The sequence below is a fragment of the Channa argus genome, chromosome 24 (assembly GCF_033026475.1).
Source record: "Channa argus isolate prfri chromosome 24, Channa argus male v1.0, whole genome shotgun sequence".
NCBI classification, from domain to species: domain Eukaryota; kingdom Metazoa; phylum Chordata; class Actinopteri; order Anabantiformes; family Channidae; genus Channa; species Channa argus.
Genome location: NC_090220.1, coordinates 6,969,117 through 7,101,047, shown reverse-complemented (window position 1 = coordinate 7,101,047; position 131,931 = coordinate 6,969,117). Strand labels below are relative to the sequence as shown.

At 39.9% G+C, this 131,931-nt stretch overlaps 5 protein-coding genes across 14 annotated transcripts in view; 4 read left to right on the top strand and 1 right to left on the bottom strand.

Moving 5' to 3' along the window:
* The first annotated feature begins 2,407 nt into the window (after positions 1 to 2,407).
* mmp30 (matrix metallopeptidase 30) lies at positions 2,408 to 6,362 on the top strand. Its single transcript, XM_067494842.1, has 10 exons — positions 2,408 to 2,645; positions 3,652 to 3,899; positions 3,990 to 4,138; positions 4,215 to 4,340; positions 4,432 to 4,593; positions 4,705 to 4,891; positions 5,057 to 5,187; positions 5,317 to 5,476; positions 5,558 to 5,661; positions 5,757 to 6,362. The coding sequence occupies exons 1-10, from the start codon at positions 2,535 to 2,537 to the stop codon at positions 5,858 to 5,860; spliced, it is 1,482 nt and encodes a 493-aa protein (XP_067350943.1). The 5' UTR covers positions 2,408 to 2,534; the 3' UTR covers positions 5,861 to 6,362.
* Positions 6,363 to 6,525: 163 nt separating this feature from the next.
* acat1 (acetyl-CoA acetyltransferase 1) lies at positions 6,526 to 12,708 on the top strand. 2 transcript variants are annotated; one of them, XM_067494848.1, is made up of 12 exons: positions 6,526 to 6,678; positions 7,295 to 7,342; positions 7,431 to 7,548; positions 7,813 to 7,908; positions 8,364 to 8,464; positions 8,781 to 8,924; positions 9,643 to 9,793; positions 9,887 to 9,982; positions 10,777 to 10,890; positions 11,186 to 11,250; positions 11,375 to 11,532; positions 12,325 to 12,708. In XM_067494848.1, the coding sequence occupies exons 1-12, from the start codon at positions 6,628 to 6,630 to the stop codon at positions 12,443 to 12,445; spliced, it is 1,263 nt and encodes a 420-aa protein (XP_067350949.1). In that variant the 5' UTR covers positions 6,526 to 6,627; the 3' UTR covers positions 12,446 to 12,708. The 2 variants fall into 2 exon arrangements, with proteins under 2 accessions (XP_067350949.1, XP_067350950.1); XM_067494849.1 differs by lacking the exon at positions 7,431 to 7,548 and having other exon boundaries at positions 6,660 to 6,678.
* A 1,696-nt stretch (positions 12,709 to 14,404) lies between these two features.
* On the top strand, positions 14,405 to 24,340 carry tmprss2 (transmembrane serine protease 2). Of its 3 annotated transcripts, XM_067494843.1 has the most exons (15): positions 14,408 to 14,611; positions 15,020 to 15,166; positions 15,496 to 15,552; positions 15,649 to 15,838; positions 17,863 to 17,955; positions 18,067 to 18,183; positions 18,265 to 18,394; positions 18,602 to 18,718; positions 18,850 to 18,890; positions 19,201 to 19,369; positions 19,583 to 19,755; positions 19,870 to 19,965; positions 21,031 to 21,173; positions 21,270 to 21,422; positions 22,636 to 24,340. In XM_067494843.1, exons 3-15 carry the CDS (start codon positions 15,538 to 15,540, stop codon positions 22,642 to 22,644), a joined length of 1,446 nt encoding a protein of 481 aa, XP_067350944.1. In that variant the 5' UTR covers positions 14,408 to 14,611; positions 15,020 to 15,166; positions 15,496 to 15,537; the 3' UTR covers positions 22,645 to 24,340. The 3 variants fall into 3 exon arrangements, with proteins under 3 accessions (XP_067350945.1, XP_067350946.1, XP_067350944.1); XM_067494844.1 differs by having other exon boundaries at positions 14,405 to 15,166; positions 19,583 to 19,759; positions 19,874 to 19,965; XM_067494845.1 differs by lacking the exon at positions 17,863 to 17,955 and having other exon boundaries at positions 14,406 to 15,166.
* Positions 24,341 to 43,217: 18,877 nt separating this feature from the next.
* dscama (Down syndrome cell adhesion molecule a) lies at positions 43,218 to 122,113 on the top strand. Of its 6 annotated transcripts, none has more exons than XM_067494575.1 (33): positions 43,223 to 44,341; positions 62,181 to 62,498; positions 62,601 to 62,750; positions 93,385 to 93,531; positions 94,202 to 94,480; positions 94,692 to 94,967; positions 95,468 to 95,764; positions 97,101 to 97,376; positions 98,581 to 98,859; positions 99,130 to 99,249; positions 99,902 to 100,081; positions 108,080 to 108,276; positions 108,716 to 108,812; positions 108,942 to 109,070; positions 109,270 to 109,437; positions 110,862 to 110,932; positions 111,897 to 112,140; positions 112,372 to 112,518; positions 114,056 to 114,211; positions 114,552 to 114,685; positions 114,856 to 115,009; positions 115,507 to 115,624; positions 115,808 to 115,971; positions 116,140 to 116,238; positions 116,344 to 116,532; positions 116,890 to 117,180; positions 117,992 to 118,168; positions 118,260 to 118,290; positions 118,378 to 118,493; positions 118,611 to 118,769; positions 119,235 to 119,432; positions 119,591 to 119,893; positions 120,408 to 122,113. In XM_067494575.1, the coding sequence occupies exons 1-33, from the start codon at positions 44,299 to 44,301 to the stop codon at positions 120,785 to 120,787; spliced, it is 6,087 nt and encodes a 2,028-aa protein (XP_067350676.1). In that variant the 5' UTR covers positions 43,223 to 44,298; the 3' UTR covers positions 120,788 to 122,113. The 6 variants fall into 6 exon arrangements, with proteins under 6 accessions (XP_067350681.1, XP_067350676.1, XP_067350679.1 ...); XM_067494576.1 differs by having other exon boundaries at positions 43,224 to 44,341; positions 118,611 to 118,760; XM_067494578.1 differs by lacking the exon at positions 99,902 to 100,081.
* Positions 122,114 to 127,642: 5,529 nt separating this feature from the next.
* The window catches only part of pcp4a (Purkinje cell protein 4a), a 21,922-nt gene continuing 17,633 nt past the window's right edge, over positions 127,643 to 131,931 (bottom strand). The window contains exons 3-4 of one of the 2 annotated variants that reach the window (XM_067494780.1): positions 131,072 to 131,104; positions 127,643 to 129,117 (exon numbers count right to left, since the gene is read on the bottom strand). In XM_067494780.1, the coding sequence (XP_067350881.1) occupies positions 128,987 to 129,117; positions 131,072 to 131,104 (164 nt within the window). In that variant the 3' untranslated portion in view covers positions 127,643 to 128,986. The remainder of the gene's footprint in view (positions 129,118 to 131,071; positions 131,105 to 131,931) is intronic. The other variant, XM_067494781.1, reaches the window with a different exon arrangement.

The window sequence follows — 131,931 nt, the reverse complement described above, 5'->3', positions numbered from 1 at the left end:
CACAAAGTGTGGCAAAAAGTGTGTTTATCTCCAGCTACTTGAAATGAATCAGTTTGATCTTTTTTTAGTTGTCTATACTTAATTGATCCCTGTGGGAATTGTTGGAGCTGCACATACATGATGGCACTATAACAGGGTTTCAGCATCTTCAACATATGGTCAGGAGGACCTGAGAATTAAACCACAAGCTCTTGGCGTCATTGACTACAGTACAACCCACTACGTCACAGCTACCCATGAGAAATTCTTTTGAATTTGGTATTAGCTAGTTGGTTTGAATAAAGTATAGGCACAATTATCAAAGGTAGTTGAGAGATAGCTTTGTAGTGGGTCTGTTATTGCCACTGATGCAGGTGTACCTGCCTTAAACAATCTGATGAGGACACATTCAACAACAAATTCCTTGTTGTGCAGCAATACAGTATATGTCTGCTCTGTGATGAATAAGACTTGTAGTTATGGTAAATGGTCTCCAATTATATAGCGCTTTTCTACCGATTGGCCCTCAAAGTGCTTTACACTGCTTCTTATCACCCATTCACACTAACAATCACAATCACACACACTCATACACTGATGGGGGAGCTGATATGCAGCTGGCCAACACTCACCAGAGCAACTAAGTTTGGGTTCAGTGTCTTGCTCAAGAACACTTTGACATGTGACTGGAGGAGCCGGGGATTGAACCAACAAATCTGAGATTGGACAACCGCTCCACCTTCCTGCGCCACAGTTGCCCCTGTATTTGAGGGAGCATATCTCATACAAGTTCTATCCTGCATTATTATATAATGATTTACGATGGTTTATTTGGACATCAAAAAGCAAAACTTACAGCCACTGCATTGCTGAAGTTATTGCTGAGAAGAGCTATTGAGCTCCAAAGGTTTTGTAATACTTGTGCCAAGCAACTTTAAATCATTTACAGTAAGAAAAGTGAGATGTGTTCCGAAAATGTTCAACCTGAGAGGCTTGTGGTTACATGTTGACGTGTCCTTGGGCAAAACACAGAACCAACAAAGTTGTTCTTGGAGCATCAGGCAAGTACCTCTCATGCCAGCTGCCATTATTGGTGTTTGAGTAAGTGTGTGAATGGGTAAATGTGAAGCAACATTGTAATGTGTATTAGATAATTGAAAGACTATTTACCAAGTCCCTGACCGTGAATGTCTGACAAGTCATGAAGATGATGCATCAACATTATCACTTATTTTCAAGCTATTAGTACAAGTCCTGTATTGTCGTTTCTGTTTACTTTCCTAGTTGGTTCCAATTTAACAAATTTCAATTTGCATTTGCTCACAAATGGTCTTAAGATGTTTCACGCTTTCTAGGTCCTCTATAATCGCTATAATTGATTATGTCAATGTATGCATGCATGTGAAAACCTGTGGCATAGGTAACCAGCTTTAAGTACTGTAACATAAATCAGGGATGTTGTACTATGCATTTATATATCACATTATACTAATACTGTATATTAGTAACGTAAAAATGTTGCAGTAATAACAGATGCCAATGTGATTAAAGCCAATGGGTCATTTTCATGAAATTGATCTAATAACATATGGGATCACCCTGTAATATCTGTTGTCTCCAGGCCACTGAGAATTTTTTTTTCTGTCTTAACAGCTACATATATTAATCCATGGTCAGATCTGTTAATCCAAAGGCTTCTGAGCTAACCATGTTTTTTTGCTCAAAGAGCTCCCTCTCTTGTCTTCTTTTCTTACTGCACCCTCGCTGGACATATTCATGAACAGGCCCATCTGTGTATGACATACCAATTTACAAAAAGTTTGTTTTATTGTGGGAAATGGAGGAGCAAAATAACATCAAAAATGCCAATGCAAACCCTGTTTGCAAACAATCGAAATGTATTAAGTTCTAATGCACTAATGCACGCAAAAGTATCTATTAACAAAGCTGCAGAAATGCAGACAGTTTTTAATAGGCCAGCTCTGTCAAAGCAAAATCTTTGAACAGTGCATGAATAGAAGGCCTTCAGTCACTCAGTGTTCAACCAGGATCATTCCCAATGTTACTCTAAGTGCTTTCTGTATAATTCTACTACATGTGTGTAAGAAGTCATAAACAGAGAGCCAGGCCAGAACACTTGGGTTTGGTCTCCAAATCTTTATGAAGTATCAATTGAGAAGCCAATAAAATCAATAAACGTACCCAACCGATGTTGAAACAGTACCCAGTGTTTTCTTATTGCAATATTTCTAATTACCATCGTGTTCATACAGGCTCAAGCTACTCCAGCTGTTACATTACCTCTTCTACCCTCGACTCCTTGTCTTATCACTACAGTTCCGATCTTTCTCCTGTTGTTCTCCTGAGCCTGTTCAGACACTTGCAGGAATGTCTTGTTTGCCCTATCATGCATCTTCCTCTGTTCTTCCTCACATCCAAAACACATGAACTGACTGTTTCAGGAACTAGCCATCTAGAGCATTTTAATCCTCTATCTGAGCAGGGCCACACGGGAAGAACAGATACTTGGGAGTCTTTTATTCTCTGAAGTAGGAATGATGGAAGGCGCACTGGCTGTAAAAACTGTGATTATAGTGGTGATCGGAGCACTGTGTGGAGCTGTGCCCACCATATCACCCAGCCAAGAAGAACTTTCCAAAGCCCAGGTAAACATGAGGTGTTTTAAACGTTAAAATCTTGCACTGGTTTTATTATATTATTTAAGATGATGACTGTAATTAAGACTGTTTAGTTTCTTCTTTGTGATTGGTGAGATCCGTTTCTTTCATCCTTGTCAAAAGGGTAAAGTTTCGCCCTTTCAAGTCTTTTGCAACCTTCTCTGTGAAAGAAGACAGCTGGTTGATGCTGACAGTCTACTGACTTCTTCTATACATATGAAACTATGTCTGAAGATGCTTGTGATGTACATTGCACCAAAAACCTCAGCTGATGCAGAGAATTTGTAAAGGATTATTGTGGATTTGTCACAATTTGGTCATTCAAACTGCAGTTCCCAGAATTCTGTGGGCAGAGTCCTTGAGCAGCTTAGTACGTAATAGCTTCAACACGGCAGGCGTTGTTTTATTCGTTCACTTTATAGTCAAAAAATTGTCGGAGTAAAGAAATTAGTCAATATGTTACGTTTTCAGATGAGATCATGTTGCGCATCACATTTGTTTTCCATCCAGCAGCAGGAAACAGTAAACAGAGTTGATGAGCTTGTTGAGGGGTTCAATGAATGCAACCTGTCTGTTTCAGCTCTGTGACAACTCACTGTCTGCTCCACCCTATATTGATTAATTAACAGGCTGCAGCTCTGATACAGCTGTTGGAGAAGAAAACAGGAAACAATAGAGTTGATATCAACAAGATGAGACACATGATGTGTTTCGATCTCCAGCACAGGAATGACTCCTGCATTAAGTGTGAAAAGAAATGTGTAGAAGGGAAATTACTGAAAGTAAATACGCTAAATTGCTATTAGTTGGGAAAAGAATTATAAAACCAATCAAAAACTACTACCCCGATAGGGTGAACAATTATACACCATATTAAATTATCATTTTATATTATTTGCCACTTACTATCTTTTTTCAAAATTGTTCATCTGAATGGATAAATTACTAGTAAGATGTTTCAGTGTTCTCTGTAATAATTGTTTTTTTTTTTCAGGAGTATCTGTCTCAGTTTTTCTCTGATGTGGGGGTCAGTGCCCCGAATAGTGTTTGGCGCAGCTCACTTGATTCCTTCGAAGACACTCTCAGAAAAATGCAGCAGTTTTTTGGCCTAACGGTGACAGGCCAACTGGACTCCAACACCCTGGAAGTGATGGCTCGTCCTCGCTGTGGTTTCACAGACGTGAGCAGATACGGCCACTTTGACGGTCGACCTAAGTGGGACAAGCCTTTAGTCACATACAGGTACAAACACAGGGTCAGAACATGAACGGGCCTCTGGTTCCTCCAAACATAAAGCAAAATAACATTCCTATGTCACACTGCCTGTCACAGGATCGTTGACTACACACCAGACCTAAGTCAAAGTGATGTGGATGCCACGATATCCAAGGCCCTGAAAGTCTACAGTGATGTTGTTCCTCTGACTTTCAAGCAGATTGACAGTGGCACTGCTGATATTATGATCACATTCAAGTCCCAAGGTAATGCAGAACTTTCAATGCATTACAGAAAATGTTTGACATGATCTTAACTTTACTCGTCTCCTTTTAAAACCAGACCACGGAGATTTCTCTCCATTCGATGGGCAGGGTGGTGTCTTGGCCCATGCGTTCTCCCCTGGAGAAGGCATTGGAGGTGACACCCACTTTGATGAAGATGAAACCTGGACTCTAACCTCAGCAGGTGGTAACACTAAGAAAACATTGTTATTGAGATGATATGATTCTACAAGTGATTACAAACCCACACCAACCTTATCAGTGTGTATGTGCAGGTACCAACCTGTTCTTGGTGGCAGCCCATGAGTTAGGACATGCACTTGGACTAGCTCACTCCCAGGTCCAGACAGCACTGATGTATCCCACCTACCATTATGTGAACACAGAGGGATACAAACTGCCAGATGATGACACACAGGGAGTACAAGCAATCTATGGTGAGAACACATTACATTAGTGACTGAGTTTTGCAACTTTTGGGTTTGTGTTATACAGACAATAATTATTTAATTAAAAGACTGACAGTTTGAATTTTTTAAACCTCAAAGGACATAGAGTCAACCCAACAACTGAACCTGACCCAAATCCTACTGAAAAGCCTGTGCCAAAACCACAGCCAAGGCCTGAACCAAATCCTCAACCTACACCTCAACCACCTCCAGACAGGTGTAACAGCAACCTGATTTTTGATGCAGCAACCCCCATTCAGAGACATCTTTACTTTTTCAAAGACGGGTAAGATGTAGATATATTTTTACATTTTTAAAAGAACATTCTACTCCAACACGCAGGATTTTTATTCTTCTAAAGTTTAATGCAAATAGAAAGTTTCATTCTGCATGTGTGATCACTGTCAGATTATTTTGGGGTTTTGTGTTTTTGTTTTTTGTTTTTTGACAGACATTTCTGGAAGAGACGGAGCTCCTGGCATGGCATCACCATAAGAACAATCCAATCTGTCTGGCCTGGAATCAGAAAGGTTGACGCTGCTTATGAGTATAAAAAAAGCAATACAGTCATTTTCTTTGAAGGTACAAAATTAGCTCACTTAATAATGTATTCAAAGCAATTTCGGCTCATTTAATAATTAAAAATGAAAAAACGAAAAGCATTAAATGACTACTTGGAACATTCACTATATCTCCTTTTAAATATCACAGGGGCTAATTACTGGGGAATCAGAGAAAACACCATCCTGCCTGGTTATCCAAAACCTCTCAGAGACTTTGGCTTCCCTCCATCTGTCACTAAGGTAGATGCTGCTGTTCACGTGTCATTTACAGGAAAAACCCTCCTCTTTGTGAATGACAAATACTGGAGGTGAGTGAGCTATCTCCACTGTATATTGAATCCTTATGTAGTCAGGAATCATATGTTGATGGACACTCATATCGCTCACAGCTACAATGACAGGACAGGCAGAATGGATGCTGGGTACCCCAAATTTATTCACACAGAGCTCCCTGGCATTGGCAACAAAGTGGATGCTGCATTTGAGAACAAAGGTGTGTACGTACTGAAACAGTGAGGGGAAAATTCTTCTTTGAAAATTCATAATTTTCCTGTTTGATGTGATACTAATAATACACCTTCTTTTCAGGTTACCTATACTTTTCACATGGAACCACACAGACAGAGTACAAGTACCAACTGAGAAGAGCTGTTCGCACTCTGCTAAACACTGGATGGATGGATTGCAACTAACAAAACCCCTGAAACCGACACATGCCAACAAATAGACTCACACATATAGCTATAAGCACGGCAATTGTGTTTTTCTCTTACTCCTCCTGCATAGATGTTTATAGTTTTTTTTTTACTAGAAATCAGCAAGAAAATACTATATATGCTAAATACTAAACATAATATCGTATATTAATCCTACATGTAAGAATGGCTTGTTAAGAAACTTGTTTCTCTTGGATGTGCATCAGTTAAACATGTTTTAATGAAATTGTTATTCAAAAATTACCTTAAAAAAACAAAAGTAAATGGTAAATGTTCTGCACTTATATAGCGCTTTTCTACCTATTGGCACTCAGAGCGTAAAGTAAAAGACATGCTTTTTCTCACCGTGTCTGATGACCCTTCTGGAAGAAAGGGTTAATAAATATGGAATGAGAATGCTTTTTTTTTTTTATACATTTCAATTTAAAAATACATTATCAGTGACGCAAAACCACATACATTACAAATTATCTACTCGAACACGCAGTCACAGCAGTTTCAGACCTACCGCTTTTGTCTCATAAGCTCTATGTATTTATACTCTATTGTCAGTTTGTAGAGTTATTTATAGATATATGTTGCATGTAGTACAAACTTCAACAACCGTGATGCCCCACTAACGATGACGTCGGGGAACACGCTTCTCACTGATTGGGTGATGTGTTTATCCCTCCGCTGCGTGGCTGAAGGTGAAGCGGCTTCAAGTACTTTTGTGTTACAGTCCTCCTGTCGCTCAGTCTGAAATGTCATCCAGTAGACTCCTAAACATGCACTCTCAGATTTGTAAACATCTGGTAAGAAAATATTTGCTGAATTATTTTTCGGTTTGTTTTTTTATAATGCATAGAAGTGGAAGCTTTAGAATGGGGTTGACTGTTTAAACACAGGGCCCTAGTTAGGTTAAAACAGCTTTGCTAAGTTAGCCTGTGTTTGTGTGTGTGGAGCGTCCTTGACTGAAGCGATTTTAACACGCTGCGAACCCCCGACTGCTAAATTAACGCCAACTTTACTTCACAGCAGGTTATGTAGCTCGGAGTGCTTTAGTGGAGCTGTTGCATGTATCTGGCTCCGTGTAGCGTGAATTTAAAGGTCAGCTTTAAACCATAATTTAAAATAAGCTAACACCAACAGCAGCACAAACAACAACAACAACAACAACAACAACAACAACAGTTAGTTAGCTAACTGAACAAATGTTTAAAACGGCACGTGGTTAGCTAAAATGACGAAATTGCAATCGTTAAGTTATCTGGCTGCGTAAAGGTAATACACAGTATTTGTCGTGCTAACAGCTGGGTCAAAAATGTGATTATTTTTTGATTGATTATAAATCAGTCTTGATTGGAAGAATCACAGAAGAAATGGGGACTGCAGGTCTATTTTATGGGTGCCATTTTCCTGTCATTGTAGGCTCACAAGTACCTCTCACGAACCTACACATCTCGCCCCTCTCTCAATGTAAGTACCTCAGCTTGAATTCCACTTCCCATAACAACTACATGTTGTACTGCACCATGTAATGCAGACTCTAAATGCACTGGTTTAGGAAGTTGTTATTGTCAGTGCAGTCCGCACGCCACTGGGCTCATTCAAAGGCAGCCTTGCATCAGTCCCAGCAACTAAATTGGGTTCAGTCGCCATCAAGGGAGCTGTAGACAAAGCAGGTATGTTCAGGTGGTTCATTGTAAAAAGGGAGATTTGTTCTTCATGGATTCACTATGGATTTTAGACATTTTAACCACACTTCCATGTTTACTGTAATCCTGCTGACATTGTGTATGGGGATTATTATAAAAATGTGCTGAATGCAGCATCAGCTGATCATCTTCACCAAACATGTTAAAATATATATTTTTTTCATTTTTACATACATCAGTACCACAGATTACAATGTGGTGTGAGCGTTGACTTGAGTTTCTTGTGTTTAGGAATTGCTCCAGAAGATGTGAAGGAGGTCTATATGGGCAATGTACTTCAAGCAGGTGAAGGACAAGCCCCCACAAGACAAGCTTTGCTTGGAGCAGGTATGGCTATACGGTTAAACCACATTTAAATTACTGGCATTGCACTAAAATACTGAACGTCAGACACGTGTGCTATGTTCATGAAGATGAACATGGCACCAGAATTGTCATCTCTCCACTGTATATCAGCTTGTACTCTACTTACCTCACCAAGGCTACAAAATGTAAAAACTAGCAACTTTCCTTCAGGTTGACATGAGCAAGGTTTATTTCCAGAAGAATGCTCTTTTGATATCAACATTAATATTAAAAGTCAGTTTGGAGCCTAATCTGAAAATGTTAGCTATGATTAGAGTGATTGACAGTTCTGTTTTTAATACCTCTTCAGAGATCACTTTAAAATAGTGCATCAGTGTCTAGCACACTCATGTGCTAGACTTCTACAATGTATTTGTAATATATGTTTCTATTACATTCATGTAAGTTAATAAATATGCCCCTGTCTGTATCCCCAGGCTTGACTCTCGGCACTCCAGCAACAACCATCAACAAAGTCTGTGCTTCTGGAATGAAGTCAATCATGATGGCAGCCCAGAGTCTAATGTGTGGACACCAGGTTAAATTGACATGAACTACTCTGTACCTCTAAAGCTTGGTAGATGCTTCTTGCTGTGCATGCATAGTGAGGTTAGGGGTTAAGTTTACATCCCCTTACAATGGAATACAAACCCTTACAAACTTAACCCTATACCTGACAAAATAACAGCCTTTCTTTTTTTACTATTTTAAAATAAGGCGAAACATACTTTTGCACCCAACTGTATGATAGATCTCTATAGGCAGCAAAGATGTTGGGGTGACACTTTAAGACAAACATGAGACTGTAGCTTTCACCATAGCTTCTCATGTATCTGTATGTGTGTTATTTCTAGGATGTGATGGTGGCAGGAGGCATGGAGAGCATGTCCAATGTACCTTATGTGATGGCCAGAGAGACCCCAACCTATGGTGGAGTGAGGATGGAAGATCTCATTGTCAAGGATGGACTCACTGATGTCTACAACAAATTCCACATGGTAACAATCAACATTAGATTAAATCTTACCTTACTGCAATATTATCTGGGCATTCACAATACAAATATAAAGTATTTATCTGTAGCTGGGCTCTGGTGAGCCTGTAGTTGTGGGGGGTGTTGTGCTGAGCACCTTATTTGCAACCTCTGCTTCGACCAGGCAGTTGTTTTCTGACCATCTGCCACAACTGAACACCAGAATGGTGGTGAATTGTTCTTGGTCTCAGCTGAACAGCCTCAGGGCATATTTCCGTAAGCCTTATTTAACTTTCCCCTGTGGTGCAGCTGGACTCCTTGCATCTGAAGTGCACAGCAGGTGGTACTCAGCATCACAGCTGACTTTCCATTGACAGTGAGTGGATCGCTTTAGCTTGCTGAAACTTTTGTAGCTGTATGTTTAATGCCCGGTTAGAGCTTAGATAGTTTTCCAGCATCATAAGAATTTTTAGATGGCAATAAGAAAATGCATGTCTCTGTTGGAAATTCAGACATAATATTCAATCTTATGTCAATAGTCATGGTACAGTCTCTCTGGTGCTGAGGTGGGAACCAAAGCATGGCAGACAGCTGTAAATTATGCAGTCTTAATTTTGAATATTATGGCACTAAAATGTCCCTGTGTCCCATCATATTTCATGATATGACAGGTATGTTTTGTAAATTAATTTCATTCGTAGTTGACATGTTTGCCATTGCTTCTGCCTTAATATCTTTAACAGGGAAACTGTGCCGAGAACACAGCCAAGAACTACAACATCACCAGAGAGGAACAAGACACCTATGCTATCAGCTCATACAGCCGCAGTAAAGTGGCGTTTGAGTCCGGTGTGCTAGCCAAGGAGATTATACCAGTTAGCATTCCTCAGAAAGGTACAGTTCAGCTGTTAGGGTTCATACTTTAACATTTGTCATTTAAACAGCAAAACAGATCTGATGATTTTTTTTTTCTTTCTTTTTTCATAGGCAAACCTGATGTGGTTGTATCTGAAGATGAGGAATGGAGGAGAGTCGATTTTAGCAAAGTCCCCAAACTGAAGGCAGTGTTCCAGAAAGAAAATGGTAAATATGCATTTGTCATTAGGCTATGGTCTGCTTTAGGTGTACCTTAATATGGAGAGGCACAGTAGCCAGGTTACAGTTTGTTGTCCTGAGAAAGTGTCATGTCTTGATTTGGCTTCTTTTTGTTTTTGTTTTGTTTGTTCTTTTACCCACAAGTCCAAAGTTCCAAGTTGCTGCCACATTGAAATTTGTGCTCTCTGAGTATTTGGGGTTGTGTTAATCTCCAGGACTTCCAGTGATTAGGTGTGCCGTCCACAGATTACTCGAGCTATAAATCTGTCGTACTTGGTGGAAACATTCTTTATGTGTGAACTGTCAAGTCGTTGACAGTCTTTGCTACTCTTCAGGTGTGTCCTCAGCTTTAGGCTCCAGAGAGGGAGATATCATAGCACAGAGCCATGTTTCCTCAATTTTAAATTGTGTCCACTAAACCTGAAACCAACACAGGATGGGTCATAGACTTATTAAAACAAAACAAACAGACAAGTATGACAAGAATGTAGGTGTAAGAGGAGGAGAAGGTAAATCTGTAGTAAAAGTTATTTCCTTCAAACTTGCATATTATAGCTTTAACCTTTCATTCAGTGATGAAGCCGTTTGTGTATCATCAGTATACATGCATGCATAGATACAGAGTACCTTTCCATTATGTACTCCGCTAGTTTAGACCCTAACAGTGCATTTGCACAATAATGCACAATTTCCAGAAAGCGTTTGTGGTAGGGTTTTATAGCACGTGTCTCCTGTGCACATTTAACCCCAATGTATTTATTATTTCTTCCTCTTCCTTGTAGGCACAGTTACAGCAGCCAATGCCAGCACACTAAATGATGGAGCCGCTGCTCTTGTTTTAATGACGGCAGATGCTGCAAAGAGACTCAACGTAACCCCACTGGCAAGAATTATCTGTAAGTTGCACACCCACTAAGCCACGCTTGCAGAGCTCAACTCGAGGCATTAATAAGTCGGCTTTATTAATTATTGGTTTAGACAGATAAAAGCATGCTTCTGCACTCTTGCACACATTTTTGGGAAGATTCAAATGTGGAGAAATGTATTGTATTTGTCAGGTCAAAATCCAACTGGTACTTTGTTTACGTCTTCGCTCTTAACGTGTCATTACAAAGTACACGTTTAAGTTTGTCTATGACTTGTTGTCAGGCTATTGATCAGTCAATGCATTGATCTGTTTTGTTCTTTTAGCTTTTGCTGATGCAGCAGTTGCACCAATTGATTTCCCAATTGCTCCTGCATATGCTGTTCCAAAGGTAAGAATGAAAATGGTCTTATTTGGTGTGTGAATGTGCTGAGAGCTATCCAGACACCCTCAGCTCTATTCATGGATGCAGTTCTATTTGAACATACTAAGACTTTGCTCTCTCTGTGTGTCAGGTGCTGGATGCAGCAGGGTTGAAGAAGGAAGACATCACCATGTGGGAGATCAATGAGGCCTTCAGTGTAGTCGTCCTGGCCAACATCAAAATGTTGGACATTGACCCAGCTAAAGTCAACGTCAACGGTGGTGCTGTGTCACTGGGTCATCCAATTGGGTAAGACGCTGATAGTGACTGATTGACAGGTCTGTTATTTGATTACAAACTGTATTTGCATAATTGCCTCCTTTCAGAATTTACTATAAAGGGAGATTTTTCAAGTTGTAATACTCATATCAATAGAGGAGTGATGCATGTTACTGATGATATTGACTTAAGGAAGCTAATAACTGATGAATAGACAACTGTGTGAAAATTAATTAATTTCTACAACAGCAAAGTCACAGATTCAAATCTCCCCTTTTTTTTTAATCTCCCTTATCTTTTTATCTACATAACATAAAAATAAGTGTATTTTTGTTAGGAGTATTTTAATAAAATCTACTTTTTGTGTGTGTGTGTATACACTGTCCAAGAGGTCATCCTAACCACATCTATGTTCACCGTCAAAACAAGCAATGCCTTCAGAAGTATATTGCATTATCATGATAAGGTTGAAAGTCCTAATTATGCATAGAACAAAACAAAATGTTTCACAGGAAAAGTTAAGATTGTTATTTGGCATTTTTTTTATCTGATCTGATCCAGTACCAGATGAAAGAATCCAGCTCAGACAAATTCATTCATTTGTATATTATTGTTTTGTTTTTTTACCCGAAGCATACATCAGTCTTGTTCTTCACAATGTGCAAAGACAGAACTTTGTGAAGTATTTGTTAATTTTAAAAGCACTGAAGGGACTTTTTCCTTTTTATTTTGTAAAACCTCCTGGCTCATTGCCTATAGCAAAAAGAAAAAGATAGAAAATTGTGTTTTAGATTATTACTTAATTTGTCCTTCATTTGTCAGGATGTCTGGTGCGAGAATTGTGGGTCACATGGTGCACAACCTGAAGTCAGGTCAGTACGGACTGGCAGGCATCTGCAATGGAGGTGGAGGAGCTTCATCTATTCTGATCCAAAAGTTGTAGGAGTATTGGTAGGAGAACTGTTTCTGAAGTATGTTGGTTCCAAACGTTAAGACATGTATAAACTCCATTTGACTGTGAAGTATGAATGTCACACACCTTTAGTGTCTCTGTCCTTTATCGCAGTAACAGCACAGTAGTACTTGATTCATGACATCATGACTCCGCTGTAAAACACTCCTATTGATCCCTTTGTCTTGGGCAAAAAAATGATTAATATTTAACTCTGAATTGAAGTAATTGAATAAATAGTTTTTATGAAACCACATTTGTGTTATTGAGCTTTATTGACGGCCAGTGAGGTTGATGGCTTCAGAAGATTTTGAACACATTCAGAATTGACCCTGTATGTGTCAAGTAAGCCACTAGATGGAGACATCACCTAATGATAGATGCATTAGTTCATGTTGCATTCGATATCGTAGCATGTCACTGTTGAATATCTTTTGGACTTGTATTTTTAACATTTTGCTGCACTGATCAGGGTTTGCTTTTCATTTCAGGGTTTCTAGAGATTAAACATTTCTGGTTTTAAACTTATACAAAGAAGATGAATGGAATTTTGTTGGCACAGTACACCTGGCTAATATGAATGCACTCTAATCAATTCTGAAATACAGTTAGGCTGTCTGGGTTTATAAGGAGTGATTTCAGTCACTACTCCCTTTTACTGGGTTTATAAGGAGTGATTTCAGTCACTACTCCCTTTTACTGGGTTTATAAGGAGTGATTTCAGTCACTACTCCCTTTTACGATTAATGTACACAATTATTTATGGTAATGATTGTAGACAGGTAAAATGGCAACTGTATACATTTATGTGTGTAAACATGTAAATGTGCAATAAATTTGTACAGTATGTAACTCAATGGCTACTTCATTAGATTCATCTGTAGAATTTAATGCAATGTTATACAGAAGCTCTGCCAAGAATTCTACATTTTTGAAAGCGTCACAAAGGTGATTATTCTACTATGTGTTTATTATTGAGGTCATAGTGGGTGGTGGTTATACTGGAGAGCATTATAAGAAGAGACGGTTCTAATGTTTTGGTCTCCTTAGAACCACCTCTTAATACAACTCCACCACCCACTGTGACCTTGGTTCATAGACACATAGTAGAATTATCGCCTTTTTTTTTTTTGAGAGTCTCAGCTTTAAAAACGGAGAATTTATAACCTTGTAAAAATAGAACTCCACATTACTGTAATGGATTGCAATAGATTATACAGGTGCAGTGTATGATTGTATGTCTGAATACTAAAGAATCCCTCGTTCGTGAAGGTGATAATGTTCCGTGTTTGGGCCTGTTTTAGAGAAGTTTTAATTAATCTCACTAGCAATTTGTGGGATGCAGTTTGCTGAATTGTATCACATTATTAAAAAGGCAGTCGTCCATGGACCACAGGGTCAGTGGTTCGTTCCCCGTTTCCGGCTACATTTGGAAGTGTCTCTAGGCAAGACACTGAACCCCTAACAGCCCATTCCCATCCCCAGCTGTGCATTGCCGGTAGAAATTGGGGGGGGGCGTTGCATCAGGAAGGGCATCTGCCGTCAAAACTGCCAAATCAACATGCGGACAATAATCCGCCGTGGCGACCCAGAACTCACGGGATAAGCCAAAAGGACAAAAAATAAAAAATACCAAAGAGCGTTTCCATTGAGTCCATCACATGTAATCAAAGAGAGCCGGTTAAACTACCTACTTACTACAACAAAGCTTACTTAGCTTATTCCCTGTCAGGGCATGCTGTTTGGGTTTCTAGTAATCATATTGGATAAATTTAGTGCAGCAAACTCTATTAGGAATATTCTACATAGGTAGGGCTCACGCTGACATCAGCGCATTCTGTCCCAGTGGACTCTTGCCCTTCCTCCCAGTTAACCTTCATTTTCTAGTTAAATATTGACAGAGTCTGAAAGTCACTTGGGGATTAGGATTTGTAAGTCAACTTGGGCCTTTGTTTGGACACCGAACATTAAACACAGCTAGTCACACTTCTCTTTCAGTGGACGGACTGTAGCTTTCCACATCTCTTCTGCCTTTTCACTTGCGTATTCTTTTTTACACTCCGTGTCTCTTTGAAGGACAGCATTTGGTGAGATAAACAATGACCACTAGCAACACTTCTTGCTCCTCCTCCCCCGAGTCAAGCTGTGATCTTAAAGGTGTGGTAGCTTGGCTTATTGGACGTTTCCCATTTTGACATTAGTTTGTTAGAATTTTTTTTTATATCTGCATCTTCATTGTATATGTTTTAGGTAGGAAGAGCAGATTTAGTTAGAGGAACTAGAAGCTAATCTGAGAGATTTCAGTTGAACTAGACTGTCACAGGCCTTCATAGTTTGACTTCCTAATTCCTCATTTGAATTTCTGAGCTAACTTCCTAATCAGATCAAAGGACTAATAAATAAACAGTCACTGCTGAATAAGCACAGTCCCTTGCACTTTATTCACTGTTTATTCTAAAACTTGCCCATGATAAGAAGATCTTTGAGTATCATTGTTTCCTCAATACCCACTGTTTGCTCAAGTCATTTTTCCAAGTGCTCTATAAATCATATGGTCCACAACAGGCTGGCTTGTGGACACAGAGGGGAAAAAGGTGTGGTCCTAACTATAATTACATGGAGGAATTGAGTAAACCTGAGACAGAGCGAAACAGGGAGTGGAGGTGACAGACAGGATCAGAGAGCTCTGAGGACATTTGTGACATTTTCAAGGTAGGTGGAAATGTAGCTAAAATGTGGCGTGAAGGTTTAACTCTGAGTCAATCTACTCAGGGATCACGGGAGCATTTTCACTGCAGTTGTTTAACTGGTTTGTAGCTTGTGTGTTATAAACTAAATATTGGTAAAAACTGGTACTGGAAAAGTATGAGAATTTCTTTGGTGTAATAAAGAATTAGTCTTAAGGATACAGCTTAGAAAAATGCTCTAATGTATTGTTTTATTGCTTTGATTATTGGTTAAACGAGTGCTACAGATACATGGTACTGTACATTGGTACTCGTGAGCAGTATTTCAGTCCTTTTCTGTACACCTTTGTCCAGATTTCACAGTCTCCCTCCTGAAGTAGTTTGACCCGTTTCAGTATGGATAATCCACAGGTAAACTCAATTCCTAAATGTTTTGACACCCTGCTCACTGTCCTGCCCAAGTCTCTGTCAGTGTAACCTACATGTTTTTAAATGCTTTCCCTGCAGGAAAATCATGCCATCTATGACAACAGTCGGTTCCAGCATGATGAAGCCAGGCCTCCTCCATACAGCCCATCACAGGGGATATACCCTTCTCTCCCAGAACAGACCCCCAGCTATGTTGCTGTGAATCCCCAGATAATCAACACCCATCACACTGTAACAGCTGGAACACCACATATAATGCCAAAGACAGGTACAGTAATATATTTTTTCTCATCAGCACGTGTGATCCCATGTAAACTTAAACCGTGGGTAAACAGTGGCTTCCAAATAACATTGGATAACATTGGAGTAACAAGGAAGTAACACACTTTATTCTTACGTGGGAAAAGCTGACTTCATATGCACCAAACAGGTCAATATCACTTTATTGTCCCTTTTGATGTCCTGAACATAAATAACTCATTTGCCATAATAACTTAACATACAAATGACTATGAAAGGGTGTGTTGTAGTAGGGTAAGTTTTTTTTATTCATAACAGAAGCATTACTTGGCTCTTTAGATACATTTTCAAGATATTTTTTTGTTTTGTATAAGAGGATGTATGTTATTTTGCTATGTCCCACGCACTGCTCATTAAATTTGAATGAGAATAAAATAGTGAAATCATAAGAATAAAAAAATCCTATTAATATTTTGTTAAATAAGATATCACTCAAATTGAGTGTATTGATCATTTTGTAATAAAAACAATATTTTTATTTAATAAAAAAGAAGACTCTGTCCATGTCCCTTGAAGGGTTGTCCACCCTGTCGTATTGTGGAATCTGCCCCTTCCATCTCCATTAGTGACATCAGAACAACAGATTTTTTATCTCTTCAGTGGCGGGAATTTCAACTGCTGAGGTGAATAAGCTCCTGACTTTCCAACTGACAAATTTTATTCATATGAGTTTGCTTACTTGTTTTGCCAAAGCTTAACATGTCCACCCTGTCGGCATAAAATATATTAGAAGTGAGTAAAATACAATATTTTCAAAATATGTAAATTTAAATATACTAAATTCTCTTCAACAACCAGACTAACTATTTAAATAATCCCAGTTTGTTGTAAGATAATATGCTAATTGAAGCTCAAAATGTCCACCCTGTCATTGTTCCAAAATGTCCACCCTGCCGGCCCCTAAGGCTCCATAAGGTGCACATACATATGACAGGGTGGACATAGCATTCATTTATAGTTAATATTGTAATTTATAGAAATGTTATATTACACTTTATAGAAAACATCTACTGTAGATAATATTTTGTAATTTAAAAGGCACCAGAGGATGAAGAGACAAGAACCATCAGTGTCTCCTCACTCAAAAGTCAGGGAATTGGTAAGAGGCCAAAAAGTTAGGTCACCCATTACGAGAGCCCTGCTATTTCACACCACCCTGGTTGAGAACATCAGGCAAAAATACAGAACCCTGTCATCTTGGTATTTTAAAATAATATTTAAAATAATAATTCAATCATACCTATATAATCCAGTGTGTTCAAAAGATAGGTGTGGGGGCAATAACATGCAAACAAAAAACTGCGTCCAAATATAATTTTTAAAGTTTCTTTAAAAGCACGTTTTACGTAAAATCTTTTTATGTATTCATAATTTAAAAGCAAACAAATAACCCTGTTTAGGAAAGCCACATCATACCTTTCAGAAAGTATCATTTGCATCTTAATATTGCAATGAAAATGTATTTAACAAAATTATCTAAACAATATTTGAATATTGTGAGGGTTGAAAAGCACTCTCTGGTGATATTGACCCAAACACATTCTGGCTCAATGTAACAGCCTTTATATCGTTTTACTCCTTAGACTAGAAAAATATGGATAAAAGAACATTAGAAAACACTGACTTGAAAATTTCTGCTTATTATCTGTATTACGCTTCAAATGCTTTATCATTGCATTGGAGAGAGATGTATGAGAATGACTGTGTTTCTGTCCTTAAACACACATCCACTGTGTCACAGCTTCTATACTTCATTATATTGAAATATGTTCAAACGCACATGTTGTAGCTGTGACTTAGTTTGTGTTGCAGTACCTTTGTATTGTTGTTTAGATCTTTGGTTTAGTTTTCTGTCAGGTCTGCAGTGTGTCTGCTATACCAACCGTAGTTTTGCATGTGTATAGGTGAGCGCACAATTTGCATTTGCATTTGCATTTACATTTACACAAATATTTATATCAGCATTTACATTTCTTCCTCATTATCTTTTAGGAAGTAATAAATGTCACTGGAAACATATCCTGTGTATAGTACTGTGTGTGCTTTGTGCCCTGGCTGTGGTCGGCGTCCTGCTCTGGTACTTCTGTAGGTTCAGTATATTTAAAGTTATTGTCTTTGATTAAATGATTTCTGTCATTGCAGCAACTCAGCAGATTGTGTGTTCTTGTACTCTTTACTGTATGTATGCGTTCTCAGTGTACTACCAGTGTTTAGTGGGAAAGCCATGTAGAAGTGGTGGAAAGTGTCTGAGCTCCTCCCAGTGGTGTGATGGTGTCCGGGACTGTCCACATGGAGAAGATGAAGCTTACTGCTGTAAGCCATTAAAACCCAACACATTCCTTTGGATATGGCGTCGCTGTACAATACTGCAGTATTGTTTGTTCTGCTTTACAGTTCGCCTTTACGGGACCAACTTTATACTGCAGATGTACTCATCGAGCGACGAGACATGGAGGCCCGTGTGTGCCGAGAGCTGGAACATTAACTACGGGAAAGCTGTGTGTGAGCAGATAGGCTATAAAAGGTGCCGTGTGTTTTTTTTTTTTTTTTTAACACTGTCCATCCTCCAATCTTATCTACTCACTGTCTAAACATCAACATGTACTACAGGACCTTTATTATTCGCTTACCTGAATTAGTTAGAGATTCATCAGTAGATCAGTAGGTGAAATTCCACCTCCACCTGAGGATGTTTCTCTCACTGATCATTGTCCTTGTGTGTGTCCCACAGGCAGGATTATGTGTCCTACAGCCAAATCAGTGCAGGTTCTTTGGCCTCCAAAGGATACATGAAGCTAAAGCCTGGAAGTAATTATGGTTCAAGTTTACAGAAGCAATTCACTTACAGGTATGTATACCAAGCCATCAATCACCAAATAATGACTTCATACACTGTACAGCAGGGATGAAATACAGTTCCTCTGAACCCTCAGTTAATCTATCTATATTAATTGTTGTCCTCCTTTGTTTTCTGTGTAGCAACACTTGCTCAGCCAGAGCTGTCAAGCTTCAGTGTATTGGTAAGCTTCCGCCACTTTATGTGCAGAGCTGTTCTGACAGTTACATCTAACCATGGCATCAAACATTTGTTAAACCATTGTAATCAAAACTGCAATCTTTAACCGAGAGGAAAGTGATCTCCTGGGGTTTTAAGTTTTTACAATAGTTCATCCTCTGAGGAAAATGATTTTCTGTAAATTCCACTTAATGGAGTCCAGTAGCTGTATTGCTCACATAGTGTCTTATTCTTTTGATTTTGTCCTATTGTTCTCACTGTTCTACTTCTTACCTCGGGGATCAAAACAGACTTATCTTTTCCTTCACCCTCAGCCTGTGGACAGAGTTCTGCGGCCCCAACTACTCGTATTGTGGGTGGTACAGAGGCAGTAAATGGAGCCTGGCCATGGCAGGTCAGTCTCCAGGTTATGGGTAATCACATTTGTGGAGGCTCCATTATCAGCCCTTATTGGATCCTATCTGCTGCCCACTGCTTTGAAACGTGAGTTACCTTTTTTACCTAAGTGCTTCACGTTTACAGCTTGATGACAGGCTCAGCTTTACAGACAGCTATCAGTCCTTTGACACTGTACTCACCAGTATATTGTACTTCATAATATTCAATAGGTAGGTTACTGTGTCCCTGACAGTAAAGTCTGTACAGTGTCCACAAACAGTGTGTAATTCGATTCCCATGTTCTGTTTCCTGTGACAGGTACAGCTCTCCTTCTCTGTGGTTGGTGTACTCTGGAGATGTCAGCTTGTTTCAAATGAGATTTAACGCTGGCAGAAAAGTTGACAAAATCATCAGTCATGAAGAATTTAGCACAACTTCTAATGACAATGACATTGCTCTCCTAAAGCTCCAAACACCTCTGAGTTTTACAAGTAAGTGCTTCAATGTTCCAAATTCAAATTTCATTAGCTGAATGATGACGTGCTTCAGTCTATACCTAGATTAATTACGAAATCCCTCTAAGCCCACATATGTCTATTCATCAGGTAGAGTGAGGCCAGTGTGTCTCCCCAACATTGGTGTAAATGTCTTTCCTGAACGCCGAGCCTGGATCACAGGGTGGGGGACTTTGCGCTCATCTGGTGAGCCAAACACTGAGGGTGCTGTGTAGGGCATATAGAGTTGTGGTCAGAAGTTTACATACACCTATTATGGACATGGATATCATGGCAATATTGAACTTGATTTAATTAATTATTACAACAGTTCTTTTTCTAGGGCAGAATAATTGTACATTATACATCTTTGGGGCAAAAGTTTAATTCAATTTGAGTTTTCTGAAATCAACACAGGGTTAAAAAAGATACACCCCTACTTAGATTATTAACTCATTGGAGTCCCAAAATGTCTTTTAATTTACCAAGCCCTCAACCCTGAGTATCACAATAATACTCGAGTTTCTAGCTGACCACATGGACGAAGGTAGTCACCTATGGATAGAGGAATAAAGGTGAGGCATCCAATCCCAACAACACTCTACCTATAGTTAAAGAAAAATTACTTTCATCCTTTCTGTTTTACAGTTCATCCATCTCTTAAGCATGACCATGATCTAAAGCATATAGCCAGGGCAATAATGGAGTGACATCAGGGCGAGTCTCTGAATATTCCTGAGTGGCCCAACCATAGTCCAGACTTAACCCACATAAAATACAATATCTGTGGAGAAACCTGAAGATGACAGTTCACAGACACTTGCCATTCAATCTGATAGAGTTTGAGAAGATCTGTCAGGCAAAATGCAATAACGTGCCTTAACTCAGGTATGAGGAGCTTGGAGACCCTTACCCAAACAAATCTAGTACTGTAATTAGTGCCAAAGGGACTTCTACAAAGTAGTGAATGAGAGATTTCAGTTTTTGAACTGCAACTAATTAGCAATTTCAGTGTATAGAATAATGGGAAATACTGCATTTTTCTCCAATTGAAAATAAATTTACTGACTCGTGAAATTTGCAAATAGTGAAAAGGTCTAAATAGTTTTATTCATGACTGCATGTAAGCTTCTGACTTCTCAAAGCTGTTTGTTCTGTCGATTGTTTCATGGGTTGCCTGCTTTTAAAGGCTTAGAGTACGAGTCGGGAATCTGTGCTTCTTTAATGCGTGACTGACCTAAATGATGTTGTACAATCAATAATTCTTCTCAGGATCATCCCCTGACATACTAAATCAGGCCCAGGTGACAATCTACAGCAGACAGACTTGTAACAGTCCTTGGGTGTTAGATGGAGAAGTCACGCAGACCATGATCTGTGCTGGAGAACTCCGAGGAGGAGTCGACTCATGTCAGGTTAGTCTGAGTTAGCTTGTCTATATCTCTCTCACACACACACACACACACACATTTCCACTAACCTGAAACATTCTTCTTTTTTGTATGCTGCAGGGTGACAGTGGAGGTCCCCTGGTGGTCAAGGATGGAGAATTATGGTGGCTGGCGGGGGACACTAGCTGGGGGTTTGGATGTGCTTTGAGGAATAAACCTGGAGTCTACGGCAACGTAACCTACTTTATTAACTGGGTCTATGAACAAATGCAGGTAAAGTATGTTAATGCTGTGAGGATATATTCCTTTGCTGAACTGAGCTGTATGACTGAGCTTTACTGAGCTATTTAGAATTGTATACATACTATACATTGTTTGTTCTCCTGCGAGAGGAATAGTATAACTGGATTTTAGTGAGCAGCAAGGAGTTTTGTCAGTCTGAACTCAAACTCAAAGCAGGGTTTCATTTGATCTGTTTGACCTGGAAGTGAAGGGCAACTCTGTCAGACACTGTTTTCTGAAACAGAGTTAAGGTTCTTGTTCTTTTTTGTTCTTCTACCCTCTTGTCTTTAGGTTGTCCTGTATGTTATATCTTATCTACATTATAACATAGATATAAAATGCAGTTGTCTATGTAACTAAAGACTGATCTTATGTAGCAGGAGACTTTTACCATCTTCAGCTGCCAAAACACCAAGAAACTGAGACATTGGACAGTCAGACCAAAGTCTGCTTGATATAATTTAGTTGGGCGTCCAAAACCAGATGAGGACATATAAAGCCATATAAAAGGTTTTAAGATAGAAATAACAGCAAATAAGATGAAGCAACACCTATCAGGGATTTTACAATGTAATGTAGATTGTTAAAATCTGTGTACTGGATGATAAGATGTGGCTCTTTAAGGTCCTTTTTGTGTTTTTCACTGCATCTGGAAATCAGATTTAGGAATTGTTCTCCAAAACTAAAAACTTGTGTAAGAATCAGCAATAGACTTTCGTGTAAACATTGCGTTGTTGGTGAAATACACTAAGACATCCCAGAATTCTGAGAAGGCCTGATGGTTGATCCAGGATGAGAGTATTAGTGGTAAAAGTAAAGGTGGTTCTCTTAGCCTAAAGACTGTAATGGGAGGGACTCGGCCAGCCTGTCCACATGTAACCCGATCGACCAGCACCTGTTAATCATCTGAAACCACACAGAAACTAAGAATTGTGTTGTCCTGGCATCGTGCCATCAAAACAAACTGACATTGCCTGACAACTGACACAGTGTCAGTATGTAGGCAAATAAGCACATTTCACAACATGTAACTGATGCCTAAAATATGATAACAACTAATAAATGAGCGTCATTGTAAAGGAGAAAGCAAGTCACAGCATTTGACGTAGTAACAAGGAACATATTTTGCCTTTCCAGATGATACTGACAAATGATGTCCTCACAGCAGAGACCTAATTGTAATTTTGTTTTCTTGTCTTAACAGAACAATTGACGGACATGTGATCAAACATGTCATTAATCTGTGGTCTCCATGAATAACATAGCACTTTGAAACCTGAACTCCAGGGGAACTAATTGGTCAGGAAGATTTTATTAGACGCAAGATCATCTGAACATATCTGATGCACCATTTTTTATTATTTGTGAATGGTAAAAATTGAATGTTTGTTTTTAAATCAAATTATTTAAATGTTGTATTAAACCAAACTGTGCACAAAGAGCCGAGTTGCAGTTTGACGATATATGATCATAACAAAAACCAATGCAATGGGCACATGAATGGCTTAAATTGATGCTGAGATATTTAAGTCTTGACCAAAGTGCATTGTTGCCATCAATGAAGCTACTCTGCTAATGTGGCTAAAAATGAAGAGGGTTTTATTAAAATTAGTTTCCAAGTTCAAGAATCAATTCGTAGCCCAGTTATGTTGCCTGGGTACTTCTGGCTGTCATAGTGACACCGCTGTCCACTCGAAATCATGCCCGTATATCAAAGCAATTCTGAAATTGTACTTGACCACAGTATTTGTGTGTCAGTGGGTCACTGACAGTCAATCATGCATGAATGTGCACTATTATTGGCTGCATGTGTTGTGTAATTTAAAATGTTGTTGCAGGCCTTATCTGTTGACACACACCCACAACACTGATAAAGGTGTTTCTTTACTTACATGACTGTTATCTCGTGGTCTGTGAGACGAACAATTCCTGAAAATGTGTAATAAAAGTTTGATATGGGTGTATATTTATGATATGCACTAGCTTCCGTCTAAGTCTAACAACAACTGCGGTCATGTCCCATCGTATCCATCTGTTTGTCCCCAGTGAAATCACATCAGAGCTTTTAGGTTGCAAAATTATACACATTTTTGATACAGACAGTAACAGATTATAAATTTCAAACCTATTTTCAGAGATGTTCTCAACATATTACTGAGGCTTTTAAATGATGAAAACAGAGACTCTAGCTTTGTCATTCACCAACGAGTGGCGATAGTATATAAAGTTTTCACATACGCCAAACTGGATAGCAGTTTGAGCAGACGTTGGAGTGATGCCATGTTGTTGATTCTGATGATATTCTCCCCCATTAATAGATCACCAGGCATCTTTAGTGTTTTGGGTGTAAACATAATGCATGAAGCTCTTTGTCATCATCAGCTTGAAACCCACAGGATTAAAAAAAGCTAAACATGTTCCGAACATGTCTGGTTAAAAACACCCCTAATAGTCCTCAGATGAACTTTAAAAAGACCCTGACTTTTGGCTGATGGTTTAGGACAAAGTGAAACAACACAGAATTGTGCAGAAAATGTCCTTTATAAATAACTCGTCTATTATTGTTGCCAAACTAATATTTCAGGTAGAGAGTTTAATATAAACTTCTAATTACTCCTTTTTTATTTAATAATAAGAATTATGTAACATTGTCTAGTTTGTGTGTGACAGCAGACTGTCCTCTCTCCTGCACTGTGTCACAGTGCCACCTTCTGGCCAACATCACCACCTCAAACACATTCCAACATTGGTGCTTTGACATTTTAACATTTTGATTTTAAAATGTCTGTAAAAGGTTTGTGGATTTTTATACATCACCATCTTTCCACTGTGATCTTTATAACCTTTATTTATTTATTGTTCACTGTGTCATTGATTGCTTATGAAATAAACTCTTGTGATTTCTAAAACCCTCTTTGCTGGTTTGTGAGTATTGGGGCAGTTCGGAAAACTGCCATTATTAGATGCCACACTTTTGATACAGCCACTTATCCCAGAACAAGAGAAAGTATGTTTTTAAAAGCAAACTTCAATGTAAAAAATGTTTGCTAATCATTTATTGCATGTATTACTGTACGCATCGTTTATTTTATCTTTTACTTTCTGTTATGCTTTTCGTCGTGTAAGTGAAACTGAAACCTGCAGAAGATATGATAATGATGAATGTTGTCATGGCCCAAAACAAAAAGTATCATATAGAAGAGTTGATATTTACATTTTTATTAAATTTAGGTGCTTCACACCTGAGTTATGAGCACAGTAATGAAAGGATTCTGGGATTTTAGGAACTTTCATTTGAAGAAAAAAAACAAATTATGTAGTCAGACTGCTTCCGGTCTCACCTGAGTATTGGAAAATGTAATAAGCCTGAATCCACAGTAACTCCAACTAAACTAAAACTAAACTATGCTCGGCAGTACCAGTACATCTCCAGCAGGTGTCAGTGTCGCTATGAGAGACAGAAACAGAGACAGAGAGACGGCTGCAGGTGAGTGCAGGTGAGGAAATGCCCAAAATGCCTTTTGTCAGGCTACAACACGATTTTCACCGTTATCCGATTAAATAATATCTGGTGTGTTCTGTTAGAAAAAAGTTAGCTGCTTTAACTAACTTTAGCTGCACAACGGTGATGCACTCAATGTGTCTAAGCCTTAAATAAAATAAATGTTTTACAGGTAAAGCAGCTAATACGGTCTTAGTCTCAGAACCACATTACTTTCTGGTCACTTAGTTGATTATGTAATTTTATCAACGAAGGAACCTAAGTTGTACTTTACAATATCAATACTCTGTATTTCCAATCTGTAGCAGAACACTGCTCTGCTGACCACTCCCTCCTCCTGACTCCCCCAGTCCTGTCTGCGCACCACAGGCTGCTGCTGTCCACCTTCATCAATTTAGTGTCATCATACAGGTAAATTCAGCAGGTTGTGCCATAACTCATATGCAAAGCAATGTAATGAGATAAAAGTCATTGTACTGAAATAGTTTTTAGTAAAAATATACATTCTGGCAGCTCCGACCACGCCAATCTGACCTCTAGTGCCAACCTTAGTGCAGGTAAAGCTTTTTTTGTCACACAGCTTCTTCATTTAACAAGTTGGTTGGGTTGCAAAAAACGACCTCACGGATGTTTGAAGAAACTTACAAGCCCCCCCCCCAGGCTTGTCCAGGTGGGTGTAGATGTAGTGTAGCAGGTGGATGAGAGCGTCCTCCACCCCCAGCTGAGGCTGATAAGCAAACGGGAGAGAATTAAGAGATGGTTTCAGCAGGGGCCGGAGGAAGTACAGGACCAGTCTCTCCAATACTTTAATGATGTGTGAGATCAGAGCCACAGGTCTGTAGTCACCGGGGACACTGGGACGGGTCACTTTTGGTACTGGTGCCAGGCATGATGTTTTCCATCCCACAGGCAGCCTCTCCAGCTGCAGGCTCAAGTTGAAGATGTGCTGAAGGATGCCACATCATTCAGTACCAACATAACCTTTGCTTGTGTTGGAAATATGCAAAAGTCAGGGTGTATGTGTTTAGTTTCTTTGTGTGATGTTATTTTAATGAAGAAATGCTTGGTTAAAGGTCGACATTATCTCTCTTTTCCTTTCTGTTCTTTTCCTCTCCTCTTCTTTGATCTATATCCATCAGCTTGGCTGTCTAATCACTGCTCGTGTAGGTTGGCTCACTAATTGGCAGATGCTCAGTCCCAGATCCTGCATCTGCTACCTGTTTGCACCAATTAACAGACCCATGATACTATACTGCTACCTCTTCAATGGGTTAACAGATGCCACAATTAGCCACTCATTTGAAAAGCTGCCTGCTTAGCGTGAGGACCCTTGTTGCACCATCTCCAACTGTGGGGACAGCCTTTCATCTATTTGCCTTTTTTCTTGTTGCATCTCAAATGAAGCGTGGGAAGACCGGGGGAACCCCAGTGTGTTGAGCAAACAGTCTTTTCACAAGATCCCTAAATTAGCACTCCAGACTGACTGAGAACAAGCTGCCGCACAGAAAATGCAATGCACAAATGTTAGATGAAGGTAATCTCGTGAATGTGCTCAGAACATGGACATTTTTCTGTGCTTTATACTGGACCTAAATATAGATTTTAGGCTGGCTTAGGACCTCATCTGAACTCCAGGAGCCTTCAGAGAGAGCTAGCAATAGTTTTGATTACAAGCAATCAAATGAACATGTCTTTCCATCTCTAACATTGATTGTTGATTGTTTCTATAAAAGTTTTTACTATTGATACAAATGATAATGTGGCACCAGAACACAGTGAAATGTGCCAAAATTGAGAGGTATAAACAACTGTAATACACTGTATGTATGATCTACTTTTCCTAAATGTTATGTTATATTTCTACATTAGCCTGGACATGGTTTTATCATTTATAATTCTATTTTGCTGGATCTGTCCAATAGTTTTAGTAATGTCAACCCTAGTCAGCTGAGACTGAGGCTGCTTTTGCCCTGTTTCTGGTTCTGGCAACACTGACACTGCTTGTGGTCCCAGCTTTGACAGGGTTTAGCATAGATCAATTTAACAAAGTTGATAGATTTTACATTTTTAATCTTGGTACATTATCACCAACAGGCTAAAACAGGATGAGGGCATTAGTTTAATGAAATCAACGTATCTAAGGAAAATCTTAGTTCCGGGTTATGGCTTTAGTTAAAGGCATAAACTAAAAGCTGTTGTGAAAAGCAGCCACTTTTGAAACAGAGGATAGGAAACAGTGTAGTCATAAAGTTAGGACCATGGTGAAGGATGTTCAACAACAACATGACGTCACTATTACTAGGGGCTAATAAGGGTTTAGAGAAAGTGAATTCTCAGAGGCGTTTTAAGTAAAAAAAGAGGCTTAATGGAGTGTTTCTGCCCTAGTTCTCATAAACACCTTGTCAAAGTGTGGATGTGGGATGGTTGTGTGTCTGAGGGGTTTCAGAAGCTGCTGCATGTGGGGATGTTACTGTAATCCCGCCTGTGTGACACTTAGCACAAAGAGTATGATCCATGCAAGATTCTTTAGCAGCCAATGAGAAGAGAGCCCTTGTTACTAGGCAGTTATGTGTTTATTCCCCCCTGTTCTTTTGTGAGGTCATGCGTCAGCCCTCATAGACTCTCAGATCAGCATGAGTCTTTACGACACACCAAGGTCCTGCGGTCCTCTCACTGGTTTTGTAGGTCAACCAGTATTAAGCTATGGGTGCAGGCCATATTACAACACATGTACTCGTGTTCAGTTCTTTTAGTCACAGAGCAAAGGTCATAGAGAATTTGATTTTTTCTGAAATCCAGATTACTGGCTGAGTTGGTGCAGGAATTTTTGTGAAAAATAATCTGTCTATTTTCTCTAATTTGGTTGTAAACTGACAAAATCAGCACTTTGTAAGCTACAGGTCATAATAGTATATTGTAATTAAACAAGTCTTATTCGTATTGGCAGATCTTTACAAACACATCAGTTTATCCACACTTATCATATTTTCATTTAATGCTCACTGTAACTGTAATGATAATGTTACATGCATATAAACAATTTTGAAAGTCTAGGTAAATCTTTAGCTGTTCAGTAACTTTCCAGAAAAACTCAGAATTAACTGAAATAATGTGCACCTATGATTTATTTTTGTATCAAAAATGATTAAATAAAAAAATTAATGAACCAAATCTTATTGAACTAGAGCGCCTTTAGTGCTGGGTAGTGTAATCCCTTATAATTTATCATATTTTATATGGTAACATATAAAACCCCAATTGCAAAAAAGTTGGGAAGATGTGTAAAACATAAATAAAATCAAAATGCAATGATTTGCAAATCTCATCAACACATATTTAATTCACAATAAAACATAAACAACACATCAGATGTTGAAACTGAGAAATTTGCAGTCCAGGTACGCCAGTTACTACTTGGACTGCCTCAGTTGCCAGATGTTAACAGACAGTTGTTAAAAGAAGAGGGGATGCTACACAATGGTAAACATCACCCTCTTCCAACTTTTTTGAGATGTGTTCGAATTCAAAATGATATATAAAATATACTAATATTTTCCATAAAACTGTAACGTTTCTAAGTTTCAAAATCTGACATGTTGTTTGTGTTCCACTGTGAATAAAATATGGGTTGATGAGATTTGCAAATCATTGCATTCTGTTTTAATTTATCTTTTATACATCTTCCCAACTCTTTTGGACTCGGGGTTTTATACGGTTTGTGAAGCACAAACAAAATAGCTGAAAGATAAAGTACTGCCAACTATTTGGGATCATTAAATGTATTCATTCTCAAATTTAGTGTTGCCTACTTATCTTTGCAGTATGAACTTTTGGTCAGGTAGAAAGTATAACTGTGATGATGCTAGAGCTCTGGCAGGGCATTAACCAACATTTTAGAAATAATGAAATACTAAAGAAATAAAAGTAACATGAGAGTCAGCCATCATGTGCCATGATGGCTTTTAAAGCCATGTGAACTGGACGAGCTAAGGATTGATCCATCAACTTCTATAAATTCTATAAATTGGTTAAAAACTACATATTTCTTCCTACATACATCAAACATTTCGTTTAGTTAGTAAGTGCCTTTCATAGGAAACACAACAATGAATCAAGTGCCAGCAGTTTTGTAGATGTGATTCTTTCAATCAAAAAATTAAAAAGCCTGGTACATTTTCAAGGAGGCCTTTCTTGAATTTTATTCATTCCTGTGCAGAAAACTACCATGGGAATAATAGTTCCATGGGCCAATGTCCCCTCTCTTTGATTCTAATTATAGTACCTATCTAATAAGGTGCGTAAACACAGTAAATATCCACATTTAAGAATTTAACACGCATTTAATTTTTAAAAAATCAGTTCACTTACAACCTATAATGCACAATCTAACAGCATCAAAAGAAATTATAGAAGTTTTGTTTTTTAGAGTAAACCCTCTGGAGATAAATCATTGTAAGAAACAAACAAAAAAATAAAAATAAAAAATAGAACCACAAACAAGCTCAATTTTCAAAATCTTGCCACTGCAGAATGTACTTTGAACTCCACCAGCGATGCTGCCTCTTACCACATGGTGGCAGCAGTCCTCACTGACTAAGCTGAACGTAACGAAATCCTCTTTGAAGGAAGGATTCAACATTAATCCTAACAACCTCTTTACACCCTTCATGTAAAAACAATGCACCAAACCGTCTGTATCAACCCCTGGACAGGAGGAATAACAAAGAGATTTACAAATGAGCAAGTGCTTAGTTATGACCCAATCTGACAGTACATTAACAACATGTGTATCTCATTTACTGATGATGAACAATATATACGACAATATGTAATAATAGAAATGTTCAACCCTATTTTTAGTACTACTGTTTTTCATGATCAGACTGAGGCATTTTTCTGGTGGAATATTAAAACAATCTTTGAGGACATGGTTGTTTTTTTGTTTTTGTTTTTAAACTACGGCTTTGCAGAGTTAAAAGTAGGGTTCTCTAGTGTTCCATTTTGGTTGGTCAGTGTAGGTTTTCTGTTGACAATTTTTTATTTAGGTCAGTGTGGTCCCCTCAGGGTCTGACAAACCACTTTCTCCCCGAGTCCCCATGATTGACATATTTCCTTATAGCAGATGAAGTCATGCTCCTCCGGTTTTAAATTCTTGATGAGTAACATGTTATAAAATATAACACTAAATGCTCCTGTTGGTGAACTCTCATTGAGATATTCCCAAATACCATTTACTTATCCCCTGGATACGGCTGATTAAATTACTAATAACAGTAACAATATATTTATATAACAATCTGTCTATCTTTGTATTATTTATTCTGTGAATGTGAATCCCATCACTTTGTCGTACTACAAACACACATATTTCCCCTCTGGGTCTCGAAGATTTTGTTTTTCATAGACTGCAGAACCACGTGACCCATCCAGCAGATATGGGTACCTGTTGTCCTCTGCACTGCCGTTCATCCTCACTATTTCTAACAGAGTGGCAATAATCAGTGGCCTGGCAAAACCACAATTACCAGGACCTCCTCTAAGAACATAATGCCTGTCTTAGACACTCGGCATCTGTTGGCATTTACTAACGATGCGTTGGATGGAGGAGCGGAGTGAGGTGAAGAGGAGGAGGAAAGGAAGGAAGAGGGAAGGGAGGAAGGGAGCTTCAGGCTGGGATTAAGGGGGAACTGTGAAGGAGGGGAAGAGAGGAGAGATGACCTGACCACATGCTACTTTCGTAAAGCGCTTTTCTTCAATGCTGGCCTTCTGCCCTGGACAGCCAGTCCAGGTCATATTCACAGCCCACATTGGGTGATTTCCCATGCTGCTGTCAGCAGCCATTGTCTCCTAAGCCAAAGGCGGCAGTTTGATTTTGGCAAAGGGCTTTGAAGGTCTGTGGCTAAAACATTGCCTTACAGTTTAAGAGGGCAGAAGATTAACCCAAATTTATGCTCTTCCTTAAACATTTCGGATCTCATTCAAAGTTATTCTTCAAAAGTACTTTGAATAAGATCAGAAATTTAGGAGTGTTTCTAAAGTCTTGTTCCGAACTCTTCATATATTTAAAAGCTACTTTCAGTGACTAAATGTAATTGTATCTGTTGCTTGAATCTTAGCAACATCAGTTAACAATGACATAACATATTATTCAGTGTCTGCATGAGTGTTTAACAAAATGCAACTATTTAGATGAAAGCCTCGTGACTTATGTGAGAGTGCAACATCTGACCCGACCAGAATTAAGCTTAAAAGTTTAACAGGCTGTTGGGATTAATACAGCAAGTTCCCATTCTTTTTCTTCCGCTGGTAAAATTAGCGCAGCGTGCTGCATTTGATTTTCCCCCACCCAACCTTTCCACCCTTGTCAACTGCAGTGAAACGACTCTGAGAGTACAACATTTTGCATAAGGTGACTTCTAACTCACGACAAGCTTTCTGTCGAGTAAATGCTGAAGATGCCCCAGGGCACAGTGCCAGCACAGGGGCCAGATGGGAGCCCCGGTCCCTACCTGCCACCCCCCTCCACCCTGTGCTACTCAACTGACACCCCCTCCGTGCCTTCTGTGCCGACCTGCCCCCAACAATCTTCAGTGCAAAAGAGTGGCATTTCTGCCTGTGTGTGGCAGCCGACAGCACAGCTGTGCAGATGTTGGCAGTGTGAAAAGATGGCGACAGCAAGACTAACATCTGTGTTCCCTGTGGGAACAACAGAGCAGCACTTTGCTAGAAAGTCAGTCCCTTTGATATCGTGTCAAAGAGCCGACACACGTTGTGCTTAATGTGGGATCATCAGCGATGCTCCTGCATTGTAAAGGTATTCAACAACCCCACACTGAGTGCCCCAACTGCAAATACTTTATCAGTTCTACAAATATACCGTTTTTTTCTAGGGATTAGAGATCCACAAAGTTTATCATGGTTACAGAAAATATAATCAAAATATTATTTTCAATCTGCAGTGACATATTAAGAGATATAATAGAAATATAACAGTTAAAGTGAACCTCTTCCTACACTGCATCCTTTGCAATTTTCCAGTGTGGATTGTGACTGGAGATTTTCTTGCCAGTAGATGTTCTGTCCCTCTTCATTTTATGCTGCTTAATGCAGTCTGTGGCATGTGTCAGGTATAGCCCTTCATTACCACCCTGCTGCTCCCTCTCTCTCTCACACACACACACACAATCACTCACAAGAACCTCGAATTTTAGGATGTGTTCAGCTGAACTGTTTGTGTGTGTGTGGGTGGGGGTGAGTGTGTGTGGGGGGGGGGGGGGGGGGGGACCAGAGCAAAGAAGGGAAAATGAATAAAAGGACTTCATACATTTTTATGACCGCACCGATAAGGTCAGTCATGTGCTTTGGTTACTAAGCAACGCTGCCACCCCATGTTGGACAGTTACGGGCCAGAAGAGTCAAACTCAAAGATGTTTATTATTGCTTTGTGGATGACAGTCGACCAGCATCTGTGGTCAGTATAACAGCATAAACAAATGAACTGCACTGTACCAAATTATATAAATATTTTGTAGCTTTTGTGAAAAATCAGGTTTGATGATGTGTCAATGTGTTAAGTTAGAGGTCAGTTTTTTTTTCTGAGGCTTAGAGAAGTGAGCTTGGGAAAGATTACTGGTTTAGTCCTCTGGACCAGCAGAAGTGAAACGCAGTGCTTGCTCCTCCCTGATCAACACCAATGTGGTGCCCTTGGGCAAAGCCCTTAACCCTAACTGCTCCAGGTGTGAATGTGTGTGAACCACTATGAATGTGTGTAACTGTTTGGATGTGATCAGGTGGTTCATACATCTTGGTCATCATTGAATAATTTTTAACAGTTTTCTGTTATGTTATGTTTTCTGTTATGTTTAAATGCTTCACTGTGGGCAAAACCACTTTGTGCAACTCAAAAAAGTTATACATTCTAAAAGCATTTTATGTCACAATGTATTAATGCATTTTAAAACATTATGGTAAGAAGAATGCTATTCATTGTCCTCTCTGAACACATACAATTCAGTCTTTGCATCAAAGATCCATTTAGTTTTAAATTTGTCTATATAGTTCCTAAAGCTGTAGACTTACCTCTGGATGACCCTGCTGTCTACTCAGTCAGGACTGGACAGGAGTGCATTGAGCTGAAAGATGCAAAGTAGTTAATGAGTGGAACTAATGCATAGAACTGCTAATGTGGGCTATTAAGGAGCTTAGCCCTCCACTCAGCGTCTTATACCTTACAAGGCAAGGTGACTATAGAAACCAATAAGGGAAAATTCTGCCAGACAATATGGCCGTATCTGGTTCCCAAAAGGTGTTATCATGCTTCCCAACGTGCCTCCTACAGCAATGTGTTGTCATTTGTGAATACCAATATTGAGTCAATTGGCATCGCAATAATAAATCATGATTCAGCATTAAAAAAAGTAAATTTGGTAGTTTATAGCTTTACAACCTTTCTAGAAACTAGTTGAAGATTTTTAGGGAGAATGAAGAAGAACTAGGTAACTTAATATTAATAACAGCACAGAAAGGGAAAGGAAAGCCTGCATGGACAGTCAGTGGGGTCTCAGGTATACACTAGGACATGTTGATGGACAGTTTCATCAAAAGGTTGAAACATAATGTATTTGGCCAGTTCTCACAATCTCTTCCTGGCTTCCTATTTTAAAAATACATTCGGTTCCATAATGTCTGATTGTACACTTGGTCAGTCCATTCATTAACTCTAAATCCATCTCTTCATTAGGGATGTGTAACCATCCACCCATAGTATATTCTTAACAAAACCTACTCGTTCCATTTGAATGAGGAAGACTCCAAGAAGCTATAAAATTTAGTTTAAAATGGAGACACAACTCCAAAATAGAAATCAAACAACAAAAATAATGATAAATAAAAAGACTGTGTTTTTAGATTTTACAATCTGATGGAGATTGTGAACAACATTCTGTCTTCTTAACATAATTATGTTAGCATTACTGTGTTAGCATTTAGCTTAAAGGCCCGGCGTGCCCACTAAGTCCCTAGTTTTGCTGTAGACTCTTGTTGTGTTTCAGATTAGAGCTTATAGTATAAGCTATGCCACAGTCTTTCTGGAATACAAGTGGGAAATGCTTAAGAATGAAAATAAGTAATCATATCAGCGTCGTAAAAGTCTAAAAAAGCTATTTTCCTCATGGATTTTTTAAAATTCTGACGGTTCCCATTGTGAATCAGCCACATGTGTCTCGCCTTTTTTCCCTTTCTCTCCCCCTGCACTGTCACTCTGCTGTGACATAAACACACATGCATAAAAAGAAATATTAAAAAAAAGGAACATTTTTTGTCACCCTACAGTTAAAAGCTGTGCACCAGGCTTCCAAAATAAGTCTGAGGTGAAGGAGAACTCCTCTACTGCATGTATACGCAGATTTCCAGTAACCAGGTTTGTTAAGTGCATGTAAATGGCATTTCCTGATTAGCAGAGAAAGCTGATTTCTCCAAGTACCCTGGTTACTTAAGTGCATATAAATGTAGTCAGCTCTACATTTTTTCTTTGACCTATAATCCGGCATCACGGGATCCTAGAAAGTTTTTTCTTCTTGTCCTCCATAGACATATATTTACTGCAGGTAAACTCTAAAGCTGATAGCCGCCACTACAAACCCGCTAGGTCAATTATCAATGTTATTATAAATAGTATAAATTACAGTTTATAAATTGGACACTCCGACAACATGTGAAATCCCTCAGTACCTTGCGAAGAACTTTGCTCGTGTCCAATAGAAAATGAATGGTGTCAAACTTTGCATCTTGTTGCTCTTCACTGTCACACAATCACGTGACATTTAGGCTACAGATGTGACTTTTGCTTGACCAACAACAGAAAATTATTATTATTGTGCATTTGATGAACAGTTTCCAAAATTCCAAAATAGTCCAAATAGTCCAAAATTCTTTGTTGCTCTTGAGTGGAGAGCAGAGTACTATTTCTTGTATTACCTGCAATAGAAACATTATGGCACATATATTATTTTTGAAGGAGACACAGCACTTTCCACCCTTAATGACAAGAAATTACCCTCAGTGGAACCACAATATCACCAGGTCTTTATATTGCAGACATGTCGACTCATTAAAATTAAATTGTGACTTTGTCTCACAATGCGTTCAGAATTTATGGTGTGCCAAGGATTCAAAGATGATCTAATAAAATGAGGGTCTCAGGATGTATGTTAGACTACAGCTCCCCCATTTGTACCTCATAACGTGATTTGAATTATTCAGCGGTCTGACCCAGGCAGCAAAGCCTGCTTATTCCTTCTGATTCAGGCTGAGATGTACCTGTCATTATTGGTCATCGTTAAGATATTATTAGATACATATTTTATTGTTCTGTGTAAATATAAATTCAAAGTTCTTGAAATCATTTTGTTAATAGGAATCGTAAAAGCTTCCCTTGGGAAAGCTAGCTCTTTGTAGTTAAGATTAATGGATATTATAATTCCCCATAGCATAATTGAACATTATTTTTGAAAAATAAGACTATAAAGCTTTATGTAAAGAATATAAATTTGCTTCCCAGCTTTTGTACAAATGGAATGGGGAATAAGCAGCTAGTGTAAACCTGAATATTCATTGCCTGACAATGGTTTGGCGCAATTTGTGCTTTGGGATATTTACAATATAGACCCTTTTCTGGTTTGTCTGTAATAACGAACACAGGCATGTTCTCATTACTGTAAGATGCTTCTCTGTGGATATTTCCCTGCCTTTGAACAAACATCATTTAATCTCTATATGACAAAGCTAATAAAATTAATTCTCTGGCACAGATCTGGGATTAGATGGTTGTTTATTATGTATTTCTAACAGAAGTGTCAGAGTTGGGCCAAAACATGTTAAGGTGAATAAAAAAGATATTATTAATCATATTGATGAAACAGCTTCAACATCAAGAAACAACTAGGAAATCAGTGGATTTAGAAATGATTTGTAAAGAAGACAATAACTAGCTTTTAGTTAACACTAATTGTAAGCAAGCCCCAAGTTAAGTCTCTAATCTTTTACTCTACATTTGAGCAACAGAACTAGAACTTGGCAGACTCTGTAAAGATTGGCTTAAACTTAGCCCGGATTGAGACGCGCCTGACTAAATATAGAATCGGGCGGGATTTCTACCTGACCATTGTCACTGACATGCAGTGCGAGCAGGGTCCTATCACCCGAATGAATAGTAATCTTTTTCCCAATTGAAAAATTGGAAATTGGCATATCATAAATTTTGGTTGGCTGTAGTGCAAACAGTTTTACATTGGGATTTCCTATATAATTACTATCTATTATATATTAATTATATAGTAATATATTCTAATATATTCTGTATAGCCAGTGAGCTAATTTTAACAATACTGCAGTAGTATTTTATGACTTAAGGATAAAACAATTGATGGCTAGCTTGTTGTTTCATTTTAGAAAAGCCTAAAAAGCTAAAGTAAACCCATATTTATCTGTTTTTATTGCAACCACAAGAGGGCACAAGCCAGTGTCTTCTTGTGCCAGTCCCAAGTCTGGATAAATGCTGAAGGTTGTGTCAGGAAGGGCATCCGACGTAAAAAACACGTGCAAAATTAAACATGCAAATCATGACTTCCAAATCACATATGACTTCCATACCGGAAGGCAGATTCAAATACCAGGCCCATGTTAACAACGGCCGCCTCCGGTGCTGTTGACCTACAGGGTGCCGGTGGAAATTGGGCTACTGTTGGTCGAAGAAGCAGAAAAGAAAGGCGTGTTCATAGGCAGAGACGGAAGAAGAAACCCAAAACTGTAGCACTGACAGTAGGGACTTTGAATGTTCAGACTATGAGAGGGAAGGACAGAGAGTTGGTAAACTGTGTGTCCAGGAGACCAGGTGGAAATGTAGCAAGGCTAGAAGCTTAGGAGCAGGGTTCAAGTTGTTCTACCATGGGTCAGATAGTAAGAGAAATGGAGTAGGAGTTATCCTGAAAGCGGAGTTTGTGAGGAATGTTCTAGAGGTGAAAAGAGTATCAGACAGGTTGATGAGTCTGAAGCTGGAAATTGAAGGCGTGATGTTCAATGTTGTGAGTGGTTATGCTCCACAGCTAGGATGTGAGTTAGAAGAGAAGGAGAAATTCTCGAGTGAGTTAGATGAAATGATTCAGAGCATCCCCAGAGATGAGAGAGTGGTGATTGGTGCAGATTTCAATGGACATGTAGGTGAAGGGAACAGAGGTGATGAGAATGTGTTGGGCAGGTTTGGTCTTCAGGACAGGAATGCAGAAGGACAGATGGTGGTGGACTTTGCAAAGATGATGGAAATGGCTGTAGTCACTTTCTTCCAGAAGAGGCAGGAACATAGGGTGACATATAAGAGCAGAGGTAGAAGCACTCAGGTGGACGACATCTTGTGTAGTAATCTGAAAGAGCTCAGTGACTGTAAAGTATTGGTAGGGGAGAGTGTGGAGCAGGAAGTAGCAAAGATTAGTAAGAGTGAAGTGAGGAAGACATTGAAGAGTTGGTCCTGACAACATACCTGTGGAGGTATGGAAGTGTCAGTAGAGTAAAGGTGTCAGTAGTGACTAGTTTGTTTAACAAGATCTTGGAGAGTGAGAGGATGCCCGAGGACTGGAGGAGAAGTGTACTGGTGCCAATTTTTAGGAACAAGAGAGATGTGCAGAGCTGTGGCAACTACAGAGGAATAAAGCTGATGAGCCACACAATGAAGTTGTGGGAGAGAGTAGTGGAAGCTTGGCTAAGGGCAGAGGTGAACATTTGTGAGCAGCAATATGGTTTCATGACTAGAAAGAGTCCAAAAGATGCAGTATTTGCTTTGAGGATGATGATGGAGAAGTACAGAGAAGGTCAGAGGGAGCTGCATTGTGTCTTTGTACATTTAGAGAAAGCGTATGACAGGGTGCAGAGAGAGGAACTGTGGTATTGTATGAGGACGTCTGGAGTGGAGGAGAAGTATGTGAGAGTGGTGCAGGACATGTATGAGAGCTGTAGAGAGCTTCTTTTTTCCGTCTATACTACATCCCTGGATTACATCATTCACTCACATTGTCTTTTCTATCACTGCTATGCTGATGACACACAGCTCTTCCTGTCCTTTCCACCGGACGACTCCACTGTTTCATCACGCATTTCTGCCTGTCTCTCAGACATCTCAGCCTGGATGAGAGAGAGACATTATCAACTCAACCTCTCCAAGACCGAAGTCCTTGTCTTCCCAGCCAGACCTTCAACACAACACAACATCAGCATCAACATTGGATCTACAGTGATTGTCCTCACTAAATCGGCGAAAAATCTGGGGGTCATCATCGACGACCAACTGAGCTTTAAGGACCACATCTCCACAGTCTGTAGAGCATGCAGATTTGCTCACCAAATCAGGAAGATCAGACCCTACATCACGGAATATACAACCCAACTCATTGTACAGGCGCTGGTCATATCTCGTCTCGATTACTGCAACGCTTTGTTGATGGGGTTACCGATATCCACCATCAAACCCTTGCAGATGATCCAAGCAGCAGCAGCACGCCTCATTTTTAATCAGCCAAAAAGGACCAATGTCACACCACTCTTTAGATCTCTGCACTGGCTTCCTGTAGCTGCTCGCATTAGGTACAAAGCTATGTCTCTTGCTTACAGGGTGGTTAACTCAACAGCTCTTGCTTATCTCAACTCCCTCATTCAAGTCTACAACTTCCTTTCTGCTCTTTCTCGCACTTGCATCTCATGAAATGTGAACACATTTCTGATAGGACTTTGCTTTGATGTTCTCTCCTTGACTTAGATTTTTGCTGCCTTGTACCTCACTTGTAAGTCGCTTTGGATAAAAGCATCTGCTAAATGACTACATTTAAATGTAAATGTAACTGTAAGACCATAGTGAGGTGTGCTGTAGGTGCATATGTGCAGATGAGGTTACACAGGAATCTTTGTGGACTATGATGTTTGCAGATGACAGTGTGATTTGTAGTGAGAGCAGGGAACAGGTGGAGGAAAATCTAGAGAGGTGGAGGTCTGCTCTGGAATTCAGAGGAATGAAGCCGCAGTAAGATACATGTGTGTGAATGAGAGGGACCCAGGTGAAATAGGGAGGTTACAGGGAGCAGAGGTGAAGAAGGTGCAGGACTTTAAGTACTTAGGGTCAACGGTTCAGAGCAACGGAGAGTGTGGAAAAGAGGTGATGAGGCGAGTGCAGGCAGGTTGGAACGGGTGGAGAAAAGTGTCAGGTGTGTTGTGTGATAAAAGAGTATCAGCCAGAATGAAAGGAAAGGTGTTCAAGACGGTGGTGAGACCAGAGATGTTGTCCGGCTTACAGACAGTGGCACTGAAGAAAAGACAAGAGGCAGAGCTGGAGGTAGCAGAGCTTAAGATGTTGAGGTTCTCTTTGGGAGTGACGAGGATGGACAGGATCAGGAATGAGGACATCAGAGGGACAGCTCATATCAGAGTCAAAGTCAGAGGCCAGATTGAAGTGGTTTGGACATGTTCAGAGGAGAAATTGTGAATATATCGGTAGAAGGATGCTGAGGTTGGAGCTGCCAGACAGAAGGTCTAGAGGAAGACGAAAGAGGAGATTTATGGAGGTAGTGAGGGAGGACTTGAAGTTAGTTGGTGTGAGAGAAGAGGATGCAGAGGACAGGGTTAGATGGAGGCACATGATTCGCTGTGGCGACTCCTGAAAGGGAGCAGCCCAAAGGCAAGAAGAAGAAGCGCATTTTTATCTGTTTCTGTCAAAAAAAAAACAACTACACATTGAGTTTTCCAAAACCCTGAAGGTTGTTTGACACTCGTTGTATTCTACAATTATTTCCAGAATTATCCAGATTATTGTGTTTTTGAATTTGGTCCAATTTAATCTGGTTTTCATAAAGGACTATTTATGATGTCTTAAAAACATTTGAGGGCAATACCACCACTGGTCACTGTTGGAATCACTTGGGAGAAATGAAAAGTGCTTTAGGATCCTTTTGAGGTTCATTAAAAAAGTCTCGGCTACATCACTATCCACCCCCTTTCTTTCATTCATCAAGATGTACACTTTTTTAATAATATTTTAATAAATTTCATAGCCAACTGAAGGTAACCTCAATTTTTGCACAAAACAAGCAAGATAACGTCAAACCTTAGTTGGCTATTTAATTGGATTGATGTGAGGTTTTGTGCAAACATTGTTGGTTCCCAGAAAATTAAAACCTAATGACTTTGGTGATGCTGTAGTTTTAGGGTATGTTGGAATGAGTCCTAAAATCCAGAAAACAGTTAGTATTTTTCCAGTTATTGTTCCCTCATCTCAAAGTCAATGTTTTTTTTTAATGGGTTTCATATTAAATGTCTGAATTAAGGTATGATAAGGCACAGGCAAGATATTTTCATGTGTTATTCTATGACATAAAATTCCTCACTTAAGCCTGTTTGACATGTGAATTCTGGACAGTGTGAACTCAACTTTGAACGTTGTCCAGAGCTGCTTTTCACACATGTAACATATAGCGGGAGATTTTGAGAAGTGTCCTCAGAGGAGAAATTCCGCTTGATAGCAATGCACAGTCAGCGCTCAGAGGAGGCACAACATTATGGGAAACCTTTAGTTGTGTTTACAGTCCATCAGAGCCATGCATCCTATAAAAAAGGTTCTATCACAGCAGCAGTTGAGTAATGGATGTCATCAACATGCCTATTCGTTTATATGCTCCCAACAGTTTGGAACATAGCAATGTGCTGCACAGACAAGCTCATGGGCAGACATCTGTTCAAACAGCAGCCAAAAAAATGGAGGCTATCATTGTTTGCAATGTAGTCAAAATTGCAGCATTAACACTTAAAAATTGGTGAGTATTAGTCCCTAAAACTTCACGTTTAGGTTAGTGTTAGAAACTAAATAAAGATGTTTGAGTTAGTAAAAAAAAGTAGCAGTTTGCCTTTAAACTCAGTACTTCCTTAATTATACCTCACATGTCAAATAAACTCAACAAAGTCATTAAAGGTTTATTAGTGAATCACGTGCATCATATGACTGATTTCACACTGGACTCACATGGAAAGTTTTGTGTTTTGTGAACTATTCCAAAGTCCATCTGTCAAACATTTGTGTGGTGATCATTTAAGAAGATTATTTTGCTGTACAAAATGGGCAATGAGAGCAGTATTGTGCTTTATGTTGAAATATGTTTTTTATCAAGAGAAAAAGTCAGACGCTAACTGCAAAAATACATAATATTGTCATATCAAAAGTATCAGCAAACATATCCAGTATTGAACTTCGGTTTGTGCCCAAATTATCTTCAAACTAAAAACATTCCCATCTCACTCTCATCTTCATCATTTGCTAATCTGAAAATGTTAACATGCTAAAATATTATGGTGAAATGATGGGGGTATATCATTTAGATTGTGTTATTCTTGTCCTACATTTACATGAAGGGAAGCAGAAACAAAACAAGGCAGATTTTTTTAAGCTCAGACTTGAGTAATTATTGACCCAACAGAAGCTTGTATATACGCATAGTTTCAATAAACTGGTTCATTTCAGAGTCTTATGCTGTATAATGTAGCACATTGCTCTGTGGAAACAGTTTATGTTTTATACAGTTTAAGAAAACTTGTCACTTTTCTGCAGCATATAGTATTACATCTCTTTATCAGTGATGAGGTCCCAGCACTATCTGCAAAGGTTTAACATTTAAATAACAAAACGGTTTTAAAGGATAATACTTTTCCTGATGACATAATCTCACAACATATCATAGACTTAAAGTACGGATTTGAGGAATAGGAATTGAGCTCTTATGACCATACAGTGATTTAATCCAATTGCTGTATCCAAGCAGTCCACTGGGATGATGACATATGCCTGAAGATTTTAAAATCATAACAATTGAAAAGCAATGAATCAACGTGATTAGTGAGACAACTAATTTTTGCCAAGTTAATTGGTACTTTTGAGTTTGAAAGTGTATATTGTGATCGACATAATCCACTAATACAGGTTACATTAAGTTTTATGACTGGATTATCATGAGTAGCTAGTAATTTTTAATCAAATCTAGATGAATACAATATAACAATCCCAGTGTGTGGCATAAACAAACTCATATAAATATCAGCAGTTTTATGTATAAGTGTGAGTAAGTAATTTGTTACCTCTAATTTGCAGTAACATTACGTTACAGTGAACACAGCACAATGGATGAACAACAGCCCCCACACAGATCCCAACCCCCCCTCACTGGAAGCCCAGGAGACTGACAGGAAGTGGGATTAGGCAAAATCAACACAAACAAAGACATACTTTGTATACAATGTGTGAGGAATCGCATGTTTCCCTCCCTGCCGGCTTGTTCGGGTGGCTGGAGTCGGTGATAATGATCTGTTTTATTTTGGGGATGCCTGACTGAAAGCGCATGCAGGGGCCAGACAGGCAATGACAGGTCCTGTATTCCTGGTAGAGCATGTTCATGCGTAGGTCTGATGTGGATGCTAAGTCTAAGAGACAGACAGTGTGTCTGGGAGGAGGGCTAAAGCCCGGCTCGGCCGCTTTTTGAACATAAATGGGCCAAGCTAAATTCAAACAGTCACATGGCAGCGGATGTCACTGCAGTTACTATTGTGTCAGTGCCTGCGGAATCATTTCAGATTCACTGTACAGTGCAAACATGACTTTCTTATCATAGCAATGTGCCTGAAAAACATAACACGATTGGGTTGTTGAAGTTCCAAAAGGAAACCGTCTGCGTGTTTTCTGCACGTCATTTGAAAAGTTGACATTTTCAGGTATCATCCTTTTTTTCTGACTGTCGGATGCCTATAGTTAACGTCAATTTTTAATATGCAGGCCATGCTTAATAATTTCAGATTACACTACCAAGTCCTATTCTTCCCGTAGCAGTGAGTTTTAGATTAACCTCCTATGTGTTTGGATGGAACCGAACTCGTGCAGGGGGCTGTCTGACATGGCTGCTGCTTGATGCCCCCTGGTGCATTGTGGGGGGGGGAGGTGATGAGGGGGGTGTCGCTGCTTATATTTGTCAAGGTTAGTTAATGAATACAGGGATGAGGCTGGCAGGATCCCCAAAATGACCCCAGGGTTCATAAATTATCCAGTAAACATATTAACAGACAGGATTTGAGCTCCTTCAATTAAGATAATTTAGATTTTTCCCCACAAATGCCTACATAGTAGCCAGTCAGGTGTTGCCTACACTCCCTCTCCCTGACTCCCTCCCTCCCTCAGCAGCATCCTCCAGCTTGCTACAACACAGTACTGCCAGCAAACCATAGAAGGATGTCCTGTGGGTTAATTCTCTCTTCCTTATGTTAATTCCTGGTCGGAGTGAGACAACTAAATCTAGTATCCTCTCTGCAATAAAACCAAAGAAAGAGTTTTTATTTGTTTGTTTGCTTGTGCGTTAATTTTGCACAGAGGCTCAGCTGTGTGCCACGATCTCTCCATTCCTGCACCTTTAAGGCAATGGAGAGGGAGAAAAGAGGCTGCGGAGAACGAGACGAGGGTTTATTCCACAGTGCTCTGAGGCAGGGCAGGTTATAAGCGCAGGGACCGGTGTGCGCAGTTTGTGTGTGCGGCTGCGGGGGGAAGATGCGTGTGCTTGTTGCTCGTCGGACGGAGAGAGGCGGCGAAGAAAGAATGAGTTTTCAGCGCAGCTAACAGTCAACTCCATGCGCCTTTTAATTCTCGAAAAATCCAACTTTTACGCATTTTTCCTTATACCTGAGGTGGCATGTTTGTCTCTTTTTCGCGCACAGGCTAATTTATTTATTTATTTATTATTTATTGATGCTTTTTTTATTACGATTTTGGAACCTTTTTGTTTTGGTATAGTTTCGTTTAAATTGTTTATCCGTGGAGTTGGGTGTGCGCATAGACAGTTTGTCCTGTGCGTCTTCAGCCTCTGACTCAGCAGCAGCAGCAGCAGCAGCGGCGCAGCTCACCTGGACCGGAGCGCACCGAGCCGAGCTCCCTCATGTTTCACGTAGAGCAGGTCTCCGATACGGCGGGACGGCTGCACTGAGGCCTGGCCCGGCGCAGTGCAGTGCGGTCAGTCCAAGACAGGGGAGACGCACGGTTGTGGATCGTACACTATCCCCCGCTGTACCAGGAGACAATCAGCAGCAGGAAGAAGCTCAAACCTCCTCCTCGTCATCTTCCTCCCAACGTGAAGGATTGAGAGAGAGAGGGAGAGAGCGAGAGACGGAGTGTGAGAGAGATTTGCAAGCTCCATTTTCTTTCATTGCAATTGACTTGTTGAACAAATAAAAGGAAGGAATTACAAGAAGAACGAGTGCGGAGAGAAGAAGAAAAAGCATAAGCTTGGATATTGAACGGAGCGGGGCATGTGGATATTGGCTCTTATCTTTTTCCAGTGCATCTTGAATGGTAAGTGATGCATTTGTGCACGTTAAAATATAAATTTATCTTAAATATTCCTCAGCACTGAGTGAACAAAAATTATTCTAAATAGTCTGCGAGCATTTTCACATTGAAAATACTGATTCCATTTTTTTGTCCTGCAAAATTGAACAGAAGAACAGGCTGTTGCTACGTCCTGAAACAGGCGGTGCATGGGCTTTGGGAGGTGGGGGGGTGGGGGGTGATACATCTACATTAACCATTATAGAGGTATAGATGCATGAAAGTTTAGCTAATCATGCATTTACAAAATTTAACCCTTTTCTTAAATATATGTAATAATACACAAACTCACACAGAGGTTGAGGGAGCAGATATGTAGGTTGAGTGATAGGTGCAGCCTCTACTGCACTAACAAGCAATTTATATTTATCTTTTAGTTAAGTTTTTGTGCAATTAATCTTAATGGAATTTTAGGCCTGCAAAAGAATCTCAGTGATTTGTCTTTTACCATCACATGATGCCATAAATAATTATTTGTTATCAAACTGCACTGGGCCTCAGCCTGGGTGCATTTTACTACATCGTTTTATTTGCTTGATATGCATATTAACCATCCTCAATCAGATTTTCTTTCATATGGTTCATGAAAAAATATGTTTTAGCAAATAATTTAGTTTTAACACATTTGCATGTTTACTCTTTCATTATTCACCATGTGTTTATTTAAACCTCAAATCAGTATATGAATGACAAACAGAACAGTTATTCTTGTGACACTGTAAAACCAGTGAAATAATTTATTTAGAAACATTAAACAGATTTTTATTCAGAAATCCTCTCAAAAACCAGGTTATATGTTAAAGAAAAATGTAGCACATTTTACTTACATGCAGCAAAATAATAAATATTGTTTTTTGTTTTATTTGAAGAATACATAACTTAAACATGTGATTGTATGCTCATATGTTGTTGGTTCCATTGAGTAGCCTCTAGAAAAAGGATTAAATATGTTAGCTGTGCTTTTTCTGGCATTGCACCCGCCATATTAGAAGCACAGACATGGAGTCATTTTGGACTGGGGAAAAAAAAGAGACAAGCCCTATCACCCTTGCCCAAGTGCACATGTCACAAAATGCATCCAGATCCTATTTTGTGCACAGTGGATTCCTGAAAAGATAGATTTGTTACGTGGCAATTGTCTCTTTTTTTATTTCAGGACTGAGGTTGACTGATTTGTACAGCGAATACAAGAAGGGTGTGTGAGGAAGGGGGGTATGAGGAGGACAAGGGGCTATGGGGTTGGGGGTGGGATGTGCGCATGTTGGGGGGCAGAAATCAGCTCGGAAGAAAATTGGGGGTATTTAGAAGATCTTTTTGAAAGGTAAACGGAGGGAAAGGGGTTCAAAAATCAAAAGTGGACACTGGGAACAGAGAGTAGAGGGTGATGCGTCAAGCTAAGATGACAGGAAAACCATTTTGTGGGCATGCTAAAGGGTTCAATGTAGGCAGTGGTTATTTATAGGAGAGAATGGAGTAAAAACAGTGATGGCGCTCTAGCAAACACTGCTTGGCGACACTGTATCAGTACACACAGAGGACACTGATGTCCATTTCAAATCTCCCTCAGTCCTGTGTCGAAATATCTGTTTGCTGAGCATAATCCATTGCTTTGCTTGTGAATAGCTTTTTCTGTCTCTTTGGTCCAGGCAACAGCGTTTCAAAATGGCTGCTGCTAGACACATCTACATGGAAACTTTGAATGGCAGCAACAGCACTTGTAATTGTGATGAATGCTACATTTGTGCTTACTGCAGATGCAGTGCCATTCATATCGACAGACTCGGTGCATTTGACACTGACCCATTCTATTGATTCAAAGATTTAAATGGTGGTTTTGTGGACGGAAATCTAAATTATCCAGAGTGCATTCTAATAGTTCTTTCTTTGTATTTTGCTTATATATACCAATATAAATTGAGTGGGAGTAGAATAAAATTGCCATGACTGTTGATTTTTAAACCGCATTCTTCCTTCTGCAAATTTGTTTTTCCCTGAACAGACCTGCAAAGATTAGCCTTAATGAGCAGCTTCCATCAGAATTGTACATTTTGCACCTCTTCTGGAAAGAGAGATGTAGCTTCCTGAAATAAAGGCTTTTAGGGCTCTGGTCCAGTACAGGCTGCTGAGGTTGTCTCTATGGAGACCTGGATAATGAGTGTTGCTGCAGTGTGGGCTTGAGCAACACTGCACTTTGTTCAGATGACCCTGGCAGTGCTTCCTGTTACCAGTCTGTCACCTTTATCCTGATGATATTTATCTAAGGAGCATTTTTTAAATTTTAACTGATTTTAATATTTGATGTTCGGTATGTAAATATTGATAAATGCTTGCCTGTTAGTGGAAAATGTATATTTGAAGAACACACCTTCAGTGTGTTTGCACTGCATCTGTAGTTTGCAGTGGTCAGCTAGGAATAGTACAGTACCTACTGTACAACCTCCATTTTACTCTGAATTGCCGTATTCCCAATTGTGGACACATGTGCAAGCTCATCTACAGTAGATATAAACAATTACTGCTGTAGAGAGTAAAATCTGCTGTGGAGTTCACTTCAGTGGTGCTTGAGCTTTTAAAGTGCTCTTGCAAAAGTGTCTATTAAATCCTAAATGGAATAGGGACAACATATTTCAGCTATGAAGAGATAGAATTGGGGAAATGGCATAATGTTGTTTTTGCTCAACTATACCCCAAGGTGGGGGGAGGGGGGTCCAATACATGCTCAATTGGACACTAATAAGCTGTGTAAATATACAGCAAAGCTCCTCAATTGGCTCTTAGTATCACTTTGAGTGTGTGCATTTTTATCTCTCAGCTTAGGATGGTGAGGGGCTGCTAGGAAAATGGTACCTCCGCTGATTAGAACATAGAAATTTTGAGCAAGACTTCATCTAGACATCAAACGTGATTAATGTAGAAGCAGAATTTAGTTTACCTCTACATTTTTCTTTCAGTTCAGATCATCAGAGCCACAGAGTAAAAACAAGAAGCTGTCTCCGTAGCTCATTTGATGCTGAGCAACACTTTTGCAGAATTAAAGATAGCAAACATCTGAGCATCAGCACTTACTCACTACCACTAACCGGAACAAGAGACTAAGAGTGTATTTTCAAAGAGGAATCCTGGTGATGAAGGTATCCAATATACGCAAAAAGTTCAAAACCTTCACTGTTAGGTATTTAATATGTTTTCCTTTATATTAACTCTTTCAATATACAGTAGTATCTTCTTGAATTATATTACAGTGAAGTAAAAGTTTAAAACATTCAACCAAAACCACAATCTTTCCCAAACTTTTAACCAAAATGCTTGCACAGTTCACCATGAGGTCCTTGGTGTCCAATGTCTTACGTCCACTTTGTTTGGTGTCCACCATAAAACAGCCTATGGTTGTTACAAAACTGAAGCACAATCCAAGTAGCAATTAGGATTCTCTCAAAGTGTTGTTGGCATAACAAATTAGTAGCATGATCATTTCTAGGACGTTATTTTGTCTCATGCCTTCATAGACATTAACATTGTGCTAATAACCACAGACCACTAGTAAGTTTGGTGCCACAACATCGTTTTGTCCAATAATCACCAGAGGTCATATTAAGGCCAGTGGGAAACTAGGCCTTTGCAGACTAGTGTCTTTTGGTTTACATCTGTCACTTCACATAGAGCCAGGATGGGTTCATAGAGTCAACACACATCAGCAAACAACAACTGTGTTCAGCTCCGCAGTTACACACTAATATCGGCGCACCAGTCAGTGCAATGTAGGCCAGTGATTGTTTGCTGATTATTCTTTGGATGTGTTATTTTAGCCTCAGTGTTGTTTAATGGTAAAAAGAGCTGCTATTTACACTGATACAGTATATTCATCACATTATGATTTTGGACAAGAGTAGAACATTCATGCATTTATTTAACCCACATTTCTAATATAATGTGTACCGATATTCATGTCTTCACCTAAGTGTAATACACTGTGGAATAAAGATAAAAACAATGTCTGTTTCCTTACAAATAGAGCTAGAGATATGTAAAGCTTTTTATTTGTTTATTTTTAATTGTATATAATGCCTGTTATCAGAAGGTTTTAGTGACACGCTGTTCTGTTGGACTTACTGCACTCCAGTATTTGGCAGTGCTATTGGGTCAGAATTTTTTTGTGTTGCCGTGCTTTGTTTGCTTGCCGTGCAACTCGGCTTGGCTGTTCAGACAAGAGTAGACTCAAGCATATGTTAATGGATGCACATTGAACTGTTAAAGGTTTCATTTAACCCAGACCAGAATGCTTAAGGAGATGATGGTGTGTAGTGAGGCAGAAAAAGAGGAGGAAGAGAGGGAGGAAGAGACTCACGCAGAGTCAGCTTGTGTCATGTGTTGTCTAAAGCTCAAAAAAATCATATCAAATCAGCCTAGTTTTCCATGCAGAAACAAGGCTGTATAGGCGCCTTCCAATACATCTGACTATCATATTATTAAACAGTGACAAAGACTGGTGATAAAGAATATATCCAATAGGAAATAGGCAAAGATTTAATTTTATCTTTGTTACCACTTTTACTTTTAAACATATCAAGCACTACACTCCAGTTTTATTTGAATTGAAGAAGTTCAAGTTGAACTTAAATAAGTTGTTTTAGCCTTTATGCTTGTACATTATGTTTAAGAATTGTTACAACAATGAATTAAATGGTTTTACTGATGATCTACAATATTACAAAATTTGATTTTGTGTTTGACAAGATCAATGCAAAGAACTAGAACATTCTTCCATCATTGGAAAACCAGGAACTTCAGCAGCTATTACGTGATCCCCAAGTTAAACGTTTCGAGTAAATGAACATTGCTATAGATGCACTGCAAAGCCTGCCATTCATATACATCTGCAATATCAGATCAATGTGCTTAACATCAGCTGTTACAGAAACCCCTCAAACATTTAGGTTCTTTCTGTTCTGGATTAAAATGAGCTTTACCAAAAGTACAGTAAGACAGTGAAACAGTACATCTGTTAACAAGATGACAATCAGTTGTGTTGTTTGTGTCTGTAGCGTTTCATTATAAAATAGGGCAGTAGCTTAATGCTGTGACTATGCAGATACAGCAAAATGTCACCCAGGGTGAGCTAAGGTTTATATTTAAGTCAAGGGTTCTACCAATGATCTCCACTTTATGTCTTTTCCAACATTAATTTGAAGGATTTGGTTGATATCTTCAGTAGATATCACTTAATTACTGACATGACAGATGATTATGTCAAGCAGACTAATTTGGACAAAAAAAATAAAATAATAAATGATCAGTTGGCACCATCCATTCAGACCCACACAACAACAGTGTAGCTCAGGTGACCCACAACATTTGCTCAGTGGTAATTTAGATCGATCTAAGCTCAGTGTCTGTACAGTACTGCACAGTAATGTGTGATCCATAGGGTTTATTAGAGAACCTTTTACATGTTTTCCTGTTGTGGTTATGGCTCCTACTGGGCCCCAACAACCTCCATATAAAGTCTGCCATTAGGTGGTACTTTATACTGTATGTCCTTGTTGGATATAGACACCTGTCTCCAAACAGAGAGATTGGCTTAATTTATGTCTATCTTATTGCTGCTTATATACAATATATTGGAAGAGAGTAAATAAAGTATGCTAATGGAGAGACATCCTCCTTTTTCTTTATGCATGTATTCAAGTTTATTAAAATCAGCTGCAGGCTGTATGGTGCTGGAGAAATATATATGTGAGCATCTTTTAATCATTATATAGAACCAAAACCACAATACTAGCTCGTAATATACAATAAGGACCATTTGAAGTGCAGTAAAATGTCAGATTGCATTTTCTCTCTTTTATATACTGTATACTATCTTCTCTGCCTTTGTGAAACGTTTGTTAGTGAGTTTGATCTGGATTCTTACTTAAGCTTAATTATTATTATGTCCCAGAGAGTGTCCATAAAATTATTAAGAGCATATCTTCCATTTGTATTTAATTCTGACAGCCCTGATATCTTCCAAGTAAAAGGATGTCTTGCGCAAAAATAATTTTTTGTAAATAATTCTTATAAAGAAATCAAGTTTACTCTCAATTGCATTGCTATTTCACATTGTAATTGATGATTGTATCAGCCTGTGTATTTCTGTTCTCTATTGCCAATTCATACATCAGCATTGCTAGATTATAAACTTTGTTAGATGCAACATATGAATAACAGAATGCAATTCGCTTAAAGATAGGATGCTACAGCTATGTGTATTTTCTGTATAAGGTACCAACAGAGCTGGATACTAGTAACTTGGGTTGTTTAGAAAATTATTGTGTCAGCAGAAAACTTGAATTCTACTTCTCAAAAAAATGGATAGTAAACAAAAGGCTTCAATTAAGGTACTTAGAATGCAATTAACAAAAACAAAGTGTGCTCTGAACCTGGTAGTGATCATATCTCTGTGTTACAATCTTTGTAATGAAATAGAAAGAGATTAGCTGATATAGCCACAGTAAGGCTGGTTGAAATTTTGGTAATTTAGTGGATCCATCAATTTGAATACAGTGTGTGGAATTGTAACCAAAAATAGTAATATTATATAATAAAAACCTAATATTAAACTTCATTATTGTTTTAGAAACAAAATTATAAAAAAATAAATATTAAATAATTAAAGACAAAAAATAATCAAATCAGGACCTCACAGGCAATTTCTTTGCCTGTGGCTAACTACTGGACGTATTCATTAAGCAAAACCAAACCAAAATGCTGATTAGTATTCAAACTCCAGCTTCTTTCCTTTACCCCGAAATGTGTAGCATTTTTAAACATTCTGGCAAATGTTTCATTAAAGTGTTTGTAGCCCCCAGCTCCATTCTGCTCCAGTCTCCACTCTATCAGGCCTTCCCCAGAAGTGATTATGCTAATTGCTGTTTGATCAGATGATTAAATTATAATTTGATTAATCCTGGGCACTAAATGCTCTGAATACATTGATGTGTATTTTGCAGCCTGGCAGTGTTTGCAGAACCTCCCAGCTCCTCCCCCCCTCCCCCCCAAATCATCAAGCAGCCAGGGTGAGACTCACAATCCAGGTGTAGGACAGGGAGCGATGATAGGAGGAGTTGAACATGAGTATAATGCTGCTTTTGCTGCACGGTGGTCTAGCAATCCCAAAACATAATGGTTAATAAAGGATGACTCTCATCTGTGTGCAGATTGAGTGCAGCTCTAATGCAGATAGCTGCCATTTTCTTCAGTCATTGCCTGTCTGCGTTACACTCAATTGACTGCGTATCCATCAGGGTGATTGATAACAGTGCCTTATGAGAAGGCTGCAGGACTAAATGAGTAGTTCCTGCATTGCATACCCACTGAAGGATTCAGTGCACCTCTGGCATCATGAAGTGTATTTATGTAGAGAATATTTTCTCGATCACAATGATGATTGCGATATCAGTCCCATGCTTCTTGATTAAAGCTAAAAGTGCTGAAGTAATGTTGGGTAGATAAAAACGTACAAATAATAACTGTGCAAAAAAGACACGGATCTACATAAGGCTTAAAAAGTGGTTTGCATTATGATTACATAGCAGCAATAAGCGCTGTCTCTCTCTGCAGTTGGTTTACTGAGGGTAAATTGCTCCTGCCTTTGAGGCAAATAGGGGGCTGTTGAGGGGAGGAGAAGCTGGGGTTTGGGTGGGTGTTGGTGCATTTTAAGGGTTGACATTTTTCTGAGGCTAAGCATGGCCATCAGCGTAGAGGATACATCATCTACTCGTCTGACCCACAATCCCATTTAACCCCAGGACTCTGATATGCCCTCCACTGTCAACTGTCATCCTATTTTACCTATTTGTTTGTTGCTCCTGCAAATGGCCTTCATTCCATCCCCAGAAATGCAAAACAACACCGCAATGACACAAAATTCCTTCCTGTTACAGCTTTGTTTCGAGACAGAAAAGCATTAAAAAGATCTCTTGAATCGTATATTTTAGTAAATGATCCAGGCAATATTATATTCTGTTTATTTGCTTTAACACAATTAAACTAAAACATTAATATTACACACCAGGCTGAAAACTCATGTATGTAGTTCATAAGAACTTTAAATTTCTCTTTTTGCAGTGGATAAGAGTGTATTCTACAAGAGCCCATTTACATCCAAATGGGTCAGTTATACACCAATGCTACAATCTGACTGTTTTATCAAATGTCACATGACCTGTGTTTTAGATGCACACTTATCGTTAAAAATATCAGCCAAACCAGACAACAACAGAAAGGCCGAACACTTTGCCATTCCCAGAAGTTGAGTATACATTTCCCAGTTGGTTATTTCAGGCCATGGTCATTCAAATCAGCACTTTGAGTCACCACTATCCCTCAGTCACATGTGTAATCAAATCTTATAATTTTATGAATAACAACTTAAGGAAAAACAGGTTAGTCATAAAGCGCATTAGATGTCTCTCACTTTCTTCTCTTTCTCACATTGTAATTTGAGACGATGTCAAGTGTAGAGTCTTCAGTTGGATACAGTATGTAAATGTTGGCTATAGGCTCCTGTGCTGTGCAATAGTATAATACTGTATGAAGATAATATTCAAGCTGTCGGCCTTCCTCTTTCAGCTAATCTCTTCTTTCATCCCTCCCTGCTGGGCTTAATGTCCTCCCCCTCAGCTCACCTGAGACCCCCCTTTCTCTCTATAATAGCTCCGTCAGAGTTGCACTTGACAGTGGTGGGAGAAATTTCACTAAAATAGAAATAATGCCACTTCCCCCCTCTCTAAGAGCATGCATATATTGTGCCGCAATATATGACACACAAATTTGAGTCAAGTGCTGTGGAAGTGTTCAGACAGGAGGATTAGTAACTAAATATTTTCTCACTAAAAATTTACTCCAGCAGTTTGCTGAATGCAGACAAGTACTTACATGTTACATCACCAAATTTCAACATTACCTGGAAAGGCTATAGGTTGGTCATGTTCGCACACAGTCAGGGAAGCTGTTTCCCTCTGTTTAGTCTTTGTGTTAAACCCTGTTGTCTGCCTGCTTAAACAGTTACTGTACATGTTGGAGTTATATCAATTTTCTCCTCTTACTTACCTACTTATTTCCCACGATGATAAAAATGTTCCTTTAAGATGTTCTCAAAGCCACTACTATATTTTGTGCCAATTTATCAAACAGATTTTGAGAATTTTAGATCTGAAAACCTTGAAGTAGTGATGGTGATACATAAATGTCTAGAAGATTAACAGAGCCAGTGGGATTCGTCCTCTAGGGACCAGGAATTTATGTACAAAATACCAGGGCAATCCTTTCTGTTGTTTAGATATTTCAATATGGACTGTGCTGGACTAACGCCAAAAACATGCTGAAGGAAAGCACATTGACTACTTAGGCGGTTACTTCCAGAATATTCTGAGAATACTTGGATGTGTAATGAATGCTGTATATTATGGGTTTCAATTTGGCTTTGTAATGCAGTATTTGAGCTAACGTCTGTGGCTCCAGAACTCTGGTATATGTAAGTTACCAGCATCAAACTCTGATTCACACTTTGATATTCATATAGAATAATATTAGAATCTGTTACATGAGGCACATGCTGTCATTTTAATGCTGTGTCACTTTGAAAGGGTAATGGAGCATTATTAATGTGTTATATGGTTGTTTTTATCTCTTTCTCTTCTTTTCTTGATGCATCTTGGCATGTTAGGTTCTGTGACAGCAGCCGGAGCTTGTTTACTCACTCACTGCAGTTTTCTCTTAGCCATCTCTCTTTATTTCTCTCTCTCCCTCTGTCTCAGTTGGTTTGCAGCAGTTGTCCAGTTCCACCTCAGTGATGTAACTGATTAAGGTCTTCAGAGTACCCAGTACATGGGAACTCCCTCCTCTCCTGTTAGCGCTTATGTAAATGAGCATTCATATGCATCCACTAACCCTCTTCAATGTGACTCTCATCTCGCCCTCTAGAGAGTTGACATCAGAGGAGGGTATCATTGGTTTTACATAGTGGCTGCATGGCACTGAGTGCACTGCTCGACATTATTCATGAGGACAAATTGGGAGCGGGAGATTTGGTGAGGGGAGTGAGGGGACCCTGCCCTTCAATCTGAGCATCTCAGCTCAGAGCTGCACTTATTTGTCTCTGCAGGAATTTGCAATGTTGCAATCGCAAAATATAATTTCAACCCAATCCCCCAGAATTTTTGCACAACTTGTAATTTATAGCATCATAAAATATGACGGCATGCATCACATTTATTTTTTATTTTTTTATTTTTAGAAAAGCTGACATGAAATCTGGCATTTTAAGCCACAACAATCGCAAAAACCTCAGCAAAATCCTGGAGAGGCTTTTTATTGTGTAAGGCCCTGGGGTAGCAGATGAGAGGGTGTTGTATGGGTGGGGTTGTGGGGTTGGGGTGATGCTTACTCATTGTCGTTATGGGGCCATCCTCTCCTCCACCCTGTCTACCCCATCAATCCATTCCACCCTTTCCAGTACCCCAGCCCCCCCCTCTCTCCTCCCTAGGCAGTCTCTGCAGAGCTCTGGCTTAATTACCTGCATTGCCTGCCATGAGCTGTGAATGTGGTTTAGTGCTTGTTTGCCCCAGTGGACCTGCCTTAGTGTCTTGATGCCCTTTTGCCCAATGTAGGACTACAGAGTTCTCCTATCTGGTGAGGGCCACACTGTGGATGAGAGCCAACTGGACTCTGATGTTTACATACATTAGTGGCATTGAGCAGGGCAGTCTTGTTGGTGCCAATTGCAAATTTAGTGTGATAAAATCATAGGAAAAGAGTGAATATTAGGCTGCTTCTGCTGAAATTAAATCAATTAATCAGGATGTTATAAAACAATATAAAGCATTAATGTGTTTTTTGCCATTTCAAAATAAAAGGCTCCAAGCACATTAATCTATGGCCAATTAATGGTTTAAGGTTGAGGTAAACACTGCAAGCAAAATGCCCCTGATGCATCAGTGGACTAATGCACAGGCTAAGGCATAGACCTATTTATGTTGTGTGTTAGTGGGACCTGTATTGATCAGACATTTACTTAAATAAATTGCCTGGGCGATTTGGAAGCAACCACTGATGACATTGTCAGAGTGGGGGTCATGGCTCTTACTCACGCACATTACATAGAAAAAAAAGGCTTGTTTGTTTGCTCTTTTGGGAGAGAAATGTTGGTGGTGATACTTTTCTTCTAAACAATTCCTTGGTGTTTAGTGTAAACATACTTGACATCGACATATAAAACATATTGTAACCAGCAACATTAGTAGCTGCATTGACTTATCACTGTCTCATCTGTCAACTAAAGTCATATCTATCTCTACGTTCATGGGCTTTCAGACTTTTAATGTTTACCACCCCCACATCTCTGTGACACGCCTGCATCAGCTGTCCTTGACCAAAGTGTGTCTGGTGCCCTTGAGCTCCTAACACAGTAGCATAGGCTCCATAATCTAAGGGGGTCTCAGGGTTTAGCAGGGCCTGCCACCAATAGGTGCTGACATCTGTGACTGTTCCACACATTATTTCACACAGCACAATGAAGGGGCGCACCTACAACCCCTCCTCTAAGCTGTGCTAAGATACTGCCGGAGAAAAAAAGACAGAGGCCATCTATTATACATGTGTGACATTCATAATTGAACAATATCACTTTTACCTCTTTGTGGTTTTGGGTCATGGAAAACCGATGGCGATTAAGACAGGCTTTCAGCACAGGCTGGCATATGGTGATTGTTAGTGAGAGGGCTTGTGTGTGTGGGCATAATAGGCAGGGAAGTGAGTTGGTGTTCCTTCAGCATAATATTGAATTGCTACATGTGCAATGCCAAAATCATAGCAGGGAAAGTGGGATACAAAGATTGGAGGGATTTGTACAGTTTGTACATTTGAGAAATTCTTTATAAAATTAAACTGCTACAGCCTGAATTATGTTCTGAATTATGCGATCTTTTCCCGGCCGAGTTTGCAGGATACAAGAACTAACTTTAAATAGCAGGGAGGAAAGAAACAACTCCATTGTGGTGTTGGGGTCTTTTTAGTAAGCAGTTGCACAAATTGAGGAAGAATATTAATTTTAATGTAAGATTCAGAGAAGAAGCACTATCACCAGTTAGATGCCGACCAAAGTGCTTCAGCCTGCAGCCTTTATCAGCAATCCAGGCTGACGGCTGACCAGCTATCGATACAGTTGACATAAATCTTTCATCTCACGTTTCAAGATTCAGTTTTTTCTTTTTTTGATCTCACTTCTGTGTTCCCAGTATTATCAATAGAGCCTCAATAGTGTGTCTCATCCCTTTGCAAAAACCAAGCATTACATATCTGAGAGATGTGCATTTGTATGTGTTACATCTTACTATTTTGTGACAACCATTAATGAGATTATTATTTAATGGTGATCTACACAAACACACTTAATGAAAGCCAACAACCACCCACATACTGTCTCCCTTGCTTGCAGTGATACATTGGAATGTTTTTTTTTTTTTTTTTTTTTTGGGGGGGCTATTAAATTTCAACTGAATATTTTAATAAAATCCCCCCCCAAAATACAAATTATGGTTATGTAATCTCTGTTTTATTAGATAACTGTCAGCAAACAGTCATTGAGAACAAACATTAAGAATTATCCAATACGTGACTCAGATTATGAGTAGTTTGTGACCAGTAACTTGTGATAAAAGACTATTTATGATCATACACTGAGCAATAAATCCCTGTACACAGTACAACCCCAAATCAAAAGGAGACCAGTTGCTGAAGTTTTGGGAAAGGAATCTTCTCCCCTTCTTGTCTGATGCAGGATTCTTGCTGCTCAACAGTCCTGGGCCTTTGTTGAATTTTTAATTTCATGATGTGCCAAATATTTTCTATTAGTGAAAGGTCTGGACTGCAGGCAGGCCAGTTCAGCACCTGGACTCTTCCCCTGCGAAGCCATGCTGTTGTCATGGGTGCAGTATGTGGTTTAGTATTGTTTTACTGAAATATGCAAGGCCTTCCCTGAAAGAGATGTTGTCTAGATGGGAGTAAACCGTATGCTCTTAAAACTCTATGTACTACAGCATTGATGGTGCAGCAGATGTGTAAGCTGTCTACACCATAGACACTAATGCAGCCCCTTACTATCAGAGATGCAGGCTTTGGAACCGTGTGCTGATAACAAGCTGGATGGTCCCTCTCCTCTGTAGTTGGCAGGACATGATGTCCATGGTTTCCAAAAACAATTTAAAATTATGATTCATCTGACCATAGAACAGTTTTCCATTTTGCCTCAGACCATTTTAAATTAGCTATGGCCCAGAGAACATGGCGGTGTTTCTGCATCATGTTCACATATAGGTTCTTCTTTGCATGATACAGCTTTAACTTAGGTTTGCGAATTGCACGGTGAACTGTTTTCACAGACAGTGATTTCTGGAAGTGTTCCTGAGCCCATGCGGTGATGTCCAGTACAGAGTCATGCTTGTTTCTAATGCAGTGCAGCTTGAGGGCCCAAAGATTACGCACATCTAGTTTTGACCTTTGGTCTTTTCCCTCGCGCACAGAGATTCCTCCTGATTCTCTAAACCTTTTGATGATATTATATACTGTTGATGGTGGGATCTTAAAAGTCTTCGCAATTTTACATTGAGGAACATTATTCTGAAATTGTTACACAATGTTTAGACAGTTTGTCACAGATTGGCGAACCTCTGCCCATCTTTACATTGCAGAGGCTCTGCCTCTCTGAAATGATCCTTTTATACCCAGTCACGTTACTGACCTGTTAACAATCAACATATTTAAATATCAAATGCTCCTCTCTTCATTTTTTTATGTGCAGCAATTACTTTTCCAGCCTTTTGTTTCCCCTCTTCCAACTTTTTAGAGATGCGTTGCTGCCATCACAATTTGTTTCAACATTTAATATGTTGTTTATGTTCTATTGTGAATAAAATATGGGTTTTATTTAGGTTTTAGACATCGTCTCTATACTTTTGACAGCACCCTAGTTTTAATTTGAAGGGCCAGTGGTTGATAAAACACAGATCTGTACAGTCGTTAATACACAGACCTCCCCCCCTCCACATTTCCTTTTTTTTGCCCCTGTATCTTAATCTAAAGGTGGAGCAAATCTGAATGTGAGAGACAGGGTTAGAGAAGCATGAAGGAGAGATGAAGGTTAGAAAGGAATACGAGCCCAGAGCAGAGCAGGAAAATGAGGTAAGAAAAATAAAAGTAAAATAGAAATAACAGTACATAAATCTGAAGAAGGTGATGGGATCCAGCAAGAATGGAGCACACTTTTGACACTGCTCCTATTCTTCTCTTTCTTTATCTTCTGTCCCTGTATGTCTCTTAATACTGGACTACGTGCCACTATCTGACTGCTTTCCAGCTTTCCTGCCTCCCTTTCTCTTTTTTCTTAGCACCGCACTGAAAAATAAATGCACTCCCACTGTATCTATATGAACCACTGGGACCTAGCAGGGGTGTGGGTCCATCAGGCTTTCTCAGTAACCCAGAAATGAGCGATGGTCTTCATTTTTTATGAGTTGGTGCAAAGCAGTTTGAGACAAAAGCAGTTATGAGTTCAGACACACTTAGAACACTGCCACACATTTCACTAATATATTGTTTTCACCCTATCAATACAACAACACACATCATACACAACTTGACTATTATTGGAACAACTCTTTACAATGACGACAGGATCTCTGCAGTAAATGAAAATAAAGATCCAGGCAATCTGTCTTTATAACTTAATATCCTGGCTTATTGCTGTCAGATTCAGGAGCTCTTAGCAACAAAAGCAGTTTGACTTTTTTCATGATGCAGAAGTGCTAGAATGTTAAAGGCCACAGAAGTAGAGATAGTTCAACAGATTTTTTTCATTGCAGAATAATTATATTTGCAGTTATTAAAGCCTAGGAAATCACAGACCAATTAAAAGTGCAGGCAAAATGTCCTAAACAGTTTTTTAAATATTTTGCTTAGCTCTAATTTGTAGGAATATGTGTTATTAATATTGCTGTGCAACATGTGCACCCACAATATAGCCACTCATGTAATGTAATGACCTGTGTTTCAAATCCAAATCATATGATTGAATTAAGCAAAGACAGTATTTTATATATTACTGTATTTTCACGTCGGTATAATATGATAACTTACAAAATAAGATTAATGTTAAAAAAACCTGAAAACTAAGAGGTGAAATGTACTGTATATGTGCATTATATTAGCATGAATTTAGAGTATAATTTTTAACAGTGCTCTATTGTCCCTATTTCTCTATTTTTTGTTCACAGACTCTGTATGGATAATACATAGTAAATTTCTTGAATCAACAGAGAAACTAACAGTAACAACATTTGTCTCTGTGTGTGTGTGTGTGTGTGTGTGTGTATTTAATCTGGTATTTAAGAAATTCATTCAGAAGATCTGAGTCAATATTTCTGTTTTCGAACCAAATTACCTAAATTGTGGGGGACTATTCGCTCCACTCATCAGTGACACATGCAGCCTCAGCAGCTCGCTGATATTCAACAGATGCTGAGATTTTATGATCATCTTGATGACAGATTTTCCTACTTGAGAAAACTACTGACAAGCTGTTACTCTGTGTGATTACAAGGCTGTAAATTAATCCCTGAGAAGTTTTCAATTTATCAATGTTATAGAGAGCAATGAAGATATTTTTCCACGCCAAAATGTCAGTACAAAACAAGACACCCTCCTAGTTATATGAAATCTTATACACACTATAGGGAAATCAATATATATATTTATCTGCAGACTTGTTTTTGAGGTCTTTACTGTTACTCCTACATTGGTAACGTGATGCCTCATTGTTTGACACCAAACTTCCAAACAATCAGTGTGTTAAAGGAAATACATTTTTGTAGTTTCAATTAATCAATAAAATCCCCCCCCCACCAGCCTTGTGTTTTGGCTTCTCTGCCTTTTCCCGCCACCTTGTAGATTTAAAAAAAAAAATAAAAAAAATACCTTCTTGTAGCTGTCGACAGCTACAACAGTTGGCTTTTTAACACCTGAAGGCCCTCTGAGTACTGCAACTGTGAAGTGAGTATGGCTGCAAATGTGCAAAAACATGTGTACGCTACAATGTTTGTTTGTCAGGCTGAACGACCAGTGGGTGGAAGTGGCCGGTGATTTGAGCGCGCTCATTAGGAATTTATGAAGCGCTAAAATGTTTGGACTCCAGGGAGAGGGGATTGGCAGCTGTCGCACAGGCAGGCAGGCTGGCCACAGATGGGGAGAGCACAGACTGTGGAGATACAGTAGAGATGCTCAAAATGCATTTACAGTAGGTGTCAGTGGCTTAACTTTTACGGATCAGGTTTTAAGATTTTTAATGTTTTGCATATTCTGCGCCGGTTTTTCACTGGTGGCCGCATTATCTTTGTCGCATGATTTGCTTTATAATTGTAACTGATTTTAATGAAACAGTTGCTTAAGTCTCTACTTTATTTATCTAGTACTTTGGCTTACTGTTGTATGCTCAATTAAAAACTTCTTATCAGACATATCCTCTCAATTAAAGTAGTTGTGGTGTCTGAGCGAAGTGAAAATGGAGTTAGTGATGCTTTGTTTCCAGTTTAGGTCTTTTGTTTTCTCTTCTTCTTAGGTGTAGCTAATAAACTTGTAACTAAGCATATGGGCAACGTCGTTTCTATAAGGTGGCATCTATCCCACAGCCTCTTTTTAATCAGTTTTTTAGATCCACAGCTCTGATGTGCAGTAAACAACATCATGTTGTGCCTCGTGTACGTGCTGACCCCTCACTGAAAGTTTTCCTCTGACTCGGAAAATATCCCACTGCGTGTTGTAGAAAACAGCTCAGACCATGTAGGGAGCTCATATGTGAAAGAGGCTTATGACAACTTGGTGTTCAGATTTGTTCTGTGTAACATTTATGCATTTGCTTTTGTTTGTTTGTTTGTTTTTGATGTGGAAACATCAAAATCATTACTGTGACTGTATTACAGAATGTACATTTTTGTAGTCTATATCATATAGTTTAGTCGTGATTTAGACGGGAAATTTGATTATAGTTTGTGTTCACCCAGCTGGCAGTAGACAAATACCACAGGTAAAACAAAGTATGTAGACAAAATGTATGAGACAAAATGAGACAAAAACAAGCATGTTTTTTTTTTAAATTAATAAACAATAAATATATGAAATAGACACTGTATGTGTTGAAGCCCTTCAGTCTGGCAGTAACTGAAGGACAGTGTTGGTTTTCTATTACAGCAAGAAGATCAGTTCATCTCAGTAACTTACCATAGTGGAAGTGTATCACATTACATTGACCCGCTTCATTAATTATGATGATTTAGAAACATCCTCCCCCTGTAGAATTACATGACAAACTGTGTAGCAGTTTTTAGAGTTGTTTTTTTTAAACTGTTTATTAATTTTATTTGTTGGTATGTGTATCTATGCCATACAGTAACTACACACGTACATGCTATAGTGGAACAGTGTGGCTACTGACTTGCCTGTTCTGTGATGGTTGCATTATTCCTGTTGCTGTCCAAGAGCTTTGCTGCAATGACTTTACAGGCAACACTTTCACTCTCCAGCAAGCTTTGTGCACCAGGGAAAAACACACTTCCTAACCCTAAAAAAATAAAATAAAATCGAATACATTTAGAATTAGAATACAATAACAATAGAAAGGAAAGTTCAATTATATTATTTCTGTAATGCAACATTTAAGGTGCAACAATCCCATTTGTCTAAAATTTGTGTTTGAAATCTCCTTTTCTCCCTGCAGTTTTCTGTGAAGATCTACGTTCCAGCTTATATTTTGTCAATGCATCTGTGCAAGAGGTAGTGTTTGCCAGCACCACAGGGACATCGGTGCCCTGTCCCGCCACAGGCGTGCCCCCTGTCTCACTGCGCTGGTACCTGGCCACCGGCGAGGAGATCTATGATGTGCCAGGGATCCGCCATGTGCACCCCAATGGCACCCTTCAGATCTTCCACATCCCCCCTTCCAGCTTCAGCAAACTCATCCACGACAACACCTACTATTGCACAGCGGAGAACCCCTCAGGGAGAATCAGGAGCCAAGATGTTCACATTAAGGCTGGTCAGTTTCTCTGCTCATGAATGTCTACACTTCCATTATGACAACTAGCATGTGTTAGCTCAGTATCATTAGCTTTCCATCCTCTCTTTCCTCTCCTCCTAGTCCTACGAGAGCCCTACACTGTTCGGGTAGAGGACCAGAAAGCCATGAGAGGCAATGTGGCGGTCTTCAAGTGCATTATTCCTGCCTCAGTGGAGGCCTACATCACTGTTGTGTCCTGGGAGAAAGACACAATGTCAATCAACGCTGAAAGTAAGTCAAGGCATCTTAATTTCTGTTGTTTAGCGTCAGTGATCTATGACTAAAGAGGTTCTTAACGAAATGTTCTTTTAAGATTCTCATTGAGGTCAGAATTAGCATATGACAGATTATTTACACGTGCTACATGTGCTGTATGCTTTCTTTAGACATGTCCTGTTGTATCGGGTATGGGGTCCGAAACTCTCTTTGTACTCGTAGCACATTACTGCATTACCTCAGCAAGTATAAAACGTCTGTGGTTTTGAGTTGTTTCAGGATAAATGACAGAAACAAAACTAAAGCTGAGTCAAAAAGTCAAAAGGCCAAGGGTAGAATCCAGTTACTGTCACACTCACGTTTGTTTGCGTTTGATATAGGTGACAACAGTGGGAGATCTACAGTAACTACAGATTTACCAGACGTTCACTTGGTTTTTAAAAAGGTTTCTTACCCCTATATTCCTCTGTAGACACTATCTATGTTGTCCCCACCTCTCCATCCATGCTCTCACCTCACCTTTTAACCGAGGGTTGGTCAGTTAATAAAAACCCAGTTGCCGCCATATTTGTTTTGGCAGAAGAAGACCGGAGAATTTCTGTTCTCCCAGGATTTGTGGGTTTGTTTACCATAGAATACCCAGTTGTCAGGTGTGTGTTTCTTCCACAATGTCTAGACTGTCTGTCGAGACTAGAAATCTGGGAAAGTTGATGAAAACAGTGTTTAAACGTGAACTGTCCAGTCTTTTAAAGCCTTTGAGTGTGTTCCCATTACTAGTTGAATCAGCAGTGTTTGTCAATGTCTCTCATCAGCTTAACTGTGCAGTGGATATATGAGGAATTTACCGTCTGGCAAGTGACACTAGAAGCAAAATAGTTTGGTGCTAGTATCGTTACTTGGCATCGGCAAGTACTCAAGTACAAAAAGTGGTATTGGGCTTTCTGTTAGCTTTCTTGCTATGATTGCATTGGAATAAGTGACAAGTTGGTGTACACAAAGAAAAAAATACATTAAGCAGAGAAAAGAGACACAACTAAATCTTCTTTATTTAATAAAAATGTTCTACAACTTTAGGAAGATTGCTATTGATTATAATTATAGTGTAATACACAGTTGATGTGTTCCTAACAAATGCTATTAGACACCTCAACTTAAGTTTATCCTATCTAAGTAAAAAGCTAAGAAAGAGGTGTTTTATTTTATTTTTTTATGTTTTTGGCTTTTAGCTATTTGAGTTATCTGTAGGAGATGACAGGAAGCTACACAAGCTTGTGCTGAGCAGAGCTTCTATGAGGTGGCTCATAGAAGTGTATCCACGTCTGTCTGACCCAATGACAGGAGCGAGGTCCCACTCCTTTTCTTCTGCCCACCATTCCACGAGAGCCCAGGCTGCCAGCCGTGTCACTTAGTCTCAGTGTATTGACCCATTTCTCTGTCTGATAGGGAGCACTGCAGCACTCCGATCATTCAAATCACTTAAATAGAACGCTCGCCTGTGTGATTGTTTCCCAGCCTTGGGGGCAAATTCACTTTATGTGGGGCATTTAGCAAACTCAATAGACAAGTGCTAATGTCATTTTGCTCTTGGATGGAGGGCAAATGCTTGCTAGGGATTTTTCTTTTTTAATGTTTCACATTTATCCATTAAGGTGAAATCAGCCATGTTGGAATCTATAGTAATCTCTTAATTGTCCAGACATTGGATTCTTCCAGAGTATGTTTTTTTTTATATACAGTGTTTATTGTAGGCATGTTTGGAGTTTTTGAACACCACATATTTAATTTTCAATTTCAATATTTAAAATTCAATTTCAATTTAGCTTTGAAGCTTTGTTAAAGCTTCAGAAAGCTGCGTCTTCTTTACTTGTTATCTCGATGGGAAACATTTCTCCACCGTTAAGGCAAAGCCGTAAAAATCATCCCATCTTTTGCCATCAGCCATGTAAACACTGTCAGAAAAATCATCCAGCCACCAATCCACTGCTCGTCTCCTTGCTAAATAATTGATGATGGAAGCCCATGAATTCACAAGCAAATGGTCTTTATTCACGTCTCAGTGAATGCATCCTACTGACGCACTGTCCATTCCCCTCATCCTCTATTACACACTTTTTAAGTGCACTTTGTGTGTGTATCTACAGTATTCACATCAACAGACAGTTTCATACAACAGAGCTCAACCCCTCATCAACGTTTCAATTTTTAATGAATCAAAATAATATCAACACTTGGACTTCAAACAAAAAACTTAGCTTTTCTGTCTCTTACATGAATAATTGAATTGGCTTTTGACTTTGGAAGGTGCAGTATGATGTGCAGCAACCATCAGACAGACCTTCTGTGAGTCTCACTGGATGCAGACCTTTTTGGGTTGCAGCAGGGTCGACAAATGAAGCACCAATTACTGAATCCTAGTATCCATTAGAATAGAATGAAACATAACGATAAAAATGCATTCAGGCAGGACATCCACTCAAAGTCCCAGTGCAGCATAGATGTCTGTTACAATGTTTACAGTGGCCTGTTAAACTGTTTAGTGTTTTAATACCATTGCTCTTAGGAACCTTTTGGACCAGTTGATTTGCTTTGCAAACAAGTTCTGAGACACACATTTTTTTATTATCACCTAGTTTAAAACAGTACTGAACTAAACGACTTAAAGAAGATGGATATTGTATAGTAATCTCTTGTCCTCACAAGGATTTTGTTATCCATGGGAGCACAGAAAAACCTTGAATCAATTTTTCTTATTAAATTGCTTTCAATTATTTACCTGTGATTGAAAGACATGTGCGTGTCATTTTCCAATTGCAGGTTTATTGATCATTACATTAGATTAGAAACACATATTTATGTATGTGTGTATCAAACTATGTTGGAGAATGCATCAACTCAAAGGCTGCGATCATGTCTCAACTAAGAGGATTGTTGTCTGTTGTCTTAATTATTGTCTAGAAGAGGGAGCCAATCAGGAGTCAGTCTGACTGGGCTGGGTTCAGTGGTTTACTATGAGTTCTGGACACTGTTATTGTATAATAAGCTTCTTAAAGAAGCTCATTTGTCAGGAACGATGAAGATGGCAGAGTTGACACAGAGCTTTTTCATGGCCTAAGTGGTCAAAAGTCAGTACCATCTGTTCATATAATATCGGTATTTGTATAATTAATCCTTGTCAATAGGCAAACGGTAAGTCAGTTTGGGTCAGGACTCAATAGACTGTAAAAGTCAACTTGATAAAGACACAAAAAGATCCAGAGATGGGGGGGTTCTTTTACTTCTACACATCTTGTTATATGTATTTATTTCACTGACATCAGTGAATGGGCAAGAACTAATTTGAGATGAGGGTTTGGGATGAGGTGTCATCTTGATCATTTAGAACAAAAGATGTATAGGGCAGCTATAGATTAGTGAGAATAGCAGTCATTTACAAACCACAGGATCAGTGGACTCCTGGTTCCCTCTGGCTACATGTCAAATTGTCCTGTAATTATTCTGCCCAATTCATCTTAGTAGCAGTCCTACTAAAAAAATGTTTGTATTAAGATTAATATCTATGAAGTATTTTTTTAAACTCTGAATTACCAGCATTTAATAGTTCTATTTTAAATACAGCAGCAACGATTGTTGCACTATCTGCTATCAAAAGAAATAAGGCATCCTCTGTTATTAGATTTGGATGAATGAGCATTGAAGAAATGTTGAAAAATCATGCTAAGAATCACTTTGTGCTGAAGTTTCAGACTGCACCTGGTGGACATGTATGCAACTCCTGCATTTTGGGATGTGTCATGATGGAGTGTGTTTCTGGCTGCGGCTGTGTTGCTGTGCAGGGCCATTCCCCCAGGTGCAGCCTGTGCTGCAGTCACTGAGGAGGCCTTGTAGTTATTTGCCTCGGCCTGATGCTGCCTGCTCTGCATTCAGCACCAGTAGGGCCGAGAGGGAGCCGACCCCCCAGCAGTACTGCAGAGATTCACACACACACACACGCAAACACACACACAGACACACACACGCAAATACACACAGACACACACACGCAAATACACACAGAAACACACACGCGCACATTGGCTTCTTTTCATTCTGCGCACAAGCTAAGCACAGGAGCCGTCGGCCATCACAGCACAAATTCTCTTTGCTCTGCTCAGTGCTTTCTCATCTCTCCTCTGTTTCAATCCCTTCTTCTTTCATTTATTTTCCTGTCACTACAGTGTATTTCATCACCATTCACACATGTGACCATAGCGTTACCATGCGCTTATTTCTGCTACAACAACACTGAATGGACATTGTAATGATTATAGGTAATTGCAGGTAATATCTCATACTAACCATCAGTCATTGTTGCTGAGTTTGCTAGCATGTACAGACAGTTGTTTATGGATATTGCTTTTTGCAAATTGCTCTGACACTTTCAGTCTGGCCATTCGCAGAGCTGTTGTGTGTCTTTCACAGTTTCTTTCATGTTTGTTGACATTTGGGATGTGTGTTGGACTTATTTCTGCAGCCAGTTTCAATCCCCGCAGCCGTTGCCGAAAGGAAGGCGAGCCAGCCACACGTCAGTTTAATTGGCTGTGTATAATGGGCCTTTGAAGTAAATATCAAGAGCTACTATCAAAAGGCGGCTGGACGTTATCATGTGTTTCCACAGTGCCCACTGTTTCTCCTTCAATCGTCCTGCTCTTCCATTTCAAGGCAGCTACAAAGCCAGGCTGGTAACGAGGCATGCAAATGTCTGCGAGTTTAGGGTTGTGCAGTTGATGTAAGCTAAACTAAGATGACCTGATCTTATCACTGCTGATACACTCACACAACCCTGAAACATCCTTCAAGGCAGCTGTGTTTGGCCACACAGTATTAACAGTTAAATGATTGCCAGGTTACGTTAAGGTTTCATTAATATACAGTATAAAAACGAGATCAATGAAAATCAAAACAAGGTAAATTAAAAGCTTCATTTTTAGAGGGAGTTCCTCTATTATTGTTGTGCTTCTATCAACATTTGTCCTGAGATTAGAATGAGTTAGAATTGACATATAGTGTCTGGTGTAGCCTACAGGTAGCGAAGAATAATTAATGCCTTTTGTTTCGTCCTTTTCCTTTTTATTTTCTTCTTTTTGCCGCCTTGCAGTTTGCTCACTGTCAGTTTTACCCTTTTCTTAGAATACTGCTTAGGAAGTACAGCCACTGGCGCAGCACAACCTTGAGTGGGGGGTTGGGGTGGGTGGATAATGGTTTTACTGGTCCCTGTGTGGTGGAGATGTAGAAGAAGGGGAGAAGATAAAGGAGGTGGAGAGAGGAAAGACGATAGCTAAGTCTCTCTCAGTCTCAGTCTTTCGACAGGCAGGGTTGGGACTCTGATGTGTGACAGGCTGGATGTAGAGTCTTTTTCTAGTATTCGTCATTCTGTCTGCCCATGATTGGCTGGAGTATTCTTATTCACACAGAAAAATGGGTCAGGTGGCCTGTGGAGAATGGGGTGTTTGTATGGATGGATGGATGGTCAACACACACACACACACACACACACATATATGCATACCTACACATTGCATCTCGCACAAAGTAGGATTACACCCTGTAGAAGGACTGTGCTGGCAGATAAATAACAGATAAAGTAAAAGAAAATCCAGGGTATGTGGTAAGCATCTCTCGTGTTGAATTCACCGTGTCCTCTCACTAGCTGTGAGCTGTTTCTCTACTCACACCCTGTGGCAGAGGCTTAGTGAGATAAATAAAGGGTTGCGTTGTAGAAAAAAAAATGGGGAGAAAATCAATACCTGTGTGCATGAATCTGGCTGCAGCTGCCACAAAGAATTATGGGAACATGACGCATAGATATACTTGGGCTGGGCAGCGTGCAGACAGCATGATCAGCTATACGGGTGGAAGAAATTTAAACATATGACGCTCCATGATAACAAGACATAAATTATGATGGTTACAGTGAGATAGATAGATTTGTAATCATATGTGCTATCACAAAAATTAACATGCATCCATAAATTTGAGTAGGTAATTATCTAATAACTGGGCAGTCGGCTGGAAAAAATTACCATGATAAATGCTTATATTGCTTCAGCTCCCCGCATTGCGATCCAAACAACTATAACCAGTTCAAAGATTTCTAGCAAGTCATGTTTGGTTTAGTTACCGTGAAATGATGTAATCTTATAAATGCTTGATTACAACATTGTTTCGTTAAAATAGAGGCTGATTCAAAGTGTTACAAATGCGTCACAAGTGTCCAGTAGCACTGTAAAACATGACCAGTAAATGATGCTCTGTGTGCTGTTCTAGCCTGTGTCTCAGACTGACAGAGATATTAATTAAATTGGCTGATGCCCTTTCTGTCTGCAATGATCACACTCCCACCTCCATACTGCGCTGTTTGCTCACCAATAGCTGCAATTTGTTCTTTATTAAACTCTTGGGGCTGGGAACAATTAGGGTGTGAGCTTGAGATGGTGGCTTGTGTGTGTGTGTGTGTGTGTGTGTGTGTGTGTGTGTGTGTGTGTGTGTGTGTGTGTGTGTGTGTGTGTCACACATACGCACGTACAACATTCGAGTGCAGGCAGGAGGAGGAGAGGGAGGAGGGTCGAGGAAGAGATACTAAACACTGCTTAATCTTTGATAAACAGTGAGGTCTCCTTTGTGCCGCTGCAGTTTGGCACTTCTTCTTCAGGCTGCTCAGCGCTGTGCTGGGCTAGCTCATGGCTGCTGCCTCCGCGGCTCCCTGGACCTGGACAGAAGCCAGGTCATGCGTGGCTCCCTGCCAAGATACAGATTAGATATAAGCGCAACATGAGCTAATCGTGGAAGGAGCCACAGATTAATTGGCACTTAGACATTCTGTGGACTGTATAGATCTGTGGCTGGACAATATCAGTGGATCACAGTGATTGGCATGGATATCACTGGAGTTTAGATATTTTCACTACACATGTTAGATGAAAAGGTTTGTAGGTGCATATATGTTAAAAGCATCTTTCTTATGATGCCATACTGAATGTGCAGCTGTATGTAAATCATACAATCGTATAAAGCTGTAAATCAGCCATTGGCTGGGCAGGATGAGGGTGTGTGTATTTGAGATAGTGTGTGTTTGTTTGGAGGGATACTTGTCCACATAGATCACTTCCTGTCTGGATGGAAAATCATGACATGAATGATACATTCAGACGTAAACGAAAGAATGAATGTGAGATGGATGTAGATGGATGACATTACCTTATATACAGCAAAGAGATCCTTTATTAGGGGACTGTGATTTTTAAGCATTTAATCAACCCTCGATTGTAAATAAGAACATCGGAGGAAAGCTGATTAAAAAATAAACGGCGAATGTGGACAGCTAGTTACAGTGTTGTTGAAATGCCTGCTGAGCGCTACATGATTACTCTCTGTCAGTGATAGAAAAAAGAAAGGTGATCCCCCAACTCTCCATCTCATCCATGTTTAACCCTGCTGTACTTCGAGGTCAGAGATCCTAAAAAAAAAAAAGAATTATAGGGATGGTATTTGAATTGTGATGAAGACTCCTTAAAATGCATGTAAACATCTGTAAGTGTGTGTGGTAAGGAGACAGAGGAAGAGGAGAAAAGTGTATTAGCATGTGTGCTGGTGTGTAGGAGGAGGGAGAGGGGGAGCTGGCTGTGAATGGTTGTTCTTATCGCACACATGCAGCTGCTGCAGTGTCTTTGAGAGACAGAGGGGCTGGCCATGCATGCCACTCACAGCCTCCCTGCCTTTCTCTCTCTCTCTCTCTCTCTCTCTCTCTCTCTCTCTCTCACCCTCTCTTTCCATCCATGTCGGTTCTCCATTTTACAGCAAGGAAGTAAACAAAAAAAAAAAAAAAAAAAATCATGACTTGAGCTTTGATAAAGACTCATGACATGCAGGCCCTCAGTTTTATGTTCTCATCATAATTTCTCTAACATGCGACAGGCAAGAAATGAAATGTCATTGGACATCACATCACTACACAAGCTCCTTTGTTTACACGGACATTTAAATATTTAAGGAAATCACGGATATTTACATTTATAAGAACAGCAGGCCTAAGCATGGTTGTTATGCTTTTATCCTCTGATTTAGATAAAATGTAAAAGAATGTAAAGAAGGAAATATTCAGTTCACTCACTTTACAGTAGTAGAAAGGTTAAACACAACAACCCAGTTAAACATAACACTAATAGAAAGTCCTCATTCTCCTTCTTGTTATGCTAATCAAAACCTTGAATAATGAAATGAATTAATTCATTTAGGAGCTGGTGCCAGTGTAAAGGTAACCTGTAGTAGGGCTTTTCCAAGACGAGCCGCCATGGGAAACCACCTTGGTAGATGGATGTCTCAGACAGCAAGGAAGCGATATACCAAAGTAACGCATGTTGCATGAAGAGTGCACCTACACCATCAACATCACCTTCACCTCTTGTCTCAGCCATCTTTCTCCAGGTTCCCTGTCATGTATCGCTGCGTCCTGCTGCTGTCTGTTTCAGGCTGTGATATGTAACCTTGACCATGACAGAAGATTGAGGGAGCAAATGGTAATAAACAATAAATAACCACGAGTTTGGGAATTAAATGTATTTATTTAAGGTTAATTCAAAAAATATTACGTTATATTAATTATAACGTATTATTATGTTACTTTTATTGTTATAATAATAATTTAACTGCAATGCTGATTGAGCTAAAAGACATTTTATATGCACTAAAATAATTCTGTTACGCTGAATCCAACCATAATTACTCTGACCATAAAGATGTTTAAATAAAATAAATTAAGAATAGATTAACATTCTCTACAATTGCATATAAAATAATCATAAATAAATGAAATATGAAAATCAAATTTGTTGTACAAACAAATAACAGCTGCATTTTGTTTTAGTTTTGCTTAAGCACAGGATGAATTTGTTGATTTCCATGCTGACAGTGTTTGAGGAATGTATATGTAATGTATATTTTTTAGAATAAAATGAAATAAATTATATTATAATTAATCATATTTATATTAATTGTAAGACTAATTATTTTTATATTATCAAGACATTTGTGGTATTTAAATGCACGGTTTGAAATAATTATACAGTATTATATGTATGTTTTTACATTTTAAAAACAAATTCTTTAAAGAATCTAAGTCTGTGTGCTCCCGGTCGTGCAATCATTAAAAGAGAACTGAGCAACGCTTTACATTATTTTGTCTAAGGTGAGGAAACCTAATTTTTTAGAAGTGCTTGCATAATCCTTTAGTTCCACTTGGCGACTATAGAGATAGATACAATACTGTGAGAGTCTGTAAAAATAATTCAGAGGACAAAGAAATTAAACTGATAAGTGAACGCATGCAGGGTCCTTTGCATAATCCATAAAGCACAGTACAGAGTACAGAATGAAGTGTCTAAAAATATTTGACTCCCTTTAGAATGCAAAGGAAACATCTTATTATGTTAAGTGCTGCTCCTTCTGCAGCCACATATTCATATTACTGTTACAGGTTTTGTTTTTGCATTTCATTCTCCCAAAGTCAAAACAAAATCTGAAGACAGAATATTAAACTAGAATTAACTAAAATATGTATTTATACATAAAGACAGTTTAGTATGATGTTTCTGTCTGTGGTTTGTTGGAAAAGCAGTGATGAACCTCAAATAGATTCATACAGTAAATAGTCATGTTGTTGCTGAGGGCCTGAGTTGACGCTTTCAGCTCCTCCTGATTGGCTGGAGCTTGCTATGACTCGTCACACGTTTGGCCAATACGGCTTACTCAGGCTCTGTCCCCCCCTTTTTTTTCCCCCACCCTAAATAAACTGCCTGGAGAAATTGAACAACAAATTAGAGAAAGAGGGAGAGCCTTTCATCTAATTGAGAAGCTCATATTAGCTGTGGTGGGAAGATAAGCTTCTCTCTCTCTGCAGCTATTAGGCTCTTTGTATGTTAGCCAGTTTCTTCTTCTTTTCACTTTAGCTTGATTATTTTTTTTCCCAGCTGTCACCTCTGTGCACTTGGTCTTGGTGCAGTGCAGGTTTAAAGTTGCATGTGTAGTGTGCTTAGTATCGTTGTGTGTCCCAGGTATGTCTGACAAGCTGCTGAACCTGTATATGTGCACACCACACCAAAATGGACACCATATCATGTGACCTTGTGCAGCCATTTAGTCATAGGAAAAGACACATACTGCAGAGACTCTCTCTCTCTCACACACACACACACACACATAATTTCCTAAGCTCATCAGCTTTGTTGATTTTAGTATCCTCCTACACTTGTGAAAACATATTTAGTGTACACACACACACACTGTGTATCAGTCTTGAATAGGTAATGAGCAAAACTGACATTCAAGCTTTCATGCAACCACGATATGTAAAAAACAATTTCATATTCATTGAATGGGAAGGTTAAACAATGTGACTATAAGATTCAGTAAATGCAAAAGTACAACATAGGTGAGTAGCTATTATTCGTTAGGTGTGCCATGCGTCGGTTAATGGGACCACACGTGTTGTAATTGACATTGTGAATAAATCTCTATGAATTTATCCTGTGGTCAGATTCTTGGGGTATAGACATTCCTCCTGATTATATTGTGTCTTCTAGTGCCTTGATCCCTTTAGCCCCCCAAACCAGGATTACATTTACACAATGTAATCCTGCTTTTGGTGGCCAAGGGAGGAGGGGGAGGTCACACATCAACCCCCAAATGTCTTGGTGGGATGTTGATATTGTGGAAGTCTTAGAGGTAAAAAAGCAATCAACTTGTAGTTTGCTAGTGATTTGTTAATCTTCTCTCAATAAGAGTGAGGAAGAGAGGGATGGTAAAAGGTTCGCTCTGTCTAGGCTGCTGCTGCTGCTGCTGCGGCTGTTGTTGCTGCTGCTCCAGCTTACTGCCTCTTTTCAGTCCAAAGCAGCCATTTTGTGTCAGCCAGTCTTGTGTCAGCCACTGCTCAAACAGTGGAAGTTCTCAGTTCATACTGAAAAGCTGAGCTGATCTGAAAAAGCCAGCACAGTACATTGATTCCTAACTATTCTTTGCATTTTTCAGCTTGAGGAGCATTTAGTGAATGGATGCATTATTAATATGGTAAAGGGTCTTTATGTATACTTTGTGGAAAAGGACAAAGCTGGTGCTTGGGTGTACCAGTCCAGTTTCAATAGGAAAATGTGTTTAAACAAGATGGGACCCAATGTACTGTGCAGAAACTGCATAAAACAAGCAAATAATAAGAATAATAAAGTAGATTTTTTTTTTTTTTTTTTGCTGTCCTTTTGAAATTCATGCTGTAGTGAATTAAATGTTACAGTGTCAGGTTTGTATTTTTATGTGGACATGGGCTGTAAGTAAGCCGTACACCTGTCCTTTCCAGGCAGGTGCACTGCAGGTGCCACAGTCATTCTGGAGCTCATATAGTTTATTATTTATGTGAAAATAGCAGGGCTTGAGCAAACACACTGCTATGTAAGTGATCAGTCGCTTGTTTGCTCTGTGTTTTGTGGCTTTGGTTTCTGGCAGATGGGCCATTGGGGATTATACCTGCTAATTGAAAAGGTGGGGAGGGGGGCCGGGGGGGCCTGTAACACCGACAATGGCAAGAGTCCTGCATTGAACTTATTGTAGGCCTGGATGTGCTTTTATTTTAACAGTTGGGACGGTTTCAAAATTTGTTTTACTGAGTTTATCTTACTTTATTCGATGTATTCACATTTCCAACAATAACAAAATTTAAAAAAAACTTTTCCAAATTTCCACAAGCACATTATGGTGCAGATGGTATACAGATGTTGTAGCACACAAACATAATTCTGTCTTATTCAATGACAGAGTTTAAAAGATTGTCTAATTCATGATATTTCTCTTTACTGTTTCACTTTGTAATGGTCTTGTTTGTATTGTGATCTACTTAGGGTTTGTTATACACCTTGTTAAACTGGTTTAGATTTGTTTGGTGGTCACTGAGGTTATTAAGTCATTCAGTGGTCCAGATCCATACTGGAAAGAGATGCACAATGATTACACCAGGCATATGTCCAGACAGGGTGGCCTAATCCTAAACCCCCCCATCCACTGACCCACCACGACCCTGTCCCATATGCAGACTTGCACGCATGAACTGTGCCCCTCCCTCTGCAGCCCTTAACATATGGAGATGGGAGGAATTAGCACAGTGGAAGAAAATAAATGAGTTAAACCAGCCAACAGCTTAGATATTTGTTCTTGGATGACCCATCTGTGAGTTTCCTAGAAGTGAAGCTATCATCGAGAAAAGCTTTGCCTACTTATTTTTATTCTTTCCATTCAAAACATGAAAAGCAAAAAAAGTGCCATTATACATGTTAAAGCTCAGTTTAGTGTGCTGGACTGCTCAGAGTCACTTTAGGTACATTTCTTTGTACGCAGACAGAGAAGTATGGAGAAGTGTGTTGTGTATTGTTTTTAAGATCCACAGTGTTTCAGACTAAAGCCCCCACAAAGCCCAATCCTTACACCAATGGGCTCCTCTTGTGACCCCACTAACACGCCCCACCACAGATTCAGCTCGGATCTTGTTAAAGAGGATTATGCTGGCTACCTGCCATTCAGTGGCTTGGACACAATCTCTTATCTCCTGTCTTCAGATGGTTGCCAAGAACAACATAATGCACAATGACCTACATTAAACAATGCCACCAGGTTTTGTACTGGGCTTGTATCTAAAGGCCAGTGTAGGTATTGTTGTCCTTATTTCTCTGTGTAGATTTTTAGAACAATATTATGCCTAATTGGCATCTAATGTCGTGCCTCATGTTAAAAGGCTCAAGGATAGAATGTGTTGATGCTGAGCATAGTCAGTCATATGTGTACATTGGCTTTCTTGTAAAATGTCTACACTCATATAGCAGCAGGAAGTGACTTGAGATTCAGATGGCGATCGAGCCATGACCCCAGAGTTGGTGGTCTATCTCTCTACCTGCTGAGTCAGCCGCCCTTGTCTATGCATAGAGCTGCATGCTTTGTGAAATACATCTTAATTCCCTAACTTTGCACTCCACCTAGTTCTCCGACAGTATCTGTTTAGCAGGATGTGTCCCTGAGCTAGTCTAGAGAGACCAGTGGAGTTACTATCCTCCAAAGCACATTTGACATGTCTCAAGCACCCTCCCGTACTCTCTCTCGAAGCAGGGACACCAATTCAGTGGCGTAAGAGGCTTTGTGGTTAAATCCCCTGTTGATCTTCATAATGTTTGTGTCTTACAATTAAGTACAGATGGTTTGCAGCTGGTTGTAAGGCTAGTAAATAACTTGGGTCTCTATTTTTGCCAGGGATTTGGTGGGGTAATCCCTCTCTTTGACAGTTTTCCTAGATTCAAATCAGTCCATGCTTTGCTTTCTGGCCTCCACTACTTCACTATTTTTCTTTCTTTCCTCTTACTCCTTTCTTCATACATTTGAATATGTGATCATGTACAGTAGTTGGAGCACACACTTGATTTTACTTTATCTACGCACAAAGATGTGGGTGTTGCAAGGATCTGGCTCAGTTACCTTTTAGATCCCCAGTGTTTGTTGGAATTATTGTTTGTGAGACTATGGACAAGCTCAGAAATATTCAAAGGACTTTGCAAGCTGACATGTAAATGTCAGCTTGCAAACTAAACTAGAGCTAGGTTTCATCTAGCTTTAGTAAACTGGTAATGGGCATCAAAATCTCTTCATTCCCAAGCAGCTTGGTGCTCAGAATAGGAAATGTAAATTGTTCCATTACTGGCTGCAGTTTTATATACTGTATATTAACAACTTGTAAAGTGCCTGCCTGGATCATATCCAAATATTTCAAACAACAAAACAACAAAAACAACAGTTCACAATGACATTTGTTGCTGTAAAACCTATATGTACTTTACAGCATTGATGGTGCCTTTCCAGATGTGTAAGCAGCCCACGCCATACACACTAATGCCCTCCCATATAATCACAGACGCGGGCTTTTGAACTGTCCGCTTATAACAAGCTGGATGGCCCCTCTTTAGTCAACAGGACAGGGATTCCATGGTTTCCAAAAAGAATTAAAATTTTTGATTCATCTGACCTCAGAACAGTTTTCCATTTTGCCTCAGACCATTTTAAATGAGCTCTGGCCCAGAGAACACGGCAGAGTTTCTCGATCGTGTTCACATATGGCTTCTTCTTTGCATGATACAGCTTTAACTTACAGTTGTGGATTGAACAGCGAACTGTTTTCACAGACAGTGATTTCTAGACATGTTACTGAGCCCATACAGTGATGTCCGGTTCAGAATCATGCCTGTTTTTAATGCAGTGCCTCCTGAGGGCCCTAAGTCTATCTAGTTCTATCACATCTAGTTTTGACCTTCGGCCTTGTCCCTCGCGCACAGAGATTCCTCCTGATTCTCTGAATCTTTTGATGATATTATGTAGATGGTGGGATCTGCAAAGTCATTGCAATTTTATCTTGAGGAAAATTTTGTCATAGATGTGTTGCTGCTATCAAATTCAAAATGATTTAATATTTTATAATATTTTCCATGAAATGGTAAAATATCTCTTTCTTTATCTCATCTGATATGTTTTTTTGTGTTCTATTGTGAATATAATATGGGTTGATGAGATTTGCAAATCATTGCATTCTGGTTTTATTTACGTCTTCACATCTTCCAAACCTTTTAGGAATGGTATAGTTGTATAGCTCATATAATGCATGTTAGTGTGCAGGGAGGACACCTGTTAAGCACATCTCTCTCCTGGGACGAAGCCGTGGCCCAGAGAAAGGCAAACCCTAATGAGCACATAGTTGCAGCAGTCACGCATCCTGGAAGAGCTGTGATCATCGCATGGTAAAAAGCAAACACTCCCTAGGAAACAGCTTGACCCTGCTGCTTCTTGTTTCACTATCCTGCAATTCCTATTATTCAGATGTATTTATATATTTATATCATTATTTATCCGCTGTAAGTGGAAGGAGCCGGCACAGCAGCAGCTCATCTGCATAAGACTGCAGCTAACTGCGCTGGTAGAGCCTCGGGATACGAACAGATGGGAGTGTTTAGCAACCTTACCCTCCTACCCCTCTCACCCAAAGCACACACACATACCTAAACCCACACACAACTCCTCTACCTCGCCTTGCCCACTTTCTCCTCTCCCCTTTTCTCCCCGTGCACCACTATCACTTGCCAACCCCCCTTCCACCAAATGTTCAGTTAACCTGTCAGTTCTCATTGCCCAAAATTCAAAATGCCATATGTCTCTCTCTGACTCCTAACCCTCTGCCTCTCTTCCTCGTCTCCTTCATGGTGACATGAAAGTCCCCCTTGAAACACGACGATGTCGGTCCTCTGCTGTTTGATTCCAACTGCCTGGCTGAGATCACAGCGATTGCAGGCGTAGCTTGTCTTGTATAATAAAAGCAGTCAGTTACCATTACGCCACACAGTTGGAGGGCTTTTACCACAGCAGCTTCAATGACTTTTGATGATCTGCCTGGTTAAATACAACAAATAACTTATGAAGAAAATAAATGCCCATGTGGTCTTAGCAAGTTAATGGATAACTTGAAACGTGTCGTTCCCCCCTCAGACTGACTTAAAATGAGAGTTCAGTAAAGCTCAACCTGTGGTATGACATCTAATAACAGTCTCCTCTGCGAGCTTTGGCAGTCCTGTCCAGTGAATTCCAGGCCATTTGCCCTTGCATAGAGGGCAGCTCCCAGCAGGCTTGGCCAAAGTGACAGTTTGTTGTTGTTTATAAGGTCATCCCCACAATAGGGGGCACCATATTCATTACACCCACCCCATGGCTCTGTTTGTCTCTGCCAGTCTGTTTCTCTGTGGGCTCCTGTCATAAGGTCAGAGGGTACATACTATCACCCTCCTCTCGTCTTCACAACAGGCCAGAAAAGTCATAACGCCGCTGGCGAGAGTTAACAGCTTAATTGGTCTTATCCAAACATACATGCAACGTTTAGAATGAAAAACATCTGTATTAATCAATGTGTCTGGCAAGTTTAGAGCTGCAACAAGTAGTCATAAAGTCAACTATTTTAATTATCAAATTATCTTTCACTGACACTAAATCACATTTAAAAGAAGGACTAAACAACTAATGTTTGAGTTTGGGTAGATATTTTTGTGATTTCATGACAGTGCTACTGTTGAAATGTACTGTTGCCCTTCCATTACCACAACTTACTAGTCATACTAAACTGAAAAACCTGAAAACCTGACTAATTATGTATAGCTCTCAAGCAGAAATGATTGCAAAAAGGTTCCAGGCTCTCAGATTTGAGAATTTTAACAAGGCAAAATAGTAAACAAACCTTTCATATTAATTTATCACTTAATCTAAAATGAAGTGTATTTTATTAACTTTAATGCTCAGATGAAGTAGTTTAAACCTCAACAGTTACCATCGGCAGTAAAATTCAATCTGAGATCACCTTTAGACTCAAGCATGTAGTGTTCTAAAAGAGAAAGAGGGAGACAGAGAAGCACAGTGTAAGGAAGTGTCTGGGAGTGGGAGCAGCAAGCTAAGTGAGGTTGTTAGGAGGAAGCGCTGACAGTCCAATCCAGCACAGCGACCATTCAAAAGACAGCTCCTTTTGTTTCTGCCTCCCTTTCTTCTGCCAGGGTAGAAAAGAGCGTGAATCTCTCTGTGCGCAGTAACCCACTGACACCTCCCTCTGATCTTCCTCCTGCACTCTCCCTCCTGTATCCCCCCACTCCCCATCACCACTACCCTCACTTCTCTCCACTACATCCTTTTACCTTCTTTCCTCTCTCCCTCTCTCTCTCTTTCTCTCTCTCTCTTTCTCTCTCTCTCTCTCTCTTTATGCATATGCCATTGCCTAAGAGTCACTCTCCTGGTTGCCACAGTAACCAGCTTACCTCTCTCTCTGTCTTCCTCACTCTCACAATGCACTTAAACAGGAGAATTGGTCTCAGTCTGGGAGAGACAGAGAGAAGGGGAGTTTGGGGGGGGGGGGCATATTTCGGAAAGATTGCTGTTGCACTATTGTCTTCCCTTCTGCAGCTCTTATCTACGCACGCACCACAGAGCAGACAAGGCAAGAGAAAAGGAAAAAGGGGATAAACAAACAGGAGCGAATAAAAGAGAACTGTGAATACTGTAGACCATGTGTTCAATGGAAGCAGACCTAGACTGACAAGGATTCTTTTTTTTTTTTTTTGCAGCACCCCTGCTAACATGCATTCCCCACCTGCTCCGGCCATATTTCCCCACACCCCTCCTCCATATCAGCCCTCTATTCTCCTCTTCTCTGCCTCCTCCTGTGGTGGTGTTGGACGGTCTGCCCATAGCATCGTCCCTTAGACAAGTCATTTGCAGCCTAAACACTCTCCCTGCATGTCTATCTGTTATTTCTCCACTGTATGTCTCATAATGTGCCCACAGCCCAATAACACTTCCGTTACCTCTTAATTACTGTACACTGGAAACAACAGCAACTGGTAGAGCAGCTACATAGCGAGCACAATGTAAACCAGTAACATTGCTTCTGACATTATTTGTGGGACTGTTTTTTTCCACTGGGTGGTGGCATGTTAACTGCTCCCCTGGTGATTGTGGTAATTTAGAGCAATATGGTAATAGGATGGTGCTGATGGCTACGTCTACCCTCACCAGCCGCTGTTTTTGTCCTTTCATGAGATGATGTCGGCTAAATTACATTGAAGGTTTAATTGGGTATGTTAGATCACTGGCATCACAGTTGATGGATCATATAAATCAGCTCAGTAATAATTGATTATTATTACTGTTTAGAATATGCACCATAAATTAGACAATCACTGACACTGGCTAATGCGTGTATTTTCATATACTCTAAGCTAAATAAGAAGAGCAGGCCTTGCACTCAAAGACATCATCTGTGAACTGAATCCTTTATGGTCTGTTTACATGTGTAATTGGGATGAAGCAGGCCTACAATCTTTGTTTAATTCTTATAAAGAAATACCGTTTGTAATTCAGACATGTTCAACTCCTAATAATGTTTGGGCCTTTATTGTTATGTTATTATATAATGAATGAATAATTTTAGTCCTAAATAAGATGTATTAACAGCAAAGCAATGAGAAATTGAATGGTAATAATAAACAGAATAGCCACGCGTAGCCTCCAGTAGATCACTGTTCATAAAAGCCATATAGTATAACTAGTGGTAGGTGTAGTCTTTTACCGAATTTGAGGATGAATGCCACACATCCCTTTTTCACTAGAATTACATAAAGTTAGTCATAATAAGCACTTTAAACTGTACAAATATATATTATCAGAATTGGTGTCGTACCATCTTTTCCTTGACTGCGTCAGAGCATCTTCCTGTTGTCTCAGAAGACCGTCCTGATCTATTCATGTTTCTTCTTCAAGTTTCTTCTTTTATCAGCCTAACTGTGTAAATGTTAGCAATTCCATTTGTCATTATGAGTATTTAAGCTATTGGTCATGTGATTTGTTTTCAAAACGCTGGTGCAAGAAACATACTGATTCTGAACAAATGATCCATGCCTGGAGTGTCAATCCATCCTTCTATCTATCCATTTGTCCCTTCCTTCCTCAACCCATGCAGGCTCTTATCTTGTGTTTATGGGCTTCCTCGGCAGCAGAGTTGTTTAACGAGGGCAGGGGGAGAGCGTGGCACTAATTGCTGTGTGTGATTTATACCAGGCTGGGACCAGGCAGGAACACAGGCAGATGATGGTACTCTGAGAGCAGCTGCTTTGCCCAATATTTACTTAACCCTCCGCTGGCGGGCCTGGCACCGGTGCCGCTGATGATGTATCTGTGGGGAGCCATTTCACTGCTTAGCATTATGTATAGCAGTAGTGTTGGGGCCATATTTGGGGACTGGTTCAAAGTGTAAGTTGTATGAAAAGGTAGATTGGAGCAATTAGAGGGAAGAATGTGATTGGTCTCTTGATAATTTGGCTGTCCAGAGGGAATTGTTGCTATAGATGACATAATAACATAACATAATCTGTTCTCAAAAAAATAGGTTTAAATTTTTGAAAAAGATATTACAGCCTCTTGCCTTAAAAAGAAAAACCTTTAATAATTGTTTGACGTTTCTTTTTAATAACTGGCTTCCTTAAAGTAACTAAATACTGACTAGATGATAAATATTAAAGAAGTAACAGAGTTTTCCACTGAGTTTCTTCTTGCACAGATGAGTTCCTAATAGTGATTAGTGTTAATCTGATTGTGGTCATATTTGAGTGTTTACACTTTTGTCATGTGTTAGCACTGATAGACACTTTCATCCCATGCCTGTCTGCCCGGCTCATTTGGAGTGATAGTCTGAGAGATCTTGGGGCTTGCATTAGCAGCTCAATTAGTCACACCTCAAGCAAATTAGAAGCCAATGGTGCCAAAGTATGCTCCTGTAATAGATGAGTTCAAGAAGTTAAATATCACATTATTCACACGTTGTAATAATCATTCACACCCTAGGAAAACAAACAAACTGTGGATTGTATTCAGCTTTAAAACAGCCACATGCAAGACTACGACAATGGAGGGAAAGGAGGGTTGGAAAATAAAGGAGGGGTCCTGGTTCTGTCTCCACAGCAACATTGATTGATATTCTTCAGGTGGAGCAGCTGTCAAGCGGCCTGACCACAGCAAGCTAATGCTCTGCAGGGATTGGGAGAAGGGATGAGGAAGAGGGGGAGGAAAGAGAAGGGAACCACCAAGGAAAAGGCATGAGATGAAAAGCAAGGAGACAGAGGGGACAGCAGCAAAGACAGAGAAGGGGAGGGGAAAGAGATTAAATTGAATAGCAATGATTTAAAGGGAACCGTAGCTTTGTTTGATTTTTGAGGCGCTGTAGGAAAGGTGGAGGCTGCTGTGAGAATTTGATTACATAGTAGGCCAGTCATCCTTTAGGCAAGGGGCGTGTCTCCTTTCTAGGGAAAACTGAAAGGAGAGGGTAAAAACTTCTCACATGACTGATGTAAATGACTTCAGTGTTGCTTATTATTTAATTACATGTGTTTTATGCCCTTGTGTTAAAGTACATTCTTTTAGTTCCATGAAGCCTTTGTCCTGTCTTTAAAAGGGATGCACCAATTGAGAAAATGTGGGCCGATGCAGAAACTGATGTTTTAAATAATATTTTGGCCGATGCCGAAGCTGATGCCTATTGACAGGAAAACTGTAAAAAAAAAATATTTTTAATAAATTTTTTATATTTAATTTTTAAAACATAACTGGACAGTTAAAACGTCTTTGAACACTTTGTCACACTATCTACAGATTGTTTTTATGTGAAAAATATTAACGTAAGGGCACAAAAAAGTAGCAGCCACTGGCATTGTCAATAGGACAATCAGTCAACAAGGCATCAGGCAAGTTTGTATTTTGGTGCACGGATAAATATTTAAATTTTTATTTGCACACAGTGGTACATTTGTCATTTTGCCGACATAATAACTGCTCTTACTTTTAAAATTGAACATACATTTTGCTAAAAATAATAATGCATCAATATAAGGATTTGTGTGCCTTCTGCAAAATCATTACTTTCACTCAGGATATGAATACTTTTTTTTACATTTTGGTAATCACATAAAAGTGAAGGACTTGTTCAAACATTGCAGATAACTAGTAGGATCTACAATAATCTTTACAAGGGACTGAGCTTGTTTGTTATGTAATTATAATGGTACAGGTTTATTTTTCCTGAATGTTTTCCATATTTCAAATATTTGAAATAATGTAAAATAAGGCACTGCCTTAGCCAATCAATTTAACAATATTTGATTAAAAAACATAAAATAATATTTCCCTTCACAATGAGTAAAATGTTGTGCTATTAACAGATAAGGACAATTTTTAAATAAGCAGAGTGAATCATTGGAGAATAGCTCTGTCTCTGTCTTTCTGCAATTTTAATCTGGGCTGCAGTCTTTTTTATTTGCAGATTTTTCATACTCACAGCATGTCAAAGTGGTTTTAACCTGTCAGGATTTTGTTTGTGAATTTTTGGTCCATTAGTAAAAAAAAAAAAAAGCGCAGTTTGAGCCTTTAATAGATCAGTACTGTCAATCTAAGACAAACCAGAGAAAGGTTTTTTTTTTTCCTCATTTTGTGAATGAAATTCTCTTTAAGCCACTTATGGTGTTCAATGTTTCCTGTCTATAGTTTTATACTTATGTCACAAGTGCATAAATAGTCCTTATTGCTATGGCTTTGTTTTAAGGTGGAACACTATCAAACCAGTAGAGCAGCAATGTAGTTCAGCACCATGGAGAGCTCCATTCAACATTTAAATCAGAGCACCCAGTACAATCTGCTGCCTCGTTTAGCTGCAGATTACAAAATAGATACTTTGTCAATGAACCAGTATCTATTTTATTTCTGTATGTAAATTTTACTACATTCACTACCAAATGTACATACAAAAGTTTTCCCCGTTCACTTTTTGTTCAATTTTGTTATGTTGCGGCCTGACACTACAGTTGTTTAAATTGTTTTTTTTTCTCGTTAATCAGCTCTCAGTACCCTATAATGACAGAGTATAAAAGAATTTTAGAAATGTCTCTAAATTTTGCTGAAGCACCTTCCACAGCAGTCACAGCCTCAAGTCTTTTTTATTTATGACGCGACAAGCTTTGCACACCTGGATTGATCCGGTTGAATGTGGACAGTCCGTGGACAGCCATTTCCAGGTCTCCCCAGAGATGTTTAATAAGGTTCAAGATAGGGCTCTGGCTGGGCCACACTGGGACATTCATAGAGTTGTCCCTAAGCTGCTCATGTGTTTTCTTGTTGGTAGGTGAACCTTCGGCCTATTCTGAGGTCTTAAACACTGTGGAACAGGTTTTCATTGAGGATATCTCTGTACTTTACTTCATTCAGTGATCCCTCAACCCTGAGCAGTCTCCCAATCCCTGCTCCTGAAAAACACCCCCTCAGCATGATGCTACCACCACCATGCTTCACTGTTAAAATAGCACTGGGCAGATGATCGGTGGTGCCTGGTTTCTTCCAGGCATAAAGTTTAGAATTGAGGCCAAACGATTCAGTCATGGTTTCAATAGACCAGAGGATCTTGTTCCTCACAGTCTGAAACCTTCACGTGTGTTTTTGCAAACTTTAAGCAGGCTTTTTATGTGCTTGGACATAGGAGAGGCTTCAGTGTAGCCATTATGCCATCAAGCGCAGATCGTTGGAGGGATGCAGTGACGGTTGTCTTTCTAGAACATTGTCGAGTAACCAATGGGTTCTTGGTTACCTCCCTTACTAAGGTCCTTCCCCTACGATTGTTCACTTGGGGTGGGCAACCCACTCTTGGAAAAGTCCTGCTTGTGCCAAACTTCTTCCATCTGAGAATTGTGAAGGCGGCTGTTCTCTTGGGAATTTGCAGTGCAGAAGAAACTTTTCTTTAGCCTTCCCCAGGTCTGTGCCGTGCAATAATCCTGTTTCTAAGTTCTGCACACAGTTCCTTAGACCTCATGCCGAATGCTTTGATCTGAGTATCTGTCTGAAATATAACAAAATTGAAAAACAATTATTAAACAAAGGGGTCTGAAAACCTCATATGCACTGTATTCTAATATTGACATATAACAACATTATAGAGTGTAAGAAATATATTTATCAAGTTGAACACAGATTTTACACTTGAACTTTCAATAAAATTAAACAAAGTAATTTTCAGCAAAAAAAAAACAAAAACATTTTAAAGATCCCTGTCTTTGTCCAGCAGTGACCATGTGTCTCATCTTGTCGTGAATTCCTCCTGGTCTCTTTCTCTCACTTCTCTACCTTCATCTCTCTGCAGTGACTCCTTCCTTTCCTCCCCTCATCTGTGTGGCTGCTGAATATTTAATAAGCCTGAATTACTGAGGCCCTCAACAGTAATGACGGGAAAATCAGACAATTAAAGCAGAAGGGCTCCAGCTTTAAGTCTCACCTCCCCCAGAGGAGCTAGAGATTATTTAAAGTGGCACGCTGTTTGATTATCTAATCCTTCGCTTGCCCCCTCTGCTTTACTCACAGAGAGGCATCGCCTGCTCCACTTGCCACCACAAATTACCATGAAACACCAATGAACACTGTTTTTAAGTCCTTTTCCATAAGCAGGAATGCGATGCCATTAGGTCTCAGGGGAATGACTGTTTAACACTTAGGTCATAACAGTTAACAAGGCCTTGAAGGGCTGTCTAGCTCTCACTTTAGAAATGTAATTAATAGCCATGCTGAGATGTAAACATTTATTATTTTGCATTGAGTGTGTGAACAAACAGAGAAGAGAATTTTGGTTGCAGATGATACTTTTTTTCCAGGTGGCACAAAAGATGTTTTAGCTTTTCCTTTTTTCCTTTCAATTCTTTCATCAAGCATGAGTAGAAAAGGAAACAAAATAGTGAGAAAACATTGCATGGGGGCGCACCGAGATAACCCTGACTCGTGCACACTGCTGTTTGAAGTGAAAAGCTACAGGCCTGGAAACAGTCTGTCCTCTTTCTTTCTCCCAAAACAAAGGCCTTTTCAGTTTGGTAATAAATAGAATTGTCAGCTTGACTTATTATCGAGACAAAGTGACGGATTGTGATTGAATAGATAGTAACAGCTTCCTTAATGCCTGCCAGTGCAGCACACACACAGTGGTCTTCACTGACAGAGAGATGAATATTCATGATTATACAGCTGAGGCTCAACACTGGCTCATTTAGTGTTGGCCAGAGAGAGGCCAATGATAGCATTGTAAACACACAACCATCAGGGGTTTAATAGCTCGACTTCAGCATTGACTAATTATGCGGTACATCCAGCCACACACACGCACACAGACACACACACACACATCCTGCATATAAAAACACACATGCACAGATTTGAAATCTATTGTGATGAGATTTCCCTCCTCAGTTTTGACTTCAGCAGACAAACATTTGTCTGGTAGGGAAAAAAAGTGCTCGTACAGTTGCCTCCAAACAGTCTGGTAGAGAATGGAGCCCATTGTTTGAATATGTTTGTATGAGATCAGACTTTTATTGGTCTGTCTATAGAGACAGCTATGCATGCAATTTGAAGAACAGGACCAGTGGATTATAATGGCGGCCGCCATTGGTTCCATAATGGATTGACACGACAGGTCTTCCAAATATGTCCAATAGGGTATTTTCCAGTTAGGCTGAGCTGAACAAAGCGCATACTTATATTCACTGTTTTCACATGCTAAACTCATTTAGCAATAAATTAAAATCATAGATTTTTCAACCTGAACAATTGTAGCATTATGTTTCACAGGGATCTCATATGTCTTGTAGAACATTATCTAAAATCTCTTCTCCTCCTAACACAATTTAGAATTGTGGAATGTGGGGCGACGATGAGGCCAAGCGCCTCAGGGTTTAAGCTTCCACGTTGTCTCCTGATTTAAATATCGTTCAACGTCCATTTGCGTCTAGTTTTAAAAGCGGTTTATTCAGTCAAGCAGAAGATGACATCTTTATCTGTGGTTGACATATGAGGCGTTTGCCTCGGGCTAGCATGTGTCTAGTTAATGAGCAGAGGGATGCTGCCACTGATTAGGAGCGGCAATAAAAACGCTAAGCTTCCTACTCTGACTCAACTCTGTGTGATGTCTTGTGTGATGTAAGAAATTAGGGCAGGTGTTTGTGTGTGCTCCTGTGCACCTTGTCTATGTGTCTGTGTGTTCTTTTTTGGCACAAACAATTATCATGATCATAATTTCCAAAAGTTAAACCTTACAGCCTCAACTATATATCCTATGATGGATATACAGACGATATATAGCCGAATACAAAGATACTCAAAAGTTTATCTACTTTATTGATATATCTTAAAATCATAAAGTAGCCAGGGCATTACAGTCTCTGCAGCATCAAAAAAAAAACTCACCAAAAATGCCATTAAAAGGGTATAAAAGGAAAAAACCTCAGGAAGAGCAACAGAAGGAAAGATTCCGTGATGGTCATGATATGGATGGATATGAAATACAAGTTGTATATACAGAGTAGACAGAAATTAGGATCTACAAATATAAGATAGTGAAATATGTTTAAAAAAAATTAACCTTACAGGTTGCTATCAGTACAGATTTCATTAATTCATTTTTAAAGAAATGCAGTAAAATAAATGTTTTTTGTGTGTGTGTGTGCTTTGCTACATTCTACATATTCCTGCAGTGTGTCAGTATTGAACACATTTGACTGGACTGTAAATGTGTGTGTTTCCACCTGTCCTCCATTTACAGTACTGGGAGTAATGCTTGCTAAGCGAATGGTGGCCAGTGTGTTGCCATGGCGACCTCTGCAGTTGTCAGTGGGCCTGCTGTAAGAATGACAAATGATTTTTATTAAAGGGACTCTAAATTGGCGGGATCCCCCCCCCCGTTCCCTCCTCTACAGAGATACTTGTCCTTGTCTGATCTAACTGGAGTCACTCTGCCAATAATTCTGACCAGGCCTAATTACAATACAGGCCTTCCTGGACTCATCATACACTCATTATTACTCACAGACTACACCAGAAATGCTGGCGCCAGTTACTGTGCGACATTCGTGCAATGGGAAACAATGTTGCATTGCATATGGCAGTATGATCACTGCAGTTTCAGTTTTTTAGAAACCTATGGGATAGCTATATTTTCATTTCATGTAATCAAATCAAGGGGTGCAGCTGTAAAAAAGTAAAAGTCACTGTTGATCCAAAACATCAAAGCCAATATCTACCAGTCATATCAATTTGCATTAAAATATACTTATTCTTCTGTGTGGTCACACTAACAGAAATAATCTGTGTGTAAATTGTAGCTTTAGGTGATGTTTTATGGTTTTATGGATGTGTGCATACATACAGTACAGTGTTTGGGAAAATTGGTTGGTTTCGCTGCAGAAAATGGAACAGTGCAAGCACCCCCCACCCCAAACACACCCTCCATTGCATTATATCAATGATTTTTAGTTGCATATGGTTGATGGTTTGTTAGTGTTTAATTTCTCCCTGTATTATCTATTATTTTTTTTTTTTTTTTTTTTAAGCTGCATGACTTTGAGTGGCCAAGGTTACAGTGACACTGTAGGGCCCAGCTGTCTCCAGGGACCTCACTCCACTCACTAATATAGTCCAAGACAGTTGCACAGTGGGGACGCTGCCAGCAGATTGATGAGCAAGCAATTTTTATCTGCATTGTTTAGCTGACTACATTGGTTTCTAGTACATACTGCAGGCTCCAGTTGGTGTTGATAGCTCAGATGATTCAAAGTTCTTCGGATTCAGATGAGTGCAGGTTGAGGTGTTCAAGGTCAGAGGAGAAACTCATTTTTTCAGACAAAAGAGGAAACTGAGAATGTTCTGTTTTTTTAAAAAAGAGTTAATGTGCAAAATACAGAGCTTCAAAGAGAATACATAGTTTCTATGTTATGATTTTTCATTATCAATGTGTTGCAGATACTGTAGCACGGAAGCTTAAGATACTAAAGCTTATTATACTTGATTTAGATTTGAGCAAGACAGACAGGCAGTGTAAGAAGACACAGGTTTCTCTGCATGGGCTTCCTGTTAAGATCTGTCAAACAGCCCTGACATTTTTTTTCTTTTTTCATTTTTTTTTTTAAATAATTGCTCTGCTTAGCAATGATCTGAATTAGCATATGAAAGTTGTGTCTTCTTTTCTCCTTCACTGGCAGCGCATAGCTGTAAGCTAATTTGTAAGTCATTTTAGATGACAGAGTGGTTGTATCCCCGAGGTGTTCTTTCCCATTTCATCTTTTATTTTCTCTCTCTCCTGCTTGCTGTGTCGGTCTCTCCACCTTTTTTCCCCTCCTCCCATCTTGTCTTTCCTCCATTCACTCTTATTTTTATAGACTATTGAAATGGCTCTGGAGGCTGAGGCAACTTCAGCTGAAGCACAAGTTATGGGACAGATGGTCACCCAGCAAGCTCAGGCCAAAGTGCTCAGCAATGTCACATTGTGTCTTTGTGTTTCACCTTATCAGAATTCCTCCCTTCTTTTAGTCCTTGTTACACGTTAACCTCTGTGTCCAATGGTGAGACAGCTATGCAAGTGCAAACTGTCCTTACTGAAAGGTGTAATGGGAGTAGAGTAATATAAACACTTCTTTCAGTTTCTGTTATGTCTCTAAAGCACTATAGTTTACAAGTGAAGAACTGCAAATCCTCCCCATTTGAATGAAGATTCTACTTGCAGTGGGAATTAATTAAAGTGACTGAGTGTGGATCCACAGAAAGGGACTTGTGTTTGTGGTATCCTTGATGCCAAAGCAGCTGGGTGGGCCAAGAACAGGAAGGGAAGACAACTATTAGTTTAGCAAGCCACCTGGGGTGAGGCCGTAGTTTTAGAAATATATCTAATACACCCAGGTGTGGACACAAACACATGGTCATAGCTTTAACATACACACCCAGTGCTAGAACACTGGAGGCCGTCCCTCAAGCAGTGTTAGTGTGCATTGGGTAAAGCAGAGAAAAGCAGAGAAAAGTGTAGTGGAGGACCTACGATCGTTATTATTGACCATTCCTCTATGCAGCTGTATGCTTCATAAACACATTCACACTCAGTCACATGCACAGGAACACACATGTTCACACACACACGTTAATTTGCAGACACACACACGTTAATTTGCAGATACACAAGCAAGCAGGATTTCAAATAGAAGCAGTGTTAGAAGCACACATTCTCCCTCAACTTCCAAGGACATGCAGATACAACTTGAAACAATAGGCCTGCAGTGTGTCAGACAATCACTGGTGTGTGACAATAGTGAAACCAAGAATCAAGATAATCAGTTACAGAAAAGGCACTGAACATTTTTTTTTATAAATGACAAGCAACTACCACCTTCAGGTATGGAATTTGCTAATATCCGAAATCTTATTACTGGCAACATAATAGAAATTAAATATAGTTTCACTTTTAGCATTTTCCTAATTACTGTCTTGTCTTGCAGCAGTGTTCCTTGAATCAGAAGCACATGAACGTGATCAGGAAGCAGTAGTAGCACAGTAGTTTAGGTTCACATGTTTGGTGATAATGTGCAGCACTGGTCAGTCAAACACCGTCCACCAAGATAAATTTCCTGTCCCAAGGATTTTCTTTTCAAGTATGTAAATACTATGTAAATATTTCCTACAGTGCCTTTGAAAGAATTGGACGGATAAGAATTTATTTGCTTTTGCTGTAACCATGGATATCAGGCAAAGGTTTGGAATTTTAGCTTTAATTTAATATTTTTTACAACTCGATATGTTAAACAGTATAGACATCACCTTTTCTGTCAGATTAACCCAATTTTAAATTATTTGCTAAATTATGGGAAAGTAAATAAACATACAATATTAGCTTGCAATACTATTTAAATTAAGTAAGTATAGTGGTTTCAGATAAATATGACTTTTTGTCTAATAGAAGGTGAAATACTCACCCTAAAGAGATGCTTGGTAAAACTCAACTACTGTGCCCAGTGTTGCCGTATTTAATGGATATCATTAGTGAATTATGCTGTAGGCTACATCTAGAGTACTGTTAACCTACATTTTTTTTTTAGTCTACATGTGTGCACAACATTGAGCATGCTTAATGTTTACTATCAGCAGTTTAATCTCTGAGTTGTTCTGATACTAAAGAAAGACTTGATTATCAGCCAAGATCATGTGAAGGGTCTTTCTTCTATCAGTTAAAGCAGGTTTTGGGGGCATTTATTTAAAATGTGGTTTGGCAGTAATTGCATGATGTGAGTTGGTGACTCTGCAAATACATGTTTGGGTTTTCAAATTTGACTGAGTTAATAGTTTATACAGCAATTGTGGCTACTGGCGCTGAGGGTTTTAACACAATGTTTTGACACCACATATTGGGATATTTTGATGTTGAAGACTTCTGAAACTATTTAAACACTGTAGTTTGACTCTGAAAAAAAACACTTCTTTATTAGATAAGAAGATGGATACCACATTCAGCTTATCATTAATAAATATTATAGCTTATTAAGAATGGAAATAAGGGTAACAGAAACCCTGACTAGTAACTGTGAAGGATACTAACATATTCTGTCATTCTGGTTTGTGTTTATTTTGAACAACAGCCAAAACAACGTGAAAAGAAAAATGTGCTGATCAACTTCCAACAATAAGTACTGTTTCTTCACAGAAAAAAATGCATCATTCAATGTAATATTAAATATATAGATCTTCCTATATGAAACGAGCATTCTACTGAGAGCCTCTTCCTTTTGTTACAGTGACAGGCAATCTGCTTTAATGAAAGCAACTTTTGAAGCCTGGCAACTTTTAAATGGGAAAGAGACAGAACGAGGAGCAAGTAAAAGTAGGGAGGACAGTCAGCATTTCCTTTTGCTTCGACATTGGCATCTGCGTCTTTCCATGGAAGTTAACCAGCAAAATTTACAATTGGTTTTGTGATTACAAACTTTATTATTTCTCCTGCCCCCCGCACTTTAGAACTGATTATCATGTGATCATGTGTGGGGCTATGTTGACACCGTGACCATGTGCGATTCACATAATCTTCACCTGTACTCTTCTTCCCAGTATTTTTGCATCCACTATTCACAGACCTATTCAAGCAGCCCTAATCTGTCTAAAACTGTCATGACAGGACTTAATTTAACACCCCATGAAGTCTACTTTATGATAGCCTATCTCTACCAGTATTGCCAGAGTCCCCCATTGATCTAGTGGTCCCATTTGATCCCCATCCCTGATAGGCTTTTCCATCCCCGTGACATGAAATAACTCATCAGCCACCAGCCACAGCACACATCACTCCTCATAAACACTGACTACCTTTTTCTTGTACCATGTGTTCACACAAATTAACATAACATTAACATGATATTAGCACATCTGACCTGTGCAGCAATGCCTTATCAAAGTGCTCTGTGATCCCTGGCTCCCTGTGCTTTAGTCTGACGCTGAGAAAGAGAGAGACACTGATAGTTTCCCCCGAGAGAGAAAGAGAGAGAGAAGAGAGCGATGAGCTACATGATAACGAGCTGTGTTACACTGCTACACAACACAGAGCCTTGTCACAGTGCCTCAGAGCTCTTCAGAGCTAAATGGGCTGCAGCAGATGTTTGGTGACTACAATCACACAGCACTGCGTACCTCACTTGACTTGCAAATATTTGCTAAGAGACTTCAATATTAGATTTTCTGTATTCTCTCCTTTTAGAATGTGTGAGGTAGTGATTCCAGTGCATAAGAATGAACTCACAAAGTACACGTTCTTCTCCACAGCATACAACAGTAGAAGATTATTTGTTATAAAATGCTCCGATGATGAAATCCAGAGGATATTGGCTGTTTGTTTCGTTCCTTTCATGTTTCACATCGTGTTTGAGACACAACCAGTTAGATTTTGGATAAACTGGAATAAACAGTGTATTACATAATGTTTTCTAAATTCCATCTTTATTGATGTTAAAAGTATCGTGGGCAAAGGACATGCCCTGGCTGGTCCAGTCTTCAGTTGGTAGCTGTTTTCAAAGACTCATGTTTTAGTAAATCTGCAAAGTTCAACATTACACTGATAAGCTTAGGCGTAATATACAGCCGTTATGAATATTGTTAAATTACTTGATGTTCTAATCGTCTGTTTATTTTTCAGTGTCTCGGTTTCTCATCACGTCCACGGGAGCTCTATATATCCTGGATGTGCAAATGGAGGACGGGCTGTACAACTATAGGTGTATGACACGTCATCGGTACACAGGAGAAACGCGACAGAGCAATAGTGCCCGACTCATTGTCTCAGGTAAGAGTGGCACCAAAACATCCAGTGGAAGAGTGAAATGACACAATAAATTGATATGACACATAAAAGCACACATCTTCGTGCTCATCTAAAGTTTGGATCCTCATTCTTTTTTGTGTGTGTGTTACATTTTTTTGTTTAACACAAGACAAGCAAAAAACACATGAATTAAAGGCAGGATGACATATGATAAAGGTCATCAGAACTGTGCCAAAGCCGTCTAAAGGGAAATGCCATTGCGTTTCTTAAACAATTTAACGAGACACAACAACCAATTTAACATGGAATTCAGTTTATTTTGTCCATTTTTAATTTTCCGTTATTGTCAGTCCCCCTCATTCTTGTTCAACCTACCGCTTTACAGTAACGGATTTGTGTTTTTATTTCCTTATTTTTATACTAAGCCCATTTAAAGACTTTCATCAAAATAACATGTTTTCAAAAAATGTAATAGGACATATTGCAGTGCCAAGGTTCTGAAGATACCACACTTTGACTGTATGTCATATTGAAACACTCAACCACTGTTGACAGACATACACTATTAGCCTTTAGCCAGAAAAGGGAATAAAAAACTAAACTCAAACACAGAAATACAGAATTTGCATTTACAACTTGGATTTGAACAACAAAAATAACTTAAACCTCTTAAAAAAACTACATCGTGCAGACCCTACCAACTCAGCACCCCACATCCTGGACAGCTTTGAGCGTCGTGAGGTGATGGCATCTCATCGAGTGGAGTTGCCCTGCAAGGCCTCTGGTCACCCCGCACCCAAATACCGCTGGCTAAAGGACAACAGGCCCCTGGAGCCCGACACACGCTTCAGACAGAGTGTGACAGGCCTGCTGATAGAGCGAGCCCAGCCCAGTGACACGGGGTCGTATGTGTGTGAGGTGTGGAATGGCTACGGCAATGCTGAGGTGGTTGGCAGGCTGCAGGTAAAAGGTCAGTACCTATGGGCTGGTGGTAAGTCATTGGTGATTTATTGCTGTCAAAGAAAATCAGGGCTGCCTTAGATGCAGCCTCTGATTTCTAAGTTTCAGCCTCCTAAATCTTTCCCTAGCAAAATATTGATTGCTTAGTAAAACAGATATGGATAAATGTTTCAGTCATTTACTAGAAGCAGCCACTAACATTTTATTTCCCTCACCTGCAGAGCCCCTAAAGGTCATGGTGAGCCCACGGAAGGTGAAGGGCAGCGTGGGAAGCCAGGTTTCACTGTCCTGCAGCGTAACTGGCTCTGAGGAGTACCAGTTGTCCTGGTACCGCAACGGAGAACTCATCTACCCGAGTAACAGCGTCCGTATGACAGGCCAGAACAGGGAGAACCTGGTCATGGCTGGTATGGCCAAGAGTGATGGAGGAGCCTACCAGTGTTTCGCCAGACATGGCAAGATGTCAGCCCAGGACTTTGTTCAAGTCATACTGGAAGGTCAGATTTTGATCTTCTATTTGATGACACAGTGTGTGACTGGTGAATTTTTTCATCTGAAAATGTAACCGAAGTAGCATGTGTGTTCTTGTTATTTTGTCTAAACTTGTGTTTTAGTGTGCAAATGTAACTGTAAGAATGTATCTACGCTCAAAACATTGTAAATGTGAAACTGAATGATGCAGTGCAGATGAAGGCCAACCCAGTTTATTAGATTTTCTGAAATGGGTTGTTAAATGAGCTGCGGTTGTTGTATTTCCCTTCTATGACCACCGTTACAAGGACTGTAGTGGTAAAGATGTTTTGGAGCCAGAAAGAAGAGCCTTAATCTGTTTTAGATGCTGTTTCAGATTTGTTTTACCACAGTCATGTGTATTGTGGTACGCAGTCATTTTAGTCTGGAATTTAGAAAAACATTTGTCGTGTAATAATCTTTAGTGAAAGCAATCAGTGTAAAATAATAAAATAGCCTATTCCACGTGACTCTCCGTACTGTCTAGATGGCACCCCCAAGATTCTGGCTTCGTTCAGCGAGAAGGTTTACAACATCAACGAGTTTGTGTCGCTGTCGTGCACTGTGAAAGGCACACCGGAGCCCAGGATTACATGGACTCTCGATGAGGAGCCCGTGGTACGGGACAGCCGCCACCGCATCTCCCACTACACCAATACTGAGGGCCACGTGGTCAGCCACCTCAACATCAGCCAGACCCAGGTTCCCGATGGAGGAGTGTATCGCTGCATCTGCAACAACTCTGCCGGGACAGTTTCCTACCAGGCGCGAATAAACGTAAGAGGTGCTTGTCAGATCAACTCTTCCAACACACCATCACATATACACATCAACATGCCTTTGATTTATTCTGCTTTGATACATATAAATTGACTGTGCATAGAACTGCAAACGCTTGAAGGAAACATGGCTAAGTTAGTCCCGAGATCTGAATTATTAGTTTATCCGAAATGTAGGTAGTTTCTGTTTCACGTGTAAGAAACTGATTGTGTGGCTTTAGTTTGTTTCTTCTCTCACTATAGAACACTAAAGGCTACTTCCACAGCCTCCTGTAGTAGTTACTCCTTTCACTGGGTTACTGGTGTCAGCAATAACTTTTCTTATGCCCCACTTCCTACCCAGCACCTGCTGATAGCTTTATATTGGGACACTATTAGGGTGACGTATTGTTAGCTGCAGTGCATGACTGTAGTGCTATCTCCTCTCTTCAGGGACATGGTTGGCTGGATTGCTGTTGTCAGATCGCAGTAGTAGTGAGGCACTCAAGCTTTTCGTGCTCTGTGCAAGGCCATTAGCATTGCTTTATTGCAGAGAGAGAAGGGTATGTTTTGTACACTGATTGGTTTAATTTGATTGTGTTCATTCTTGCATGTTGTGAGGCTAAATAGAGCGACCCTCTTGCCCTTAGGCGGGGGTACATGGATGCCGAATGCAGCCAAGCAATGAAGATAAATCTCCACAGGTGCCATTGCGGAGAAAGTGTAATGACTGTTTCTCACATCGTTGGCTCCTTAATCGTGCTAAAGAGAGTAGCAACCCAGGATATGCTCCTGCTCAAAGTACACTACAGAGCCTAGTTAAACTGTCTTCTCCAGTGGTTTAAAGAGAAGCCTAATAGTCCATTTACCTGATAGACACTGAGCTATAGAAGCCTATCGGTTATTCTGTTGGTTTTTCACAAGTGTCTGAGAAAGCCAGCAACATGAGTAATGGTTTTGATAATAGCTTCATGAGTGGAGAAAGGGAACATTCCACTCTAATGCTTGTCTGAGGCAATCACAGCCAGTACTGAAGAGGTGGGAGTAAAATGGAATATTCTCTATAAGCTCAAATAGTAGGGAACATGAGTCCCTGGTCCTGACAAGGCAAAAGGCAATCTCAGTCTCATATGAAAGAAAGAGGGGTAATGATTTCCTTCTCTGTGTTGCCTAGACAACAAGTTTACTTAATCAAGCAATCTCTTAAATAAATCTTGCTAATGTTTTTATTTGTTTGAATGTATCAAGGCCTGTAAACTCTGTGGTGTCTTGAAAACACACACAACACAGCACCATCTTTTATACCACACCCCTGCCTCAAAATCATTTTAAGAGAGTTGTCTCTCCAATGTGTCCTTCAAGGGCCTGCCAGCATCAGACCAATGAGAAACCTCACTGCCATCGCTGGGCGGGACATGTACATCCACTGCCGGGTCATTGGCTACCCGTACTATTCCATCAAATGGTACAAGGACTCCAATTTGCTGCCGTACAACCACCGGCAGCGGGCCTTCGAGAACAACGGTACCCTGAAGCTGTTTGATGTGCAGAAGGACGTTGATGAAGGCGAATATACATGTAATGTGCTGGTGCAGCCTCAGCTCTCCACCCACCAAAGTGTCTATGTTACTGTGAAAGGTATGAAGCTCAGTCTGGTCTGTCTTCAGTTACAGTAATTGATTAAATGGTCAGTCTGGGCCTTATGTTTAGAAGAAAAGCATGGGACTTAGGTACTGTAGCTGGGTTTAGTCACTGATACTCCATCATGATTATTACCAATCTCCTGTGTCAAGTAAGCAGCTTTGGTCATGTATTTGAGGGAGGTGTGACACTATATTATTGTCCAGAATTCATAGCTAGTCCATCATTACTCACTCAGTCTGTGGTTACTAATACAGACTAACTTCATGAGTGAGTCCACAAACTTAGAGTGGTGTACGTGATGCACATCACATTTTAAAGATACACCAAAACATCATTTTGGTAGCTACCTTTACTTTCTGCAGAAAGCACAGATGTGCAGAGAGATATTTCTTTATAATAACTTATTAAAATAAATTGTTCTCATCACTGATAGCAAAGCACCATCTCCATCATTTTGGCCAACTTATCTGGGAATCATCTGAATATGCAGCGGCGTGGAGCTGGACTGAGCCAAATGATGATAACCCCTGATAGCTCTCTATCTTCAGTGATGCTGGATAATTTGAATTGTCGGATGGGCAGATTCCCCCAGCCCCCAACACCCTCCACCCTCCCTCCCTCTCTCTGGCGGGTCTTGACGTGCTAACGAGTGTGCGAGGGGGAAATCACACAGCATAGACAAAGCTACGCCACCATTCTGCCTCAGCTAATTTGCTCCTCAGCTGCTTAGCATTCCACCGCTGCCGAGAGGGAATCCCCAGGAGCCTATTATGCCTATTTTGTTGTGAATTAAATAAGCGCTGAAGTGCCGCTTATTCCAATGTTATTTTAAATCATTAATTTTCCAAAGAATCTGGTTCTCACGATGACTACAGTCTCCCCAGAGACCAAAAGAGAGTGAGAGAGGATGTTATATGCGTGTTGTTTGAGAGAGAATTCAGCTGCTCTATGTGGGGAGAGGCAATAAAATCACAGTGTAATGTTTTATTATGGAGAACACGATGATAATGAGAGAAATGTGATGGATGAGTTGACATGGGACTGCTTCATAATGTACGGTGAGGTCATAAAGTTGTTTGCTTTATACAGTACATAAATGGTGACTGACTTTAAGAAACATCTGCTCAAAGTAAACTTGAGTCCTTGGAATGTGATCCGAAGGCCTCAGGTCACAATAATTTGCATGTCTCTTCCGCAGTCCCACCCACCATCCACCCATTCGAGTTCCCTCGGTTTTCCATCGGCCAGCGAGTTTTCATCCCCTGCGTGGTCATGTCTGGTGACCAGCCTGTCTTCATCACCTGGCAAAAAGATGGTCGGCCAATCCCAGCAAGCCTGGGTGTCACCATAGACAACATAGACTTCACTAGCTCCCTGCGCATCTCCAACCTCACACTGATGCACAACGGTAACTACACATGCATCGCACGCAATTCAGCTGCCGCCGTGGAACACCAGAGCCAGCTCATCGTCCGAGGTAAGAATAAGTGAGAGGGGTGAGAAGATGAGAAAAAAAGTTGGGAGAACAATATGGGCATAATTTTACAAATGCAGCAGGTGCGAAGAAATATTTTAGTGTGTTGTGTTATTTGCTGCAAATGGTAAGAGTTTTGCAGAGATAAAGAAGAAGAATCCAGATGATTTTCAGAGACCGATTTAGAAATCTCTTATCTTATCTTTTTAGAGATTTTTGAACATATTTTTGTCCTGAATGCGATACAACAACTAATGACTACCTGTCTTGCAGTTCCCCCTAAATTTGTGGTGCAACCTAAGGACCAGGATGGCATCTATGGAAAGGCAGTGATATTAAACTGCTCAGCTGAAGGTTATCCTGTTCCTACAATCCAGTGGGAGTATTCTAAAGGTAAACACATGAATATGCACACACAGACTATATATGTGTAGTATAATAAACATGCTGTAGTAACACAAAATGATTCCTCCCAGGTTCAGTGAAAGATTGGAATGTGATAACTTGCTTTTTCAGATTTCTTTCCTAGAGCCAGATTATTCTCTACAATAGATGGTCTTTTTGTGAATGCTGACACAGCAATGATACAGTAATATCCACAGCCTTGAGGTTGAATAAATAAAAAACCTCCACTTCATCCACCATTCATGGAAGAGCTCTTTTTATTTGGTTTCATTCCGCATTATTCCATCCTGACTGGCCACAGCAGAAAAGCTATTTTTTTCGTAAAACAAAGGATTGGAGGAAGGAGTTCTAGGATGTTTACTGATTTTTATACATGATTTTAATTTTGCAAATGTAGTGTGTGATGGATATGCACTGCAGTTTAACCATAGAAAGCAAACTTATGCATTATTTATACCCATTAGCTACTTTATTAATCTCACAAAATTCTGCACAACTGATTGCTGTAATGTTTGTTGATGTCATTTGTACCCATGTGACAACACTAACATGAAGTTTCTTCTGTTAGTTTAAACCGACCTTTCTGCCTGGAGCCCACAAACACTGATTGAGAATATGAAAACACTGTGTTCTGTGACAGGAGCTGGCGTTCCACAGTTCAAACCCATTGCCCTTAACTCAGGCTTTCGGATCGAGGTGCTGGTCAATGGCTCTTTGCTGATCAAACATGTGCTGGAAGAAGACAGTGGCTTCTACCTGTGTAGAGTCAGCAACGACGTTGGAGCTGATGTTAGCAAGTCCATGTATCTCAATGTCAAAAGTAAGTTTCACAAAAACAGCCTGACTCTAACCTACTGTTCAGAGGATACAGTTAAAACATGAATCTCAGAGTTGCAAAGCGTTCTTTTTTTATCATTTTTGACAAGATTGATCAGTCACAGTTGACTTTATCTAGCCCGCTTTCCTTTTTGCATGTCCAGGCAGGTCATGCTTAGTTCTGCTGGTAACAGAAAGTAAAACATTAACACAAAGGTTGAGTAAGTTGAACTGCAACTCTGTCTATAACGGTCAAGCCACCAGCAAGATGCCGTCATGGTGCTTGCGCTGTGCTTTCTGCCTGAATGAATTCCCACGAGAGCAATGCACACAGCCACTGCCATCACATCTCTTGGAAAAAGTACAGCATTTATCTGCTGTGTGACCAAGGACTTAGCTCCCCTCCATTAAGCCCTGATTTCTACATGCAGGAAAGAGCTGCCATGTGGAAAAGAGGAGTGAAGGGTAGAGGAAAAGGGGTAATCCATGTCCATTCGCCTCCTCCCTGTGCCTGTGTGCTTTCTTTAGTCCTTATAGTACTTTGTCTTGGCTGGAACTTTATGTTCATGAAATTCACAACAAGCAATCAATTCTCACTGTCTGCACTCTGAACTGATATTGTAGTGGTTTTTTCACTTCTTTCAACAGGAATCCTGCCTTCTCCAAAACAGCATTTCATAAAGAATTACTCTAACGCGTGATTTAAATTACCACAGGTTGTTAAAGAAAGAGATGCTAAATTCGGGGATTTGATGGTGTACATGCTTACAGACAACTGTGTCACAAATACCATGAAAATGCCCAGTTTAAGGTTGTGCATGTGACTGTGAATTTGTATGTGTGTGTGTGTCTGTATGTGTATGAGAGTGATGCCCAGCTGGTCCTCTGTGGCTGGGTGCTCATTTTATTCACTCGCTGCTAGATGAGGCTTTTGCCCTTGTGGCTCTTATCAAGCCAGAGCAGAGTACACCCTGCTGTGTGTCTCACTGTCTGCCAGCCACTACCAAACAGGCTAGCACTCTGTCATCACCCCTCCTGTCTGACTCCAGCCCCTCATGTTCCCTCACAGACAAACATTCATGCACCAAGACACTTAATCAACTAGCCATTCAATCAAATTTACATGTTCTCATAAGTTGCTGCAAATCAAAAGCTTTTCACTCATTAAGTGTGGTCAGTTTTCATTGAAAGGAAAAGCTTCTTAGTTACATTTATTTAATCTTCTGTATTTACGCAAAAGCAGAGATGGAACACCAGTTTGTCTTCCCCTGTATTTAGTCTGTAGCAGGTTTGGCTCTTGTGCTGCATATGTGGTCAGATTTCTTATACAATAAAATAGAATTCACAGGAGCACTGCATCATATAACAATGTAATTAATGCTCTCTAACAGTATTTTACTTTATGACATAATATTTTGTCTTTGTTTAGAAAATGAAAGCAAACTTCATGTAATGAACTACATTTTCTTACTGACCTATTTTTTAAATTTTGTACAATATACAATATTATATTAATATTGCATATTGGAGCTGAAACTAATACGTGTTTGTTTGAAAATTAATAAACAAATATTTAGATTTATGCGAATTAACCCAATTTTTAAAGGATAACCCTAAACAGTGAACCTTAGGAAACAAGTTCCAATTGTAAACTGCATCAATTACCACAAATATGGATACAAATATCACCTTCCTGTCTTTACAGTTTTCCACACAGACAGTTCTCCACCTTTCACGCTGCTTATTATCATTTTGAGATTAATGGATCACAAAACTTGGCAACTTACTTCAATGTAAACTACATTATGGGCGACAGACACATATTAAGATCTGAGTTTTTAATCCAACAGACTGTCATCTTTTTCTGTTTTTGGGTCTGTGTGCACGCGCACGTGTGTGTCTGTGTGTGTGTGTGCGTGCGTCACCAATCCCTCAGTTGCACACTCTACTACTGTGTGTGTATGCTGATGTTGTGATAGCTTCTCTGTCCCTATTTGTGCCTCTCCTCCATAGTAAAGCCAATCTTCTCTGGAGTCAAACCTTATCCTTTTCCCCTTTTGGGTGTGTCTATGAGTGTGTCAGTTTGCAGACAATGAGCTCAATAATCTTCAAAGCATCTCCATGTGTTTAACAGGTACAGTGGTGACCCTTTGCATTCCACTCTAACGTCTGAGACTGTAATGTTCCTTAAGCACTGCACTGCACTGTTTTTATGTTGTTTATCCAGGCCATTCAACGCCACTTGAGCAGTGGTGCCTACTTAAGAAGCTTAGGAACCAATTAGGGGGCGCACAATCTGACGCATGCTAAAGTACTTGCGTAATGGACAGCATGATCTTCACTGTGTATTGTTGGCTTTTTAGGTGGTGTGGTTCGATATTTAGTAAACAGAAATCAGTGAATTCAAGATCTGAGATGTGTAGTGTAGACACATGTGGTAAAGATGCTGTCAGTTCAAACATAGAATACAGGTGAGCAAACACATTCATAAACACACACACACACATTTGCACACAAAGAGCTGCACACATTAATACACAGTCATAATGTAAAGGCACAGATACTGCACAGCTATTACAAAAGAGTAATGGGCCAGGCAGCTAATGCCATGGTTTCGATAGATCCCACTCTGCCTGGCTATTGTGATGGACTCCCCGGGAAATGAATTGCAGCTATTGTGATGTCCTAGCATGGCACTTTCATTGTTAGGAGCCTCTGTGCATAGGCTAATGTCTGGTCACAATACACCATGCATCATTTTTTATGAAAACCACCTCTGCACCAACAGCTGGCAGAAACTCACACACGCTGGTTTAAGTTAAGCATGTCTGCATTTTATGAGCTTTTTAATATGAGCAGCGGTTTTTGTGTTGTCTTGACAGCTGCTGCAGGTGGAGCATTAAACAAATGCTTTTTGTTCAGTGTTCATACCTGCAAAACAGATGCAATTCAGTCAATTCATTAGCAATCCACAGTGGATGCTATCAGTCCGTCAACAGCCACTCAGTGTTTATCAGGGCCAATTAAGGCCAATCAACCCTATTAGACATCATAATGTCGGCAGACAGTGATGATGGCAGAGCATATAATGAGGATTCAGTGAAGAGAAGTGGTAAATGGTCTTGTGGTCACTGAGCAATCTCTGAAGCACAACATGCCTCAGACAACCATAAAAAAAGTCTCTCATCTTCTGATCACTGTTTCTGTTATCTTTTTTGTTCATCTGCATCCGAGCCCCCCACCCTCCCAACTCTGCTAAGGGGTCCACCCAGGCTGCAGGCATCCATTTGGTATCATGCTCTATGTCCAAGCCAATTGTGCAGCTAAGGGAATTATTTCAGTACATTGCAGGCAGCCATTGAACCAGTCATCTTTGTGCGATCGCTGCAACACTCCTCCCTCCCCCATCCTGCCCGTCTCCTCCCAAGCGCCCACTTACAGTGTGCCTCTAGGGCAGAGAGCTATATGCATCTCTGCATGTCTTCTCTTGTCTGGCCTTCATGGCCCCATTGAGTTGGGGCACCCTGTGGCTTACACTGGCCTGCCAGGCAGCCAGTGACACTGTGTGGGGTAAAAAGGAGACCAGCATCACAGTTCTCTCAACATGGATGATGCTTTTCAAAGCCAATTAATCTGAAGAAAGGTGTTTTTATTATTAAAGATTTTCCGCGTTTCCTAAAAATATAGAAAAAGTCATTTTTAACACAACAGTCAAACAAATGTGTTTTGATGCAGATGAATAGAAAGGATGCAACAAAAGCACTTGTTTATTTGTGAAAGCATTAGGAAAAACTACAATTTTAAGGCGCTGAAACAGTTCCTGTGGCTAATCAATCAGAAAACAGTGCCCTCTAGAGAAATAAAAAAATCTCACCACCAGTTCAATAAATCAGAAAATGAAAGATGTCCTGAAAACTGTAACTAGAATTAATTATAGTATAATAATTTTTGCAGAAGGTGAACCTTGCAAAGTGGAACTTGATATTTCAGCTCTCTTTGTTGCTAAAAATAATTCCTCCAAATTAAATGATGCTGAAATAAATGTAATCCCTTTTAATTACCTCTCACATTTCATTGACCCTCTGAGATGATCTTGCTGAATTCTTCCTCTGCTCACAGATGAATAGCCCCAAACTGAAGCAACTGTCCTGCTATAACTGTTACTATTACAATTCTCCTGTCACCTCTATTTGCTTAATTCTGTTTTTCACATCATTAACACTACCATTCAGAAACATTTTCCTTTTGTATCTTGTTCTTGGCCCTGCATTGCGACATTCAGGGCGTGATTGTGTAATCATCATCATACTCCTGTGAAAATCAATGGCAGGTCTGTGTTCTATTCCTGGCTACTAGCAATGGCCCTTTTTTTTCTAAGAGTGGAGAGAGGAAGGAGGAGGGAGGCAAGCCAGGGAGAGGACAGGAGAGACTGTCCGATGCTGGTTGGCATGGTAACCTGGCCAGGTGAAAGGGAGCCTGGGAGAAGGGGTGGGTGGTGGGGGGTGCTTTTGTCTCACGGGAGTAGCCTATCAGCAGTCAGCCTATCCCCCACAATCCCCTGCAGGTTTAGCGTATCATCACTGCCCTCTGGGTTGCTGTGGAGGAACAGGGCTCTCCTCACCTCCACATAAGACACATTGTACTGTGCAGTAAACATACACTACGCCCATTATTCTTTGCCTTTCCAAAAGCTGTTGCCTTGATGTTTTCTCTTTTTATCTTTTTAGACCAATGTAAGCTAGGGATACTGTACAGCAGAAGATATCAAAGAAAAATATACATTTGGCACTGACAAACATACAGTACATTTCTCTGCCACTGTCCTAGCTTCTTTGTTATAGAACCACCTTATCCATTTAATTTCAGAGTGTCTAAAGTAATCAGATTTGGTCATGTGGGCATTTACATGAGCATTTGGCAAGGTATTAAGAAAAGAGTGTCATCCAGATGAGCATGCAAATATATCAGTGGTACTGGAAGAGAAAATAAACAGAGATTCAAGGTGAAGAAGGTTTAAGCTGAATCCCTGTGTGGTTGATGTGTGTATGTTGCCTCATGTGTTGTGTTTAAGGCAAAATTAGATATCAGGGGAGCTGATGCCTAATGAAACAGGAGACTCCCTTTTCCTCCATCTTACCTCTCTTTCTTTCTTCCCCCTCTCTCTTTCTCCCTCTTTACTCCTCCCTGTGGTCCTGTTCCCACAATTCCACTCAATATTAAAGAAATATATCAACACAACAATTAAAGGGCCAGAAAGTGTGCCCCAGGGCTGGCTCAGCTGGGCTGCCTGCTAACCCCAACACACCTTCTTGAACACACATGCATATGCATGGCCACAAGAACCTAGACACACATACTGTATCCAAATTGTCTTTGTTTTACTAATTTGCTTTTTTGCCGTCTACCTTCTTAGACATTAATGTAGATGTGATGTAAACAAATCAATGCAGTTTGATGTTTGCAACATATTAACTCCAGACCTGCTGTAGACACGGTCAGAGAGGGTAGACAGCCTGTCAGAAGCTGTGCTTCATTAAAAAATGTCAAATATTATCTACAAATAGTGGCTATATTTGGTTTTGTAGCTCAAATTGATCCTCAACAGTTAATCTAAAGCTGCCATTCATCCATGGTCATCACAGCTTTCTCTGTTCATATGAGCTTGAACATATACAGCATGTATGCTTCTCTCTGGCCGTCAATGTAGTGATGAGCTCAAATGTGTTTTTAAGGCTTAGAAGCATAAATTGGTTATGTAGTGTTTCAATAGTGCTGACCAATAAAGACCTGCTTTTGGGTGTGTTGAAGGAACCATAGCTCCAAATGAAATTGCTTCAGTTAATACATAATTGTATTATCATAATTGGATCACAATCAGACTGGCTTGTTGTTATGTTTTTCGGATATTTTCCTCTTAAAAAACTTGATAACTAATATTGTAATATTTCAGTATTTCAAAACCTTGTCGAAGCAAATCAATAAAAAAATATGTTTACACACCTAACATGGATCTATCTTTTCACCATCTTGCCTTTTTGTCACCTAGTGCTGTGTCAACAACACAGCCCTGTGCCACCTCTGAGCCACTTACACAGCAAAATGAGAGTAGCTGTGCTCTAAAACGATACCATTTACATAAAGCCTGAGCACTTATTTTTTTCCTCTCACTTTTCCAAATGTGTCTCACAAAAAATTCATAGTTGTCGTGCAAAATAAATCAGCACTTTTTTCCACACCCGAGCCCCAAACGGCTGCGAAGTGAATAAGAGATGAGGCTTAAATGTTCGCAACCTCCTGCCTGACACTTCCCATCACATCACTGGAGTCACGCTTTGTATGTGTGTGTGTGTGCGTGTGTGTGTGTGTGTGTCTGTGGCAAGAGGCAGGAAATGGGAGCAAACACACGCATGCAGAAGCTTGTGTGTCTGTGTGTATATCTGGGTGTGTCAGAGGATCTGGGAGCAGAGGGTTGTTATACACTCTGCTGTTGGTGTAATGAGGCCTGTATGTCGTTAGTGTGAATTTAGTGTGGTGTCTTTAGACTGTTGTTAGAGCATCACTGTACGATTGAGGTCTCTCACATGCCAGATACACACGGCTGCTTTTTTTACCTACAACACAATATTAACAAACAGCTTACACAGCTTAGTGTATAATGTATGCAACTTTTATTCCTTGTAGTAAAACATAAATGTTAAATAAATGTCAAAAGTTAAATAAACATTTCAACATTCCAAACATTCCAATATGGCCCAATAAGTAGCTTCTGCTTAGGAGGAAACTGGATACTGTAGGTTGCCTCGTTAGTGCAAATGATAAGAGAGGGTTATTATTGTGTTTGAACCATGTATATTTAGAGCAGCAGGCTGTAGTTGGTCGAGTCAGTAGTATTGTAGCTAATAGCTAACAGATAGGTAGCATTTGCTGAGCTTGGCAAAAGAGACTGAGGACATGTCAATTGCTTGTTTAATAAAATGGTGAAAGTTTTGCTTAAAAATATGGGCTTGTTGAAAATCGCCAATTCTCATCATAATAAGTTGTGTTTTAAATGTTTTCTCATTTGCTCCACGCAAATTTTACCTCAAACAACACAACATGTAGTAAAACATTTACATTATTTTAATTAGTCACTATATAGCTATCAATATCCCAATATCCCTGTACAGACCCCGATGTGCTCTGCACCTGTACTATTTTGAGATGACCTGTTTTGTTACTGTAAAAAATGTTCTAAGAAAGCTTTCATCATGTATAGCATTTTTACTGTATTCCTTCTAAGGGAAAACACCAAATCCGAAAAAAAAAATTAACTGTACTGATTTTACAGATTTTAGTCTTTTTCCATACGTTCAAACACAGAAAAGATGAACACTGTAAATACTGTGAAAATACTAAGTACAAACACTGAAAACCAAAAGTGGAAATATCCCAAAAATGAATACTTGAAATACTTTTACATTTAGTTCAGTGGCGCCTGTTGATTAGGCCATGGCTTCTCATCAACATCAGACTTGCAAATAGTAACAGAGAGGAGCATCATTTTTAGATGGATTAGGACTGATCAGTGATTGAAGAAATTTACGTAGGGGGTTGCACGCATATAGATTAGTGATTCATAATTTTGCAAGTAATTTCTTTCAGCTGGGAACATGTGTTTTTCTTTTTTATCCAAAAACGGAGAAAAAACTGTGTGAAAGCAACGAAAAGGTGTCAATGCATTCACAAGAAAAGATTTCTTGCTGTGCTAAGTAGGTAATGATGAAGTTCAAGTTTTATTAATATAATTATTTATAATATGGTGTATTTAGTAATTTCTTAATTATTGATACAATATTTTACTCTACTTTGATAAGTAATTCAAACTAAACTGATCCTTCTCTTGGTTTTACATTAGTGTCATTTCTTAGAACAATATATGGAATAATTCAGATCTACTACCAGTTTAGTTTATTTATGAAATATCTGTAAACCAGAAATCCTCTCCACCTTTTTTTCACACCAGTTCCTGCCATGATCACATCGTACCCCAACACCACATTGGCCACACAGGGGGAAGAGAAGAAAATGAGCTGCACAGCCCATGGTGAAAAGCCCATCATGGTGCGCTGGGAGAAGGAGGAACGCATCATCAACCCAGAGACCAGCCGCTATGTGGTTTCTGTCAAGGAGGTGGGCGATGAAGTCATCTCCACCCTGCAGGTAGGAGGCTACGCTCAGACGTGTAACATTTGAATACTAGTATGGTTAAATTGTTTTATAATGTACTCATATGAGTGAACATTGTAAAAAATAAAAAAAAACTGTTTGGCAGGTGAAGTGATCTTCATATATGAGTTAGGGCCATATTGCAAATGTATTTATTTCATAATTTTATATATGAAGTTACAATATATGCTGAGGAGAAGGATATAAGAAAGACATGTAGACATTGCCACCTTCAGTGGGTAAAGAAGCCAACAAAAGCTGTTAAATGCATATATAAATGATTTCTCTGATTTTTCTCACTCTGCAAACATTGTCCTGCTTAGGCAACATCTCCCAAAATGTCAAATTATCATTTAAAATCAGTATCACAAACCACATCCACCTGAATATTATCTTTTATATCAACGTCATCTAATCCGTGTGCATCCATCAGATCATGCCCACAGTGAGGGAGGACTCTGGCTTTTTCTCCTGCCACGCCATCAACTCTTTTGGTGAAGACAGAGGAATCATACAGCTTACAGTACAAGGTACAAGTGCACCAGCCTAAACCGCACAACAAACTGAAAACCAGAGCTCAACACTCTTTAATAAAGCAACATTAACATGTGTTACAACACGTGAAGTAACAATTAGCTTTTCATCTTTGTGCCTTGTAGAGCCCCCGGACCCCCCAGAAGTGGAGATCAGAGAAGTGAAGGACAGGACCATTGCCTTGCGTTGGACTATGGGTTTTGATGGCAACAGTCCAATCACTGGCTTTGATATTGAGAGCAAGAACAAATCAGGTAAAGGAAAATGGATTTGGAATAAACCACAAATGGACAAATAGCAGAGTAGTTAAGGTTTTTGATGGTTGATGAGTTACTGCATTCATGTCAACACTAAAAGTGAATATAGCCTGTCCTGTAACGATGCCTTTAGCTGCATTTGACCTCTCTGTTGACTTCAGCAACCCCAGTAACCTTTGCCCTCTCCTCTCCACAGCCTCTTGGGATACTGCTCAGAAGACCAAAGATGTCTCTCCTCAGCTTAACCAGGCCACCATCATCGACCTGCACCCATCATCCACCTACAACATCCGCATGTTTGCCAAGAACCTGATTGGCAAGAGTGAAGCCAGCAACGAGCTCACCATCACCACTGATGAAGCCGGTCAGAAAGAACTGACAAACTTTTTTTTTACTGTATCCACCGTCTTTCATATTGTACACATTGGTGCTCATCAAGTATTCAGAGCCTTTCACATTTTGCACTTCACACTATTTCTTTTTTGCTCATTACTGTGTCCTTAAGGACAAAGTGAGAACATGTTTTTAGAAATGTTTGCAAATATATTAAAAATTAAAATCTTCTGGGATAAGTCTCTTCAAGCATCTCACACCCAGTTTCAGGCATGTCATCCAGTTTCCTAGCAGATCCCCTCAAGATCCATCAGACTGGATGGAAAGTGTCTGTGAACCACCATCTTTAGCTTTCTCCCCAAATGCTCTGTGGGTCTTAGGTCTGGTTGTGGATGTGCCATTTAAGCACGATGTTATGTGCATCAGGTCACTGTCATCCCAAAAGGTTAACTGTCACCCCAATCTTATTCACTTTGGAGCAGATATACTTTAAGGCTTTCTCTGTTTGGATGGTAAAAAGATAAGCTCCCCACTCCTTTAAATGCTGTTTGGCTTCTGTTTTGCCACTCTAACATTCTGCAATATTATCCTAGTGGTTACAATGTTCTTACATTTCACCACTATCGAGGCCACTGTGCTCCTGAAAACACTGAAATCTTTAGAAGATGCTTTATACCCTGCTGTGCTCCTAGCGACTATGTCATCTGAAGGTCTGCAGAGAGTCCCTATGATTTCATGGCTTGATTGACATGCAGTAGGAATTGTGGGACCTTACATACTCAGGCGTGTGTCTTTCTAAACTATGTGCAATCAAGTTCTACACACCTGTCATTTAGGCCTGACAATAACTTGTGGAAAAAAGAGATTTCACTGTGGATTTTTATTAAATTTGCAAAACATGTTTTGACTGTATCATTATGGATCACTGAGTGAAGATTGGTTGGAATAAACAAATGTTACAGATGCATTTCACTCTTTTTTAGAGATTTTATAGATCCAGTAACAAGAAAACATTAAATTTTTATGATCCAACATATCCAAGTAACCCAACGATGGAGACAACAGTAAGGCATGAGTGCATGTGGTGGTTGAAAGACAAGTGGCGAAGAAGGTAAAAGGGCAGAGTCAGTTCATTAGCAGCCCAGTGACATCAGCTCCATTGGCTCTGTTGCATTATTGAACACATGCTGACCTTGCACTAAAAGCAGAACTTTTCAATTAGCAGCTTCAGTAGTAAATGTCACACTACGGTCAATAGACTGAGGCTGAGCCCCTTCTGCAAATTAACCCCTATATCCCTTCATCTCCACCCCCTGCCTCCCCCCACAGAGCACCTCTATTCACCTCCCAGTTGCTGAAATAGCCAGATGCAGATTTATTTATTCTAATCCTAGAGACAGGTGTTGGATGTGAAGAGTTTTCTAAGATGTACATGTGCTTGTAATCTAAAATCAGCTCCTGATGGACCACCTCAGGAAGTGCAGCTGGAAGCCCTCTCTTCCCAGAGCATTAGAGTCACTTGGAGGGTAAGTTAAAATAATGTGGATGTTTCCAGGAAGTGAGAATATACTGTAGCTGTGTCCAGGTCGGTACGGTTAGAGTTGATATCATTGCGTTTTGGTTTGTGCCTGAAATTTGCTGTTTCTCCAAAGTTAATTAGTACTGTTCTCAGTCAGTCTTTGAACTAAACATTTAAGGTGCTATTGCTGCACATACTGCAAGCTTCTTCTAGGCGTGACTTTGTTTTACTTTATGAATGTAAAGCAGGATATTACAGGAAAACAGCATGTGTGTTGTGTTGGTTGTTACTGAGCAACTAAAGGTATTTCGTGTGTTCATGTAGCCGCGGTGTTTGTGGATATTTTTTGTCAGGTGGTTTAGGTGAGGCAACACATTTTGCACACGTTATTAAAATTCAGTGAAGTGCATTCGGGCTGCATTTAAACCTCTGATCTTGTCTTCCAGTGTTATTCAAATTGTTATTTCACATTTGGCACCAAAATAGATCTAAATATGTGCCTCAAACTGTGATCACAGTTTAGTCTCTGTCAGTTTGTGTTAATTTGAAAAAGTGAGAGTGTTGCTTAATGGAAACAAGTGCTCATTTTCCTCCAGCTATGCAGCTTGTGTGGCTGTTGTATGTGGAGTCTCATTTTGGATGCCAACTTTCCTCGTTTTTATGAGTTCTTGGCAATGACAAATAACCAATATTTGGTTGGATTATATAAGTATTCACACACTGTACTACAAAGTTTACTTGGCTTCCCAAACATGTCTGTGTTGCCATGTTGACCAATCAGCGCTAAAAAGCTAACATTTTGTACGTGTTTACATGAGTGCAGAGCTCTCCACATATAAATGGATAACCAAAGATGCATATGAGTAATAGGAGGTTATAACCAGTGCTTGTATACCTGTAGAATTAGGTATTTTTGCAGGTAAAAAATAAATTCCTGCTGTCTGAAATAACCCCTGTCATTTCTCTGCCAGCCACCCAAGAAGCACCTGCAGAATGGGGCCATCCGAGGCTACCAGGTTGGCTACAGGGAGTACAGCTCGGGTGGAAACTACCAGTTCAGTGTGATCAGTGTAGAAACCACAGGAGACAATGCAGAAAACCTGGTGCTGGACAACCTGAAGAAGTTCACCCAGTATGGAGTTGTGGTGCAAGCCAGCAACAGCGCTGGGACAGGGCCCTCATCCACAGAGGTGGCTGCCACCACTCTGGAGGACGGTAAGGAAGAAGAGAGTGGCAGCATTTAATTTAAACAAAACTAAACCTGATTTTATGTGATGTTCTTCAGTACACCGCAGCTACATTTACTGTTCTTTGAGAAGAGTTCCTTTTAGAGACATATGTAGGGATATATCGCAACCTAGTGGATATAAGCAGGTACTCCTCTGTGTTTTCAGTCCTACAGAGTCCACAGATTTCCTAATCTCTTCCCTGGTTTTTCCACTCCAGTACCCAGTCGTCCTCCAGAGAATGTACAGGCCACAGCCACGTCTCCAGAGGTCATCTCTTTGTCCTGGCTCACCCCTCCCAAAGATGCTCTGAATGGAAACCTGCTGGGCTTCAGAGTCATTTACTGGGCCAACCTGCCCGATGGAGGTACAGTACACACTCAAGTCTGTTTAATACATTATAGTTTGCATGCAGGGCAGGACCATAAGCTGATAAATTCATTCAAAATTTTTAACATATTACGACTAGATATTATTCCTAGTGAATATGGAAAATCTGAAGTGATTGACTTATCATTCAACTCATCAATTAGGCTTAACTGAACTGTATACATTTATGCTGGCATGGTCCTGTGGACGTGAGACAGCATGGCATGTCATTGTCACATGTTGGGTTTGTGTCCGTAGGATTGGTTGTGACAGCATGATTACCTTTGACCCTTGCACTGTCACATTTTGTTGGCCTGCATAAAGAACTTGAACACTCAGGACTTGACAGCCATGGTTAGTTTGCTTGGTAACAGTCTGTGGCTCACTGAGTGACTGTTTGTAAATTGTTTGGTTTAAATTATATGTAAATATATAATTAATAATGGGTATGTTTCAACTACGCTGAATCCCTAAAATAGGTTATTAAGACAGTTGGCAACAAATGCAATCATTGATTCACTGGATGACAGACTGAGATAAAATCATTTTATTATTTGTAGTAGTACCTGACCCTTCAGGTATTGGACCCTTCAGGTATAAAAACAGTTTATAACAGTGAGTTTAAATTTATTTTTTAATTTAGACCAATTTTATTAATCACATAACCAAAAAGATGTCAAATATAAAGGCCTATAATTTATGTAACTTTAGAAAGACTAATCATTATGGTCATTCCTGATTAGCCTGCTAGTTTAAATAGTTATTGTCTTTATCATTCCTTTTTTCCAAAATGACCAACACAATTATTAGATTGACTTTTTAGTTAATATTCTGATTCTTTTAGAGCTACAAGAGTTGTTTCCATGTTCATGTTAGTGTGAAGTACCTTTATCAAAACAGTAATCAGCAGCACATACATGAACACACACGTGTGTGATGTGCATTTACTACGGTAGCCGCTTTATCTCAGTTGGTAAGAGAGATGTCCACGACTCCCAGTCTCTCCTGGGTAGATGTCAAGAGTTCTTGGGCGAGACACTGAGCTGCTGTCACCAGTGTGACTGTATTGCCTTATAAAGTGCTTTGGATAAAAGCGCTATATACTGTAAGCAGACCATTTATCATTTACCAAAACAACTGCTGTTCTGCACGTGATGTCTAGAAGAAATGCAGCTGTCTTGCACATCTCCTGAGAGAAGTGAAAAAGAAGAAAGGAGGGAGAAGCAGGGACAGAATGCAGTGACACACCGTAACACATCAATAATTCAAACCCTCACAGCTGAGGATAACAAGTCAAGGCCTGCCACCACAGCAGACCTTGCATACAGGGCTATTTAAACTTTGTGATGGAATATGAAATTATATCCAAAGCTGTGCTGCTGACACCCTCAGGCTTGACATCTGCTGTTATGTGTCTGATCTGCTGTATAATATGAGTCACATGTGTGAGGTTTTTTTCGCCTTGCCCTAAGGTGTCCTGATTAAATTTGACTTTATCCCCCAACACTATCCTTCTCCTGTCTTCTGTCCATCAGAGCTTGGAGAGATCAGGAACGTGACAACTTCTAAGCCATCTCTGGAGCTAGATGGACTGGAGAAGTATACCAACTATAGCATCCAGGTGTTGGCCTTTACCAGAGCTGGAGATGGTGTTCGCAGTGAACAGATTTACACCCGCACTAAGGAGGACGGTAGGAAAATTTAGTGAGACTGCAGCTTGTATGTCATTCAACCAGCTTCACAGCAAAATTCTACTCTCTATATCAACTGGATAAATAAAATTTAGACTATTTCACTGTAATGAATGAACCCCTGCAGTAAAAGCAAGGCGGCAAGCAGCAGGGTCTTAAATACTCTTATTAAATTAATTACTGTAATTCATTTAGCTGGAAGTGTTTTATAATATGACATCTATCCATAGATTATCTTGCTTTATAATCTCTGTTAAAAAAAAGTACTATAAAAATCTTATGAATAATAATATTTGCTTAATGTGGAAAATATATCAACTAGATTTTCTTTTTCTTTTAGTTCCTGGTCCTCCTGCAGGTGTGAAGGCAGCAGCTGCATCCAACTCAGTGGTGTTCGTGTCCTGGCTTCCTCCCCTCAAAGTGAATGGCATCATCAGGAAATACACCGTTTTCTGCTCTAACCCACATCCCACGGTAACCCATTAACAAACAATTCAAATTAAATAATCAGTGTTATGCCATACTGTAGGCTCAGCTCCGAGGCTAAAACAGCCGGACACTACAGCATAGTAAACACTTTTAATGCTGGTTTTTTGACTTTTCATGTTATGCTCTTCGATTGTCCTCAATGTTTTCCCTCCCAGGTGAGCAGTGAGTTTGAGGCAGCCCCGGATGTGTTTTTCTACCGTATCCCCAATCTGAGCAGGAACCGTCAATACAGTATCTGGGTGGTGGCTGTCACTGCTGCAGGCCGTGGAAACGGCAGTGAAATCATCACTGTCAAACCCATGGCTGAGGGTAGGTGAAGTCAGCGCCATGCTAGTGCGATAGTGAGGAAAAGTGATATAAATGATGCGATATGGATCAGTTCAATTTAAAACTTTACCCTAACTCACTGACTTCCCTCAGGAATGGGTGAAAAAGTAGGTAATTCTCAGTACCTCTTCATTCAAGGCCTGTTGAGGTATAAGCTGAATGCAGATAAGACATTGTTTTGGACGTGTCTGTATTAACATTGTTTTGTGAGAGCTGATAAGCTGATCGCGTGTGCTGATGGTGCATGGTGTCCGAAATCAGGACCCATGGCTCCTATCAGGATGCTCACATCCTGCCTAAGATCTAGGTGATGGATGTCCTCTCCTCTCTGTACACTGGTCAGATGGCGAGAGAAACGCCATCACACACTGACTCAGTGAGGTTAGGGGTTAGAGAGTAGAACAATAGCAGATAAATGTGAGAAACATTTATTTATGTCGCTTCTCCTCGGCTGATGAAGCATGTGTGTGTTATTGTAGCTCCGGCTCGGATTCTGACCTTCAATAGGACAGTGACCACCCCCTGGATGAGAGACATTGTTCTGGCTTGTAAAGCAGTGGGTGATCCATCCCCAACCATCAAGTGGCTAAAGGAAATGTGAGTAACCATCAGCCGTATATCGACATACTAACAAATGTTTTGATTTTTTTCTACATAAAGACATTTCAACACAATCTTTGACAGCAGTTTTATCACATAATTGCATCATTTGTGTTTGTCTTGTCAAAATAACCTTTGTCACTGAAAACAGAAAGTAAACTCTGAACACATCTGTTTCAGCAATGCTACTCCAGCACCTGTTGTGATTGACAGCCGACGCAGCATTCATGGTAATGGCAGCCTTGTTATTCGCACAGTGAAAGCAGAGGATTCTGGGAACTACACTTGTGCGGCCACTAACAGTTTTGGGTCTGACAAGATCATCCTCAACCTGCAGGTTCAAGGCAAGAAATGGCATGTTTCAAACAGCCCTTAGGTAACAGGTGTTGCTGAGCATGTTGCACCTGTTCACACAATTTATTGCTCTGTATGTTAGTAGATCACCTTTTTGTCCTTAGACAGTCCTAAAAATAATGAGTAATTTTTAATTTTGTCTGTTTTCTTGTCTGCAGTTCCACCAGACCAGCCTCGTCTCACAGTCACCAAAACAACCACCACTTCCATAACCCTGTCCTGGATACCTGGAGACAATGGAGGCAGCTCCATAAGAGGTCAGAAACACACCACAGTGGTTTTTGTTAGTTTGTTTCCTTTTCTGCTTCTGGTTTTCCCATCTTGATTCATATTCATCTTCCAACCTGTGTTCCTCCCTCTAGGCTACATTCTGCAGTACTCAGAGGATAACAGTGAGCAGTGGGGTAACTTCGCCATCAGTCCCAGTGAGCGCTCATATCGCCTCGAGAACCTCAAGTGTGGAACCTGGTACAAGTTTACCCTCACTGCCCAGAATGCAGTGGGGCCTGGGCGCATCAGTGAGATCATTGAAGCAAAAACTCACGGGAAGGGTAGGCTGTTTTAAGAGATGTTTGGGGGAATTTAAAATTGCTGTCCTTAGCAGTATTATAGTATTTATTAATCTTTACAAATAGAGTATTTGTGTTTTTAAAAAGTTAAATTGAGTTTCCAGATAATTATCTTATAGAGTATTTCTATCTTTTTGCTTCAAATGAGCATCGAGGAGGCGACAGCACTAATCAATCAACCACAGCACTGCCCCATATTAAAATACCAACATTTTAATTTGAACTTATTCCATCTGATATTTTATACTTTTGGTCAGCAGAACTTGCATCAATGATTTGCAGTTGTATTTTATCTGAGGTCGACTGTTAACACGCTATTATCTTCGTCTCCACTAACAGAACCTCAGTATTCTAAAGAGCAGGAGCTCTTCACTAGCATTAACGCCACCCGGGTCAAGTTAAACCTCAATGGCTGGAATAACGGAGGATGCCCCATCACTTCTTTCACACTGGAGTATCGGCCTGTGGACTCACCCACTTGGACCACAGCGCAGCGCACCTCCCTCACCAAGAGCTACATCCTATACGACCTTCAGGAGGCCACTTGGTACGAGCTACAGATGAAGGTCTACAACAGCGCTGGCTACGCTGAAAAGAGGGTCAAGTTCGCAACACTCAGCTATGATGGAAGTGAGTTTACACATCAGCAGGGGACAATATCATTGCCTCCTAATTTCTTTGCCAAACAGAGTCACTGAAATATCTAACATGGCCTTCTGAAACTGGCAGCAAATTGTGCCTGTGGTTGAGTCACTGGCTGCTCCAGAGGTAGCACAATGTGAACACTGGCACCGAGCCTGTACAGTAACAGCAGTAGTTTTAGGTTAATGGCAGATTGAGGCTCCCTTGATAATTTGGGCAATGAAAAACACGTTTGGTGCTGACTCGAGTGGTTGTAGTTAGTGTGGCTGCCTATGACTCCTCAATCACAAGCCTACTGTACAACACAACGTGACTTAAATAATCCAGCACTGCCAGTTGACATTGCACTCTGGGAGATCTGTGGTAATCAGCCACAAGCAGTGCTAAAGACCAAACACTTTATTTCCTCCTTCAGTTCCATCCTGGAGCTGGAGAAGAGCATTTAACTATGAAGGAGGAGTTGATACTCATTTAAGCACAGACTTGAATGAGAGGCAGCTTTTAGTGCCAGTTCGGCAAAAGGTCAAGTGTTGATATTAACAAAGTGCAGCAGCTTGTTGTGGTACATTGTGATTGTTTGATACAGATGTTAAACACTTAAGCTTTGACCTTCTAATTATTTTTATTGACTTTTACACAAGATCATAACTGACATTCAGCAGCTGTTATTCAAAACACAAGGTTCTAGCGGTTTTTACAACAGCAACAGAGGATTACTTATATATAAAATATGTCTTAAAGCCCGTCCAGACTGAGCATAGGTATCTGTCACAACATGTAACATAAGACTTCTGCACAGGTACCATCGCACCTTTGGTGAAGGCACCCAATGTGAGCGAGGAGAAGTCTGGGGGCGGTGAAGGTTTGAAGATGATGGTTACTATTTCTTGTGTGTTGGTGGGCATCATTGTAATTTTCATCGGGCTGTTGGTGCTGAGGAGGAGGAGGAGGGAGCAGAGACTCAAGAGGCTGCGAGGTGCGATAAAGGCAACTTTTGTTTTCTCAAAACAACACTTTATTCTTTGATGTACAACAAATGACATGTTTTTTCTCTTTTTTTTTGACAGATGCAAAAAGTTTGGCTGAGATGCTGATGAGGTAAGAACATTTAGCAGCTTCTCTGTATGAACACAATACTGCCATCTAGACAGAGTTTCTGATGACTTTAAGTTTTGTGCTCCACAGTAAAAACACCCGTCCTGCAGAACCAATAAATAAACAGCAACAGACGCTCCGCATGCACATCGACATCCCCAGAGCCCAGCTTCTGATTGAGGAGAGAGACACCATGGAGACTGTTGGTAAGTACAGTGTTAGTTTTGTAATGCTGCCATACAGTACGCTGCTCCTCTCAAATTCAAACAGCAGAAAAACCTGGTCATTGTTTTCCTGAGCCTGTTTCTGTTGCTGTCCCACAGACGACAGATCCACGGTGTTACTGACTGATAATGACTTTGGGGAGACTCAGAAACAGAAGTCGTCCACAGTCACACACACTGTCCACTACCAGTCGCTGTCACAGGCCACTGGTCCACTCGTAGATGTGTCTGATGCCAGACCAGGAACCAGTAAGTCCAGTACGGACGCTTTTTCTTTAACTTCATACAGCAGCTTTTCTAGAATTTGCATGTGGTTGCTATGTTTATTTTGGCAGTTTTTCCTTCCTTCATTTTGTGTTTTTCTTCCATTGATAAGCCTTTTTACTACTGGTGTATGCTGCATGCTTGAGTGATTGTAACTAACGAAATAAATAACAATGAGACAATTGCAAATGTGACATGGAGCAAATCTCTCACTGCAACAGATCAAATATGTGATGTACTTACTTCATGCCTGTTGCCTAAGCACTCATTTGAAAACACTGCTGTTCAGCTTTTCATTAGCCCCATCTTCACCTGCAGGATCTGTAAGTGGTTATTTCAGCCCAAAGATCTTTACCTTCACAAGGGGAAGCCAGCACCTGCAACTCCACAACGACATCATTCTTAAACTCTCCCTCCAGTTACTTACACAAACACCCTGCTCTCCCTCCTTTTTTTCAGACCCTACCGCACGTCGCACAGCCAAAGCTGGCCCAGCAGCTCGCAACCGCTATGCTAGCCAGTGGACCCTGAACCGACCCCACCCCCCTGTCTCCTCCCACACCCTCAGCACTGACTGGAGGCTGCCCACACCCAGAGTTGCAGGCTCCGTTGACAAAGAAAGTGACAGCTACAGCGTCAGCCCATCTCAGGACACAGGTAAACAGCACATCTGGATACAGATGCTGTATACCGCTCCTCTTCATCTCTAACAACAAACCATTGTCAGCTGTCTCACAACTTTAACATCTTAAGTTTAATACTTGTGCCACTAACTCTTGTCACTAATCCCTCCACTAACTGCGGCCCATGTCCAGATCGAGCGCGGAGCAGTATGGTGTCAACAGAGAGCGCCTCCTCCACCTACGAGGAGCTTGCCAGAGCCTACGAGCATGCCAAGATGGAGGAGCAGCTGCGCCATGCGAAATTCACCATCACTGAATGCTTCATCTCTGACACTTCCTCAGAGCAGATGACGGCAGGCACCAACGACTACACTGACAGCCTGACCTCCAGCACACCGTCCGAATCAGGCATCTGCCGCTTCACTGCTTCCCCGCCCAAGCCTCAGGATGTCAGCCGGGTCATGAACATGGCCGTGCCCAAGGCCCACAGACCGGGTGAGGCTGTGCTGCCCATAGCCCACAGTTCTGTCTGCCTGAGATTCAGCAGCAACTTCTAACTTTTCTTCTAATGTGCATCATTATGATGATATCACTAATCACTAAATGTACAGTAACTTTCTGTCTAATATTGACATCAAACTATTAACCGTGACTTTAATACACGCAGTGAGACCTGATGGAGAATTAAAAATTTATTCAGTTCAGTAATTGTTTTAGAAAGGAAAACTGTGAGCTATTAAATCAAATATTTACTCCGTTAAGTTAAATCACACACCTTTTCAAACAACTAAGAACTTATTACAAATTTTGAAAGGTAAAAATGTAAGATAGGAAATTATGGCTGTTCTTTTGATATTGTCATTGTTATTTCTAAGAAACATATTTTACTGAGAGAGTGATACTTCAAAGTATTGTAAAATATAAAGCCAAAACTTTCCTTATAGTTAGGACAGGTCATGCATGGTGTTTTCCATTATGTTTATCTGTGATTTGCTATGGTGTCCTGCAGGGGGCGAGCTGGTTCACCTTCCTCCATACCTCCGCATGGACTTCCTGTTGAACCGAGGCATGTCCTGCACGGGGTCATCCAGAGGGACAGCCAGCGGGGAGAGAGCTGCCATGGGTCAGGCATGTCTGGAGCCCCAGAAGAGTCGCTCGCTGAAACGGCCCTCTCGCATGGCACCCCCAACACCCACAGAGGCCCCTCAGGCCAGCAGGGACCCAGTGGCCCAGTGGCAGCCCGGCTCTGCGGCCACGCTCCCCCACAGAGAGGGCTCAGAGCTGGCCCAGGCTGCCAAGCTCAGCACCTCCCAGGAGTCCCTGCTGGACTCACGGGGACATCTCAAACAGAGCAGCAACCCCTACGCAAAGTCCTACACACTGGTATAACAGCAGGGGCACCTGGGGCAGGACCAGAACTCACTCTAACACTGGACTTAACACTCAAGTGCAGTAAACTGACTTTCACCACGCAGTTCTGTATATACGTCGCCTCCCTCCAAGGGCAGGGTCACTTTTACTAATCTCTTTTTATTTAATTTAGACCATTCTTTAATTTCCTGTTTGTAACTTTTGTTTTTCAGTTGGTTTCACTTCAGAAAAAAATTCACACATGGGAAGCTACAGAGCTTTGCCAAATTAATTGAGTATTGAGGCAGCATTTATTTATTCTTAATTCTTGTTCATTTGTTATTATGAATCAGTGATTATTAATTGTTATTTGTCAGCTGTTAATGATCATTAGTTATTGATTACCAAATGATCTATTATCACCATTACTACAAAGTTTTCATAAGAACCCGGACAGCTTTTTTTTTCTTCTTTTCTTTTCCTGGAGTGGAAGATGACGATTTGAAGTCATTTTTTCCTATGGAATATCCTTCTAAAACACTGAAACTTGGGAGAAAACTTGGAATGAAAGCAATTGACACCAGTCCAAACTTTTCAGCTGCTCTCCAATTGTTACTTTTTTGAAGAAAAAAAAAAAATCTATTTCCTATGGATGCATGGGGACTGACCAATTAAAAGACAATGAGGATTACGATCGTGGCTGGACAGCCCAGTCGAGCATTTTGTCACACTATGAAATGATCCAATGTGAAGATTTATTATTCTTAATACTATAAATATATATATAAAAAGAGAAATCACTTTTATTTGTGGATATTACAGGGAAGAATTGATTTGGTTAATAAAGTCCTTAGTCATGTTTGCACATATCCTGTTTTAATTAGGAAATGGAGTCTCTGTTGATCTTTCTCTGTGTCCCGTTCTCTCATGGTGCAATATGAAAAAGATATGAAAAGTATATGAAAACTATTGCTCTATACTGTACTGTATTGATGAAAAATAACTATGTTGTGAGTATACTTACAGGGCCGGACACACTCCAGCTATGTATTCAGGTGTAGTTACCACTGCTTGTTTGCCAGGGTGGTAAAAGATGTTAGCTAGAACAGGGAGGGTTTAGAGAGCTAATGGTTTGCACTTCACAACATCCAAGTCAAGTGTGTCCAGATAGATCCCCTACTCTCAGTGCACTAGGTAGAGTCTTCAAGGCTCTCACTCTCTTCAGTAGATTTACTGTTGCTGCATTGCAGTGATGCTCCTCTACAGGGAAAAAACAAATGTGAGACAATCCAGCAGAATCCCCCTCTTCAAACCAAACCTATAATGTCTATGGGAAATATCTAAAAAAAAAAAAAAAGGAAGAAATGTTACTATACGTAAGAATCTGTTTTTTTTTGTTTTTTTTTGTTCCTGTCTGCCCTGGCCAATTTCTGTTCGTTCTGTTTCTTTAAGTTAGCCTAAAGGGAGAAAAGTTTGATCCAAAATGCTGTGAGGTCATTATGTCCGTTTCTATGATTAGTTTCTATAATTAACTGTCTTCATTATTACGATTATACATTTTAACAGGAAAAAAATGTCACTTTTTATTTTTAACACAAGTGTTCACTATGGTGGCACTGGAATAAAGAGAAACTAACACAAAGTTCCAATTTGATTAATAAAATGGCTGTTCCCCAACATGTCCTCCACGGGTTTGACATGAGTGAATGATGGTGGTGTGGAGAAGAGACAGGCTCATGGAGGCACTGCTCTCTGGCTTTTTTTGGGTCATGAATCAACAGGAAACCCCCAAACCTTGCCTTAATTTTATCCTAAAGGTTAGACAGCAGTGTCTCAGTCAATGCCAGTAGGTGGCAATGTTGTAAAGACAGTGAGCAACACTAATTCATCTTCCTCGCTTAACTTTTCTTCAAATCTTTACAGTCAAAGCCATGTTGCTGTGTGAAGAGAGTGAAAGTTGCCTCTCTGTTATGCCCAGAGGAACCTGACATCTTAATAGCAAGCAGTCATCTTTAGGTTAACAGATACAAAAACATATATAAAGGATTTTACAGCTTAGCTCAAGTACATTTCGTGTCTGGAGTAAGATGAGGGTAATTAAAGAAGCTAAGGACTTGTTATCACCAATCTCAAAATATTAGAATGGAATGGAGCTAAAGATGTGTTCTTTATTATTTTGGTATCTGATGCTGGGGGTCCAAAATCCATATTATACATAAATTCAATTTTGAGTCTTTGGTGCATTAACACCAGAACAATCATAAGGTACACGTAAACTGATAGTGTCCTGACTGAAAATACACGTTTTTGTGCGTGTTATTATTTTAGCAAATGGAGGAGCAGTTGTGTAATTAAATATATTAAAATTTTAGAGGCAAATGTTGTATTTTAACCCCACTACCCTTATTTTGTATATTGTTACTAGTTACTTTTCAGATTAATAATATAAAATACAGATTATAAAATACAGTTTGAAGACTTAATTGACCCCTTGTGTGAAGTAACAATTCAAATTATATTTATGAGTCAAAACTAATGATCATCATAAACCTCCGCTGTTACCAGCTGTGTAAAGTGGGGAACACATTGATGCACCAATAAATATGATCAGAAAATATATCGGGGGCAACTGATTGGTCATCCACCAGTTCCACAGTTGTAGGTTCGATCGCTGGCCACATGTCAAAGTTTCCTTGACAATGAACCCCAACTTAGGTGCTTCTGGTGACCATTTGTTAATGTTCACATTGTCCACGAAGAGTAATTGCGCTTTTAATCCTTTTACATGAGTAATGATCTGAGTACTGCTTACACCACTACTGAGGAGCTTCTCAAGGCTGTGAAATGATATTTATGGCCTTATATCCACTTTCCAATACTACCACCTTGTGAAATGGCCTGCATCTCACATCCCGAATGCAGGATCATTCCCTAAACCAAACCATGTAGTTTGTTTATGCCTCATTCTAGTGTGTTCCAGCACATGATAACAGCAAACTGAGCCAACAATGAGGCAGATCAACCAATATATATTGGTCCAGTGACAAAACGGTCCATTTCATGGGGGATGCATTTGTGTATAGTTTTGGGGGAAAAGGAACCGAAGAACTGCTAAATTTGACTGAGTGACTGAAAGGATTTTAGGAGTAAAAATTAGTTCACCAAACAATTGGATTACCACTTTAAATTTAAAAACATTATGGGTTTATTGAACCCATAGTTTAAGACTGTCAGATGGTAAAATAAATCTTTACTAAGGTCAGTGTCAATTTTCTTTACACAACAGTTCACAACATATTAAGCATGATGTCAGAGATTTACATTCCACCTCATTTGGTACTTAATAACTGCTGTCATGAACTAGAACTGGTTTATGAGCGTTGCTCCCTCTTATCAGCCAGAAAAACACAAAGTGTTGCTGACACTGCGGTGAGAATGATCCTGAGGATGTTAATTAATAAACATAAATGCGTGTCCCAGTGCAGAATTTACCAGTATGACAGGTTTCCTTTAGTGGGTCAACAAAAGCAAGTAGCTGCAAAAAAGTCTTCTTTGTTGCCTCAGCTAAAAATGGTCTTCACATGGGTGATCGGTTAGCACATCTTCGTTTGTAGACAGTTAATGATGAAACCGAACATGTGAGTATGAGGTTATATTTCTGCAGAAATAGAGGAACTTTTAAAATGTTCCGAAACTATGGGTTAAATATGGCAAGGGAAAGAATTTGTAGAGATCTCAGACATTGTCTTTGCCACATTAGGAAACGAAAGCAATTATTGCTCTGTCCTTTACAGCATAAGTGTCCAGAATTTGTAGCATACTTCTTTATATTAATTGTTTACGTGTACAGTATGTATATGCATATGCATATTTGTATAGAAAATAACTTATACTGTAGATATTTCCTAAATATGCTTAAGGGTTACATATTCTACCATTACATGACATGTATATAATAGGCAACAATTTTTCATTTTAGAGCAACTTCTATACTGTACGCATTTACCCACCTACTCTATAATTATAGGATACATGACAGGAAATGAGCAACAAACTGTAATTCTGGAAAATAGAGTAATGATTTTCTGATTTTATATTATATTCAATTCAATTCAACTTTATTTGCATAGCACCAATGCACAACAAAGTCATTCCAAGACTATAAAGATATATAAGCAAAAAACAACAATTCCCCCTGGAGCAAGCCGTAGGCAACAGTAAAGAGGATAAACTCCTTTTAACGGAAGAAACCTCCAGCAGAACCAGGCTCCGAGTGGACGGCCATCTGCCTTGACCGGTTGGGCTGAATAGAAAGTGAAGAGAGAAAAGAAAAGAGCAACAACAAAACATTGGGCAGGTTGGTAGGACCAGTGGCTGCACACTGAAAATACACAGCTCCAAAGTCACGGACACCTGCAGAAAGGAACAGAGAGAGGGAGACAGAGAAGGAGAAGGACAACTATGGAAGAAAGAACACACAAAGTTAATGTCATGCAGTGGTGACAATTGTAGGGTGAGAGGAGAGAAGACAGTGACAAAAGGAGGAAAGGAGCTCAGTGTATCAGGGGGTGGGTCCCCCCACCTGCTGGGTCCCCCAGCAGTCTAAGCCTATAGCAGCATAACTATATCTAACTATAATCTTTATCAAAGAGGAAAGTTTTAAGCCTAGACTTAAACGTGGAGAGGGTGTCTGCTCCCCGAATCTGAACTGGGAGCTGGTTCCACAGGAGAGGAGCTTGATAACTAAAGGATCTGCCTCCCATTCTACTTTGGAAATTCTGGGAACCACATGTAGGCCTGCATTCTGAAATCGAAGTGGTCTACTGGGATGATATGGTACAATGAGGTCTTTTATATATGATGGAGCTTGACCGTTTAGAGCTTTATGTGTAAGAAGCAGGGTTTTAAATTCTATTCTAGATTTTATGGGAAACCAATGGAGAGAAACTAGTGAAGGTGAAATATGATCTCTCTTGCTAGTTCCAGTCAGCAGTCTTGCTGCAGCATTTTGGATTAACTGCAGGCTCTTTAGGGAGTTACTGGGGCATCCTGAAAGTAGGGAATTACAGTAGTCCAACCTAGAAGTAACAAATGCATCGACCAGTTTTTCAGCATCACAGACAGGATGCTCCTAATTTTGGCAATGTTCCGTAGGTGGAAGAAGGCTGTTGTAGAAATTTTTTTTATATGTGATGTAAAGGACAAATCCTGGTCAAAAATAACTCCAAGGTTCATTGCAGTAGTACTGTAGGCCAGAGGTATGCCATCTAGAGTAATGATATGGTTGGAAAGCATATTTCTCAGATTTTTGGGTCCAAATACTCAGACTTCAGTTTTGTCTGAGTTTAGAATTCCCAAATTGTGGGCCATCCAGGCCTTTATGTCTTGTAGGCATAGTTGAAGCTTGATAAACTGATTTTTTCCATAAATGTCACCAGTATCACCAATGTCACCAGCATAGCAATCAAAATTACCATTTAAGTGTTTTGCAAGTGTTTTTTTTTCTCAGGACAGTGGACAGTAGATGATTAGTTTATGTGTGTCCAGTCGACTGCGGACAATGCCAGTCTTATATGAAAAATTAACAATATAACAACATTAGTTCTATGCATCCCAGCTTCAAAAAATGTCAGCAGCAAAAAAAGTGGGACAAATGTCAGAAACTGGTGCATGTTAGGTCCCTGTGACCTTTTCCTAACCAGAGTAAGTGGTTTCATGGCATTTCAAAATTAGACGATGCAAACTTTTACACCCAACTGTGTTTGCTATCATTGCCAAGGCACTCGTGGATGTAAGTCTTTTCCTTAGCAGCATCTTTTTCCTCCTCAACCATTTCAAATGGCTGCACCATAATGGGCTTATTCGATATGAGTAGCTTCTGTGTAGATTTGATTACTGGTGATTGGTGCACAGCGCACGCTGGTTAGTTTCCTGCCGAGTGATCTGATGTCACACATACATAGGCAATGTTAAACTCGTGGGATCAAGGTCCCCGCAGTTTTTGGAGCCAGGTCCTTCAGTTGCTCTCCACCAACTGCAAAACCGCGATGGGAAACACCTGGCTTTCACCTAATCTAATAGCTGATTGGTTCTGGTGTTGGATCAAAAAACATGATGTTTTACAGACATATTTTGTCATCTGTTAAGTGTAAAATAGTAAAAAGTGTAAAAAAGTTTTTCGCTGTGAGTGTTTATTCTGTGAAATGTTTGTCAGAGATCTAAGTTACTCTACATGGCTTCGATAGCTTTTGTGGAACGTGCGCAGCTTATGCACTAGGACTGCGAACAGTCCATACAGACAAAATCTATGCTCGCTTGCAGTTGTCTGTAGAAAGTCCAATCAGATTGGGCAGATGACAAAATGTTATGGATACAGACACACAGATGGAGAAAGGAGGACTGGGCCTAATGTCTCAGGTGTTTAAGGAGAAGGTCAACACTGTTCTCAGTGGCTCACACATTCACACAAAACGTGAGAATGATTGAACTGTATTCAAAAAACATTGCATCTGGAACCAAAAAATCGTTAGTCCATCTTTCAGGATTTCCAGTTGTGTTGCACAGTTATGTTCATCTTGTATCCTGTAATTTTACAACATACCTCATAGTTAAAAATAGGCTATTGAGAAAATGTTGTTTATCATATACACCCTTCTTAGAAAATAGCCACAGTAGCTCTGATTATTGCTCAGCACATATCATATGTGTACCATGTAATATTACAAAAGATGCCCCCTACATACTCACAGCATGGAATCATTTTAACTTGTTGAGTTGTTACCCCCTTATGCGTCAAACTACTATTGTAAAAATAATGTTGTGGAATTAGTTGTTGGTTGGTTGTTCAAACTGCTTGAAATGACCAATAATTATTTTCACTAGTAAAACATTAAGTAATATGATATTATTTTAATGAAGAAAATTGAAGATGTGAACAACAAACATAAAATTCTCAGATCAGTCAGAAACAGGGAATGGGCTCTAGGATCTATTGTTAATTTGCATAATATTCTTCAGCACAGCCCATTGGTCTGTACAGTAATTGTACAGACTATAATTATATCTGTTTATGTACAATGTGCAATACAGTGGATAACAAATCGCTGTTTTTTTGAAGTTCTTTATTTTTCCTCTTTATATGTGTATATTCATACATGTGTTTTGTGTTTGTGTTTGTGTGTGTGTGTGTGTGTGTGTGTGTGTGTGTGTGTGTGTGTGTGTGTGTGTGTGTGTGTGTGTGTGTGTGTGTGTATGTGCGTCACTGCAAGCTTTCATGCGTAAGTGTGTGTGATTGTATAGTTTTCAGTACATGTGTGACTCAACTGAACAATGACATTGATTCAATTCCACTGGAAAATAAAACATGACAGAAACGTAATTGGAATCAAAGTGCATACACAACATCTAAAGTGTCTACATAAAACCTAACCCAGGAGAGGTTCATGATGACAGGTGAAAGCCTAGGATGAAGGGGAGACATCCAATTTTAACCAGCCAGTCCAAATTTTTGTCATTATCTTGCCTTCACTGCTTATAAAGGTCACGACCCATGTGGCTTTATATTCTTTTTTTATCTTTTATTCTTTTATCTTTGTTGTTGTCATTGAGCACATATACATATTGCATATACATGTTACAATTTAATTCTTTTTCTGCATTTAACCCATCCCCCTGGGGGCAGCAGTGGGCAGCAGTGGGGAGGTGCCTGGAGAGCTAGCACTGTGTGTCTCACAGGGACACACCTCAGGGACACACCTCAGGGACACACCTGGTGGGTAGCCCCGCAGACTTCTGCATCCCATCCTGCTGTTCTCCCCGTTGAGCGACCAGGCTGCTTCATGATTGAAACAATTGTTTGACATTTACTGAGAAGGCTGAGGTTGTTTTGTTTACATGGGTATATTACACTGAATGTAACCTAAGACAAACATTTTGAAGCTCTGCTGCAGCTCCACTGCGAAGGGTCACTGAAGTAAAAAAACTGAAATAGCAAAATTATCAGAAATATTTAGATACTGTGTATAGCGGAGATTTGATAACATATAATAATTAATATAAGTTATTTATTCCACATAGACTTTCACAAAGATACAGTTTAACCCCCAGACCAACCCACCCATGACCCCTAGCTCGAGGATCCCACCCCCCACCCTTCATTTTCAGTTCATGATGGTGCAGTTTGATTCACATGCAGAAACAAGCCAACGTCAGGTGTAGGCGCAGGTGACAGCAGCTGCTCTACGACTTCACATCCTGCTTCTTTTTCTGGAATTTCCTAAACTGCGACTGAATGGCAACAGCAGCCTTCTGTGTCTCGGGGTCTTCCATGTCGATGTCGAAGTCCTCGGGGAGGTTGTTCTTCTTTTCATCTTAGGGGATGAGAGAGGGAATGGTGGGAAATGGGCACAAGTGATATGACTAAGTATCATTATTAAACAACCAGGGGAAAAGAGGTTCATAATGTTCTTGTTCATACAATGTATATTTTTGTATATGTATGACAACATTCAAGCTTTGTTTCAGTCTCCAACTGTCTACATCAATTCCTCATATATCTTGAAGGAATGTCTGATCATTTCATTTCAGTATCTTTAGCCCTGCTCTTGGCATGGCTCAGGTTTGGCAAAGTCTTCCTGTCAGTCAGTGAGCGGTCCAACACTTTGTTCCAGACTGAACGACTACAGGATTAGTTATGATGTGACATGGACTTTGGCACTAATATCCATGATGAATCCACATAACTTGGGAAGTCGTTGATGTTTTGTTCAGTGTTACCAGTCAAAAAGTCATATTTTCAGTTATTCAGAGAAATAGCTCATAACCTACTGGATGGGTTAGTACTAAGTGTACATACCTGCATAATGTCAATAATGTTGGTGATCTCTGACCTTTACTTTGCTTTCTTTTATACTGCTGATTCTGTGTGTGTGTGTGTGTGTGTGTGTGTGTAGGTGTGTGTGTGTGTGTGTGTGTGTGTATAATTGTATTTATTTTTTGTCCTTTTGGGTTATCCCGTAAGTTCAGGGTCGCTACAACAGATCATTGGTCCGCATGTTTATTTGGCACATTTTTACATTCTTCCTAACGCAACCCAATTTCTACTAGGTTTGGGTCAGGTACCTGGCACTGCATGGGCCAGGTGGGGGTTTCAGTGTCTTGCCCAGGGACACTTCGACATGCAGTTGGGGAAAGTGATCGGCGAACCTCCAGTCGGTGGGCAGCCACTCTACTTACTGAGCCACTGCAGCCACTTAGCTACAGATACTATAATTGTAATGCATAAATATATTAACTATAAAGATAGTATATAGTATAAGCAATAATGGTGGTGATCCACTTTTCACTTTTCATCTAGGCAAATCACCGCGTAAGAAAATTCAGTCCAGCTATTTGACTTGACTTCTGCAGAGCTAGTGACAGTTCTCTCAGCCTTCACTTTACTATGTGTTTAATGGCATATAGCAAGCGTTAGTACTCTAACATGATAAGATGAGAAATATGGAAACATTACCTTGTTAAAAGCTAATGTTAGTATTTAGCTTAAAGTAGGACTACTGTTGTGGTCATTTGATATTGATGTTAAAGCTGGGATATATTACCATGGTAACTACAGAGTTAATGACACCATATCAATTAGATCTGGCTCCTATTAGGCTTCACTCAACAAAAATAGTATTTGGAGAGTGTAAAGGGTTCATATCAGTTTGCATTACAGGCATCGCCCTGTTAGTAGCATCAGTGCCAAGTTCTATTGAAGGTTTCAAGGGTGAAAAAAAAATCATACATTTATTATTTATTATGATAACTTTGATATGACATGGAGGTGACATTACTGACCCACAGACACGAGTAAGGCCAAACTCTGCTGTTCAAAATGTTTGACAGAAAGATAACTAAATAAACAGGGAGCTCCCCACGTGTTTCATGACAGGAGACAAACTGCTCTAATCCTCCTTCTTCCTCTGACACTACACTTTGTGAGGAAAGGAGAGCTGCTGATTTGAAGGTTCAATATAACAGGTGCAGTGAAGTGATGAATGAAGTCCACTGAGTGCTGGCTGCTCATACACACAGAAAGCAGATGAGGTGTGAAACTGAAACAGGTAAAAAAAGGTTCAGGTTTATGGGATGTGGCTTAAAATCTAATATCAGGTCTTACATAAAATGAGATGCTAATAAGACACATCACTCCTCATTCATCCCCTAATACCAAAAGGTCAATTGTTGTCATGCAGTACAGTGCTCTGTGCACGGCTGTGCCGCTCTGCTGTGCGAGGTGTGCACTCCAGCATAAATGGTTCTTTTTCCAGATGACCTACTTACGTTTAGACGAAACCTTTTGTTGACCTTGAAGCCCTTAAATGACAAGTGACAACGAAGACAAATGTTTCATAATTGCAAAAACCTCACATGCACACACACATACAGTTTGTCTTTGTCTTACACTCACACCTGCTCCACGGGGGTGATGGCCTTTACAGCACGGAGGGCGCAAGAACCCAGGCCCACATTCAGTAATGCGCTGTTCTTCTGCATGAAAGAATCCAATTGCCACAATAGGTGGTGAGATTATTTCCATAAAAGGATTTTTAAAGGTCATACTTTGACTGGTTCCTAGGAGATTTAAAGGATCCAAAGATGTTTGATATAGGTTTATACAGAGCAACACAAGCCTAAAAAATGTACATGTGTTAAATTACATGTGAAGCTGAGCAATAAAAAGAAAATTAGAAAAAGGGGCTGTTTATTTATTATTGTTCTCCATTTTTGTTGAATACGATTTTATACTCACTGTCTTCTTCTTTTTTTCCTTTCGGCTGCTCCCTTTCAGGGGTCGCCACAGCGAATCATGTGCCTCCATCTAACTCTACCCTCTGCATCCTTTTCTCTCACACCAACTAACTTCATGTCCTCTCTCACTACATCCATAAATCTCCTCTTTGTTCTTCCTCTAGACCTCCTGCCTGGCAGCTCCAACCTCAGCATCCTTCTACTGATATATTCACAGTTTCTCCTCTGAACATGTCCAAACCACCTCAATCTGGCCTTTGACTTTATCTCCCAAACATCTAACATGAGCCTGATCCTGTCCATCCTCATTCCTCCCAAAGAGAACCTCAACATCTTAAGCTCTGCTACCTCCAGCTCTGCCTCCTGTCTTTTCTTCAGTGCCACTGTCTCTA

Coding starts and splice junctions, on each gene's coding strand:
- mmp30 (XM_067494842.1), top strand. CDS start 2,535: ATGATGGAAGGCGCACTGGCTGTAAAAACTGTGATTATAGTGGTGATC. Junction 3,900..3,989: donor AAGCCTTTAGTCACATACAG/GTACAAACACAG, acceptor TGCCTGTCACAG/GATCGTTGACTACACACCAG. Junction 4,892..5,056: donor CTTTACTTTTTCAAAGACGG/GTAAGATGTAGA, acceptor GTTTTTTGACAG/ACATTTCTGGAAGAGACGGA.
- acat1 (XM_067494848.1), top strand. CDS start 6,628: ATGTCATCCAGTAGACTCCTAAACATGCACTCTCAGATTTGTAAACAT. Junction 8,925..9,642: donor TCTACAACAAATTCCACATG/GTAACAATCAAC, acceptor TATCTTTAACAG/GGAAACTGTGCCGAGAACAC. Junction 11,533..12,324: donor TCACTGGGTCATCCAATTGG/GTAAGACGCTGA, acceptor TTCATTTGTCAG/GATGTCTGGTGCGAGAATTG.
- tmprss2 (XM_067494844.1), top strand. Junction 15,839..17,862: donor ACATATAATGCCAAAGACAG/GTACAGTAATAT, acceptor ATTATCTTTTAG/GAAGTAATAAATGTCACTGG. Junction 19,966..21,030: donor GGGGACTTTGCGCTCATCTG/GTGAGCCAAACA, acceptor AATTCTTCTCAG/GATCATCCCCTGACATACTA.
- dscama (XM_067494575.1), top strand. CDS start 44,299: ATGTGGATATTGGCTCTTATCTTTTTCCAGTGCATCTTGAATG. Junction 44,342..62,180: donor TTTCCAGTGCATCTTGAATG/GTAAGTGATGCA, acceptor TTCTCCCTGCAG/TTTTCTGTGAAGATCTACGT. Junction 100,082..108,079: donor CATGTATCTCAATGTCAAAA/GTAAGTTTCACA, acceptor TTTTCACACCAG/TTCCTGCCATGATCACATCG.